Source organism: Amblyomma maculatum, chromosome 4, assembly GCF_055883805.1.
Source record: "Amblyomma maculatum isolate TAMU_Amacu chromosome 4, ASM5588380v1, whole genome shotgun sequence".
Lineage (NCBI taxonomy): Eukaryota > Metazoa > Arthropoda > Arachnida > Ixodida > Ixodidae > Amblyomma > Amblyomma maculatum.
In genome coordinates, this window is record NC_139347.1 from 67,253,347 (window position 1) to 67,397,525 (window position 144,179).

At 44.1% G+C, this 144,179-nt stretch overlaps 1 protein-coding gene and 1 non-coding gene across 2 annotated transcripts; both read right to left on the bottom strand.

Moving 5' to 3' along the window:
* Window positions 1-32,711: 32,711 nt before the first annotated feature.
* Window positions 32,712-89,177, bottom strand: LOC146191292 (guanylate cyclase soluble subunit beta-1-like). The gene is made up of 12 exons (XM_084600305.1): window positions 88,929-89,177; window positions 69,723-69,796; window positions 68,082-68,185; window positions 64,148-64,387; window positions 62,821-62,986; window positions 59,055-59,310; window positions 53,377-53,772; window positions 47,331-47,519; window positions 46,426-46,572; window positions 38,646-38,800; window positions 33,746-33,965; window positions 32,712-33,383 (listed from the first exon to the last, which is right to left on the bottom strand). The coding sequence occupies exons 1-12, from the start codon at window positions 89,175-89,177 to the stop codon at window positions 32,712-32,714; spliced, it is 2,868 nt and encodes a 955-aa protein (XP_084456431.1).
* Window positions 89,178-102,555: 13,378 nt separating this feature from the next.
* LOC146191293 (small nucleolar RNA U3) lies at window positions 102,556-102,769 on the bottom strand. The gene has a single exon (XR_014707101.1). It is a non-coding gene; the product is annotated as a small nucleolar RNA U3 (small nucleolar RNA).
* Between the last annotated feature and the right edge of the window lie 41,410 nt (window positions 102,770-144,179).

The following is a 144,179-nucleotide window of genomic DNA, read 5'->3' on the forward strand; positions in this document are numbered from 1 at the left end:
TTTCTCTGAGAGCCCAGCTGCGCTCCAACGCCTCCCGGACGGAAAGCTTTTCCGTGTCGCCCGCGCGTTTCTATCAGCAACTGCGCTGACGTGCCAGCGATCTCGGCACCACCTGGGATTCGACGAAAGCAATCACGTAGTGTGCCCCTGCTTCACTCACCACCACTCTTCGCTATTGTGACTCTTGGCAGAAAATACAAGCGCACTGCTCTTTCTCGGTGTACCTACCTCTCTATCACTTTGCTTGAGCGTTCTGCAACAAACGGGTATCGGCATGAGCTGCTTTTGGTGGCGAGGTAAATGCCAACACTCATAAAAAATCTTATGCCAAATAACTTGTGTTGCTTCAGCAATATTTGCGGAATTCAGTAAAGTTAAGTTGGTGCATTTAAATATGTAATGCATGGAGAGCACATGAAGAAAGCAAATGCCATAACATGTTTCCCCCTTCTAAGTTGGTGCATTTAAATAAGTAATGCATGGAGAGCACATGAAAAAACAAATGCCATAACATGTCTCCCCCGTCTAACACCCATACCAGTACTTAAGGAGTACGCCCAGCTAAATACGCTCAGTGAGCTCATTGATCCGCGGATGGCAAACAGAGCTCGTAAACAGTCTTTGCAAATCCATCGTTTAAAGACACTACCTCCATGGTCGTACTGCCAGCTCATGGACAATCGCCCCACTGCTTTCCCGTCGGTATCATCCGCACATCTGCCTGAAGAGTGCATATTATATACCGATGCATCACATACTGCAGAGCGAAGAGTTACTTCTGTGTATAGTCTCTCTCATCCGCATCTGAACACTCATGTGACATATACCGCGGATACTTGCACCCCTCTGGCACTGGAACTTCAAGTCAGTTATAATGCCATTTATTCCCTTCCGCCCGTTTTTACATTCAATGCAGTTCATCTTTACACCGGCTCTCTCATTGCCCTTAAACAGCTTAAGGCTGTTCGACGCACATTACAAATAGCACAGTACATTCGTTTGCTCTGTTCAAAGTACCCATGTCCTGTGCGCATACATTGAACTCGCGGCCATGCTCGCGATCCACATAATATTCAAACGCATGATATGACGCACATAAACACGTCAGGCAATCCACCACCTTCCCCTTTTCCCCCAGATCCGTTCCTGTGCCACGTTTCAGACTCTCAAGTTCTGCGCCAGCGAACTCGCGCTCTCATTCCTCCATGTTCGCACCCTCTCCCCAGTAATCTTACTCGGAAGGAGGAGGTATCAGTGCACCGGATTCGGGGAGGGGCGGCTCTGACCCCATCTGTATGCCATCGTTGGCGTGATAACGATCTCCCCGCCGGGGTGGCGCAGTGGTTACGGCGCTCGACTACTGTTCCCAAGGACGCGGGATCGAATCCCGGCCTCGGCGGCAGCTTTTCGGTGGAGGCGAAAAGCAAGGCGCCTGTGTGCTGTACGATGTAAGTGCACGTTAAAAAACCCCAGGTGGTCGAAATTTCCGGAGTCCTCCACTACGGCGTCTCTCATAGCCTAAGTCGCTTTGGGACGTTAAACCCGACAAACCAACCAACCAACCTGATAAAGATCTGCCAGTAACTGACAGGTGCCCTCACTGTGACACTACACCTGAGATCTGTGATGTGCGTCACTTGTTGTGGACGTGTACAGCAACGGCTCCAGTTAGACAACGGCTACTGCCCCCCCCCCCCCCCCCCCCTTTTTTTTCTTCAGGGCCAATGGGAAGCTGGAGGAGCATCTTTAGATCAATGTTATGGCCCTACCTTCTCCCCCCTCCCTCCCCTTCTGGGCCAGTAGGGAGGTGCTGGGAGAGCATTCTTTGTTCGAAGTTAAGGCCCTACCTGGGCACATGGGCCGCCGCTGTGTACAACCACCGGAGTGAACAGAGAGTAGAACGTTCAACCTCGCCACCGTTATCGCTGATAGGAGGCTTTCTTTGTTATGCGAATCTGCTCATCTCGTTCTTGCTGCAGCACGCGGCGGCTTTTTCCGCTCGGCGATGGAAAACACTAGGTTGGTCTTACGCCGACGCGGAGCCTCATAAATGCGACGAGCGTACTCTGCGCCAAGCGTAGCACGTCGGAGCGGCAGCTGGTTTTTGCGCACTGGCTTTTCGTACTGCTTTTTCGGGCTTTATTGTGTTACCCTGGCTGCACGCAGAAAGACTGTTGAAGGAACCACCCCTCGCTGAGCACTTTCACTTAGAAGCTGCAATCATTCGTCAGGGTGATGAACAGATTAGTATACAAATCTCTTAGCTGGATATTGAGACATCAAGGGGAACAACCAGGTGGTTGAAATGTTAGGGCTTGAAGAATCTTCAGAGCATTAGGTTTTACTTTCGGTGCAATGCTCTGTAGTCTCTGGTTTTAAACGATTGTCTTTCATTTAAAGAGAAAATTTATTAGCAAAGAGAAAATTTATTAGCGTAATAGGAAAACAAACATAGGGCGTAAAACGGCCGAGCCGATGTCAGATCACTGACCATCATGCGTGGAAAAGAGAAAAGTGGAGAGTTCAGGAAGAGTAAAAGCTTAGTTCGCCAGAACGTAGAACGCATGCCCTCAACGCGTGGGCGGAGCTCGAGCCGGCATTTCTACGGCTCGCAATTAGAGCATCTGATGTTGGATCAAAGCTGATTAATAACCCAATATCACTAGTGTGTAGTAAGGGATTTGCTTGTGCGATTTCTACGGCTCGCAGTTAGAGCATCTGATGTTGGATCAAAGCTGATTAATAACCCAATATCACTAGTGTGTAGTAAGGGATTTGCTTGTGCGTCACTGCGTGCTGACCTAATTCATGCTGTTGCCTTGGAACGTTGCAAACACCATTGGCGGGGGCTAATAAATGAAGTTCGCGCGTGCCGCTATGTAATAATAAAGCGCCGCCTTAAGAAACGCTGCTATAGAACGCCATGAACAATACCGCGATCCATAAATAAGATGTAGCTAGCTGTACCAGGGAGTACAGACATTACTGGAAGGAGAAGAAGACATCGCACGGAGCTTGGAGATGCGACTTGCCTGCGCAGATTTATATCATGTGTCTGGTCGGCCTTTCGCGTGCATAAAATTTCTATACAAGTTGGGCACAACGATTAGTGGCGATCGCGTTAACGGCTCTAATAAACGGATCGAACCGTTGCGAATATTCGTGTCAATATCATGTGCCTATCGCCTAATCGATATTTCCTTTATATGACTCCCTTATTTCGCGCATAATCATTAGCCTGCCCTCGTGAGGTACCATATTTATGTGAAGTACACCCGGCATATTAGTAAATTTCAGGAGTGATGGTGGGGATTCGAATTGACGATGGTGGCGAAGACAAGAACGTTTACTTATTGCACCAGAGGTACCACGTCAGAGACGGCCGTGTGACGACTTCGGCGATGACAGCCAACATCTTTTATAATATAAACTGCAGGTGTCCAATGCAGCTGTCCAAAGACGAAAAATGTGACAGATACTGCTGCTTTTTTTTTTCAGGTGAACCAAATATTATTATTAACATTATTATTATTATTATTATTATTATTATTATTATTATTATTATTATTATTATTATTATTATTATTATTATTATTATTATTATTATTATTATTATTATATGTAATAATAGTACATAGTTTGAGACTATTACGCTAACAAAACAACTCAAAGAAGACTTGTCGGAAGCGATTAAGAAACACTGGGAGCTATAGTGTGCCTGAAAGTCGATATCCAAGTTTGCTGGCAAAGGAGGAGCTTAAATAAGTAATTATGGAAGCGCCGGACACCTGCGCTTCTCGAAGAAAGTCATCCCGTCGTCAACTACATTCACTCATCCTCCACGTGGGAACAATACCTGCGCGTTTGCAGCAATTTAGCGGATCCTGAATAGGATCTCCCTCTCAGCCTCTCGCGTGAACATTCGCTTACGACGTATTCTACGGCAATGCTCTCCCACACAGTTTGTCTGCGAGGGCCAGCCATTAAAGGCGACCATTATGTTTACTCTGTGCTTAAAAAAACTGGGCCTCGTGAGATTGAACGCTGAGATAATGGCATATCTTCACGCAAACTGATGTTTCATGAGGAAGTTTAAAGGAAATAGGCGAACCCGGTTCAAATTACGAACGCCTCTTGCAGAAAACACGGGCAAGTTTAATTTTACATCGCGCAAATTCTTTTGACACTGCCACATTAATTAGCCACAGTGTACATGAATCATTATTATTTCAAGTAAAGCCAACTATCCTGCAAGGCGCTGGAAGCTAGCAGGCCCAGCTTGAATATATAAAGTATATTTTTACCGGTCTGGTTCGCGGCATACATGGCAAAATTACTTTTGAAAAGGAATTAAATTACATTACTCATTACTGCTCCTAAAAAGTAATGAAATTACATTGCAATTACTTCGACTGAGTAATTCAATTACTTTGAAATTACTTTCTAGTTTTCATCCATGCAAAAACTAAATAAAGCTAGTAAACAAAACAACAACTTGTTCTTCAGACAGGAAGCACGCACATTCTTTCGTCTTCCCGCCAAATACCGTCCCAAAGAACTATTCCTTCCCTCTTTCCTACAGCACTTGACGTTGAAAAAACTAAGACAACCACAAAAAAATAACAACAAAATCAGAAGCATGGTTGAACGGTCGTGAAATGAGCGGCGAACCGGAGCGTCTTGCTGGCCCGGAGCTGTCTCCGCCATTTGAAGGTCCCGAAGAAGCTAGGCTATTTATTGCTTCCGTAGTCCCAAGAATCGTCCTTGGCACCTTGCGCTCAGCAATACGCCACGGCGGCTCACGGCATGCACCCTTCTGCCTGTTTATCCCGCCCTAACCCTCCCTCGCCCCGTGGTTACGAGTGTAACTAGGCACCACTGTGCCCTAGCCGACGCAACACGCCGCGCTTCCAACTAGTTTTCAACTTCGGCCTTCTTGCACCATCTGTCCCTTCGGCAGTCCCTTGACGCCTTGTTTCCTGTTGCTTGGAGAAAGGTTGCCATGGGATAACTGCACTGTGAACTGCTACAGAGGATGTCTCAGGCGCACTGTTTTCCTCAATTTTGTCTCGTTTTGCCGATCCGTTACGCTGGCTTCGGCTTATGGCACGTCGTTCCTGCTTTCGCAGCACTCTACTGCGTTGTCTATTGAAGGAGTAATGGTGCATTTAAAGAAAAGTAATTTCGAAAGGAATTAATTACTTTTTCTCGAAATTACTGCCAAAAAGTAACTCATTACATTACTAAATTACTAAGCGGAAAATGTAATTCATTACATATTATAAATTACTGGGAAAAGTAATTAAATTACAGTAATTTCATTACTGTAATTCAATTACTGCCATGTATGGTTCGCGGGAGCCGTTTTGGACGTGTGTGCACAGCGGTCTATCAGCTTGCTGACGTCGACGCCGACTGCACGTAGACTGCTGGAAAGCCTGCGACCTGCTGACAGCGTAACTACATGCCACCTCATCCAGGGTTGCGTACCATATATATGTCAGAGCTGGGCCGCTCCTCCCGCTAACTCCTTCCAATAGTTTGGCCATGCCCACGCGTAAGATAAAGTGGGTATGTTTTCAAGGTCGTGTAGTGATAAGTTTGTCGGCAGGATTACGTTTGAACGAAACGAGTGATAAGAAAACGAATGCTTGAACTAGATAGAGAATAAAAAAATATCGGAAAGGGAAACGTGTGGTACATTCAATTCAATTTCAATTCAATTCAATTCAATTTATTTTCAACTCAAGGTTGAAGGCCCTCAGGCGAAAAAAGCTGTTCTAGAACAGCTTGAAGAGTGCCTGAGGGCCCATACACGGCAGCAGTTGTCCCACAGTAAATTACAGTGTAGACTCACATAAATTTAACATCCGTTCAAACAAACTCTAACAAAAATTCAAAGTACAGTAGTTAACAAAACAGTAGTTATTCACGGAAAGTATAAGAAATTTGCGTTAGGCCTCAATTCACAATGAAAATTATAAAGCCCTACAGAATTCTAACACGTCAGTACAACTCTTCAGGGTAATTAGTTATTTATTACAGCCAATTAGGTCAATCAGATGTCGAGTGTGTCGTGTCACAAGCGGCAGGATTACGTTCGAAGAAAACGAGTGATAAGAAACCGAATGGTTGCACTATATAGGTGATAAAAAAATCTCACTGGTGAAAATTTGGTACATGCAGAGTAATTAGGTAATTAATTAGATGCAATTAAGTGAGTCAGACGTCGGGTATGTCGTGTCATCAGTGGCAGAATTACGGTCGAACGTAACGACTTATATGAAAACGATTGGTTGTACTAAAGAGAGGATGTAAAGATCTCGCTGGAGAAAAAATTTGGTGCATGTAAAGTAATTAGTTAATTAATTAGATTCTATTATTCCACTCAGGCGTCGAAATAGTCAAGGGGGATAATGACGACGTCCAAGGGGAGTCACGTCGTACCCAACTTCCATGGGGTGTTACGGCATAGTGTGACGTCCCAAACCAGACGCCTATTCGTGTCTCTTTTTCCACAAAGAATGCTTACGTATTTCCCCAAGCGGGTGCCGCTGTCATCTCAAATGTTTTTGTCCATATCACCGATATGTTGGCGATATAGGACCCCACTCATTCAATTGAGCTGACTGCCCGGGCCCCCGGGTCTGTCAAAATAAAATTAAAGATGACTTTGCTCTGCTATGCCTGCATAGACGTAGCGAAAAGCAGTGATTACTTCGGGATCAGAAGTAGTCAATTTCTCCAGTCTTCTGCGCGCCGTTCGCTAGCAGCTAAACTCTCCTTGGCTTCCATGTCGAGCGCGTCTAAGTTCACCGGCGTTTTATAATTCGTTTACAGGAAAGGAAAGGCGCAGCATCTGTCACTCGCGGAAGGCAAGAAGCGCCGCCCGGCGGCGTTGGAGCGCACTCGTTCTCGCTTGGTCCTCATAGCTGACGGCAGATTGGTGACGTCAAGGATGTGACGTCACCCTAATTGAGTGACTTACTTTGGTACTTTCAAATTGCGTGCCAATCGCAGTATCTGTCACTCGCGGAATCCCGCTATCATCCTCACGGTAGACCAGCGGAATTATAAAGAGCGTTTCACATCCCGGGCCGTGGGTAAACTCTCCTTGGCTTCCATATCGAGCAGAGACTATAGAGCGAGAGCCTCTTTCTCCATCTCAACTTCCCTCAACTCTATCTCTAGAGACAAAGAGAGAGAGAGAAGGAGAGGGAAGAAAGGAGGGAAGGAGGAGAAGAGAAAAGGAGAGAAGGATGGAGGAGAGAGACAGTTTGTCACTCTGTGAGAGAGAGCTCTCACTCTTTCTTTCTAGAAAGAGAGAGAGCAGAAAGAGGCTCTTTCTCTCTTTTTCTCTCTCTCATCACTGTTATTCTCCATCACTAACTGTAATTATCGGAGACTATATACCGGAACCCCGCAGATACCCCGCGGAAGCCCGCAGAATTTCGCGTACACGTCTCGTGCACAGTTGTTGCCGACGCCACACATAACATGTTAAAGACTTTCACCTTAAAATTCCCACAGCAAAGACTACTAAGTGACCTCTTGGGCCGGATTGGCTAATCGCGGCAAAGCGTTACTGAAGGCTGCCACGCTATATACAAAATCAGTTCGAGAAGGAGGCTCTTTCTTTGCGTGCTATCCACCTCATTAAAAGGTTCCCATTATCATTTATCGGGGGTAATGGGCGAGAACTAATACAAACAGCTAATTATTCCATCGAGAGGTCTCAGTATGTTTAGTTTTCAGCGTTTAATCTCCGAAAGAGTCTCAGCTTATGAGGTCACCGCAGCGGAGAACTCCTGATGTTTCTACCACCTGGGGTTATTTAACGTACACTGACATCGCACTGCATACGGAAGCCTTCCGGTTCTCCTCCATAGAAAACCGGCCGCCGCAGCCGGGATTCGATCCCGCATCCTTGGTATCAGCAGTCGAGTGCCCCTAACCGCTGGGCCAGTGGCGGGCCATGCGATTTCAGTACTGTGATGCCTATAGTAAGTGGAAAATAACTTCAAGCGAGAAATACAGTTTCTAATAGAAACAGTAGGTAGGTCAATTTTCTTGCAGGGGGGGCGGGGGGGGGGGGGGGGCATAGACACTAGATAAATCTGACTGCCTTTTTTAAACTATTTTTAATTTGCGAATACTAGATCTTCAGTAAGGGTCCGAGTTTATTTGAGAATATTTCTTATTTCTGAATCATCCGGGCAATACTATTAAAAATGAATACATTTATGGCGGCGTTGTAAGGCCCAATCCAGAAATATTCTGTAATAATCTGAAACGTTTCCTAGCGCAGGAACCGTAATATCTGCCTTGTGGAATGTACGCGAAGGTCATTTGCGGAAACGTTATCTACGCTTTATTATATTTTTTTTCGGGAGCGATCATTGGAAATTGTGAGGCTAAAGCACATGGAGCGTGCAACCTCAGGTACATCCTATACCTTTGCCCCGGCCTATTTGCCCTCAGCACTTTAAACCAAATATGATTGGCAGGTATCAGAGCGTGCCCGTCTGACTGCTGCCCTTTTTCCCCTCTCCCCAGCCACAAAAGGATGCCGGCCGGACACATAAACTATGTGGGAAGAACTTACTCTTTCAGCCAATTTCTCTCGGCAGGGCAGCATTGGACAAAAAAAAAAAAACAGTGCGACTACATTGCGTAATGAGTAGGAACCGCAGTAATGAGGCGGTTCAGCAAGTTATTTTATCTTCTTATGTCCTGCTAGTATTTGCATAGAACCTTTGAGTTTCTTCTCCCAGTCTGCGATTCTTCCATGGCGTGCCCACGTGATGCGTCGCGCGTCTGGAGGTGGTTTTTCGATTGCTTCAGGAATTCAACATCAACGTGGGCGCATGTGCAAGACACGTCCGCAATAAAGCCGAGTGGCTTCGTCGTAATATGAAAGATTATGCAGGGGCAACAATATTTTCATGAAAGAGGGATCCTCATACTGGCGCACAACGTCATAAAAGATTTGGTTTTCATATCAACCGTTAAGTTTTCGCCGGTGGTGCGGACGCTCCATAAAAAGTAATGTGGAGAGAGATTCGAACAGAAAAAGAGGAACTTGGGAGTTTAGAGAGATCTGAGGAACGTGTTCCTCACTCTAAGTCTCGAAAAGACGACGGTAATTCACTTGGCTGTGCCTTAGGGCAGAAAGAAGTCTTAGCTATAACGAGTTTTTTATTTGCTCTCTGTCATTTTATGAGCAGTGCGCGCGCATTCTTGCGACAAGAAACGCGGTGCGCGGTAAAACGATTTTCTGTTTCCTTCTACATGGAACATCAAGCCCCACTTGTTTTATTTAAAAGCTGCTGCGTTCGTGCATATATGAGGCTTTCCTTGACTATTATGTGAAGAATAAATCAGTCCTATAATTGGTTTATTCTTCAAGCAGCATCTCTCAAGCCCTGTTTACAGGCATCGTGGCCAGGTAAGAGGCGACATGGCTTCTCAGGCACTGGAACGTGGAGTGTGCAATTATCCATTAGGAGATGAAAATGTAAGGCCAGCGCCATGTCGCACTTACGTGCAACATGGAAGAAAATAAGAAACAATGATTGCGGGAAATACGTTCAATATTTGTTTCGTGCAAAAAGAAATGGCTTTCGCTGTTCCGTGCTCGCTATCGATTCTGCCAAAAGCCACAAAAATAAAAAATCAGCTATGTGAAAAACTCCTTCAAGTTGCGAGGACTCGGTACGGGGCTTTGAAAGTCATTTTTGCATAGTGTACCGGGAAATACGCTTCCATTAAAGATATTACTTTCGGCTTTATATTGTTTTTATTCGCGCATTTTTCATTTTAAATCCCATTTGTTGCAAATTACTATGTTGTTGCCGCCGGATGGACCGACAAGCTGAAACCATTCTTCTTTAAAGAAGAATGGTTTCAGCTTGTCGGTCCATCCAAGCAACAGAAAAAGGCAAATATTTAAAACGAAGCTTCGTTACCTGTTTAAGAAATAAATACGGGTGATATAGAACAAAAAGCATTTCCTCCTTGTTCCTAAAGTAAGCAGTAAAGAAGTATGAAGCAAGAAACTGATCGAATCTGTTAGGAATCTTATAATATCAAAATATCTTGTGACGCTTTCGAATCTGCTTTAAGCAAGTTTCATTCGCTATGAAGCACTTCAGTTATTTTGTGGTTAATGGTGCCTAAGAACAGTGGACAAAAATACTGCAGCAAAAATAAATATTTCACTTATATAAAAAAAAAACATGCGGGAAGATTTATTTTAGTGTTATTTTGCGGTTCGAAGAATTGTTTTGGGGCATCTTGGGTTTTGTTAATGTACACAACACGACACATTATATTAGCCGAAATATTAACCTCTAGAGAAGCAATAAGTGCTCTGAATTCCCTAAACTGTAGGGCAGCTCTGCTCAACTTCACCTCTTGTGTGGAAACAACGCACAATATTTTGTTTAGTGATTTTCGTTACATTCTCCTTAAGCTTTGCCTGATGTCGCACAAAGCTAACCAGCGAATTTTCTCCCTTATATTAGATATAACAAAAGTTATTATACTTCGTCTCACAGGATGTTTGCAGCTCTGCGAAAGGCAGAGGCACCCCGGTCCAATCAGGATCGCGCGCACTGCAATAGGCAATTGTGCTCCTACACGCCTCTCGCCTCCCAAATTGGCAAGGGAGGGGGGGGGGGGTGACAATAGTAGCGCAATTTTCTATTCTAGTGCGCAAGGGCGAGAGGCTTAGGAGTAATATTGCAAGGGCTCCTCTGCCTTTCGCAGAGCTGCAGATATCTTGGGAGACCAAGTATACACGAACTGTTTAAGAAAATGGGTGCCATATTGCTGTCACTTCAAATGTATAAGACAGGAAACAAACAACCCTGAATTGGGAATTTCAGAGAAAGGTTCATTTGTATTTATTTTACTCTGCTTATAACAAAAAACTATAGAAGCCTCAAGGAAGACGAAATCAATGGCTCTTTTCTTGAATTGTGATCTACTGCATCGGGAATTCTGCTCTACATAATTATGAAAAGGCATTTTCCAGCACTCATTATAAACGCAGACGTTAATTTTTGTCCGTCATAAAGGGCCGCAAAACAAGGCTACCGCAAAAATAGTGAACTTCGCAATAATGTTCGTTTTAATGCTTTGTTCAGGCACTGAAAAACGGCGTCAGAGTGTAAGTGTTTATATTACCGAGAAGATCAACTACCAGGACAAATCCAGCGAGATTAAAAAATAAAGACTAAGTGTACAAGTAGCAGCTTCTAAAAAATGCCTTCAATAGCCGAATGCGAGTGGCCTTACAAAAATGCATGTAGGGTTTCTATAGAAATTTGAAAGCGTTGTGTCAATACACGCTGTTGAAAGTCTGTCGATAATCGGCAGCATCTTGGATGATGCAGTGTTGACCTCTTGTTGAGCGCTTATGAAATAGTGGCCCATGTGTTTCTTAAGAGCGCTTTTGGAATTCGCGCAACTGAAATTCTGTTGATTTCAGGCTCAAATGCTTCGGAAACTCTGCAAGTGACGCTTTTTGATTTTCTGCTACCTTTCCACTCCTGAACAACAGAAAATAGTACACGACCATCGGTTTGCCAGGAGCAGACACGGGGTGATTTTCATTAATGCAAAAGTAGTACAGTACATCTCCTAGCTGCGATAAGTCACCACATTCTATGTTCTGCCCGACCAATCAACAATCCTGTCTGATCAGTGCTTGTTAATGATAAGCGTAGTGAGGCATAAAAGAACAAAACAGATCTTGATCTTTTAAGCCCCATTATACTTACTCACTCATTAACCTATACTAAACTGACTAAATTGTTGATTGGTCGAGCAGAACATAGAATGTGTTGACTGACCGCAGCAAGGATATGTGCTGTGCTACTTTTGCATTAATGTAAACCACCTCGTGCCTGCTCCTGGCTAACCGTTGATCACGCAGCATTTTCTGTTAATCCGCAGCGGAAAGGGAACACAGAATAAAAAATGCGCGTTAATGAGAAAGAAAAAATATGCATCTTTGGTGAACCCATAACATATGAGCTGGGTTGTTTATTTGCTTTATTTCAATTCATGTGCAAGGTATGACGCCAGGCTGTTCTTTGCGTAAAACGCTGATACGTCCGGGAACTCCTCGCATGTGACGCTGAAATAAACAATATAAATCATAATTAAGTTGCGGTATATACTAACCTAAAAATAGAGCAAAGGCATTTGTGCGCTGCTCCACGTCATAGCTCAAGAAATTTCTTGTCTAAAATGAGTTGTCACTGTCTTTCACTGCTTAGACGGCATCGACCGCCGCCTCCACAGCTCGGCAGCACTACCACATCGTTCATTTCTCCCTGATAAACAATATATGCTGCCGTCAAAGATCCCATTGTGAATATAAATAGCAAAGCGCAGGTCACAAGCATTACTACCCAGAAAACTTGAAGCAAAATTACCAACTATAGGCACTAAAATGGGTGGAAACAAAAACAAACACTGCAAAAATGGCGGAGCTGCACAGATTCAATAATCCACAATGTGTGACAGAGGCATATTATGATCTCGATAATGTGTCCGTCTCAGCGCGAGTAGCGTATCGAAAGAGTACAGCACTGTGCCGAACAATCCGTCAAAAACGGTCACCGGTTAAAAAAAAGAAAGAAAATGTCGCCATTCCAGCTGGCGTTCCATCGGCCCCAGCGTCCGCGTAGAGACAAGCCTCGTTCTCTCTCTCTCTCTCTCTCCCTCCTTTTTTTTCCGACGAGGCTGGTTTGTCTGCTAGAAATATTTACATGCGGGCTTCACCTTGTAGCACACACTGTACAAGACTGGCACAAACACGAATAGGAAAAAGTAAAACACTCACCAAAGTGCAGACGCTCCCTCCGCCCGCGCCGGCTTTTCGCCTAGAATCCAAAACGCCTGCGACTGTTGAACTTCTTAACACGTCCTCCTTGCGCAGAAGCTGCCGCCCAAGAGCGGAGTCCTCCGAAGACTTAAATTCGTACGTTCGCGCTCCAATTTGAACAAAATGATCTTCGTGATAATCACCAGCGAAAAACCTACATACGGTGCTTCGTTCACAGTGCAAGATGCGACCACGGTGGCGGGAAAACGCCAACTGAACTGGCACATCGCCTCACTCAGCGTACCCGCGTCTGCGTGCAAAGAAAACGGGGCGCAGAAGAACAGCTTCGGGGAAAAGCCGCCACCCCTGCTGCGCGACTGCTGAAGCCAAGGTCATCTCCGTGAAAACAAACCACGGTGAAGGCAGAGAGCGGAGACCAAGCGGGAGCAACCCCTCCTCCCTCCCCCTTTTTTCCCCCCAGCCGACAGGAAGCGACCCTCGACCTCTCCGGACATGCTGGCGCCGTTCGCGGGGCACGGGGGAAGTGAGATGCGGACAGGAGCAAGGCGGCGGCCGAATGCTTCTTTGAAAGGAAGAGTCGCCGTTAGAAGACGCATGCAATCTTGTTTTTTTCTTTTTTTTTTCATACGCGAATGTTTTTGCTATGCGTGTTAACTCTATAGTATGCGTGGGATCAATCCGTAATTATTAGAACCCCTCAATGTTTAAAGTGACTTCATTTTAGCATGGTGTCCACTAAGAAAGGAAGGAAAAGAAAAAAATAACAGTAAAATTCTCCAAAGACATACAGCGGTGGAGGATTCCAATACAGACTGCACCTCATTTTGCGGCAAAAAGCTACGGGCAAAAATACCTATGCTTGGGCAGAATGTCAGACCCTGAAGCATATATATAGTGAACTTTGGAACTGGTTTAAAAAAGCTCTGTCCTGCCCTACATGGTAGGTTCAATCTAGGATCCTGTTTGTTAGTATGATGACTCACTGAACTTGTTTTATGATAAATATAAAATATGTCCTACCACTAAAGTTACCTTCTGCGACATACAGAAGCTGATCCATTACGGATTCTGATTGACATTCAACGATGTATTTGCATTATTAGTGGAGGCTTTTCCATCATGAAGTTTTTAGGGCATATTTTCACTGTGTTGCGAAGCTTGAGCTAAGTGTGCACCGTTAATATGTACTTTTATATAACATGAACGAGCACGCAACTGCATGCTGCTCTTATATTTCCCTTTGCAGAATGTGGCCAATAGTTGATTACAAGTGAGACCAAAAATTCATAACGAAATTGTCACATCATGCTCTTATCATTTGTGCCTAAAACTACTTAAAAACATGGGTCAGCATGAACAGTACACGCTAATTGTTCGTGAACGTTGAAAACTGACAACAAAAAGCACATAGAAAAAATTGCACAAAAAGTCTATTGGGTAGAACACAATGAAAATTCTGTTGGCCCTGTAAAGATTGCATTCAGCTGGGGTTGAATGTCTATCGAAATTCAGTAAATTCAAAAGGCGGTCAATAGTCCAACAATAGAGTTTCAAAACTCATTTTTGTAAGGGTTAACCAAGGCGAGATTTTTACACTGAAGAAAGTTATCAAGCGACATGCCGAAAATATTGTGCAATGCATACGCAATGCATGGTGTTTTCACCGTTAGTATACCGTTAACGCGGCGCATTTTATGTACTCCCGCCAATGGTTGTAACAAAAAGAATTTGGCGAGCACAGCCTAGAAGCGTAACCGCAGAAAAACAAATTTCAGCGAGATTGCGTTGTTTGAAATGACCGTGTTTTTAATGCCACAATGCATTCGCGATTTCTCTTGTTTGCTGGCTCTAGGCGGACAATATGCGGACGTGAAACCGAGGTACAAACGAACCGCTGAGCATTTTCAAAACAGAATTGGGTGCAGCTCTGGCCTTGTGCAATGTTTCACAAAAGGTGTCGAGTTTCAAAGATAAAAAGAACGGTGTTTTCTGGGGCTGCAGCTCGAATTTAAACTGCAAATGAAGAAGCATCCTTGACTTTCACGCTTTCTGTTATTACTTAAGATAGTGCATACGTTTAATAAAACATAAACTTGCAGCAATTTTGCGCTTAAATCTTTTTTTTTTTCGGGTTACAAATGATCGTGTCGTTTTAGTGCGTTCTGGGAATGTATCATTGCGCGTCAGCGCTCGCTAATAATAATAATAATTTTTTCACATGAAGGGAAAGGCGCAGTATCTGTCACACTTGCTATGTGGACACCTGAACCGCACCGTAAGGGAAGGGATGAAGGTGGGAGTGAAAGTGGAAAGAGAGAAAGGGAAGCCGTAGTGGAGGGCTACGGAGAAATTTCGACCACCTGGGGATCTTTAACGTGCGCTGACATCGCACAGCACACGGATGCCACTTCGTTTCGCCTCCATCGAAACGCAGCCGCCGAGGTCGGGTTCGAACCCGGGAACTCCGGACAGTGGTCGGGCGTCTTACCACTGTACCGCTAAAGTCGTGATTTAGCTCTAGTAGAAACCGTATACCTTGACTTGCTTCACAAATGTGTGTTATCCCGCGTTTCTCATATCACGGTCATAATAAATAAAATAATAATAATAATAATAATAATAATAATAATAATAATAATAATAATAATAATAATAATAATAATAATAATAATAATAATAATATAATAATTGGCTCACAGAAAAGGAAAGGCGCAGTATCTGTCACACTTGTTTTTGTAGACACCTGAACCGCGCCCCGCCGGGGTGGTGCAGTGATAAGACGCCCGACTACTGTGCCGGAGTTCCCGGGTTCGAACCCGACCTCGGCGGCTGCGTTTCGATGGAGGCGAAACGAAGTGGCGTCCGTGTGCTGTGCGATGTCAGCGCCCGTTAAAGATCCCCAGGTGGTCGAAATTACCCCGTAGCCCTCCACTACGGCTCCGCTTTCTCTCTTTCCACTTTCACTCCCACCTTCCTTCCTTCCCTTACGGCGCGGTTCAGGTGTCCACAGAGCAAGTGTGACAGATACTGCGCCTTTCCCTTCCTTTGAACCAACCAACCAACCAACCAACCAACCTGAACCGCGCCGTAAGGGATGGGAGGTAGGTGGGAGTTAAAGTGGAAAGAATAGAAAGAGAACTCGCAGTGGAGGGCTACGGAGTAATTTCGACCACCTGGGGATCTTTAACGTGCGCTGACATCGCACAGCACACGGACGCCTCTTCGTTTCGCAAAAAATTCTGCAAAGTCGATCCAGATATTTTGCGAGTGTGAAAGTATATTCTTAATTTTTAATTCTCTGTTGATTGAAAATAAACAACGATTTCTTTCCTTGTTTTTTCCCTATTAGACATTTAATCAGACTTTCGCTGAGAGCATAAGAATGCTGATAAATTCAAGAAAGCGGGGAAACAGCGAACTAACCTGTTATTATGGCTTGCACTTCCATAGTCAATGTAGAACTTACTTGTGACAAAAAATGTTTACCCGTAGTGACGCTCAACATAAAAACCTCGAATAGTAATCTCCTACGAAAACATACAACTTCGATTCAGAAGTCAGTGTTTGTGTGCAGTCTACGCATACTTCTGCCTGTCAATGTCTCCGCCAATATCACACATTTTAGAAGCGATTTGGCAACACAAGCAGGCGTTCTCTCCTCTTTGCTGAACCGCATATACGAAGATAAGCTGTGCGAGCTAGGTTACACGCAACGTGATTGCTACTGCACTGGTATTTTAAAGGAAAGGAACAGCCGAAGGAAGAATAATATACAGACATACAAACGGAGCACCATAAACAGACACTTAAATCTGGAAAGTATACAATCGAGTGATGTAAATAGGATTTTTTGACATACAGACAAAACTGATTGGTTGATTGGTTTTTTTACAGAGTCCTTGCTTTGCTACACTGATAGAAAGAAAAAAAGCACGCACCGAAATCGGGAAGGGCATAGGAATAATGGGCAGGCAGGTTAGTGCAAAGAATTCACACAAGCAGGCGTAGGGACGCAGGCAGAAACTATTAAATTTCAAAGGCTCAAACAGGGATAAAAACGCCTCACTGCAAAAGCGCATGGGCAGCTAGGACATAATATTTTTATGTGGAAAGCAAACCCCAAAAACGTAATGGTGGTTGCTGGTGTGGTCTTTGTTTTATATGTCTTACATTCCGTAATTAAGGCCTTGGCGTCGGTAGTCTCGGTTTCTGAAGTGTGTTTTAGTTTGGCTCATATTTGTGTTCTGGCGATGTGCTATTAGCTGATGTCTACCTGCACTTTTCAACGCGTACCTGTTCTTGCAATTCCAATTGTAGATATCAACTTCGATAGTTTTTTTACACACCTGAAAACAAAAGCCCAGGTTGGGGCTTACAGTATCAGTAACTGAAAAGATGATGATGATGATTATGGAAAAGACAGAAATGCTGACAGTGAAAGAGCATAAATGCACTGACATACAAGGAGAATTCTGTGTATGTGTGTTTCTTCTATGTGGTTGTCAGCTCTGCTGGATTTTCCATCATGTTCAGCAGAATAGATCAACAATAAACGGTACTATTACTAGCAGCGCAAGAGTATTAGGGACACGGAACCACACAGATGAGCAGTCAGTGTAGTCCCCATATTCCTGTAGACGTAATTATTTCTGCTGTCCTGTCACACTACATAAAGCAAAAATACATTGCTACCAACGTGCTCAAGTGTCGATCCTAGCTACGACATCAGTACGTTCATGCAGCACCAGTGAGTTCAGATCTCCATGTCTAAAAAAGCCTGAGGTCCAAATACCACCAGTTAAAGGAACGAAATTAGTGGGATAGGAGCGCGACAGAGCCTTTTGATTGGGGAGTGGAAATAATTTATCTTTCAAATTTTTTCTGTAATTAGCGGATTCCGATGATACCTCAAGGAAATCGCACTTTGACGAATCTTACGTCAGAGCCTTAAAGCAATCACCATTTTAGTTGGCATTTCTTGCTTACACTCCAAAAAGGGCATTTGCTTATAGTCATCTTACTGGGTGTACTCTTCCTCATACTGAAATGTCTTTCTAGGGAGGAAGTCGACGATATTGAGACTATAAATTTGTTTCGCCGTGAATGGCGCGGGGGGCTGGCTTTGCCGTCCTCCTACTGCAGGCTGCCTTTACTGTATCATGTGGGACCAGTTCATAACTTTCACCGCCGTTAATAATTTCAAAAAGACTACACACTACCTATTGAAGTATAGCTGCTCTGGATTCACCTATTCTGTGCGTACAAGCTAGCGTGAGTAAAAACTGAAAGTGCTTTATTTCTAGTTTACAACATAAATTTGAGATCGCGCAGGATTGAGGAAAACGCTTAAAAGCAGATTGTATGTTGGCAGCAGCAGCGCTGGGTAATGACAATGCAAAGAAAACACTGATAATTAGGTACAGACATAAGCAAAGGGAAAAAAGAAAAATGTTAAGAAAATAAAACAGCAAACTCAAACGCTGTCAATCTAACTAGCTGCATTGCTTTGTATACAATAACTATTATGCGTTTTTAACATCGCTACTGTTTCAGAGTTACCAGGTGACTTACTCAACTAGAAGGAAGACAGTTTCGAGCATCTCTATAGAGCATCCATAAACGAGTCTCTGCGTACCAAATGATAGTTAAAAAAATCCGTAGTGGCTTCGCTCGACTGTGCAAGGATATACGTAGCGAGAGGTATACTTTGCCCTCGCTGAGCTTGTTGTGGTCACTTTATGTTTTCCAAGGAGAGACGCTGGATATACACATCTTTTATTCTTTTGATTCACATAGACGAAGACTGCCCGATGATCGGTGAAGTAGCATGCAGTGGCCTCAAGTTTGTCTATAGAGTATTTCGATTTCGCAGAGTCTTTTGGTAGGTATACAAATTATATTACGCTCGGCAGTTTGACATCTCGAGCAGTTTTGATACCCATGCCAAGCCCTGATGTATTGTTCGGCGAAAATCAATTATTATATTCAAAACCCTTGAACATTCATGAGCACGGTTGGTAGCGGTATCTTTATATGTCCACTGAACACAATGTTTATTTCTTTCATTAAAATTACTCGCGTCACAATTTCTAGTTTTATTATCATTTATCTATGCAACAAAACGAAATAATTGGTCAGAAGAGTTATGCAACGAAATTTCCGTCCTTTCTGTTCCTTATAATGGTAGTTAGCTTAAGACACTTTATCTAGTGAATGGTGCTGCGTATCCTTCGGCGGCGTGCGCAAAACCATTAATTGGGGTGAAGGAACCACCGTGATATTATACAGGACGTATACAGGGCGAAATGTGGAGAGGCGTAGCAGTAACTAGCATCTGAGGCTTATTATAAAAAAACACCCGTAGTGCCCCAAGAGGCTTGTGTGTGTTAAAAAGAAAAAAAAGAAGTCAAGATGATCTCTAGCCAAAAGTAGGCGTCGCATCTGAAGTCGCGGATTCGTTTCCCCCGCAACAATGTCGACCAAGTGGCGCAAAACTTTTCTTGTTGAGACTAGAATCTTGCTTGGAAAGGAGAGAAATATCATCGATGGTGCTCGCTCGCAGTGGGCTCTCCTGCTGTGCATGTGTCACCACGTGGGCTCAGAGCAAAAGCGAGGAAAATAAAAATAAAGACAAAATCCTAATGATAACAAGAAACTAAAGAAAATCACACAGTCAAAAAGATTAGCAAACTAAAGAAGCATTGACAGAACATAAAGTAAGCAATGTACAGTTGTACACATCGGCACATCAACGAAACGCAGGACGAGCTAATTATGGAGCAGGCACGGAGCTCGCAGTCCTTTGAATTTTCGCATGTATGGAGACTTAGGTGCGTCTCAGAAGTCTGTTTGTAAAGAAAAAAAGCAACAAAATTAATTAGCTATTAATAAGCGCGCCGACTGCAGTTTTAACTACATATCTCTTTCCCGTCTCCAATACCGCAGCTGATCGCGCACAGCAGTGTCGCAAGTGAGCTTTCTTTATCGATCTCAGAAAGGTCAATAAAAAAAAAAATACAAGTCAAGGAATTACTATGGGGTCGCAGAATTCTAAGAGTAAAAAAAATCCGCGAGACCAAATGCGGACGACGCAACACAACATTGAATCTTAATTGGATCTGCGTTTCCCTTCGGGACCGCAATTTCAGCTGAGGCTCTCAGCAATTTAATTCAGTTCGCCCAGCGTACGAAGAAAACGTCAAGGTGAGAAGATGGCGCCTTTATTATTACTTAGGATTCTTAATAAATATCTGAAAATCAGCACCGAGGTATGCTCGATTCCAAACCAAGTGGGAGAGGGGCGAGATCGAAAGAGAACATGTTTCGTTATTTGCATATTTATTCAAGTCAGCGCTTCGATTGCTTCCAAAGCAGGGTGTCATTTATCGTCCTTTATTTAATTTCTTTCGTTCTTCTTGATTTTAAAAGTCCTGCCTTCATTACTTATTCTTATGTGTTCATGCTTATTGAAGCAACACGGTTAACATTTCATTAAGTGTAAGTAACGGAGCGTGACAGGTCCCTGGTGGCACGCAGCGGGTGCAGACGTCCACACGTCCTCACGGGATGTAAAGAAATCGATAAAAACCAAAACGAAGAAACATGCACGCTGCGTGACTGAGAAACTTAGGGGCGCTAAAAACACAAAGTCTCTGTGGGGGCGGCTCCAAAAATCCTTCGCATGGGATATATGTCAAAGTAGAGCGTTTCATTACCAGCGGTCCCGATATGTGGCGACACGCCCCTGTGCTTCGTCAGCTGCTCTGACGGTCAGTTCTAATCTTCGGAAGGCCTTTCCTAATCGAGAAAATTGGACGGGACGCACGCTGCGAGCCTTTTCTTCCTTTGGCCTAGCCTGTAATTTTTTATTTTCTTTCGAGCTCAGCACGTAACGCAAGAGCACGAAATAAAAACTTTCATATAAAGCTTTGTTATCACGTCGGCGTGTAGTGTAAAGCCTAAATTACCCATTTGATATGCATCTTTTATAACTTGTGCTCATTAGCTGAGTCTGTTTTCTTTTTTTTTTCAACAGCTTTTGGAGCACGTTTTCAACCCTTTTCACATTTGCTGTCTCTTTTTTTAACGTGTATTGTGATTCGATCCTCTGGCTGCCATAAATTATACCTTATTATGAATATTCTTACAGTGGTATGACCTGAGCACAACGTACTCGCTGAAGCCATGTTTGCTATCCAAACAACAGTTTTAATTTAACAAATATGTGCTGTAAAGATGCGTTTCAGTCCTCTCTGTGAACGTTTTTGAGTTGATTGAGAACACTGAGCCTTCAGCAGTGATACCTGCTGCCTTGCCCCGCCGGGGTGGCGCAGTGTTTACGGCGCTCGCTTACTGTTCCCAAGGACGTGGGATCGAACCCCGGCCTTGGCGGCCGCTTTTTGATGGAGGCGAAAAGCAAGGCGCCATGTGCTGTGCGATTTCAGCGCACGTTCAATAACCCCAGGTGGTCGAAATTTCCGGAGTCCTTCACTACGGCGTCTCTCATAGCCTGAATCGCTTTGGGACGTTAAACCCCACAAACCAAACCATACCTGCTGCCTTACATCTTGAGTATTATGTTTTCAGGGGCGCTTATCTCAGCTGATATGAATGGTGGTAAGATACAGGTCCTCAGTTTCAGATAAACATAACACAAACCTTAAAACGGTATATATACACATTGTGCTATAGCACATTGTGCTATAGACCCCGCCGGTATGGCGCAGTGGTTACGGCGCTCGACTACTGTTCCCAAGGACGCAGGATCGAATCCCGGCCTCGGCGGTCGCTTTTCGGTGGAGGCAAAAAGCAAGGCGCCCGTGTGCTGTGCGTTGTCAGCGCACCCCAGGTGGTCAAAATTGCCGGAGTCCTCCACTACAGCGTCTCTCATAGCCTGAGTTGCTTTGCGACATTAAACCCCACAAACCAACCAACCAACATTGTGCTATAGACCGCAGATCATATTCCGTTGTAGCGCTCACAGCTATCGCCCCCGTTCCCTCCAACCAACCACGCCATGATGGTTGCTGACGACATGCTGGTGATAGTACTCGGACTGCGCGGTGGAGTGCAATACGAAAACTACAAAGCCAAGGCAGTGGAAACGATCAAATGACATCTTGAGCACTGGTGGTAGAGGCGGTTACATGTTACATGTATGTGAACAATGCATTGGTGCTGTGTGGAACGCTCTTGTAGGCCTGTATATAACCCATTTTGACCACTCATTGAACAGTGTGGAAGCCATACCTTCATCATCATTATTATCAGAACAGGTTTCATGCCAGCTAAAAGCTGTTTTATAAACGCAGTACACACCACTTTGAGATCCTTACCTGAAAAAGTTTGTGTTGGCAGAGAGTAAGCGCGAAAGTATTTCAACATATTCTGTTTAGTTAGAATGGATTATCTGCGCATGCGAAAAGTGCGCACGGAAATTGAGACCACGTAAAAATATTCCAAACTCACGCAGTTATAGTTAAAACTATCATAGTCTAGAGGCGACGACGTTCAGAGTATCATATACTAGACACGCTCCTAGCCACCCCTCCCCTCTCCCCGTGCCTTTTCCTTACCGTGCTTGATGACTATAAACAGAGAGCCGCACACAACACTTGCCCCACCGATGTCATATACAGGTGCCTTATACAAGCATCTTCACTGTTGCCGCAGCGCCTCCGAGATTGAAGAACAAGAACTGACGCCATGTGGCATGCTAGGGGAAGCTATGACGCCGATAGTGCTTAATTAAAACCGCCGCGCCTGCCTCTTCTCTCTCACAATATATCCGCATCATCCCGCAAAGCTCTGCTGCTGTTCTTTCCGCAGAGTCGTGATCTTCAGTTGCATAATCAATACATTCGAAATTTCCTGGCCTTCAATACCACGTTTCATTGAGAATGACAAAAAGTTGCGTACTTCACGTTAGCTGCACGAATGAAAATAATCAAGCGTAGATGGCTCGTGAAACTCCCGAAAGCAGAGTCTCTCCTTCCAAGGAGCATCTGTGTTGAATAGGAAAGCTTTCGTTAAAAAAAAAAACGGCATTTCGCTTCAGAAAGATGATTAAGCATCTCCTCCGTTTTCTAATCAAGAAAACTGAATAGAATTTCCGCTTTGGCAAAAAATCGCTAGAATGTTATCTTTTGTATGCTTTTTAAATCTTTCTGCATTTATTTCATGTTATGACTGGTCCGCTTGCGTTACCTGACTAAAAGGAAGCGCAATTGAAAGTAACGTTTTTTTCATGGCGCCATCTTGTTCAGCGGTTAATCTACACAAAACGAAGTAACGTTTTTTCAAGCCCCGTCCTCTCAGCCTGAGGGTAGTCATTACATTGTGAACAGTCATCTCTTTTTACGAATTTGATGTCGTTCACTTTATCATCATGCAATCAGTGCACTCTGTTATAAAATATTATTACAAGTGAAAAACAACCACTAACGCGCCAAACAACGCCTTGTGTAGACAACCTGTTTTCACAGAAAGCTGCAAGTGGGGTTGATCAGCACTTTTTTCAAAATGCTTCACATGACTAGTGTATGCAGGGCCAGTGCCTTACGTTGTACTAGTGTGTCAGTGAAGAAGTCAAGTCGATTTTGTTCTTGTAGTTTTGTTTTCTTTTTTTATGCACAGATATGTAACAACTCTCAAGAGGCAGTTGGCTGTCACCTTTAAAATTTTATTTGTAGATGAAGGACTTTACACAAAGTAGATGATGCAAGGGAGCGCAGATATGAGCAAGATGATGAGCATATGAGGTTTTATTGAATCCGGGGACTGTCAAGCCCCAAGTTGGACCTGGCAGATGTCATTAAATAGCTCAAAGTGTTCTAAAATGACAGTTGCACACAAGACTTGCATTCTTGAATAAACATACGATATTGACGGTTTAGATGTTTACCCTCTAACTGAATACAATTATCTAGGAATAAAACTAAACAGCCCTATAACTTGAAACTCGCACGTTGGACGCATCGTTTCAAAGGCATCCAGTAGAGTTTGGTTGTTAAGAAACCGTCTCAAGCACTGCAAAACTAAAACTAAATTAACAGCTTACGCTTCAATTATTCGCCCATTGCTGGAGTACGCGGATGTTGTTTGGGACCGGCACACACAAATTGACATAAATTCTATTGAAGGCGTCCAAAAAAGCACTGCAATTTATTTTCAGCGAATATGGAAGATATGTTTCCATTAGCCATTTATTCAGGCGGGCGAATTTTCAGACGCTTCAATGCTGCCAAAAGTCGTGCCGCTCAAAAATGTTGAATAGCATGATACATAATCAAAAAAAAAATTGAATTTTCTCGATTACATGCAATAGAACACATCATGCCCGACACGCAACAAACACAAAGCTACAATCATGGTGCCTCAGTGTTGAACAAAACCTTACCCGCTTTCGTTCATTCATAAAACGATATCGGAATGGAACGGGCTTCCGCGTGACGTGGCATGCCAAATCAAGAGTGTTTCTTATCTGCTGTCGCGTCTTCTTCAGAGGAGTATAGTAATCTCTTTTAGCCCGGTTTGTGATTACTTTCTGCCAAGCAAATAAGTATGTTGCTCATGCTGCGATCGCGTCTGCTTGCATCATTCCAGCCTTCAAGAATGTATATGCCTGTAAAACACCTGCCTTGGCCACCAAAGGGCGGCTGGTAGTATTGAATAAATAAAAAAACGCAGCACATTGTGTTTTGCCACATCCTAGACAAAGTCTCTGCAAAGCACTCGCGCAACGCTTTCTGTGACGATAGCCTACCCACCGCTTATCGAACTACTTCATATTACTCTACTTTCTTTTAGGTCCTTTTATATTGTCGACGTTCTCAGTTGATAGTTAGCGCTTGTCCGAGTCCACTCTCTCGCACTGTTTCATTATTCGCTATTATTCATCGCTGAAGCCTTCCACAGTTCAGTAAATGTGATGATTTAAACACCTTACATGTCTTTCTCTGCTGCGCGCGAGCGTTTACGGAGACTCTTCGTTAGTTACAATCGAGTGGTGGAGTGAAGCGTGTTCCTTTCATCTGTACCGCAGTGCTATAGCCATAATAGAGACTTTGACATTTAATCCACTCCTGTCCGTAATAAGCGAGAATTCGTTATAATTGCGGCCCCTGTAGTTGTGCTCGACGGCACTTTTGTCGGAAGACACTTTAGAATGTTCGTGCTTTAAACAGTCAGCTAAAGTAACGACTACTTTACCGTGTTTCCTCTTCTCTTCAGGGAGCGGGAAGCAATTGGTTGCACGAGGCTTACCTTGAAAGTTGCGAACTCCGGGAAGTGTTTAGTGGCAGACAAACCTTTCACAGGGCAGCTACAGACGACTCACTCTAATAGTTGTCCGGTAAATAGCAGCGTTTAGATCCTGAGGGACCTTTTAACGAGACCACGCCCTACATTTCGAGGTGATGCTAGAGTGTACACCCGGGGCAGGGCGCCCAGTGTGTCCACCCTATTTCAAGCACTGCACGCTATAAAGAACTGTGAGCGGTGCTACAGTGGCGCCTAGATTGTGAAGTGGGTAGACGTGGAAAGGATCAAGGTGGGAGTTTAAAGTAGAAAGTGGAGCAGGACGGTAGTCGGCAGCAGATGACACTGTGAGCGCGAAAAAAGCACGCTAGTGAGAGCGTTCAGGTCACATTGATTGCAGGCATATAGGTGATATTGACTCCTACTACAACTCGGCAGCTTCGGGCGAGAAGATGACAGGGGGAAACTAAGCCGGGATCATTTGATCCCGAGTGAGACTTACAACCCATAGGCCGCGCAGAGACTTTCGAAAAGCTTGTCAAACGGGGAGCTTTATATCTGTCTTTCACAAACCTTGACAGATAACGACTGCATGCTTGTACCTTCCAGATAACATGTAATATAACGATGTCACAAATCAAGGCGCTAAGGATAATTTAACGAGCAACAAAGTGGTGAAAGGGAGTGTAAATCGGATAAAGGATCCACAGACGGGAGCCATTACCACAGTCATGTCCTGCCTTAAAGGCGGATCATATTTAATGTACAAATAACCCGCAGTGAAATAAGATGACGCCTTAGGGTAACGCGCACACGTCGCCCAAGTGGCTTAAAAGGAGAGGCCGTCGAAACAAGCATGTGACACCGGCAGTTGTCACGAAAGCGCCTCCTTTTAACACGATATCGTCTGATATCGTCGCGTCTGTTATTGAACCACTGTTTAGTAGAAACAAAGTCAAATGAACGTTCTTAGAGGATAAAAGCAATAAAACTATGCTAGTTAATATATATTATTTAAGTGCGTTATTGCTATTCTGCTCAGAAGCACGTTGAGGCAGCGGATCACGAAGTACAATCACACAAAATAGTAAAAACATAAGGTTAGAGAAATAAGCTGGCACCGGTGTTAGCGAAAGAAGTTTCGATAACGCACGTTGTTGGCGCGCGATACCCAGAAACCGTAAGCAATTCATTTTCCCGAGTCCCAGGTGGCGCTTTAATCGCACGCACGTTTGTGGCATTGCGCGGTTTCTGCGCCGATCGAAACACACTGAAGACATGGAAAAGCTTTCTGTCTGGAGGTGCCCAGCAGCAGCTTTCATTTTTCCAAAACCTCCTGACCCGCATGTGTGCAGCGCCTGCTGCCCCCGCCCCCCCCCCCCCCCTCAACTCTCAAAATTTCCTCTATTTTCGTCACAATTTGTCTCAGCTCAATCTCGTGTCTGTTTTTGGCGAAGAAAAAAGAATTCTTGTTTCGGAAGAATGGCTACACTTCAATTGAACGTTCTTTAAATTTCCGACTCGCTCAAAATTTGCTCTTTGTAAATCTTACACAGCGACACAAATGTATGGGGATCCCCTTTAGGAAAGGAACAAGTTGTCACGAAATTTGTTAACTTCGAACAAAACGAAGAAAAGGAGACGCAGTTCGACGATAATGCGAGCACAGAAAATTGCATTCTAGTTCGAAGGGCAATTTCTCGCTGCGATACCGCGGAAAATGCACATAGAACGCGGTTATCCCAGTTTCGCTTATTTGTACGGTTCGTTCAAGCCTACACTTTCGCGTTTTTGCAAATGACCCGAAGTTGCACTAAATACGAAACATTTTTTGATGAGGTTTACCAAAACAAGTGTGTTGACCTTCGCTCTTTGATCACAAATGCATGAGAAAAAAAAAATCAAGCAATTTTTCTTTTAACATTTTTTTTTCAGCCAGCACTTTTAGTCGTTCAGAAGTAAGCTATACATTTCAAAGCATAGGGTAATTAAGAAAGTAGAAATTGTGGCATACACAACAACAGGAGGTAATTCATTGCCGGCTGCTTTCATGGTTTCTGCTGTTCCACTTTCTTCCAGGCATAACGGACCTCCCTGCGTGAGCGTTTAAATGCGAGTTTTGCAGAACACCAAAACGCAGCTATCTGATGCTTTGAAGTAGAGAGCAACTAGCGCTGGAAGAAAGAAAGAATTATCACAGGTAAAAGAGGAAGCTAAAAATAACACGTATTTGTGAAAAAAAAAACAAGAAAACATAGCAAAAGTGAAAAAGTGCGCTCCTATAATTCATTTTTATAAATAAGAAACCCAAAGCTTGAAAAGGGGTGAGCTCTTGAGTGGAGAAATTTAAAAGCGAACAAGGCACTGAGGCAGTAGTAGAAACGGCTACATAGTGGCTGACATATGTGTCAAAAAATAGGAAAAAAAAAACAAGATTGAAGGAAAGCATACGTCATCAATATTATAACTAAATTTAGACTGCGCTAGACTGAACGTAATCTCACGCGTGCAAAATACGAACTTCTCGGCATGACTTAAAACGAATTTCCTTTGGCGATTTTAAGAAGATAAGATTGAGAAAATAATCGTTTTCTATAAACTTAGTGAACAAGCGATTAATGACTCACAGCAGAGTCGTCCAAACTTACTGCGAGGCCGAGCTTCCATTCAAGGCACCGTACTCGTCACCATATGTTGACAAACGACTTGGACCTCAGACCACAATGCACGGAGGCAAACGAAAGAGCGCATGGTTCAGACCGAGCCATCAATAGCCTAGCTGAGTCCTCCACCATGCTTACTTTAACTCCTCCAACGTCCATGCATAATTAACGTTTATAAATGCAGCTTATTCAGCCCAGACATTTCCCCTCTGGCGCCAGACGCCTTCTCCTGCTGGCAGATACAGACGAGTAGATTCTACGTTACGTGCATGTAACGTTATACGCTGACACGTTTCTGGTCCTGGTCTCTCCACTTCTATATTGAAGCGAAAAGCTTCACTATAGGCTAGTCAACTCCGAGTCTCGCGTGTGCTCCGTCGTTAGAAAAAGCCACGTGACGTCACATAAGAAGTAGAAGAGGAATAATGATGCACTGCGCTAGATTTTCAAGCCGTCGGCGTGGCACCGTGACCCCGTATGCCGGCAGAGAGAAGGAGAAGAATGACAGGAGACGAGGCGTCGGGTGCTGCTGCTCAGGCCGAAGCCACTTCTACACGGCGGAATGAAAACAAGAGGAGGCGGCGGGCCGAGGATAGTGAAGAACAGCGTGCCGAGCGGTTGGAAAATAGACGTATGAGTGACGCAGCAAGACGGGCTCGTTTTACTGCTGAGAAGAACACTGGATGTGACGATGAGGTTAACCGTTTACGAAAAGTGGACCTTGACATTGGGGTGAGGGAACTTGGCTATGCTACTCATGAGATTCACCCCGCTTCAGAGACAATCTATTTGAAAGTGTGGAGTGGGCCAACTACGCCAAGGAACCACAAGCTAAGCCATGGCATCACCGAACCTTTTTGCTTCTAATATCCAGGCTTAATCAAGATAAGCCATCACCAATTTTTTAATGCGAAAGTATATCTAGGCTCATAGTGGCGTAGACAGAGTCTTAGACAGGCCGTGCCGGCAAAAGTGTCCCCACAAACTGTCAGTCATCACTTGCGTGAGTAATAATTTAACAGTTAATTAGGGATACACTTAAATAATGGAAATAATTAAGTCAATGAAACGTTTAAATAATTGCTAAAAGTTATCCGAATGAATTAAGCTTTGGGCGGAAGGTCTGGACAAGCGTGTGCTCGGGAACTGTTATCAGAGCGCATCCGCACGAATAACCATATAATTCGACCAAATCTTGTATCCGGCTTGATACGAGAATATTAAACTCGATGGTGACCTCCAAATGTGGATGGACCATCACAAAAATTGCTCCCTCGAACCGAAAAATGTTACCTCCTCAGAACTGGACAAAAATTTATGTTTAACCTAAATCGAGTACGGCCAATTCAGTGGTAACATACAAATTGGGATGGGCCACCCCAAAAATTTGGCATCCTGGTGCTTCAAAATTATACTTCTTCAATATTTGACCTGTATCAATGCCTAATCGCATTTCAGTATGGCCAATTCAATGGCGACACCAAGCTTACATAGCTTACATGTAGGGCCACTCTCGGAATTGAGCTTCCCTAGACCTCTGAAATTTGACGTCGTCCGAGTTTGATGAAAATTGGCGTCTACCCTCCCTTACGTGTAGCCAAATCAATGATGGTTTTTAAATTAGGGTGTGTCATGCACCAAATGTAGCTTCTTGGCCTCCCTAATTTGACTGCGTGCGAATTTTATGAGTAGAAACGCCAACTAAATAACGCCACTAATAAACGAAAGACAGAACTTGTAGAGGAACTAGACAAGGAACTCCCAATGCTTATGCATTTCTGCTCGTAAGCAGACTTGAGTGCACCCCTGTAATTATTGCGTGTACGTGGCGCAAAACAAGAAAAATATACATCGCCGCCACCAATGCGCGGGGTGGTTAAGGCGCTCGACTGCTATACCCAAGTACGCGGAATCACATCTTGGCCGCGGCCGCCGCTTTTCGATGGAGGCGAAAAGCAAGGCACCCCTGTGTTGTTTGATGCCAGTGCACGTTAAATAACCCCAGGTGGTCGAAATATCCGGAGCCCTCTCCTATGCCGTCCCTTATAGCCCGAGGTGCTTTGGGACGTTAAAAACCCCACAATCCCATGAAAATATACACGTGCGAACATCTGTTTTGGTCGTTGCGACGAGCTGCTGACCAGGGGTAACCTGAAGGACCGACACTCGTCCACAATTTCGCAAGTCATCTGAAGCCATTGAAATCTTGTAGTAAAGGTCTCGCCTGCAATCTCAAGCAACTCGGTTTGCTTTATTGTAGTTTTCTTATTAACCTCCTCCTCAAAAAGCATTTTTTTTGTTAGGGCGCTCGATAAGGCACTGTCCTGACTATGACTTAAACAGATATTGCAAGGAACGCACATTGGAAACTTAGGATATGTGCAAGTATGATATGTGCAAGACATGGGAAAGTCATTGCATTGACGACATTATGCGTTATTACTAATTAATGTTCTTAAGTACCACTTATCAGTAATGCTAAGCAGGAAGTCGCAGTGCTACCATGCAGTGCTAAGTAGAAGAGATGAGTGCTACTTATTAGTGTTGATTAGAGGGCATTATTCCAAATAACCGCTGAGTTAAAGTAATATGCGGCTCTTGCTCACACCAATGTATGTAGCGGTTGCATACATTCCCGAACTATAACATCGAATGGCGTTTTCTTGTTTAGAGACAGAGCGCTTCCTGCCCGCAACCAAAAGTGAAGCTGTGCAATTTACACTTAACCACTGTTGATTTTCCTCAACAGGGCTTTTCTTTAGTACTTTACAAAAGTGGCTGAAAGGCTTCATAGGAATGTGCTGTAATTTCTATGCTTGCGTTTGATGATTTGCCAAATACAGCGGGTGCACTCTGCACAGACAACAAGAATGCTAACCGCTCGAGAGAAATTGTTAAGAAGTTTCACGTACCAAAGTATGCGGCCATCTTCAGTGCAAGCAACCGCATCCAATTGCTGAGAGGATTCGAGTCTTGTACACAGAGCTAAAGTCACAAAATCCAGTTGCCCTCATTGACATTGGAAACATTTTGGCAGACGCACTGCTCTATCTCCAGCTTGTGATGTCCACTGGTAGACTGGCCTGTCACTTCTCTCAAATGGGCATATAATCGAGTGAAAACATCGTGGAGCGTATGATGCTGGAATTCTGTGAAACCTCGCCCAAATAAATTAAAAACTACACAAAAACACATTACAGACCCCATCACTTTTCATAACTGTTTTTTATTCATAGTTGTCCCTTTGTTACCTACGAGCCTGACAACTGAATCGACTGTTTCTCCGCATAAAGTAAATAAAAATAATGAGCATAATGTTAAACGAGAAAATAAATGTGAACTCCAGCTTATCTTCTTCGGCTGGCAGCGGGAATCACCGGCCCCTGCCCGTCTTGGGATATATGATGCTTTATGTCCATGCACGGAACCGGCACTTTTTTGAACGTTCCCGTGAACTAGTTTCCGTTTGTCTCATTGAGTGCATTGTGTCATTGTTTTTGAGCCGTCCAAGGAAGATGATAATCAGGTGGCTCTAAGGCATCCTACGCATGTAGAGCGGCTTTTGTACCCTCTATAAAATGCGCCATCGCAGAAAGACTCGCAAAAATGCCTGCAGAAGGAGGCAGCAGTGACTATTTGTGCACCTTTTCTTGTAACACATTCACCCTGGTGGTAGGTCTGACAGAAGAGAAATATTTTAGGGAAGAAATAACTACCTCTCATTCCCACTGATCCTTATGACGTGCGGCTCTTAAAGCATATTAATATTTTGATCTCAATGCAAGGGGCGTAAAAGTATTTTTATTGTAGGTGGAATACCAGTGTTGCTGCAGCATATTGCAGCTCTGAAGAGGCGTCCAGATAGAGCTAGATATAAGGAATAAGAGGAAACAAAATAACCTCTGAAGGCGTTCATTCGAAAACCTATTTGAATATCCAGAAACACACATCTACATGCATAGAACATTTTAACATTAACTGGGCTGCAACAAGTCGAGATCTTCAAAGCAGGCCTCTGGTGAAGGGCAATTTCGTAGTGCGTGAGGTTTCTCAAGAGAATTCGGAAAATGCAGAATATATGCACGGAACGTTAATTAGGCTCCATTTTGAGTGCTTGCATTAATGTAAAAAATAACAAGCAGTTAAGAAACTCTAACACTTGTAGCTCTGAGGGAAACAGAAATGTACAGTGTAATGAGTTTCAGTGACGTCGAGACGCGATTTGTTTTTTGTTTATGCTCTCTACCTGTAGAGCAAAAAGACAAATAAGAAAGACATGAAAAGGCCCCCTCCCTCTGCGCTGGGTGGGTATGGTCCTCGTTTCTCTGCCGATTTTATTTTTGCACTGCAGCTACGGTAGAATGCTTTGGTTGATGACTGTTACGAGTAAGAATTTTAGTCACATATCTTCATTTCTCTTCTTTGCTGCGGACAGATTGTATATTCTGTACTAGTCGAACACAATTAAAAGAAAGAGCACCCAGTAGTTCGTGCATGATATTGGGACAAAATATGTTCTCTACAGTCATTTACTCCAAACGTTGATGTAAAGTCTTTTTGTGCATCGAGTGAGACGAGACAGTCGCCGAAATAACGCTCCTGAAGTTAGAAGCACAAAATGCAAAAAGGTATATTTTGAGAAACGTGCACCTGTTTGGTGTTGAAAATCTTTTCCGGCTCCTAGATGAATTATCCGTTTCATCAGTGTGGGGCAAAATGGAAAGAGCGTAAGACCACCTGTAAACCAAGAGAGGAACCCTGCTTGCTCATTTGCTCCTAGGTTCTTGGCACGGGGAGGACAGAGAACGATCAGGTTGTCGGTGACCAGTATGAAACGTGTCACGTGGCTACGGAAGACGCACTATCGCCTCGCACTTTTTCTTTAGAACAGAACACTTCATACGCTACCCGCAATGGTTCCACACTCGCTTTCATGACGGGAAGATGAGTCGCGACCAGAAATTGTCCTTCCTGCGGACGTCTGGCTCCTGTGAAGACGTGTTACCCTGTTGCCTATCACTGTATGCTGTTTGTACAGTGTCACCACTGTTTTTCTTGGGCGAAGCCACCTTGTTTTCAGTGTCTTTCGCACGAAACCTAAAAAAAGGACACTGCTGCCTGTTCACATCACCACCACCGTCGACATCGGCACTTCTAGAGCGTACATCGGAACTGCTGCTCGCGCCGTGCTCTCGAGAAGCAATCTTGCGCGATGGAGATTGCGTAGCATCTCTGTCACTTTTCCTTAATCTTGTTGCATAAGGTAGGCTCCATGTAAAGCCAAAGAATGACGTCTTCCCGCTAGAGGCAGGCGTCTTAACGTCCTGTTCACCCAGCTCGGCAAGAACGCCCGCGTGCCCAGTGTCCATAGCTGCAGTTGGCGAACGGTCAGTGATCGCCGCGGCGATATTCGTGAAAAGTGACGATAATGCACCAGGGCGTACCGACGCACTTTGTCTGTTGTCTGCGCCCTTCGCATGAACTATTTCCGTCTTCTTAGTGAGTTCCTCAGAGAGGCATTCCTCTTTCCTTCCTTGCATAGTCCTCGTAGAGTCGGCCCCAGTGTCACTGAAGTTCAGCCTACTCTTGATGAACAAGCCGATCTGCAAGAGGAAACAAACAATCCTCAATTTCCAAACAACTTTTTACAGTCATAGCCATTCATACGAATGATTCAGTGCTGGGACATTACGGTCAGCATATTATTTGTCTGAAGCACATTCGTGGACTGTTTAGCCAGTAGCGGGCCTGGCAACTCACTCTTCTTGTGCTTAAGCTTTCTGACGTTTTTGCGGTAGGTTTTTACCCTAGGCATTCGATAAGCTCTCTTCTATAAATCTCGCACATGGCACAATATTTACGTGATCTGTTAAAGACAGAATAGCTATTTCGTGCGAGTTTCGTCATCGATAAATGAGGCGCAGGCCTTCAGTGCCTTCTATAACTGCCGTAAGCCTAACCATACCTCATCTGTGTCCAAACACGGTGACGTCACAGTGGAAGAGTGCCTCACTGGCGACGATGATGGGGACAGAAGCATGCTGTCGTCAGCCTGTTGCTCGCCCGTGGCCTCCAGCGGAGCTTCCGTGCTCCTCCGCGAAGCCACGATTACCAGGTAGCATTTCAACGGGAAGTCGCCCACGTCTATGTTGTCTTCGAAGACGTAGTCATTTTTCGTCAAGTGCCTTCAGGTGGTAAAGAAACACAAAAAATATGAATGAGCTGGAGAAAAATAACGCCATTATCTTTCCAGCCAAAGTAGAACGTTATAAAAGAAAAATAACACCAGACGCAAAGTAGCGCTTATCTGATGCGTTAAGTTTTTCTGGGCCCTTTTTTTTCTAGAATTCCTCCATCTGTATGTACTGTTAGATCGGAAATAGACCTTGCTTAGACTTGATTTCATTTAAATATAAGAGTAAAATGAGTCGTGTACCGTAGCCACTGAGGTCCGTCATGTGTGCGAGAATTAGAAAGACAGCAGGCATCAAAATACAACGCTATAAGAACCACAGACACGACACGAGCTATATGGGAAGCTTATATTTTGCTTTCTAGAGACTGTGCTCTTTCTGATCATTATCTCCTGCACCAATTACATTTAAACCATACCCGTATTTATATCCAATTACGCTCGTTAAGCTTTACTGACCTAAACCAGGCACGTGCCTTTGCAAACTACGGTAACGTAATGTCATTTGCCACCGGCTGGTGCACACTCCCGGTGAGCTTTAGTAATAGTTCTAACACATGTATTACCGATAGAAGCGCATGGTGAGAGACAGGTTTCAACGGGGACAATGACTTTCTCAAGGCCGCCATCTTGAGAATAACTCACAAATACCTGTATTGCGGTTAAGATGAATTCAACATTTTTGTTTTGTTTTAAAAGTCATTGAGCGTATCGGTAAAGGTTGCTATTTCGCAACCTTTATATTACGTTTCAGTCCTTATAATTATAAAGTGCTCTTGTGCTTTGTGTTCGCCAATTGTTTTAACACGACAGTGTTAAAGGTCCTGTTCACCGGGAGATCCAGCATGGGCGTTCTCAGTGAAAAATGACAAGCGTGGAGCTAGCAAGCAGGTGGTAGCGGGCATCTGACAGGGCCTCGCAGGTATTTGACGTAGAGCTCTGCCTGGAGTTACGCTAGGCAAACAGTGTGAGCTCGGGGTTTCCTTGTAATATAGGGGGGGGGGGGGGAGGTATGATAACCACCCGGCCAGGACCCCTACATTTACATTAACCCTAGGTCATATAGGCGCTGGGTTAAAGCGAGGGTCTTTATATGTGGGGTGGTAGCCTACGCTATCGCGTCAAACCCTTAAAGGTGTACCTTAAACTTCCCAATAACGTTTATCCGCAAGGCGTTTTTCGAAGAGGTTGGGTCTGCTTTAACAAGTATGAAGTCACGGGTAATTCAAGGTTCCGTCTTTCATGTGTCTTTTTTTCAACATAGGTCGCAAGTGAAATCTTGTAATAAGTGAAACTAAAAGGCGATCTATAGATACCATGTAGCGTTTCCAGGTTAGTGATAACTGTCGCAGTCCTTTGTGATCGAGGGGAAGGAAAAGTGAAAAGAGCAGCAAAGGGTTAATAAAATCGTGATGACAGATTACATCTACTATTTCTGCTTCATATTTGTAGAGCAGTACGCAATCGCAAGAAATTTGTGTTTAATAAGTAATGATAAGATATTTGTACATGTTAGGTGCATTTACAAGGCAATTGACTTTAATACGCGGCACTCGGCTTCAAATGCGCCTCATGGAGGCGGAACCCTGTTTAACTGTTTAGCCTATGGTATTTAGGAGGTTTAAAGCCCCGTGCGAGGCTTATTTACTTTTTAAAATATAGCATGTCCTATCATGTTATGTGCTGGTTACTTGGCTTATGGGGCTTAAGGTCCCAAAATGACTCAGGCTATGAGAGACGCTGTAGCGAAGGGCACCGGAAATTTTGACCACCTGGAGTTCTTTAGCGTGCACTGGCATCGCACGGCACACGGGCGCGTTGCTGTTTGCCTGCATCACAAAACGGCCGCCACGGCTGGGATTCGATCCCGCATCTTTGGACCTGGTAGTCAAGCTCCCTAACCACTGCACCACCGTGGTTGGGTTCATGTTATCGAGAAGACAAGAAGATTTTACGGGATGCCGTAATATAGACCACTTACGAAAAAAAAAAACAATTAGAAGCAAGTTGTGCTGAAGAATGACTTAAATTACTTGCTATTTCTGGAGGAAAAACGAATCACATATTTTGGGCATGGTCATGAATCTTTGTTCAGTAGCAGTAAGCAAGCATTCCAAAGAATTACATTTTTTCAGGACTTGATAAGCACTAATGGCTCAATTATTTTTATTTCTGCTGCTGAAGGAATGTGCGTTGGCTCTGACTGTTAGTTTAGTGTGTCACTATCGGACTCGGTTTGGTTTTTACTTGCCTAGCACTTTTCGATTCTTATCGAACCAAAATTACCGAACGCAGCGTCCCTCATCTTATTTTTCAATAGATGCTTATTCCACTGCTTAACCCTGCTTCAGTTTTCGCATTTTTATTTTCTCGCGATTTCGAAAGAAAATTAGTGTTATTGGTTCGACCCTTTTAAAACGGAAACGCTAAAACGTAAGAAAACTGTTCTTATGCGGATAATGAAATGAATATCACGCACCTACGCCTTAACTGCAGCAGATATGCATTGTACAAGCCTAATGTTGTTTTTATAACGTACTGCTGGATAACAAGATTTGTTTTAGTGGCGAAACATTTCACATCATAAAAAACACATACTCTGCAGAGAACGTGCAATCCAGCTTTTCAGTGAATTTTCTGAAGCTTCGCACCTTTTGAGCAGCAATACAAGGTTTTATTGTGAGCTGCTGACCCCATCTGCGCAGCTGAGGCCAACCAGCTGCTGCGGAATATGCCCGTCAAATTCTATATTGCAGGGAAAGTATATGAAGCTATTCATGACAAGAATGACTATGCTCTCTTAGGCAAAATATCGTTCTGAAAAGAAGCCTAATTTCCTGTGCTATATGCCCTCATGAATGTCCAGAGCACACAACTCTTAAATTTTTTTGCTTAGAGTTGCAATTTTTACAATTCCATCATGTAAATAATGACACTGACTTCTCAGTTACACATTGTTTTCTATCATGATAACACACCGGTCTCTTCCGAGCGTTCATTGACACGCTGCCGATCATTGCATCAGTGCCTGACTACGATACATTGCATTCTTTAGAGCGGTGCTGCTGTAACTTTCCTTCCCCTGAAACAGTCAAAGCTCGCAAACTGCGAAAGTATTTTGTCTGCCTTACACGTTACCACGACGTTTAGGAAGTGTGTATTGATCCTTTCGTTGTATTTACTTTTGTTAGTTCTTTGTTGTGTGCCTATCGAACCTTATATATAGTTAGCCAAGAACGGATGAACATTCTCTAGGCGTGCGTGTAGAGAGGAAAGTAAATCATTTTGTGAACAATACTGCTGAATGACATTCTCGTGTATCCATAAAATTTCTTTCTTTGGTTTAAACAAAAAAAAAAAAAACAAATAAAAACATTGTTACAAAAAACCATGTTCTAACCATCATTAGAAGGTTCCGCTAAGTGGCACATCGACAACTAATAGGGAGATAACGTTCCTTCACTGTTCCTTTTGATTGGATAGCAAGTGCAATTATTTTCAACGTACTAATTGCCTAATCGCTTCCCGCTCCAAGACAAGTTGAGGTCATTCGATGCGTCGCCTTTGTTCACTCAAGACACTTTTTGTGTTGGAGTGTTAGACTGAAGTGCTGCTAATTGCTTTAGGTGCGTTGAATATAAAAAGATGACAAAAGCTATGCCAGCCTTTGTAATTACTCTCAAGGAGATTGAGTTTCTGTGCCTGGGGCCGTTTCTGAAGGACTCTATGAACTACCGTGAAAGAGCACTAGTAGCTGATGCATTTCACCTTCGTAAAGTTATTCTCTGATATTGCTAAAATGTCGTTCCTTTTCTCTGGCGGAACTTTTCGATTCGCCCTTTATTTTTTCATACGACACGACAATTTCTTGACATTGCCGGAACCATTTAGGATCAACAATGCCGGTGACTGGATGCTAGAGAAGTGCTTTCTTTCTAATTATGTTTTCTCAAGTACTCCAGAGTCCTCCATTACGGCGTCTCTCATACCCTGAGTCGCTTTGGGACGTTAAACCCACAAACCAACCAAACCAACCAATCGAATGTGTTTTTTGTTAGATGGTGTTGCCCACGCTTAAAAACCTGCATACTTGCCTTTCAGAAGCGTTCTCAATATCTTTTACATTTACCTAACTTTGATTTGGTGGATTTTTTAAAAGAGCGCTAGGTAACCGGTTTCTCGTCTGTTTCTGTGTTTATTCCAGATTCAGAACGGGGGCCAAGTCACGTAATCGTAGCTACAGCATTGCAGATATTTCTCAGCTACCATGAGAGTACCTATACAACGGAGTACATCAGCTGGTCCACCATGATTCCCCAAAGCCGCTTGACCCAAAATAAAGAGCTTAATCCAAGATTCTTTTTCCCATTTATCTCGCCCCTGATGAGCCGAGCTCCAGTCTGGGAGGAATCATGTACCAGTTAGAAAACTCATGAATACCCAGCGGTCCTCTCGATCGATCCCAGCAGCATCCCCATGCGACGAGACTGCTCTAACACAAGACCACTCCTCAATATCACTGTTATGTCAGACAGCACGACAGTGCCTGCTTGGCTGTCACTTAGAAAGATGAATTCCCCTTCGCTTACATTTCTGATTGCTTATGGCATCACTGGCTCGTGAGACACCATTTATAAGAGTGGCGTAAATTAAGCATCGCCTTTTTTCTCACCTCCTGGCCACCTCGGTGATGTTTACCCTAGAAGGCTTTGACAGGCTCTCGGTCTTGTTGGCGAGGGTGACTGTGTTTCCGAAGAGGCAGTACCGCGGCATCGTCTTGCCAACAACACCGGCTGTTGCGTAGCCAGTGTGGATACCGATACGCATCTGCGTAAACATTCACTTCCTGTACACAGCGCATACCGGGACACCACTTCGAAAGAAAAAAAATAAACATTGAATAGTAGAGATATCAGATATATATACGAATCTTCGATGACAACGAAAATCATGAGGTTTATGGTATAAAGAACTTGTCCTAAAGCAACACGTGGGTTATGAGGGACAAAGTAATATAAGACTCGGAATTATTTCGGGATCATATCTGGATTCTTACACCTTCACTGACATTGCACAGAGCACGAGCATCTTGTTCGCTCCCCTTAAGAGAAAATTCCCCGGTCAGGAATTAGCACGGGATCTGTATTCGAGCAGATCCCGGGCTCGAGAAGGTGCAGCGGTGGCGTAGCGGTAGAACACCCGCCTCGCATGCAAGAGGACCGGGGTTCAAATCCCGGTGCCGCGCAATTGTCCACCGGAAAAAAAAAAAATCCGCGTGTCGATGGAATTGCATACACAGGTTTGGGGTGCGACCTGATGCCGGTGAACACCTCCGGCAACGCACTCCCTCACCAGAACAGGAGTTGGCCACCCTGGTGCAGTATTTGGCCACAACCTCCTATGATAAGCTCCATAAAACCCCGGCCCTCAGTCACCAGCGGCTGCGGAACAACTGACCACGGCGGCGGTCAGACCTGTGACGCAGCAGGGGGTGCTAAGAAAGCCTGGCTCCGCTGGACAAGCCGCCACTGGAAACTGACCCTGGCAACGTTTAATGCTAGAACCCCAGCTAATGAAGCTAGTTTAGCAGTGCTGTTAGAGGAACTAGAGGGCATGAAATCGGATGTCATAGGGCTAGTGAGGTTAGGAGGCCGAATGAGGCATATACTGTACTGAAGGATGGGCATGTACTGTGTTATCGAGGTTTACCGGAGAGGCGACAACTAGGAGTAGGTTTCCTTGTCAATAAGTATATAGCGGGTAATATAGATGAATTCTATAGTAATAATGAGAGGGTTGAAGGCATCGTAATTAGGCTTAATAAGCGGTATAAACTGAAGGTTGTGCAGGCCTATGCACCTACATGTAGTTATGATGACCAGGCAGTTGAAAGCTTCTATGAAGATGTAGAATCGGCAATGCGAAAAGTAAAAACGCAGTATACTGTACTAATGGGCGACTTCAATGCCAAGGTAGGGAAAAAACAGGCAGGAGACAAGGCAGTAGGTGACTGTGGCATTGGTTCTAGGAATAGCAGGGGGGAGTTACTAGTTGAGTTTGCAGAGCGCAATAACTTACGAATCATGAATACCTTCTTCAGCAAACGGAAGAACTGGAAATGGACATGGGAAAGTCCTAACAGAGAGACTAAAAATGAAATCGACTTCATAACGTGTTCAACCCCCGCCATTGTGCAGGATGTAGAGGTAATCGGGAAAGTGCGATGCAGTGACCACAGGATGGGGAGGTCCCGAATTAGCCTAAATTTGGAGAAGGAACGCAATAGATTAGTAAGAAAGAAACCCATCGACGAATTAGCGGTAAGGGGGAGCGAAGAAGAGTTCAGGATCTCGCTACAGAATAGGTATTCAGCTCTAACTGAGGATGGCGACATTACTCTAGAGGCAAGGAACAATAATTTCAGAAATATCATTACTGAGTGCGCGGTAGAGGTAGGCGGTAAGATAGTTAGAGAGGATACCGGTAAGCTGTCTAAGGAGACGAAAGATTTGATTAAGAAACGCCAGAGTATGAAAGCTTCCAAACCAACAGACCAGATCGAATTGGCCGAGATATCAAAGCTAATCAATAAGCGCAAGGTGGCCGATATAAGGAAGTATAACATGGACAAAATTGAGCATGCTGTAACAAACGGGGAAAGCCTTAAAGCGGTAAAGAAGAAATTGGGCATAGGCAAAAACCAGATGTATGCGATAAGGGACAAGGCGGGCAACGTCATCACTAATATGGACAAGATAGTCAAAGTAGCCGAGGAGTTCTATACAGATCTCTACAGTAGCCAAAGTAGTCAGGACCGTAATGAGATTGGCGGTAGGGAAAAACAGTCAGACGTTCCACCAGTGACGAAGGACGAGGTCAAGAAAGCACTAGAAACTATGAAAAGGGGGAAATCAGCTGGAGAGGATCAGATAACTACAGATTTGCTGAAGGACGGGAGGGATATCGTGCTAGAAAAACTGACCACCCTGTATACGCAGTGCCTGGTGTCATCGACGGTACCGGAACCATGGAAGAACGCAAACATTATCCTCATTCACAAGAAAGGGGACTAAAAGGACCTTAAAAATTACAGACCAATCAGCTTACTGTCTGTTACGTATAAGGTATTTACTAAGGTAATCACTAACAGAATCAGGACAACCTTAGACTGTAATCAAGCAAAGGATCAAGCAGGGTTTCGGAAACGGTACTCTACTATCGATCATATCCATACCATCAATCAGGTGATAGAAAAATGCTCGGAATATAACCAGCCCTTATACATAGCATTCATTGATTACGAAAAAGCATTTAACTCAGTTTAAACCTCGGCGGTGATGCAGGCATTGCGAAATCAGGGGGTAGACAAGCCATACGTGAAAGTGCTGGAAGATATATATAGTGGCTGCACAGCAGCCATAGTTTTGCATAAAGAAAGTAACAAAATTCCCATAAAGAAAGGTGTTAGGCAAGGAGACACAATCTCCCCAGTACTATTCACAGCTTGTTTAGAGGAATTATTCACAGACTTGGAATGGGAGCAGTTAGGGATAAGGGTAGATGGAGAATACCTCAGTAATCTGCGATTTGCTGATGACATTGCCTTGCTAAGCAACTCGGGGGATGAACTGCAAATAATGATTGATGACCTAGACAGAAAAAGTAGAAAGGTAGGCTTGAAAATCAATATGCAGAAAACTAAGGTAATATTCAACAGCCTCGGGAAGGAACAGCAGTTTACATTAGGTAGCGAAATACTGGAAGTAGTAGGCGAATATGTCTACTTAGGACAGGTAGTAACCGCAGATCCGGACCATGAAAAGGAAATAACAAGAAGAATAAGATTGGGATGGAGCGCATTTGGCAAGCACTCGCAGATTATGACTAGCAGTTTACCGGTATCGCTCAAGAGGAAAGTATACAACAGTTGCATCTTGCCTGTACTCACCTATGGGGCTGAGACGTGGAGGCTAACCAAGAGAGTTCTACTTACGTTGAGGAAAACCCAGAGGGCTATGGAACGAAAAATGGTAGGGGTAACATTAAGAGATAGAAAGCGTGCAGAGTGGGTCAGAGAAATAACTCAAGTTACCGACATTCTAGTGGAAATTAAGAAGAAGAAATGGACATGGGCAGGACATGTAGTGCGAAGAGAGGATAACCGATAGTCGCTGAGGGTAACAAACTGGATTCCAAGGGAAGGAAAGCGTAGCAGGGGGCGGCAGAAAGTTAGGTGGGCGGATGAGATTAAGAAGTTCGCAGGGGTCAAGTGGATGCAGCTAGCACAGAACCGGGTTAAGTGGAGAAATATGGGAGAGGCCTTCGCCCTGCAGTGGGTATAATCAGGCTGATGACGATGATGATGATGATGATGATGTATTCGAGCACTAGAGTCGCTCTGGTGCGGCAGCAGCAATCTTGCATGACGGTTGTAGAGTTTATTCACGTGACGTGATTGCAGCCTTCCTGGCAACCATGGAACGCATAACGCAACATGAGAGGGGGAGAAAGAAAGAGAGAGAGGGCCTACGGCGAATCATGACACGGCGTCGGTGAAATCCGAGCTCTGGTTAGAAGGCGTTCCAAACTGCGTCTCAAGTATCCGGCAACTGAGAGACGCGCAGCAGGGAGGACGCTGGTAGACGCTTTTTAGTTTCGAACCGCCCAACGTTATGGCGTTTCCGCAATACAGGGTTGCCACAACCTCCGCCTGCTAAACTGATAGTGAATAGGGTCTAGAGGTAGCAGAAAAGAAATCTACGTGTGCGCGCATCTCATGAGCACAGCGACTCACCCAGATGGGTGCGCCCGTTAATTGCCGAGCAAAAAAGAAAAGCAATCACTATAATTAGTTTTCCTTCAAATAAAGCAAAGATCTAACTCTAGGGGCACTACACGCAAGCTTAGTCTACATTTCAACAACCACCATGTCGGGCTCCTTAGAAGGTGCATGTAAGCAACATTGAATGCAATGGAAACGGGGGCTATAACCTATTTATTCACCACCATTCAATTTTCCGCAATGTTTAGCCTATTTCTCACTCCTGCAACCATGTCTTAGAAAGACGACTATAGCCACCAATACCTTTTTTTTTGCACACTTTCTTTGGTGTATTTCTCAATCCCAGTGTGTATTCCCTTGGAACCTAAAGGATTTAAAAAAAAACTTTCACTCCAGGATCTCGAAATAGTGATTAAGGCCCTCGATGTGTATAATGACGCAAGAGGAAGCGGGGACAACCCCCCACTTTCTACTGCTTGGACGCAGAGGCCATATCATCGTTCTGTTTTGGATCTTATTAGATCGGCCAACGTTTTTTTCTTTGATTTAATTCCCTTTTTTCTTATCAAGAATTTCTTATGCCCTGAGGTAATAAAAAACGTTATCAAAAAAGTGTGTAATGTTGTATGAAAGGTTTAGCAACTACTATTTATTGAATGAAATGAAGCTTTGCAAGCCGTGCAATGCAGATGCATTACACCACACCAATGGCGCTCTCTGCCACAGTTTCAAAAAACTACTAAGAGTTATGGTTCGTGGGTAAATAAGTATTACTACTCCTAGTAGTAGCATTGGGTCTAAAAACCGGATAGACAAGAGGCGCCAGTATCAATGAAATGCCTGCGCAACCTTGATGACCTAAGAACGCAAGCCTATATTGCCTCAATTGCAGGATTTAAAGCATTTTGAGCGTTTTTAGAAGTAAAACGTCACTTCCTTGTTCATATGCTCCACCATGCTTCTGCTGTGTTGTAGTTCTCATGTAAAAAAAAAAGCAAAGTAAGAGTTCTTAAGCCACTAAAATGCTTAAATCGTGACTTAGAAAATCGGTTCTTAGACTGGTGCCCTGTTGCGAAGAGCGTTTTAAGACATGGAAACCTCAGATAAAGAGTGAAGAAAACTTAGTGACAATAGTCCACATGCCAATCCTTAAGGTGGAAAAGCAGATACCAGAGGAAAGTTCTAAAGAAGAAAAACAAACGGAATGTGAAGAGTAAGACCTGAAGGAAAAGCGCATATTTTTTTCTATTTCTGTTATCAAAGTAATGCTTTTTATGCTCTGCCGGAACATAACGCACTTTTCTATTACCTCGCTGATTTCTACAATTTATTATTAAATGCATTGTTTTCTCATCATATCCTTTCTTCAAGACATACAGAACACTAAAATTTGCAGCGGCCCTAACGACAGACCAGTAAGTTAAGCGCGCGAAATAGCAGACGCGTTCGCTCCTATTGCCGCTTACCCTCTCAGTAGAAGTAACCAAACTTCTTCGGGAAATCACGGACCAAGTCAGAAAATGAGAGCTTATAACCACAGAGTAGTAATCGTAGAAAGAGATTTTCAGACCCACTCAAATAATCTTGGCGGTATTCCTTTTCCAAGCGTCTTATCAACTGTTTCGAGCGCTGACTTTGCGTTCAAAGTATACCCGTAAAAAAAGGCGGGTTTATTGATCCTTTTGAAAGCTCTAAATCTTTTTGAATAATTAAGACGCCATCCAGATTACGAGTCTTTCTGGTCAGGTAAGCGACTTATTGGCTGCCTTCCAATCAGTTAGGCGTAGGCAGGGCCGTACTGCAGTGGTTAAGTACAGGGTTCTGAGTTAAGATATGGGAATGGTTCTACATTCGTGAAGGCTCCCTCCCCGATATTGATTTTGCGCTAGTTTGTTACTATGTTTTTATGCTTTTTGATGGCACACTACAATTTCAGTCAGCAGAACTGCGTGTTTATGAGCACTTCGTTCTAGAAGGAATCTGTGCACTACTTGCTAAAGCGTAAAGCTCCCGAACAAGTAGCAAAAGGCTGAAGAAATTGCTGATGCTATAGGACGATGCATGTTGTACAACAGAGACATGCAACGTCCAATGAAATTGAAAATGAATGAATAGATATCAACAGATAGATGTAATTTTCATGTATTTCGACCCATGCTCATTTTTGTTTCTTACGGTGCATCATTTTGCCGCTTTCATTAATATGGCGATTCAAGAAATATTCCAGGCTTGAGCCCTAAACTGCTACGACGTGTTTTTGATCTAAGCTATGCCTTGGTAACACAATTAAAAATAGCCTTCCAAAAATCCAGGTATATTTGAACCATATCGAAAACAAAGTGAGGTTGGTCTTCATCGATAAATTGCCGCATTTTAGCGGTAAAAAAACTGCTTTCACCTCAACAGCATTTATACGTGATAAAAATAACACATACAATTCTGCGTCTGCCTTTAAAAACTTACTTCGCTAGTGAACTGCGGTGGGAGTAAAAATTTTGCAGAGTTTATCCCGAAATCTCTGGCCGCATTGCATGCCTGAGTTTAAAACATTCCCACAGAATGAATGAATTTTGTGTGGCATATACGCGAAAGCGTTTCTTTACTATAGCCTTCTGCCTAAATTTACTATCGCCTATGTAAATAAACGTCAGATACATTAATGGTCGTATCTTTATAATACATTGTACGGAGACAATTTGTTTAGATGTGATAGACCATTATGTATATCCGCCACCACCTATATTGCATTGAGGCGAAGGTTTCCTGTTCAATGGATTCAAAATAGCCTTGCGGCTAGACAAGTGGACACTCCCTTGCCCCCTTCGAGGGGCACGTTCGCGATTTTTTGAGGCGGCCAGGCTTCTAAGGGAATTGCAAATCGAGATTGCAAAGAAGGTTCCTTATTTGGCAGCTTTTTTTCAACACGGGAATGCCATCAGGTCTAGTGAAAGAAAAGCGAGTGTTGGGTTAATCACATGTCCTGCGACTTTCATAAGCGAAAGAGAAATGGTCACCGGCGTACCATTGCACCTGCGACCTACCAGTACCGGGACCATATGCCACCTGCGAACTACCAATTGCCAGAGGCGCACTCGTAACTATTCGAACCTGCGAGCCGTTAAACAGGGGTGCACGGCTTCAAGTGGTCGGCTTCGATGCCGGCGAACTTCTTTTTTCGCAGACATGCAGTTACAAGCGCAATGCCATTGAACGCCCAGCCTCTCAGAGGCTTGCTGACGCCGACACCACCGACACAGTCGACGCCACCAACACAGACGCCGATGGCAATTGTTTTCCACGAGGGGATACTAGAGCTATTGCTTTAAAACAATAATCACGGATTTCTGTTTTCTTTTTTTTTCTTTTTTTTTTCTTTTTTTTTTGCGCGTCAAAAAGCCATATTGTGAGGTAGGGAAACATCAAGTGCAATTTTCTCAGCAACATGCATTTGTTTCTGCGTAGAAATAGAAATGTACAAAATGAGAGTCATGGTTTTTTTTTCTCTGCAAACAAAACATCGTCTTGGCAGTCATTTCAAATCATTCAGTTATAATGCACAAAAAGAAAATTTATTGGTTAAGTAGCACAGTGCATATGTACACGCTGGCCTATCGCTCGCAATGCAGGACGAAGCGCTTACATTTGTTTAATTGGGAGCAGAATACGTTACCTGAATTGGCTCACTAATGACGGGATTGATTACACTCTTCGTGGCAGTGATCATGTCGAGTCCCATGACAACCAGCCGGTCAGCGTGGTCTTCCACAAAATCTGGCACGCCGGCAACCACCACATACGCGTCCCCAATTGTCTCGACCTACGAGGACAGAAAGTATCGCACTGAGTTCATGCTAGCTGTGACTAGCACATACATCCTTCCTTGCAAACAAACAGGTCTTAATGAGACAGGCAATAATGATTAGAATTGGCGCTTCAGATATCTGGGTACTTCTGTGAATTAGTATAAGAAGTTATTGAATACTCTTACTTGTTTATTATAAATCACTTAGCAATGAATAAAAGCTGGCGAGGATGTGTTCTAATTATACGTTCTTTTTTTACTGAATATAAATTGTCAAATCTCACAGGAAGAAACAATATATATGCACAAAAGCGTCGCTTTTTTTTTCTTTGCCTTATCTGCCTTAAATGACTTGGGTCTCCCGACTTCCTGAGCACAGCTTCTCCGTTTAAATCAGACAGCCACTGCGAGGGTGTTCGCAGGGAGTAAGGAATGTCAGTGATACTGATCAGTACGGAATGGCCTATCTCGCCAAAATACTCGCTGTAGCGTATATGGCACAAGTGGTGTCGGCGATTCAGAACAGCCTCCACATTTTGCCAGTTTATAATATTCCTGTTTTACAAATTATCTTACTTTTGAGGTCCTGTACGAGAACTTTACGCTCGGTGGCATTTGTTGTGCATGTAGTTCATGTAGAAGATTGCCTCGCCGTTGCTTACTCGCATGAAACAGTAACTGTATAGATCCCTTGCATACACAATACAGCCATCTGATAGGCCGGAGGCGAGACTGCGGAATATGTAGAGGGGGTGAAATGAAGGTAATCGCACCTTGTAGACGCCATGCACATTGGAGAGGTTGTCGAACTGCAGGTACAGCTTGTTGAGCAGGCGAACAATGTCCATAGGAGCACAGCTACCGCACATGTTGGTGAAGCCGACGATGTCCGAAAAGAGGCAGGAGACAGTCTCGAACTTCTCAGCCTCCACGGGGAGGTTCTGACAAAGGCGCTTAGCGACCTGGGATAGACGTAGAAAAATCGACATTACGCCTTAACGAAACTGAGCCACGAATTGGACGATTTTTGTAACATTTTTCTAAAAGCAAGAATTACACAATCGCAAAGAAAGCGATCGAGTTTGCGACTTTAGGATCTGCTTTATTAAATCCCAGAATACCCATTCTTTTCTGGCGTTATGGATGCTGCAGGTTAAAATGTAGATACTCGGTCATTCTATCTTATCTCAGAAGTGAAAGCCGTGATAACTAGTTCCGGAAGTCATTTTGAGATATATTGAAATGATCATGTGTTCGCGGAAGTCGATAAGATACCTACAAATGGCTTATAACACGGATCTAAACATAATGCTGCCTCAAATGCTAATGCAGTACTAGTGTGAAGCATTGTTTCAACATCCTATTTCTTTATTCATGACTTCAAAACGACAGTCACTGATCTTGCGAATAGCATCTCATAATTCATTCATTGAAAATTCGCTATCGTTTGGATGATAACTGATGTTATTGATAGATTGATTATTGATGTACCTTTAATTAACATCCCAACTGGTAATGGATCATTAATACACCCGAAAAGTGGATCTTCAGAGTAGCGTTGGTTTTATATGTGCTGGTTATGCAATTTAATAAATTATAATTCATTTAGTTATTAAATAAGTAAATGGTTCTTTCTCAAGTCAAATGCAATCTATCACGTAAACAAACTGTTTACGTGATAGATAGTTTACGTGATAGATATTGGTTATCCTAATAAACGGAGCTTGTACTATATATACACACTCACCTCACTAACGTAAAGTCATATCCGTAGGTAGTCAAGACATGACTTATTTAGTGCCTGCAAGCGCTGCAACAGCAGTAAAGTTCCTTTAATATGCAAGATAAGCCATTTCTTGCTGTGTTAAAAATTATAGCAGAGCCGTTTGCATCAGCCCAAATCTTACCTTCAGGCGACAGGCAACGGACCAAGAAAGCTTGCTTGAATTATGAAAGGGAATACAAGTACTGCGACAACTAAGGGCTAGCCATGTCACAAAAATCTTCCTAATTGACAGTGGAAGCGATAAATATCAGGCAATAATTAAAACATGCGCGCGCAAGCGGGACTGAAGTAGAGAATTTTATGTAGCACTGTTTGAATTTATGTGCTTTGTAGGGCCGCCCTTTCTGTTCAAAAGTGCTAATGCATGAATGAAGCGTTAAATCTAGCGACCAAACATACCGATGTTGCAGCGTTTCATAAGCCACGCATATGCATTAAAAGAATACTTTCAAATGACCTCAACGTAGAAATTGAGGCATGTGCCCTGTTTGATTTTTTTTTTTTTGCCAAAGAAGGAAAACTATTAAACATAGCGCTATGACACAATGATGGCGGGTATATTTCGAGTATGTACACTGTATCTTTAATCTCTAGAACGATTGCAATCAGATTCCGTTGCCTCCGCTAAAGTGAATATTGCTGTTTTGTAGAAAATTAGGAAATATGTGTCTCAAAACCACTGACTTCCTTGCTGAGCAATCAACTATGGTCACGACTTGGGTAATTATTTTCCAGTTGATTCCGCAAACCTTGTGAAATTGGAGGCATTGTTTTTTATTGTAATAACAATAATGCAGCAGGTTGCAGTCCGTCGCGTAGTCCCGGAAAGGACCAAGTTTGACCTTGAAAAGCCGCGAAGAAGACGAAGAAGACTAAGAAGATGACGAAGACAAAGATGATGAAGACGAATACGACAAAGAAGAAGAATAACGCACGATCACCCGCAGCTAATGCTTTCGCTCCACATTAGGTTCAGCAGCATTGAACCCTTCTCATTTATATGTGCACTAGTAGCTTACGATCTCATGTCATATTCTTAAAGGATGAGCTTAAGTGTCTCCAATAATCTAGCATCTTACACTGATAGGGCGTGATAGGGGAATAATATAGCAGGCAAAAGAAGCTTCCGCCGTTGCTATCGCGATTCAACCAGAGTTAAACCACAACCATTTCTTTTTTACCTTTTGGTTTGGTTTGGTTTGTGGGGTTTAACGTCCCAAAGCAACTCAGGCTAAGAGAGACGCCGCAGCGGAGGACTCCTGAAATTTCGACCAGCTGGGGTTCTTTAACGTGCACTGACATCGCACAACACACGGGCGTCTTGCTTTTCGCCTCCATCGAAAAACTGCCGCCGAGGCCGGGATTCAATCCCGCGTCCTTGGGAGCAGTAGTGGAGCTCCGTAACCACTGTGCCACCCCGGCGGGGTTTCTAACTTTTATCATCTGCACGAATAGCATATGACGTAAAAATGTCGCTAGCAAGTACTCGCCTTTCCCACCCATGCTGTAAGCTGGGTGGGAAAGACGCAGCTGACTGATAGTAGAGACGCGGAACAGTAGAACCAGTAATAAGTACCTGGATTACCACACAGGTTTTCGTTATGTCTTTACTGTTCAATTCCTATACGCGGGTTGTCACACTGCAGTCTGTCTGTAATTTCGCAAAACAATACGATCTTTATGTGATGAAGATGCTTTTTGCGCTGCAGTGGAGGACTAAAGTATAACACACAACTAACTTTCTTAGATACCTGATTACACATCGAGTGGTTTGTAGGTTGCTGGTTGGTACAGGCATCATCACTGCATAAGGGCTTAATAATTACGATTACACTTTACTTTGTAGCGCAGTGATTAAGCATAGTACGTTATTCGAAAACCGAGGGCTGTAGAGTGTCAGCCGCGTGAACTTTTTCATCAATTGTCGGGCTCTCTTTGAGACGCTGCCTTTTTTTTTTTTTTTGGTCATCAGCGTCGCACTGATAGACTAGCATGAGCCCTTCAATCTTCCGGTTAACAGTGAGAGTCTCTTGGAAGTCACTGAACCGTAGGAGGTCCGTGGAAGGCGCTTTGCCGCAGTACGCGAAATGATGAATAAATGTTTGGGCCCCCGACGTCTTGAAGCCTATTTGCAGTTTTTATGCGACCACGAAGTTTCAAATGAAAATAAATTACTCTTGCTCGCGTATTTATAAGGAAGGCTGCAATTGCTTCGAAAAGCCTGCAAGTAACACGAACCTAAGAAAGGGTTTTCTTCTCTCATTAAAGGCACCCTAACCATGTTTAAGGAAGCCCTGCCATCCTACATATTTTAACTGACTTCTCATGCCTTCGGAATAGGAGCCTAAAAGATGTGTTCAGACAAAAGAGAAAGTGTAAATGTTTTCTTCTGTTCAGCTTCTATCACTGCCTTATCTTTGCTTCCGTAAATTGAAGTTTTAATGGATTTAATCTTTTTGGTCTTTTGCTGAAAGGGGCAGACCGTACGAAAAGGCTTTCTTATCGCTCTTTTTTGCAGACAGGTTGAAGCGGCCCATCTTCGTTGCTTCTGCGTTAAAAGGCGCCTATCTTCTCTTCCGTACAATGCTAGTTAACGTCAACGTACTCTGCCACGTAGAATGGGCAGGCGGCTGCTCCCACGAGTGCCAATTGAGTTACTACTGCCACCACTCTGAAATGGGATCGCTGAAAGATATGACAATCAGCTTAGAAAGCATTAATTTCAATGTAGCGTTCGTTTCTATTTGATGCGTTTAAAACCCAGATTTTTTTTATTAATAAACAGGACGCTCCCAGCAGGACACTGCCAAAGAATATTTTCCTCGTAGCAGCATCGTAATTTTTGACAATAGAATAATGCATATAAAAACCGCGGTCCTGATTGCGAAAGCAACACTAAAATTTTCGAACATACTTTTGTGTTTTGTGCCGTTATTTGCTATACATGAATGGTTGGTATTTATGCTTAAAATTACCCAGTCCCCCAAAAAAGTTGATAGCCAAGGCCAATTTAGCCCATGTGTTTCTGGCGCTCTTTTTCTACCAAACAAAGCACAACGCTGCTTGCGCTGCCAGTGTTCTCTCTTTTTTTTTTTTTTTGCTCTACAGAACAGGCTGATTTGCAGTGTGCTAAAATCAGAACAAATAAAACAGTATTTCAGAGTATAAAATTTTCAGCTCTAGAAAGAGAGGGTTTGCTGCTAAGAGTCCGTATATCAGGGTATGCGCCGAGAGGGAAGCGTTGATTCAAGCACGTCACGTTTTTATTACAGTCACACTGCAATAACAGCGGCACTTCTCTGCGTGAAGAGGCAAAAACCACGCCCACGGACATAGCTCATGAGAGCCTCATACGGGCGAAGCAACTGACATTCTCTTGTATTGCTAGTGCTAAAGCACTTAGTCGCTCATCACCATGGGCCACAAATCTGGTTCGATCTTGTTTTTGCCGTCGCTTTCATTCCCACCTTCCTCCCTTCCTTTACGCGTAGTTGAGGTGTCCACAGAAAACAAGTGAGACAGTTACCGTGCCTTTCCCTTCCTATAAATCACAACACCAATTGACAAGTTAACTTTAAACAATGTTCTTACTCAATGCTTCAATCAGTGCAACGTCAGTTTTAAAGCGCGCGCAATGAGAAATCGATGGCGTATTTCCATTTGCTACTTTGGTGGTGTAGCAAGCACCTTTTCGGTTGCTCTTTAACATTCTGTAATATATGCTTCCATTCGCAACTTTAGTCGTGTAGCTCGTTTCGCTTCGCTTTCTGGCATTCTGCAACGCAGCGCGTGAAGCACGGTTGCCTAGCAAACTCTGATGATTGTGTGGTTACAAATGCAGGATCGGCTTTTAGCGCCACGGGGCGAAACTGTGAGATAACTTCTTACTCAAAGTAAGAGGACGAAATTTTAGTAAGAAAAAAAGATCCTTTCAGACGTTCTCTAAAAAGAGCCACTATCGAGACCTTTTCGCAGCTGCCACCGACGACGTTGCCGGAAAAGGTGCGACTGTGGCTTGCCACATTTTTTTTTCTGCTCGCAACCGGGTACGGTTTCAGAGAAAAAAAAAAAAAAAAGAACATTCGGGCGCCGCATACGAAATTTCGTGCCGAGTTTCCGGGTCGTCATTAAATATGAAAGGGGATTCTTTTGTTCCGCACACCCGAAACGAAAATCAAGAAACCTCGGGTGAGGACAGAAACCTGAGAAGATAAAATGACAGGATCCTAGAAGCACGCACGTGCACAATCGCTTTCGAAATGCGCGGCTTTATTTTTTTATACTGGCGCAGGCAGTAGCGATCCCACCTGAGCCTTTTTCGCCCTGCGAAATCTTGCTATTTCACACTACTCTGTGGTTTCTTTTGTTTTTTTGCAGGATTCTTTCGTCACCCTGCTAAGCATAAACCCTGTGCTATAAGAATATAAACCACATACTACGCACACCTCCAGAGCTTATTGAAGAGCGTTACTTAGCCGGTGAATTTAAATCAGTAAACGTGAATATGTAGACAGCAACAACAACAAAAAAAAAGGCTTAGGTTTGACCTTACCTAAACCTAGTTATAACGATCGAAAGCACTGGCCTTTGTCGCACAATAGTGAGAGGCCCGGCTACAGAACACGCGTACCCCTTTCCGGTTCGAGGCTTCACGTTTACGTTATTTCAACCTAAATATCACCAGTGCGCATGAAGGCTCTTGGCCAATCATTCTATGCAATTGTTAATTTACACTAGGACGGTGCCATTAGCACAGTTTACTGTGTTCTGCCATCATTATCTCGCATCTTTACAGGTTTTTAATTTGTTTTCCTCGTCACATCTCCCATGAGTAGAATTCGAGATGCGTGTCACTCCGAACGACCTCTTAGTCATTGAATTCGATAAAAAGCTTGTCCACCTCTCGCGTGCTCGATTCATAATCTCGCGATTACATTCATGATGCAAGTGCAGGCTCAGGAAGGAGGGGGGGGGGGGGGGCGAAGTCGTACAAGAGAAATCGGAACGGCCGCTATGTTGAAAACGAAGCTCACCTTCGCGGGCAGAATTGCATGAAGCAGCTCCTCGGTACGCTTCTTGTCTTCATCCAGCTTGGATTGGAGCATGCGCAATCGGTTTGTGGCCTCGTCTAGCTTTTCCACGAGCTCGCGCTCTCCGCGATGGTGGTGCGAGCGCAGGATGAGCTCCCTCGCCGCGTCGTGGATGGCCAGGTCGCTGAAGTAGAGACCCATACGACGCATGTCGTCGATGTCCTTGACCCGCGGCGAGCACAGGAACAAGATGCTTTGCGTCTCCTCCACCGACACCATCTGGCCTTTGAGACGAAGCACCGGCGGAGGCTTAGTAGTGTTTGCCGCGTCCATTTCATCGACTGAGGTGGTTACAGGTAGTAGCCTGAGTACACCTTCCTTTGTCTGTACCACGAAAACCTAGGGCGAAAGAAAATCAGTTTTTTTTTCCCGTTACGCGTCATCCGCGCGCCATGTAAGAAGCACATTCCCGGTGTACTGTAAATAGACGTGCATGCCTCGCAGGTTATTCATGGCGATTTCCTTGTATTCAAATATTAAATAAAAAAAAGCTAAGATGCAATAATATTGCTTTTCATTGTTGCGGTCATGCTCTTTCTTAACAAATAGGCTGTGGTCATTCCCTGACAACATTGCTTTTTTTTTTTTCACTCATTCGTAAAAAGTCTGTCTTAATACCATTCTTGAATCAAATGTATTTCCGTGCTCTTCACTCAGCGTACCCTGGATGGATTCGAAAGCACATCTACACAGAAGTGCTCCGGCTCACTAAGGCGCCGAATAAGCAGTCCTTGTCTCATAAAATCAAACTGACCGACTAATAGAGGCATGTCCTCTAAAATGTACAATTGCCTGCCATAATATGATGCCCTAGATGGTGGGCAAATAATATTTTATACATATGCCTAATATCTTATTGTCAACAATATCGATGTCTTTAAATCTGACAGTGGGCCCTGCGGGATTAAGCGAGGCTCAAGGGCCAGACCTTCAAGGGCAACTTGATTTTTTCTTGTTATTCTACTTGCGTTATTACCCTTACGCTATTTCATACTTTTAGTGCGTCTTTCTAGGTTATTTGGTTAATATTTAATTGCATAAAGTGATCGTTTTGAAAAGCCCTTTACAAAGCGCATCGTATTACTTCCAGGCGGCGAAAAAACTGCATCAATGCGGGTAACAGTTTATACCACTCCTATCTCAAATGAAATACTTTGATATTTAACTCGTTACGAGGTACAGAAATAAATAAGACACAGCGTCTCAGATTGTACTTAGGAAATGGTGAGTGCTGAGTAAAGATAGCAAAACCTCAAGTTTCGATCTCCCCTGCAGATCGGCACCCAAGACCCGTCACCGAATACCATGAAATCGCTGTACAAAAATTAAGTCCTTATATACAGCGCCAGAAGATTAAATGGCGCTTTAGTACAGCAGCCTCTGTCACGACCACACAAAATACTTGCGTATTTGCAATGTATTAGCACGAAAAAAAGTTATTTCACTTCTGGAAAAATTCGCTGTTCGACTTTCCCTCATGCATCACTTTGGGAAAGAATTCTTGCGCCCCACTATGTACAATACGCACTCTGGGTAAAAGCGAGAAAAACACTTCATGATCTTTATTGCATCCTGCTCACGTAGAGTGTAGTATTCTATTCGCAAATATTAAATCTCGACATTTTATTCAGGAATGAAGTCGCCATACCCTCAAGGGCTCCATGCGAGCATCAGGGTTAGAATCGATATCGCTTTAGAACCAGATAAAGAGAATGGCGGTGAGGTAGCGACGTATATCAAGAATCGAGTCTTCACTGCACAAAACTACAAGAGTAAGAAAGAAAAAATACTTTTGCGAAGACCTTTATAAACGTTCACGATGTAACTACACGCCTTGTTCCAAAGGCCTTCGACACTCTCGGAGCAAGGCGGAAATAAAAGAAGCTTGGAAAAGAAAAGCCGGGCCTTACAAATAAAAAGCACGGAGAGCAAAGAAAGAAAAGCAAAGGAAGCGAGAATAAAGAGGGCGTTGGGAAACAAGGGCGCGCAAAGAAAGTCAAAGGAGACGCAATGATCTTTTACGTCACCATGTACCCGCTACTGCCACTACTAATTTATTTCTTTTTTTGTTTGTTTTTCGCGCACTAAACTGGAATCTCTTTCTGCAAATAGCAAGCTGCAGATAAAAAACGTGAAAAGAAGGAGTATATTTCTCTCCATTTGGGGCAAGGAGAACACCGGCAGCGCGAAAATGGGAGCGACCAGATACCCCCCGCATTGGAGCCAACCCTAGATGATACGGAGTGGGCGTCTTCTGCGGAAACTGCACGACGCCTACCAAGGCGTCAAAGGAAGAAAGAAACGACGCAAAAACCGAGTCGTCGTCGAAGGGAAAGAAGGAAGAAGATGGATAAAAAGAAGGACTTTGGTGAAGCGATACTCGACTGCTGGGGAAAGCGGAGCTCAGAGCAAAAAATCCTCGAACACCGAGCACAGGAACACGAGCACACAATGCATGTATGCCGCTTACTTGTGCGATGGGCATGAGACATAGTTGTACGCTTTCTTGACATTTACGTGGCTTTCTTTTTGTTAGCTTTAGCTTTCGCGACTGCCGCCAGGAGGCACTCTGCTTCACGGCAACCTTACCGAGGCGTTATTTATTCCACGTGCACAATGGAGAGATTTCAAAATGAACCCTTTATTTGCCGATAGTCAATGCTTACTTGGCGTTACTCGATTAGCGATGTATATAAAACTTATATTGTCTTATTTTTTACCATTAGCAAGGTTTCAAGCAAGTATCATATACATGAATATTCATCTTCTAATATATAGATGTAGCGCCCACTAAGCATTCGCACATAGAACGCTTTGGTGTTGAGAAAAAGTTTATAACGATCGAGTGGTAATCCCAGAGTTGCAGGTGACTAAGGGTAATGTGCTTCATAGGGCACTGTAACAAGCAGAGCTGTAGCTTCATACTTTGGGATCCTTAAAAAATATTTTGTTGGGTGCCTGAAGTTTTGCTTTTGTATGCTCATTCTTTTGAAAACTTTAAACTTTCAAAAAGAGAGGCTGCTCTATATATCAGCGCTGTGATCTTTCATACGCGAGCATCTTCCGCGCATTCGGCTATATTGAACTGACACCTTGCAACATCAGATGAAGGCACAAGCTCACAGTTTATATTTGAATGATGGGCCGGTAAAGGAGGCATTTCCCGTCAGAAAAAAAAAAAAAAAGGAACTTGCAGGCTAGTCACCAAGGTCTAAGGCGAGATTAAAGAACAACTGCAATCGAGGGGGATATAATAGTCGTCGCTCGTTATTACTGGTGTTCATCACTGGTATAACGGGCCAGATGTCTCTATGCTGTCACGCCCGGCGTCACAGTTGGGACCAATTTACGTAGAGTGTTGCATTGACATCCTGGGCGAATAACTGCAGAACCAGCGAGCTGGGCCGTGCGTTCCCTTGGCATGTTTCAGCGAAGCCATTTGTGATGACACTCCGTGCTCATCAGTAATTGTGGAAAGATGTTAGGCCAGTGTTAACAACTGACGTATTCGTAACATCTGCGTTAGAAACCATGTAAATATTTAGTCACGAGACTTGTACACCGAAATGCATGCGATAAATGCAGTTTGACAGTGATTAATTCTTCCTGCGGTTGACCTGTTGTACAAACGTGCCAAGAAGGGAATAAAGTATTATTGATGGACATATTAATCAAGCAAAGAGACTATGCGATGTAATAAAAATATCCATGTTGCACGAAGTGAACGGGATTTCTGCAGATGACAACCCCTTTAAGTATAAACTTTGTTAATGAACTTTTATGAACTATATCAAGGAAGTATATAAACATATGCGAAAACTTCAAACCATAACCATGAAGAACCACCAGAGGACAAGGATATAACTGTACGACAGTACTAAATTCCCCGGTCGCTGCACATAGGGTCAGAAACAAAAGTACATCGCAATCAAAGCATATGCTACTATCTGTATCGGTAAACACGAACAATTAATAATGAGACAAATAAAATGTTTTAAAAGAGAAAATATTTAAAACAAAGGACAAGAACATTTCCCTTATTCGGCACATAGCGGCGGCCACTGGGTGTCTATTTAAAGAAGAAAAAAAACTTTTTTTTTTTTCAAAGTGCTTACACGGTTTTTAAACGACACCCTACGTCTACGAGTGTGAAAAGATGCATTCCGGACAGCGAAATTTGATTGACAGGGCAGAAACCTTTGTCGCCTAGGTGTGGGCCATATTGTTGGGTGCACTGCTATTGCGCCATCCAATACAAAGTTTTCCTTGGTCTTTGAATTTTAGCTCTTTCGACGTCTGTTGCGATAGCATGCCATGCAGCATAACATAATTATTTGCAGTCTGACCAGCATTATGGTGACGCCGAAGCTTGAAAGATAGCGTGTTCTCTGAAAGCACAGGTTTCAAGACTAACATCACGGCTGCCAAAGCCTTTGATCATCCTCGCAGATAGCTTTGACAACATGCCCCTAACATTGTTCGTTGCCACCAAACTGTCTTCCGTTTTCCTTTTTTTTTTCCCGTAATTGTTAGCAAACTGATGCCCGCTTCACTTTTTTTTATTATCAAAGATTGTGCCTCAGAAAGCACGATTGTTTCGATTCGCTGTTAGTTTTTATTTCTTTTCGTCCACGTTTGACTCTCGTGAAATAATGAAAGTATGCGCTCTAAAGACTATTTACTCATCACTCGCTGAATGTCATTTTATTAACTAGCGCAAGCTTATATTTCACCTGTGCTCACAGAGTACTCATTTAGCACTTCTTTTTTTTTATATATCTCCAACATACTTGCTCTACACAGGCACACATATTTCATCAATACCTTGTCACATTCTGCAGAACTTATAACTCGCATATTGAAGCCAGAATAAGTTATTCGTGTAATTCTACAAGATTTGTTGCAGTTGCAACGAATGCAGCCACAGCCGAAACCATAATGCGGTGGATCAAGAGCCGGAACGCTGTATATTTGTTTCAAGCACCCTTGCTGGCGATATGAGTGCCGACCAATATTGCGATTGCAATTCTACGCTATGCTTGTTACTCATGAAGTAATAATACGCACGAATCTGTTCGCGTTTTCAGCAAGGACGACTTCCGCAATCAAATAGATGGTGTCGGATAATTTATGAAAAAGCATAATTACAAAATCCTTTTACGTATTCTATATTCAGCGTCCTGGTAAAACCTCTGGCTAAATACTATAGCGCTAACAACAAGGAGACCGGGACAAGAGGAACACACACACAAATAAAGAACGCCAATTGTGACAAGCAATCACTAGTGAAACACAACACAACTTCGATGAATACACATCCGTAATTAAGAATTCTTACTAGAAAGTGCTGAAAGTTTTCACATCGAAAGCGGACACATAATCAACTCACTGCTTTGCCCCTTCAAAAAACATAGGCCTTAAAGTGCACATTTAATAAAACGTACAGTAGGCTGTGCGCCGAAATCTATTCAACCTATTCGATACTGAAAACGAAAATCAGTTTTTTAAAACACTACGGCGTATACTAATTCAATGCAAAATGAACCGCCAGCATCCTTCAGAAAGAACAAATTCTACTTTCCTAAACCAGTGAAAACATAAGGGACGAGCCCGACACCTACCTGGTTACAATAGCTGCGTATGGACTCAAAATTGCAGTCGATAACAGGTCGAGTGATTTCGAAGACCTCGTCAAATCTGAGACGGCGTCCCCTACTCTCCTTCCAACGATGTCCAGTGAGACGAAGCAAGCCGTTTCCCGCCTGCTGTATGCCAAAGTCGCGCCCAAACAGCACGTGGAACGGAAAGGCTGCGCACATAGTCCGCACGCCGATGGGCAGGTCTTCGGGCCGGTTGCTCAGCGTATCGGAAGCGTTGCTACCGAGGAAGGATAAAAAAAGAGGTGACATAAATCACAACAGATCTCGCCACCTGCACTGGTACAGGAGAGAATCTTTGCATGAGCTTGGCAGCGTGAACTGAACAGCAAACATTCAGGCATGTTTATAATAGCTCAAATACATTTATACGCTTATGTTATCAAAATGGCAGCATAAGCACGACTGCGCGCTTAGCGCCAACGGAATTAGCGTGAATTTCAAATTGAATCTCAATATCTAACAAGTCTACTTAACCCAGTGACAGCGAAAATGAACTTTCAGCGATACAGCCGGGCAATGCAAATACCCTTCGAAATATATTTGAGCTCGAACTTTAGCAAATCGCAAGTTTATAGGCTCAGCCTCAAAGGCTCCGCAAACGGCCGCATGACGGAGCACAGGTCGGCGGAAAATAGCCGCATCCAAGAACTGCTAAAAATGTGGCCTAGGGAAAGAGGACAGATAATGTTTCACGTCATGCCTTTCAGCTGGACAAATGCCTTTTCTAAGGTAATGCACAGCCATCTAATTTTTGAGGACACCGGACAGTTTCTTTCTTTATTGTTTTTTTGGTTCAACTCTTTACTGTTCTTCCTAGGCTGACGAGTTTGACCTTTGCTCATCCGAGAGACATACATTAATAAAAGGAAAGAAGGTCATTTCGGTGACTGGTATCAATTCCTAATACCTAGCAAAAATTGGCCCTATCATGCAGCTAAAATTGCCAGGTGGCACTTACGCTTCTTCTGTTTCAATCTATGCATATTTTCTCTGTTCACGTTAATGCCAGTGAGCCAAGTACATTGAAACACGTCAGAAAAGGTGACATAAAGTAAGTAATCATGATTTCTAGAAAGGCCCTTTCTCTCGGGCATTTCCTAGGCAAATCAAAGGAGACGACGAAGTGTGGAAATCTTACAAACTAATTAAATCGTAAAACCTGTGAAGACACAAGGTTGTGCTAAAAATTACAGCATTCTTAGTGAAGTTTTGACGCATCACCTGCAATTAGGAATTTGTGTACGTTATAATCCCTTTGAGTTTGCCAACGCCTCAAGATCCAAGACACAAGTTACTTTCCAAAGTGCTCAAATACCCGTATTCATCATCATCATCATCATCATCATTTATTAACCCTTAAAAATCCCGTTCGGGACATTACATAGGGGGGGGGGGGGGTGGTACAGGGTTGCTCAGCAGTCATACATGATCATAAATATGAAAATAATATAGAAGTATAGAAAAAAATATATATATATAAAAAATAACAAGATAAGATAAGATAAAAACACAAAATAGAAACAGCAGGTAAAACAAGGTGAAAAAAGACAAGAGTAACAAATTCAGATAAGTCATTCAGAGAAAGGTTTTTGAAGTGTTTTTAATGTTTTTAATCGAAAGCAAACTTTTCTTGCTATTTTCAAAGAAGAGCCCATTTTGTTAAACGTAATTGCAGATAGCAATAGAAGAAAAGACGAGTTCAAAACAGAGCATAAAAATGCTTGTACCGTAATGAGATACGATTGTTTACATGCACAAGTAAACACATCAGGTGGCGGTTTACCCTGGCTAAGCATGAATATACATGTAAGTGCATAATTTCAATCTGATTTCGGTAAGTTTATTTTGTTTAGCTTGTAACTTAACTGTCTTGCCATGATTGCCTAAATATTTACCGTTGGCTTTCACTTGGAAGAAGACGCCATAAATAAGGCCATTAGTGAAACTATGTCAGAGCAGGTGAAGATGACAACATCCGAGGAGTTATGTTAAATCCAGACATTACCAAAAGAAACCGGCTACCTAGCTGCTGCAGTAGACACCATAGGAGATGAAAACTCAACAGCAGAACCGCTTGTGGCGGTGCGCGAATTTTAGTAATACGAATTAAGCCAGGCCTAGGCTGGCTAATTCCAGTGACACAATATGCACACTGTGTATTAATTGTACTTGTATACTGCCTTTTATTTACTGTTGCGTTGGCGTAACTCGTGTCAAAGCCAGGAATTAAATAAAAGAAAAACGAGATGGCACAACGGTGTAAAACAGTGCCCAGCGATGGAGCCTCTACGTTTTGGTCTGGTGATTACTGTGGAATTTTCTTCCTTGAGAGATTTTATAGTTGTCTCGGCGAGATTTTGTAAATGAGAGTTATAATACGTTACTACTAAAACTACGGGAACGTACATGAAGGAAAGCTAACTTTCCCGAAATATTTTGTTGTGTAAATCGGATGAAATACAAAGATCACTTTAGGCCTACTGAAACCCATCTACTTCCTTCTGGGCCAGCCGTGTCAGAGCGCTAATTACAAGGAGACATTTTTTTTTTTCCTGAAAATCACATACAGCCCTGTAGGTATGAAGAGCCACCGTCTCGGGATCGACAGCGCTATAGCTGGTTCCATAGCAACCCTCCTTCGATTGGCAATACACAACACGCGACGACTGTCACTGCCGAGCACTGTGCGCGCCGTGCAGGCTTCCGCTGTCACGCACGCCAGCGTGAGTGGGAAGGACGACAGCCGAAAAAAAAAAACAATCATACAATGCAAAGAAGGAGCACGCCAGCCAGGCGACAGCAGCTGGCGTGCATCACTATGCGATAGGCCCCAAAGCTTGTTCGGGGCTGGTGCCAGGCTTTCAAACATGAATTCTTTACAGCTACAACTTTCAAGTAAATTTGGCGGACATCGCCCCAAGGTTTATGTGCAGCCTTTCTCAAACTTAAAGACCAAATGGTGTTCTACAAAAAAAAAAAAAAAAAATTCACAAGCAGTACCTCAGCAAGGGATCCCAACCAGCATCAATAGAAATAAAAGTTTTTTTTTTTTCATGAGATCCCACAAATATAAACCAGTGGGTTAACTCGTTCGTGAGAATCCCTAACTATGTGCTTTAATTGGCATATAGCATTAACTAACGGGACGTTGTCGTATTCACTATCACTCGTCGTTTGTCTTTCGGTGCTTGAAATGCTCGTTGGTAGTAGTAGAATCGCTTCTTACGAAAAGAAGCCGTGGAGAACGCCCGCTTAGGTCTGAATTGCGTTTAAAGAAGCAAGTGAAACTTTCGTAGGATTCGTGGTCCCTCTAAAGAAAATAAAGCTAAACTTGTTTATTTTGCATCCCTATTTATTGTTCATACTTGGAAGTCAATGTTCACTACGAAGCTAAACAAATTTGTTCTACATTTCTAAAATAAAGTGTTACTTCCACAGCTTTTTTCAATACACTGTAGCCTTTTCTGACTACTAGGAGCATCTGTGATTCTATGATCAGCTTTCAGGCTTAAAAGTATTTTCACATTTTTGTTAGTACCGTAAATTCTGTCTTCTCCTTTCACTTGTCTCAAAACATAGCTGTGATCCCTGGATTTCCATATATCTTAGTATGCACATCGTTGGCTACCACGTATCGTGTTAATGTCGGATAGGCGGCAAGACAGTATACAAAACTACAGTAACATGGAAGTAGTTACAAAACCAACTTTCACGTCTCATAACGTACCTAGGCAGCAGACAGCTCTTGCCTTCTCGGTTCTTCTCTGTGACTTCTATTGTTACATGAGCCTTGTCTCCGAACTCGGACACGACGGAAATGTTGGCACGCACCTCAGTGTTGAAGAATTCTCTGCCGACCACCTTCACGATGCCTAGCACAATCGGATGCAGACCTGTAGGCACAAATGTAGAAAAAAAAAATTTATTCCATCAAGTATTGTGAATTTCACGAACATCAGATATTCACTCGGTTAGATTCCAACTCACTTACTCACCAAATGACTAATTCCACAGATGTCACTCTCAATCGCTAACACATGGCTAAGCCGCCAAGTCCATTTCTGTTGAAGTCATTTCATTTATAATCTTTATTTTTTGTAACGGTGACAGAGCACTACCAGCTCAGTGTTCTAAAGATGCTCTAAAGGTCTGGCCCAGGCGTTGCTTTGTCTAGAGCAAGTTGAATCACGCTTGCTGGGAAGGCTACTTCTCAGTGCTACAAAACTATGCAGCGCAGCACCTTTACTTACAAAGGGGCACCAGGCGCTCGCCGGCATCCACTCGGTTACTGTTGTTCACCGAGTAGGAGCCGTGGGAACCGCGAGTAGAAGCCCAATCATAACTTAGAAAAGCGTATAAGCTTATGCTGACCTGGAAAAACATTTTATATTTTGCTTTTACAAATTTCCGCCTTGTTATTAATTTCAACTGTATTATAACATTTTCTTCAGTGGAATACCGGTTTCTACGCACTGAAGCAGGAGCCCTGGCAGGAAAAATTTTGCGACTGTTTTATTCCGTGACATCCTTAATTATACCTTCAAAGATCCTCGGTGAACTCTGAGTCGCATGGGTTTCAGAAATATGGCGAGATACAAAAGCTATACAACGTTTTCTACCAAGTCTGCGTGAATAATTACAGGTGGGACGAGTTAATTGATGGGCGTTTGGAGGACCCACCAAAGCGCCAGAGTGAATATTGCTTCTGAACAGACCCGAAACATCCTCATCTGGAACGCTTGATTAGTAATACCTCCTAACAAGCCTGATAAAAACTCAGCCCCGAATTTTGGATGAAGATCATCAATAAGATGGATGTCAAAAAGGACTCAAAAGTGCAAAATGTTACCCGTATTGGTTGATGCTGCTGCTTCTCATTCTTGGTTAGGAGTGCCAACAAAAATGTATACAATGAAATGACACCATTTGTAGTAGGAGTTTGACTGTCTCAGGACTTTCTTCATGTTTCGTGTTCTTTCTGATAGTAACTTAAGAAAGTGTATTAAGTTATCCTGCCAGTCGAGTTTAGCAAAAGGGAGACAAAAGCGCCATACCTTTTCGGTCACTGTAGTAGTGCAGCAGGATCTGACCGCTAGGTCCTGGTGTCACGCGGAACGAAGGAGCCCGCATTCCGGGGTAGGTGGAGGCAAGGTGGTCGTGTAGATTGTCCAGATTGGTCAGGAAGTCGACCATGTTGGAGCCCAGAACTCTCAGTATGTGGTCGTAGCCATGCTGCTGGCAGAAGTACAGGAAATGCTCGCCGAACGCCTCGAGGCAAGTGTCCAGATCCAGGCCTGTGCATGCAAGTCGGGCTTGGAACCCTCAGCGTCGAAAAATGGGGTCCCTATTTGCTTTCCTAAATTGGCGAATCGGACGCATTGGTAAATTGTCTGAAAATAACTGTAGCGGAGAGGCTGACAGCGGATGGATTTGAGAGAAGGAGGTCGTCTTATCTTATCGCGAGTGGCTGATAGGGTCATACTGATGACATCCTCCCCCAGACAGGCAACTCATTAGCATGTAACAATTCCCCGCGTGTGTCATACAGCTTATTAGCATATTCCTGTTCACAACCCAATATAGAGGCGTAGAAAGTTGATCCTCTGCCCTTGTCATTGCTTTTCTGTGCTTTGCTTTTTGTGCTGCTGTTATTTTCTCTTCCTTGCACTTTCCAATTATTTCGCTATTTCGAAAACACGCGCACTTGCTTGTTAGGGGGTCTGCAAGAAAGTCCTAATCAAAGTCATTATGACTGAGAGAATCTGCTCTTTGTTTATTGGTTTCTGTTCAGACCGGATTTTAAATGCGCTTCGTTTTGTTCCTGTTTTATTCTCATTTATCACAGCTTTATTATTGATGTAGAGGACAAGGCTGGTCTTCAGCTCCCATAAAAAAAAAAAAAAAGAAAACATTTCATGAAATCTGCGTCACGAGGAAAGACGGTCGGGGTGCCTATTCGAATAGAATTCGTGTTATCTTACTCAGTAAGAGGACCCGGAAACACAAAGATTAGAAAGGCCATTTACTTGGATTACTGAAAGGAAGATTAAAAGCAAAGCCTCACTTTTCTTCACCTTGACGTGAATGATACTATCACAAGACATGAGAGGAATTCAGTACTATTAAATAATCGTGCGGCAAGCGCTGCTTGTTCACACGCGTAAAAATAGCTGAATTTACTCGTGTTAGTTTTGATGTATTCTGAGCACGATCGCCGTGAAATATCAGGAATAATACTTTACCATGCGCATTACATTGAGCAGTTCGTATGATTCATCGCGCACAGTAATTTTTCCTATTATTGTTGATTAAAATTGTCTGGGCAATATATGCATTCTCGCGGACTTCTAGCGATTTCTCTTTGCCTCAAACTTTCTTGTGACCAACTCTACTATTTACAAATTTAGACGTTAACATAAGCCATAATATGTTATGCATAGTGAGTCGTTATGTACCTTTTTAGCTCCCTATGTGAGACTGACAGGGCGTTCAACAACTGGAGAGCACTGAAATCTCCAAACATAGAGTTGGTACTATTATTCCTTGCTTTAGCGTGGTAGCTTTAAACTTACTTCTTGTGAGGGAACCTGATCAGCGCCTGCGTGCACAAAAACAAAAGCTGGCGATAACGTTGCAGTATTAGGAGTCGTTACAACATTATATAATTTCTAATTGTGAGGTTATGGCATGACTAGAGCACCCATATAAACCAAAATTTAAAAAAATATTAACCTAATAAAATTGATTGCCAAGCTAGGGAATTTCGTGAATCTCTTATTCTTTGGGTCCCGGTCGGACACGATACTCTGACGCCAGAGAGCGCATTCGTTCGTTAGGCTTTAAAAACTGGGGAGACACTTTTGGTCCTTTTGATAATGGTTTCACTTCACATCTTTAATGGCTCCCGTCTGGTGTGCGTCTCCCCTGCAGTGTTAATGTAGTAACTTCCCCGAAATCGCGTTAACAGCTTCTGTGTCAAAAAATACTGAAACGGAGCCTGTACTTCTTGCACAAGATTCTAGCAAAACTAGTTTATATTTGTGCAACGCAATAAAGCCAATTAGGAAAGCTGTCTCAAGACTTATATCTGTCGTTCGATATTTTAAAAATGATTTTCGGTTAAAAATTAACAAGAAAATAACGCTGACCTACAGTGTTGATTGTCTTCAGTTTTGAAAATACCATAATTTTTTTCAAGAAGTGAATATTAGGTTATTATTGCACTTTACCTTATCATATAAACATGGAGCCCTGTGACCTCGGTAATCTGCACCTTGCTCAAACTACATTGAAAGAATCCGTCCACGCATACCTTACAAATTTTAAAATTAAAATTTTCAGTTACCAAAAAACTCCATTTGATACTCTTAAGAATTGTTTTTTGTGGACAATGAGTTGGCAAAATATTATGGAATCTATTGGAGAGAATGTGAACGAGTTTGTACGAATTCATTAAGTTGAAGCACCATAAGAACTAGTGGTCCTATTTCACTGCTTCGAAAGAATGTACTAAAATTTGGGTAATTGGTTCGCTCTTAAAGTAACACAGCTTTAAGGGCATGGCAAAATAGGATAGAAAGCACGAAATAGAAACTTATATTAAATATTGCTATTCTTTCCGTATTTTTTGCTTTTACAGCTTAGAGATGGTATGATAATTGCTAGTTGTTTGAGCTTATTCGGCGCAATTATCCCTGCTAGTCAAGGGTACCCTGTATGCACTTTCTAATGCTTCAATAGCGTCTGCCATGTGGACGATAGCGTTTTTTCTCACGGAAATTTTAATTCGCTTTAAGCAGGGTAATACCCTTAGGGCAGTAGAGCGCTGGAAGAAAGAAGCAAAATGCGAGCAAAGAGTGGTCATCAATATATGTAATGTTGTCGCCACTACTATGACGAATAACAAGTTTCTTTTTACCCTTTCTCCGATGAAAGCTTGCTGAAAAAGCTCGTATGGTAAAATGGCAATGCACATTTTTATTTAGCACTACCACATACTCAGGAAGCATGACACTGTAAATTGTCTGTTTAGCTTGGAGGATTTCACTTCATTAAAGCATGTTGGTAATTAAAAGTAGCACACTTATTCGTAGACCTGTGAGCGCGAAAAAGCGTACCAGACTAATTAGGGCGCCCCTAGAATGCTCCGAATTTTGCGAAGCATTTTCTTGATGCTACACCTGTGCATAAAAGTACGTTGGGCTTTATATCTACTCAGTGCTCTGCTCCCGAGTTTAATCCTTTGATCGTTCCTACCGCTTAACTTTTTTGTATCGTGTTTTGTAAGCCCTAATTTGCTTCTGCAGCCGGAAGAGTTTGATGACAAGTTTATAACAAAACTGCGCAACGTAGACCTTATCAATCAATCAATCACTAAATAAATCAATCAATCAATCAATCAATCAATCAATCATATATTTCAATAAAATGTACAAATTGCAAAAAATGTTGGGCCAATAGCCGAAGCTAGTTTAGGCCCGTACAGTTCGCAGTGCACATGGCAGTAAAATCAATTATTTCGCTGCAGTAGGTTATCGAACAGCCTGAAGTGCGTCTCAGTACGACGGTACTTACATGTTCTATGTGCTACTGAAAAATATCACGTAAACGATTCGCGAGTCAAAAGAAATAGTGCTTTGTTTTTGTTTGTTTTTTTGTTTTTTTCAGAGAGCAGTCGTCCCCGAAACATGCGCAGCTGATGGTATATTAAAACGGTATATTCATCGGACACTGTGAAGACAATTTGCCTCTTGTTACGATTTCTATCATTACGGCTTGTTCTACACAACACACATATGCAGAGGTGCAGGGAATGTCACATATTGTTGCGCGAAACAAACAAATGCCGACACGCTTTTTTTTTTTCGAAACATCAGCAAGTATGATTGAATGCTTAATGCTCTTCCATCCCACCCTGAACGTGACCCGTTAAGGATAATAACTGCTGCTGAAGCTGATAGACAATTAAAACAATAAAACCCCACTCACCAAGCACTTCGCAGGCGGCGCCGACCAGCTTCAGCGTCACTTCGTCTGTGTACACCTTGTGCATCAGGAAGGAGGCCCCGTGCATCGTGATACCCGACTTCTCCCTACGTGAGAGACAACAAAGCTAGGATGTTTAAACGTAGGCTGACGGCACGTTCATTGAATCTTCAATTTCATAAAAATGTATTTTATGGGTCGGTGCCTTCATGTACACCTGCTGCATCAAGCTCTGAGAAAATGTCCTGAGTGAATTTTCAATTTCATAAAAGCTTATTTTATGGGTCTGTCCCTTCCTGTACACCTGCTTCATCAAGCTCTTAGAAAATGTCCTGACTAATTTTCCACCATTAAAATCAATAATGTTAACCCCACACAAACAAAAAATCGACTCCGCGATCAGTGTTCTCCAGTGAGAAGGAGTGTAGAGTTTCCCATTATGTTACTTTTTAAATAGCCGATGAAAGCAACATATCTGCGTTCCATATGTTATACTTTTAAAATAAATGACCTCCATGTTTAGTCATATTCATGTTTTTGCCTTAAAATACTGCAATACATCGACAAAGCCAAGCTCCTATCTTTTCCCAGTAAACCTCTAGAACGGGACTGATAGTCAGTATTTATGCCATTAAAGATAGCCACAAATTTTAGCAACCGCTAAATCAGTTAGATATAACAATAATTGTTACTATCATGTGGCAAAATCCACCCACATGGTTATGTTGCTAAAGTCCGTCATCACTTTCTTCGTAGCGAATAACGTAACAGGCGACAGGCAGAAAGGCTGCAGCTATTCTAGCAGAGGCCAGCCTTTTTCCTGAGTCCGCATCAAATTCTATTTCCCCATCTGATTCCACGTGAATTCCACTTGTATATGCGTTCCATTGGGGTCTACTTATGACCCTTCTGGACCATAGATTGTCTCTCTTCTTCACCTTGGAGTATCCTCCTCTGTCCATTGCGTTTTTATGATTTCGCTGGGCTGTCACTCACTAGCATTCGCTCTGCAACCTCCCTATTTTTTTTTTTTCGTGACTTAGTGATATACCTTCTAGTTTACTTTCCCTTATATTTTCTGCCTTCTTCTCTTTTTCAGTATCGTATTTTATTACGTCCATGATTCAACCGCATACTGTCCATATAACATTGTTGAACTGTAGCGAAATGTCGGAAAACTTTAATACTGTTCTCTTGAATGACAGAGGAAGGTTGATATTCATAGCATTGGAATTACAAACTTAACGTCCACTTTATAAAACAAATCAGTCCCCCTGGATATGACAACGGCGCCAGACGAGCTGATGCTGCATAAACACGATGTGGGAACTTTTATTGGGTGGCAAGTATCTATTTGACCTATTTGCTATAAAATCGCTCTTGATTTTATTGCAACCGATCTTAAGTCCTTTATCCTTCTACACTCAAGCGGCTTTGCTCAAGAAAAACTTATTATACCCGGGTAAAAACCATTAGCCCGTTCCGCTATTACTTTGCTAAAGCGTTTAATGTGGACAACCACATTCGCATTCAAGCGCCTGGTATATGACAATGGCAATAATAACTAGCCAATTTGAACAACGCAACAGCAGCTTAGGCTGAGTTTCAATGATATCATGAATAGGGCACAACAAAGTCTCTTACAACAACACTTTCCATGTTTCTGGTCCAAACTTCTTGGTCACAAGATCTTCAAGGGCACAGTGGATGAAGCCGTACTGCAGAAAAAAGAAGTGAATGATAAAATGAGATAGTCCTGATTCTCTAGTTCACATACAAAAGAGTAAATACATTGAGAGAAATTAGTTTCCATATTCATGTTCATGTTTTGCGCAAGTCAATATGTATGCCGTTTTGACACGAACTTTGGTTAAGTGTAACTTGTCAGCCACTTTGTAATAAGTAACTAGTTTGGTTCACTATGGATCGCAGCGGCCGGGAACATGAATCGCCATATAATTTCGTTATGCCCCAAAGAAAAAACAATATACAGGCTGAACTACACTTGGACTGGGTTTCACGAACGTTAGCCACCGGCCGCGGCCGCAGTCTCTGCTACACCTTCGATCTTGGGTCGTTTCCGTGCTTGGTAAGTTTCTCGGGAACGGGTAATTAGTCTGTGACTTCTCGTTTTTCGTTGGTCTCGGCATCCTGTCTGGCGCAGTCTCTTTGTTTAGCGAGATGGTGTGTGTATTGAGTATTTAACGAGTTTAAACGAAGGAGCGGTGGAGATGGAATAGGACCTTAATGAAGATGATGATGGTCAATGCACAGCGTGAAAGTATTTTTAGTTGCAACTTAGTGAAGACGACAATGTTTACTGCGCAGGGAGAGAGCGTTTTACAGTTTTACACAAGACGTGATCGGTGTGAGAGCATAGTGCTGTCGTGTCTCGGCGCGAAAGAGTACCTGGCACCAGCTCTAAAAGGCATGTGGTACTAAGTCCAGGAAAAACGCGAAACTCGCAAAAGAACACAGTAAAGGTAAGGCTCTAAAACATTTACTTTCGATATTCAAGAGGTTACAGTTTGGCACAGTGACTAGTCGCGGTTTCAGTAGGCTGCCGGATCCTTACAGGCTCGGCCCGCGGGAGCTCGATGGAAATGTAGTCAGCCTAATAAACAACGAGGCCACACATTCAGCTCGGCATTGACCTGAAGTCACGCGTTGTGGCCAAGTTAAGGATGTAAACGCAAGAAGATTTTTCTGCAACTATGATCAGCGGTGAAGAAAAAACAGCGCGAAAACGGAGACGAGACCACGCAACACAGGCGCTGACTAGCAACTGACATTTATTCATGAACAGAAGGAATTTATAGTCACAAAACGTCTCGTCTTGTGAAGGAATTTATAGTCACAAAACGTGTGGTCTCGTCTTCGTTTTCGCGCTGTTTTTTCTTCACCTCTATTATGCGCCAACTAGCCCGCCAAAATGCTCTCTTGGATGATCAGCGGCCCAACTTGGTTGTGTAACTATATTATAACCCACAAAGTTACGCTCTGCTAGAGCATGTTCTGTGCTGCTTAACAAAATGGTAGCCGCGTTTTATTTCATTTCGCCTATAGGATGGGCGGTGGTGTCAAACGCCTAATTCCCACTCCTGCCAAGGCCCATGAACATGTCTGAAAACTAAATCTTCGTTGAGTTAGCAGACATGCAACACATGTAGGTCATGAAGGTTTTTATAATTATATGTGTACCAAAGCTTGATGGAATTATCCCAGTGACCGCTAAATGCGCACGTGACCTTTTTATCAAGTAAACAATGCTCCTGTGCGTACCATTTTGAGTAAAATAGCTTATGCTCTTTCTTCGTTTGACTCTTTTTGTACGAATTCCTGATTTTACCCAATTTCACATCGCTTCACACCAAAGTCATATGTTAAGCTCGTGCAAACAACTCTCAAGCCTCAATCGCCAAAAGACGCTCATTATCACACTGCGTTCTTTTCACTTCCTGCTTGATTGGAATTCGTCATTCAGCACAGGTTTTGTGCTCTGCCGGGCGCAATTTTGAGTGCACTGTTCGCCTACTGATATCTGGTATAAGTGTCGGCAAATGCTGTCATATGAAGCCCCAATGGCCAACAGTTTATTTAAATGTACAAAAAGGTTGATCAAATAATTACAGACTCCGCTGTTAAAGACAAATCGCAGTCTCAGACGGACCCTCATTTGCATGCTTCCACATCCTGCTGTGGCCTTGCAATATGTGCAAGACCATCCAACATTTATAAAACCTTTCCTGAACCAAGCAGTAAGAACGTGCCGCATATGTAGTTCAAATGCAGCGTACCTAACTCGTTATCCAAGGTTCGGGTTTTCGATCCCATGTCCTCTGAACTACCGGCTTTCTACCAACTGCTACCAGTTTGGCCATGCAGTGTTGTCTCGAGACATGACACAATGTCAAGAACAATGAGTGTACGGCCATGCCCTCGCCAATTATCACCTGCTAGAGGCATGATGGCGATATAAGGCTTCCGCCTTAAACGTGATTCCTTTTCTGGCGCACTCAGAGTAAGACAAAAAAAATTAGTAGGTGGCAAATTCTGTACCTTAAGTAAAACATGTGGCTTTTGTTTTCACAGAGTGTAAACCATGCTGCAAAGGGATGAATTCTTACCAGCAATTAGAATGAAATAAATAATGAGCTCTGCAAAAAAGAATGAAGAGCATGTAAGATCCCCCTTTAATTGTGCTACAAGACAGCGTTAATGACACCCGTCGGCAGCAGCCAGTAGGTATTCACGTTCACGTAAGTCCCCTACGTTAAAGCTTATTCCCTAATTCCTCACTGTTCGTCTCTCTATAGTCTCACACATACTCATTTGCATACAGGCTACTCGAGATGGCACAGCCAACTTCACAGCTCCTACCAACTCGGCTATATATTGTTACGAAGAAGAAGATCGGCAGTGACGCGAGAGGAGCCCTCGCGCTAGGCCAACCATTAAATCATCATTCACCCTACCCCCATGTTATGCTGTCCTCTTTGCTTGTCATCACGTAAAAATATCATATAGTGTCGTGACGGCATGGAGTCCGCGTACCAATAAGTATCCAGCTACGTCACCCCACAACTACCTCCTGCCGTTGGCATGGTAGCGTGATTTTCTGCTCACAGTGGTGACAACGGCGAACCCGATGCCGGATTTCCTCCTGAATAGAGCGTTAACGCAGTTGCGTTAGAGGAAACCTATCCGCGGTGCTCGAATGATTTTATTTACCTAAAACGGAGATATACATAGAACTACCGGTGTTTACGTCGTGGTCCAAGTTGGCTGCTGCCGTGAGGCAAAAGAACTTTCATGACACCAAGCTGCCCTTGCTGCTTTGCCTCTTTCTGCAACTTATGTTAGTTTTGCTGTCGGTAATATTACGAACAGTGCAAGAAATGACAAATCCGAGCCTCGCATCCGAGGCACTCTGTGTGCAGCTTCTAGTGGATACTGCTCCTGTTAGAGGTTATGAAGGCATAGCAACCCACGCAGCCATTTGCAAGCCACGCGACCATTTACTGATTACGCCACTCTCACCGCGCTTCTGATTTCATATAATTATGCTGCGGCTCTAGTGAAGTATGTGGTGGTTTTGACAGATTACACGGATGTTTTCACAAAAGAAAGTTTACGAAACGTTATGGTAATTGTTTGTTCTGATAACCCGACCATTGTACACTCATTAAATCGCTGCGATCCCCTATATTGACTGTGCTGCAATAAACAGTTACCCACTGTCGTAATATTCGACAAAGTATTTTTGGTTAATATATATTACTGCTCTGCATTCGCGAAACTGGGTAAGCATGGCCATAAGACTAGTTAATCCGTACTGAAAGTGAATGGAGTGGTATATATGCATGATTTAACTATTTACCTAAAAACGTATATGAGGGGTGTCGTGGTGTAGGACGGGAATTGGCTACCCTGATGCAGTAATTGGCCACAACCTCCCATGAATAGTGCTACAAGATCCCGGCCCTCAGTCACCAACGGCGGTCAGACCTGTGACGCAGCGGGGGGTGCCAAGAATCTCTGGCTCCGCTGGACAGGTGGCCATTGGAAACGGACCCTGGCAACGTTTAACGCTACACTATCTAGTGAAGCTAGTTTAGCAGTGATGTTAGAGGAGCTAGAGGGTTTGAAATTGGATGAAACTGCATTCCAAGGGAACGAAAGCGTAGCAGGGTGCGCCAAAATTTAGGTGGGCGGATGAGGTTAAGAAGTTCGCAGGGGTCAAGTGGATGCAGCTTGCACACGACTGGGTTAATTGGAGGAATATGGGAGAGGCCTTCGCCCTGCAGTGGGTATAGTCAGGCTGAGAATGAGGATGATGATGATGATGGTGGTGGTGGTGGTGGTGGTGGTGGTGGTGGTGGTGGTGGTGGTGGTGGTGGTGGTGGTGGTGGTAGTGGTGGTGGTGGTGGTGGTGGTGGTGGTGGTGGTGGTGGTGATGGTGGTGGTGGTGGTGGTGGTGGTGGTGGTGGTGTAGAGCTGCACTGGAGGAATCGAAGGACGTGCAATATCATAGGTTCTGCCCCTCCAGCATAGCAAAGAAAGTTTAGTGCGGCGGAAGAAATTCCGGGATTTTTAATATTATCCTTCAATTGTCAATACAAAAGAAAAATGTGTCACCTAAAGGGGAAGAAGACTGAAGCGCTGAACACGCTAACCAAAGTATTCATCACCCCTTAAATTTAAAATTAGTCTTCCTATTTATTCCCGTTGAGTGATGCATGCCGAGGCTGGTTCGTCACGATTAATGGCTTCACGATAAGAATCCTAGGCAAACCTACCGCTATGATTGACACATTTTCCATTTTATTCTGTTGCCGTTATTCACCTGATCCGAAAAGTCCTAACTATAAAGGCATGGTGCAAACAAAAGCAAATAGAAAACTACCATCGCTCATGCGCCCGCTGTGGAGTAATTTCCTGAGCTCTAGCGCTCGAACAGGGAAACTAACCTCTCGTGGGAGCTGAAGGATATAGCTCCGACAGCGACGGATGCATATCTGGAGGCAATATCACGACCGGTTTCTAGGCAGGCATCGCATTTCCATGACGCATAACCGAACGCAGAGAGCACCCGCGGACGCTCAACGTCTATTTCATCCAGGTCTAAACTCAACACCCGTCTGACAGAGACCGGGATCTTGATATCCTGAGTTCAGCCTATGTAAAATTTCCCTCGCAGCACTCATGGCCGTGTTTGCCGAAGTTTCGTTCTAAACAAGATGCACTTACTCCCCTTCCCTCGAAAAAACAAAAAGAAAAGAAACTAAAATATTCAGTCACGTTCAGCGCAAACATCTAAAGGTGCCGGAGGTTTTCAAAGTGGTCTTGCAGAGACCCTTGGAGTGCTTTTCTTTTACTTCCGCTTGTTTCCACAGAGCAGAGATGGAGGTTCGGCTTCGAAGCGGCGACCACAGCACGCGCTCTGAGTGCCGCCGTCACGTCTAGCCATCGCTCGTGCCGCTCTACGGTAAGGGCATAGATAGACGAAGATGGATGCTCGCACAAGCGACATTTCAAAGCGACGGTGACGTGCGAAGGTGGTCCGACGGCACCAGGGTTTTTATCGCACAGGGTGTAGCGTTTTCCTCACTCTTTGTGAACTTTTGTTCACTTCCTAATGTTTTCTTTTCTTTTTTTTTAGATATAAGGCATCCTACAACTTTACAAAGCAGCTGCTGGCAGGGTGTCATTACTCACTGCAGATATGACTGTTGCAAACGTGCTGTGTAGTTATTTGTATTCCTAAAAACAATGTGCACTCGTGCTTACAATATTCTTCATATGCCGCCGGGTGGTGCTAAATAATATTGAACAAAGCTCTCAGCTTGTAAAAACGTCCTGAAGGAAAAAAATGACAATTCTAAAGCTTCTGTAGTCCTTTTCATGCTTCTGGCTAGAATTTTTGAGCGGCCTTGCCAAAAGCTGGAATGCTCATTATGTTTGCTAAAGCTATGCACGGATAAAGGCACTCCTGCCTGCTCAGCGTAGCCCCTGTTTTACTCTCATGCTCACAAACTGCACGTGTTATTTTGGGTGATTGCTAACTGAATCGTCCAAAAGGTGAATGCAGGAATGGAAGATTAACTGAGCTCTTCGATTTCCGAAGAGGTTCGAAACAGGTTGGAAAAGCTGTCTTCAGCGCGTCCCAGTCCTTTATAAAATGCCTGCATATCATACCAGGACACGTCAGATAATTGCAGTGCGATGTAAACCCGTCTGGGTTTTTTGTTACTCATTGCAAACATTCAATTCAGCTATGAAATCTGATAGGTCTAGCCCTTATTTCATATCTTCATTCGGTCCCTGGAAGAAAGACGGCTAACACGGCTGAATTGAAACCATTGCCTATGAGGCACGCTTCGCCTTATTACATGGTCACTTCCACGAGCTGCGATGTAGTACCCAAAATGGGAAACCATTCAAGTAACGCGACACCGAAACAAGTTATCATTGTTGTAACTTGCGCCCACAAATGTGAAAACAGTCATGCGCTATGCGATAATACGGTGGCCAGATCCACGGTATGATTTCGCTAGAGCTTCATCTCATTGACTACCAACGCGAATAATCAAGCCGCACAAAGCTTCGTGGGTAATAGCACGAAAGAAATTCCATCGCCTACGACTGTAATTGCGCTGCATGGTAGCGTGACATCATCGCAATATTTGAACCTCTCAATCGTTTCTGCATGACTGCTAAAGCAAACAAGCGAACACCATATCTGAGCGCTGCGTCACAGAATATTCTGTTTGCACACAGTCGAGCATAAAATGCGTTCCATATTTATTTACTTTTAGCAGCGATGTTGTAACAGTGTGTAGGTAATTGTTTGATGGTTAATCGCTGATATCAGTTTTCTGCGTTAGAGGCCATGATGTTGAAACTGGCTTATTCCTATAATGTATTGGTAGAACTTTTCTCTTGCGCCCAAATATCGACCCTGCAGTCCTGCAGTCAAGCCTACAACACATCCTTCATTAAGAGAATAAAAATTGTGGGTGATAAAGCATGGCTTGATCCTAGAGATAGAGCGAAAGCTGTGAGTATTGAAGTTCGAACTTTTAGGAATTTTCCTAAGTTGAAGTAGGTTTGCATTAAGGGAACAATTACTCATTGACGTCCACCCAAGCGCCGCAATGCGGCTACAAAGGAAAGCTGCACAGCTTTCTCAGAAACTTCGTAGTTAAAAAAAAAATTCATTCTGGTCCGGGAATCAAACTCGGGACCACCGCCTTTCCGTGGTAGTCCTTCTACTAACTGAGCTAACCAGAATGGCGAGCAGAACAGGTGGTAGGGCGAGAGCCAATTGATGAATAACAGCAATAGCCTAATTAACATCTGCTCTTCAATCCGTAGCTTTTGTAGCGAAAGCTACATTGGCCACGAATGAAGAGTTTCGCGTGGTGGGAGGCACAGAGCCGTTACCTAGCAATCGCCGCTGCTGGCGGACGCCGCGCGCTCGCCGCACCATCTGGAAATGAAGAGCAACCAGAAGAAGAGGAAGAGGTCTCGTCTTTAATGCAACCAACGTTACTAGATCCTTTCGAAAAGTATCGAGTAACGTTGAATGCATCGACAACATAGCTAGACATAGTGAATAGCGCATCTTAATTCTCCTTTAGCGTGAGGATGATAGGAGTGATGATGATAGGCTAGTGAGCAGCGCATTAGGTTGTCGGGAAAGGCATGAGCACTATATTTTTGAGTAGACGCCACGGAATTGTGGACACGTACACCAAACGTAGTCAAGAGCATGTTTTTTCATAGTTTTGTCTTGCACATTGTACATTGCTTTATAAGAAAGAAAAGGCCACAATGGCCTACATGACTGTTCCAAGTTTGACCTTCAAGGTTGTTCAAAGTGAAAACCTTCTTGACGCTCACGGCTCGAAAAGCTGGTGTAGTGAAGCTTTCGTTTCAAAAGTCTGCGCAGTTAACGAGTTAAAAATGCAGGCCATAGTGTTTGTGTATAGGGCTGCAGCCCTAGCAGCACGACGAGCCGCGTGATTTTCGGAGTGCATGCTCTTGAGGAGGGGGTGAATGATGAGAACAGCGCAGCTGGTTGCCATGGTTACAGTGCATGTGCAGTAGCGGCTTCGGCTCCGCACGGTGACCTTGGCTTTATATGGCATAGTGAAGCTGTCACTTCAACAGACATAATTCGGTTCTGGGCTCATCCTGGAGAGCACAACCTGTTGTTTCATTCCATGAGGCATTTCGGTAGGGGAGGCTCAGAGGTTACAACGGCCGGCTACTGGTCTGGAGAATTCGTGTTCGTAACCGACAGCGGTGGTAGCGTTTTGATTTCGATGAAGGCGAAATGCAAATGCTTCCGAGTGCTGTGTAATATCAGTGAAAGTTAAAGATTCCCAGGCCGTCGAGATTATTCTGGAGCCCTGCACTGCGGCCTCGATTTCTCTCCCTTCTTTCAATCCCCTTCCTCCCTTCCCGTACAATGCGTTTTAAGTGTCCGTGGAGGGTGAATATGTGTGACAAATACTGCGACTTTCCTATATTTGCTTTATATACTTTGTCCATCCAACTAGGTCGAGCGTACTATGTCGGTCATACCACAACCAATGCTACAATGCTATCATCGCGACCAACTCAAGGTAAGATTGGTGTGCGCGCAACCTAGTATTTGTAAGGGCCGGATCTTCAAAGATCCTGCTCATGCGTACCTTCACCCCTTTTGAGTCAATAAACGCTGTTCACCACCACCATCCACATCTTTTTTCTTTATTGCCTGTTTGATTTCTTTTATAGGAAGTATAAAGTCACGAAGCAACACGACTGTGAGCGAAGCCGTATTGGATGGTCCTGCAAATTTCGACTGCCTGTGGCTCTTTAATGTGCACTTATACCGCACCACACCTTTTTCCGCCACTAAAAGGTGCCCTTCATCATTAAGTCGTTTGTTGAAAAATTAGGGGGACACTTTAGCTCCGCCGTTAAGGGCATGAAACGACAGCGTTTTTTATTATATTTTTTAACTTTAGCCTGCTGTGCAATGACGTCACCGGTAAGCTCAGACGCCGCTTATTTAATGCGTCGCTGTAAGCGCCGGGGCACCACCATTAAAGCTTGGACGCAGTAGTGTTTTTGACACACACACACGCACACACACACACACACACACACACACACACACACACACACACACACACACACACACACACACACACACACACACACACACACACACACACACACGCACACACACACACACACACACACACACACACACACACACACACACACACACACACACACACACACACACACACACGCGCGCGCGCGCGCGCGCGACTTTTTACTTACTTTATATTATATTTTGTTTTATTTATATGCACCAATACCTAGCTTCAGCAAACATGAACTTCTCAGTCTGAGCATTTTCCGGCAGTTGCTACTACTTCCGGTTCCAGCATTTCCACCAATTAAATGAATGAAGGGATAGCAAGACTTTTGATATCGACGCAAACTCAGATTAAGGATTGGAATACATCGTAAGAAAAGGGAAGAATGAGGCAGTCAAAGAAATAGAGAAAGACATTGTAGTGGAGGGCTTCGGTATACATTTGGCCTCCTGGGGTTCTTTAAGGCGCCCTGACATCGCGCAGCACACAGGCGCCTTTCGAAGCGAATGCTCAGCATAGGCTTCCTTTAACTTTCAAGGACAAAGTGTGGCTATAAAATTATCTGCCTTCCTTTCCCGAAAACATCGAGGCGCTTGACCTTCAGAAAGGTAGCGTGGCCTTCGCCTGATTAAGTGTGAGTGTCCACAAAAAGTATATTGTGGCTAGCGTTCCCCAAACCCCAATTGATAGAAAAATATGTGCCCCGCCGTGGTGGGCGCAGTGGTCAAGATGTCCGACAATCGTTCCAAACTACTGAGAATCGAACACGGCCCAAGACGGCTTCGTTTTGATGCGTCAGTGCCTGTGCGATGTCAGGGAAAGTTAGATTCCCAGTTGGTCGAAATCACTCTGAGGCCATGCACTACCGACAGCTCTTTCTCTCCGCTTTCAAAGGGAGCGGGTCTTCCCTTACGGCGCGGTTGGGGCGTCCACAGAAAACAAGTGAGACAGTTACCGCGCCTTTCCCTTCCTATAAATCAATCAGGCGTCGACGGCCCCGCTGCCCCGCCGGGGTGGTGCAGTGGTAAGACGCCCGACTACTGTGCCGGAGTTCCCGGGTTCGAACCCGACCGCGGCGGCTGCGTTTCGATGGAGGCGAAACGAAGAGGCGTCCGTGTGCTGTGCGATGTCAGCGCACGTTAAAGATTTCCAGGTGGTCGAACTTACTCCGTAGCCCTCCACTACGGCTCCTCTTTCTCTCTTTCCACTTTCATTCCCACCTTCCTCCCTTCCCTTACGGCGCGGTTCGGGTGTCCACAGAGCAAGTGTGACAGTTACTGCGCCTTTCCCTTCCTGTGAACCAATTTAACTTAACTTTTTAACGGCCCCGCCGGGGTGGTGCAGTGGTAAGACTCCCGACTACTGTGCCGGAGTACCCTGGTTCGGGTTTTCGCCTCAGACAGGATCGTGGAGCGAGCGGACGCATCTCACATGAGCTCCGTGATTTCACAGCAAAATTTCGTATTTCTTGCCACTTGCGTTCACCAACTTTGCCCTGGACGTTCGTCTATCGCTCCGGACCCGGTGTGCTGATTTCCAGACCAAGGCAAGCAGTTTGATGATTTTTCGACCAAATATTTTTGGCCGCAACAGCTGCGACAGCTAAGCCTATCGCTGCCTCACGACATCGGCGCGTTCGCGCGCAGCGGCGGTGGCGACGTCGCGTCCCGCCAAGCCCAACACCGCCTTGACTATGCCTTACACTGTGGAAGGCACCGACATTACCGCCGCGGAGTTATCCGATGGCTCATGGACGGCATTCGAGATGCAACGCCGGTACCGAAGACCATCTCCGCCCAAGAAACAACCTGCCGAGGCCCAGACGCCAGCCACGACATCGACTGTACCGAATCCGCGGACACGCGGACGCCCTCCACCTTTGACCAAAAAGCGTCCTCTGCCCCGCCTGCCCTCGGAACACCTCAAGATCGTCCTCCGTCCACAGGGCACGCTGAACCTTCACACCGTAGGCCCCGCACGACTTGCACTTGCTATCTACGCAGCCGCCAACGTCGACCACCGCCTAGCGGTTACTGCCGACCAAGTCCGCATACACCCCACTAACAACACCATCACAGTGAGCACGCCTGACAATGCCCGTGCAGTGTCTTACGCCAAGATCGGCACCATCACCATCGACAAGACAGTAGTCCCGGTTGCCGCCTACGCCCCAGCCCCGGACAATTCCGTACGGGGGATTTTGTACCGAGCCTACAGTTACGAAAACGATGCCGAGATCCTGGCTGAGCTCCGCGCTCGAAATCCCGATCTCCCCATCGTTGCTGCGCGTCGTATGGGCAAGACGCAGCACTTCGTCGTTACGTTCGCCAACACCGAGCTGCCCCGATACGTGCGGTACTTGGGGTTTACTTTCGAAGTCTTCCCTTTGAAGCCTCGTCCGGAGGCGTGCTTCAACTGTCGCAAGCTGGGTCACCGAGCGGACGTGTGCCCCCAACCACGAATACCTACATGCCGCCGCTGCGGCGTCGCTCACGACTCCCCACCAGCCGGCCAACCACCTACCTGCCAAGCCATGTGCATCGTATGCAAAGGCTCACATCCAACAGGCAGCAGAAGCTGCAAATACCGCTTCGTGTCTAGCCACAGGCGCAAATCTTCACAGTCCCCCACGGACACTGCCACTGACCCAGACAGTTCGCCAAGCGGCCGCCAGTCCCGTCCCCGAGAACGCGGCCACCAACAACCACCTCCAAGGGATGAATCCTTCCCGCCACTGCAAAGCAGCAGTCCCCCAACTGACCTCGCCACAAGTCCACCACTTCAGCTGCAGGAACCAAGAGATGACTCTTTTCCCCCTCTACGTGGACGCAGTGGGAGCAGAGATAGGAGCAGGTCATCGTCCCAGAGACGCAGCTCGCGGATCAACTCCAGCTCCGGAGAAGAAGGAAGACCTGCCAAACATTTGGCATGGAAGACTCCACTTACAGACAAGCAACGCCGAGCACCCGACCCACAGGTAAGGGAGCTGGCAGAGTTAGTCCGACAACTGCAACAACAGTTAGCTCAGTCTAACGCAAAAATCAAACAGCTAGAAACTGCAAATGCGCAATCAAAAAATGAACAGTCGTCTGTGGCTTGCGCTCGCCTTGAAGTCAGCCGCAATGAGGACATGGAAGTAGATCAAAACCGCCGTAACAAACGAAAGGCACCTTCGGTACCTCGGCCAGATACAGATGACTTAGAGAGTAATTATGAAGAGAGATTTGCAAAAATAGACCAAAGACTAGCCAAGGTGGAGGAAACTATCCAGAAATTAATACCACAGCTTAACAAAGTAACTGACACAATGGAAAAGTTTCCGACTACTTTCGAAACTGTCCTAGCTAAACTCGACACGCTTACAACCAGGGTTAACGCACTAGCATCCCCTAGCAATCTGATATCTCCAACGCCAAATGCAGGCTCTTTGCCTCCCGCCAACACAGCATTCTCACGCCCAGCTGACGGTGCTTCGGCGCGTCCGTCCCCCAGCAGCATTCTCCGACCCAGCGTATTGCAACCCGCGCGAGCGGAACCTTACCCGATACGCGATGGCTAGTACACCTGTTATAGTGTGGCAATGGAACTGCAGGGGATTCCGAGCCAAGCGCAAGGCTCTGGAATATGCAGTTTTGGCCCAAACAAACAGGCCGGTAGTCATAGCACTTCAAGAGACGAATACAGAAGTAAAGCTTGCAGGGTATACAGCATACAATGAGAAAGTGTCGGCTGAGTGCCGGCCGATCACAGCTACACTTGTACACCGTAATCTAACTGCAAACCAATTAGATTTGGAAATACCGGAGGTCTCTCATACATTTATACAAATCCTGCCGAACAAACGAACAGAATCTCCCCTTTACATTCTAAACGTATATAGTCCACCTAAAGACAACAGCACGAAAATAGCCACACTCTTCCGTAAGGCGCATGTAGCCGCTCATAATGGAATGTTGCTGACTGTTGGAGACTTTAACGCACCCCATGCAGAATGGGGCTACTCAGTTAACAGTAGAAAGGGAACTAAATTATGGGAGACAGCCCAGGCGCTAGGGCATACCTTACTCGTCGACCCTGATAAACCTACGCGCATTGGTAACAGTGTAACCAGGGATACGTGCCCTGACCTTACCTTTGCCAGAAATATCCCCGATGCGAGATGGGAAAACCTAAATACAAACATAGGAAGCGACCACTATGTACTATGTACCACTTTCCGAGCTACGCATTGCAAAATGCGTCGCCAGGAAGTGAAGCACACGAACTGGGACGCCTTTAGATATGTCCGCTCGCAAAGGCCAGCGGAAAGTATAGTAGATTTAAGACAATGGACGGAGCGTCTGTTGCAAGACGCCGCAAACACTTCAAAAACTGTTGCCCTTGAGGACAGCAGCCCCAGTCCGGACGCTAAGCTAGTGCACATGATTGAAGCACAAGGAAGTATCCATGCTCGATGGCGTAAAAATAAGCATAACCGACGTTTAAAAATTCGGCTAACCCGGCTTGAAAAGGAAATCGAGGCTTACTCGTGGGAACTTAGCCGAGAACAGTGGCATCAGACTTGCGACCGCCCTAATGGGCAACTGGGCAACAAGAACACGTGGTTTTTACTTAGACATTTACTGGACCCTACGAGAACTAAGGCAGATTCCCACAAGAACCTACATAGGATCTCGCAATCTTTCCAAGGCACCGACGAAGAGCTCATGACCACTTTAAAAGATAAATACATTAACACCTCCCAGGATATACCCACGCCAGATGGGTACTCAGGATTGGATAATCCTCGCATGGATAGCGTCTTTACCGTAGCAGAGATTAGGGCTGCTCTTAACAAAATTAACACCACCTCGGCAACGGGGGAAGATTGCATCACCAATAAGATGATGCGCAATTTAGAAGACCAGTCAGTAGAGGCTCTTACGGACCTCTTCAACAGGTACTGGACAGAGGGCAGCGTCCCTGAGGAATGCAAGCACGCTAAAATTATTTTCATACCTAAACCGGGCAAAAGACTCGAGATGGGGAACCTCCGCCCAATCTCGCTAACGTCATGTCTCGGGAAGGTAATGGAACACGTTGTCTTAAACAGGCTCCTTATGCACACCGATGCGGAAGGCACGTTTCCCCCGTCCATGATTGGGTTTCGAGCAGGTCTTTCGACTCAGGACATTATGTGGCAAATTCAACAAGACATTCTAGATACAAATCGCATAAGAGCCACGCGAACCATCCTGGGACTCGATGTGAGTAAGGCCTTCGACAATGTGTCACACGCTTCCATCCTCAATCACCTCTCACAGTTACACGTAGGCAAACGGACATACGACTACATCGCTGCCTTTCTGAATGCGCGTACGGCTACGCTCCATTTCGTTGACAAAGTTAGCGACAAAATTACACTAGGGACGAGAGGAACACCGCAAGGCGCCGTACTTTCACCTTTTCTCTTCAACATCGTTATGAGCGGCCTCCCGCGTCTGTTAGATGATATCCCACACATACATCATTCCATATACGCCGACGACATCACCATATGGACCAATTCTGGCTCCGATGGAGATATTACAGATTCATTACAACGAGCTATCGACACGGTACAGTCTTATGTGCAGGAAAACGGCCTTACCTGTTCACCGGCTAAATCAGAACTATTAGTTATAAGGAACAAACAAGCTTCACAGGTAAAGCCAGATTCTCGAGAACCTATCCAGTTACACATTGACAACCATCCGATACCCCCGGTAGCCACGATCAGAGTTCTCGGAATGTTGATTCAGAATAATACGCAGAACACAGAAGATACGCCGGCTACGCGTCACGGCGCACCAGAGAGGTGGGCTGGTGAGACGCATTGCCACACGTCGCAGGGGTATGAGAGAAGCCGACCTGTGCAGGATTATCCAAGCCTTTATGATAAGCAGAATCATGTACGCTTGCCCGTACTATCATCTGCGTCGTAGGGACGAACATGCACTTAATAGCATAATTAGAACAGCATACAAAGCGGCCCTTAGCTTACCAGTATACGCTAACTCAGATCGACTACTGCAGTTAGGAATTTTTAACGCACTATCTGAACTAATTGAAGTCCATAAGACAGCACAAGTGACCCGCCTGTCACGCAGCCTTGCGGGACGCGTAATTCTCGACAAGCTCCACATCCACCCCACTGAGGGTGTGCGCAACATCCCATTTATCGGCTGACATAACTAGTAGACTAGTTGTTAAACCAATAGCCAAAAACATGCTACCAGGTAGACATGATGCCCGCAGGAAGACAAGGGCACAGACCCTTGAGAAACAGTATGAGGACGATCCACAAGCAGTGTACGTGGATGCAGCTCAGCACATCAAAAACGGAGCATACGTGGCATGTATGGCCACTCCAAAGTCAACCTTCATTAACGCTATAACATTTCATGCTAGCTCCATATGCGAGGCAGAGGAAGTAGCTATCGCACTGGCCATCGCGGATCCCCACACCAAAACTATTCTAAGCGACTCAAAAAGCGCCGTTCAAAATTTCGCCAAAAATTCTGTAAGCGCACTCGCGGCGCGAATTCTGCGCAACCGATCTCTCAATCACAACATCAATCTCGTATGAGTTCCGGCTCACGCGGGTAACTCCGGAAACGAAGGGGTCGACCGTCTAGCCCGAGGCTTAACCAACCGGGAGACGGGAGATCTATCGGGAACGGACGCGCCTGTGGAGGCACCGCGCACATACGCGGAGGTAACAAACTTTTATCGCGAGCTAAGATGCACGTACCCCGCCCCTCACCCCGACCTCGACCGGGCGCAAGCCACGACACTCAGACGCCTACAAACAAAGGCCATTCTTAGCCCCTACCGACTATCGTTAATTACAAACGGAGAATTCAACCCTGCATGCCGGCACTGCGGTGACGGGACGCAGGCCACTCAAGACCATATACTGTGGGAATGCGCCAGCAATCCCCCTCCAAAGACACTCTTGCCAGCTCCCTCAGCGGAGGAATGGGACAAGCTGTTGGCCAGCCCAAGGAAAACTACGCAACTGGCCCTCGTCACGCGAGCTCAAGAGGTCGCTCCCGACTGGAGGCCACCCTAGACTCGCCCCAGCCCGAAATAATTCCTTTCATTTCGTGGCAATAAAAGTTGTTACCACCACCTACCCTGGTTCGAACCCAACCTCGGCGGCTGCGTTTCGATGGAGGCGAAACGAAGAGGCCCTCCGCTACGTAGCCCTCCACTACGGCTCCTCTTTCTCTCTTTCCACTTTCACTCCCACTTCCTCCCTTCCCTTGCGGCGCGGTTGCGGTGTCCACAGAAAACAAGTGAGACAGTTACCGCGCCTTTCCCTTCCTATAAATAAATCAGTTTGAAGGTGTCCCATTACAAGTTTGACACACATTACGCCTTTCTTTTTCTGTGAGCCATTAATTGCTGTTATTGGTTTTAATTATTTACCTAATTAAACCACTTCAACCATTTTGACATTTGCACACCTTTTCTTGACGTTCTCTCCTATGGTGCCATTCTTTTCTGACACATAAACTAGTTCCTCTTTTATAGGGCTGACAGTCATTTCCACGCAAAATCCTTCTACATAGCCATGCAGTGCTTACGAATTAATAATAATCCCTACAGTCATGCCAGGCTCTCCCATTCCTTATGGCGCAGTTTAGGTGTCGACAAAAGATGCGACAGATAATGCGCCTTTCCCTTCTTGTGAACCAATTAAAAAGGCCTAGAAAGGGCATGCGCGTTGAATCAGTGGTTCTGGTCGAATCCGCTTCAGGTGTTTCAACAGCAACTCCGCCGCGGTGGTGCAGTGGTGAGACGTCCGACTACTGTCCCGGAGTGCCCGGGATCGATCCCGACCGCCAACGGCGACAACTGATGCGGTCGGAAGGTTGTTCCTGGCCTTAAGTTGTTATTGTGGCTGTAGGAAGAATTAAACGAAAATTCACGGGCCTGCTACTGGCACTGTAACTGAGCCACCTCCGCTGCTTCGTGCGGACAGAAGATAGAAAGTAGAGAAGCAATAAAAAGATTGGCTTGGTTTGTGGGGTTTAAAGTCCTAAAGCGACTCAGGATATGAGAGACGCCGTAGTAGAGGACTCCAGAAATTTCGACCACCTGGGGTATTTTAACGTGCACTGACATCGCACAGCACACGCGGCCGCCGGGGCCGGGAATAGAAAGACGCGCGCCGCAACACCCGTCGTCCGCCACCTAAGCGGTAGAGGGTGCAATGACGGTCTACAACAGATAAAAATTCGGTGGCTGGCTAGCCCCCGCCGCAAGCGGCGTTGACCTTCGGTCCCAGCCCCGTATGGCCAGGACGCTTGGAAAATTGCTCTGTACCAACAGTAGCCGCCGTCTTTCGCTCTCAATGTGTGTACATATTTTAAGTGGCAGTTACCGTTTCAAGAGCGCAGGCTACTAGTATTACTGCTAAATTTAACATATTAAAAATCGCAAGGCATGGCTGATTTCGGCACTATATTTGCTTGTGCATACCTGTACTATTGCTAAAAACCGGCGACTTCTACAGAAGATGTCATTTGCAACACTACAGATTTTTTTATGCCTTGCCACTGTAAAGCCTTTAGATCCTTTCAATTGTGTCCGGACAATGCGGTGAAAATACATCGTAACGTCATAGGAAGACCAGAAAGCTTATCTGATACTCTGGTTTCCTCGACTCAGATCCTAATTTGTTTCTTTCAATGCTGCCAGTCCTCTCCTACTTACGTCGAGTCATTGATATGAAACACACGTCTGGAATAATTTGTGGCTCTGGTTGTTAACCCAGAGTTGGCAAATTCACTTCCGCTCTGAAACCTGCTCAGTATTCCCCGTGGAACCTTTCTTTTTTGGCCCGCAATTAAGACGTTATGCTACACGCTCTTTAATATTGGGCTCTCAATAGAGGAAACTGTGCAAGCGAACATGACAGCCAGCAATCAGACAGGGTCACTAATTTGCAGCTCGCAGCTGGCAGGTCATATTGCCGATCGCTGATTGGTCGGTGGATTTGGTGACATCACGAGACCACGTCGAATGGTAAAGTTTGCAGGCGTTCTAGTAGCTCGCAGCTGGCATGCGACTTGGCCCAACTTTTATAAGCCTGTACGACCTCCCGGAATCGCGTGACTTCTTCGAATTGACATGTGCTCTGGCAATTACATCAGGAACCATGGCCGCACTTTTCTACATTACTCCTAAAACAACTAAACACAAAGTGGTAATAAAGGTGATCATTTCCTTCTATAAAATGATTCAAGTTGAAGTCGTCACGTCCGAGGATTTCAGTCACGATTTTATCAATTCTATAAAAGAGGGTACATTAGTGGCCCGAGACCCTCGCCCCAATAGCCTCGAAAAAGCGGAAGAATTGTACCTAATAGGAATTTGAAAACTACAGACATGAATGAGATATAACTAATAAATTTCGTCTCTTTTGAGCGTCTGCCAAGCTTTGCTCCCCTTAATGAGCTCCTCCGAAGCACGTGCATGATCTAAGGCAGCCAGACATGCAAGGAACTGTTAGAAAATTTATTTCCGATGAAAAGTAACAATTGCGAATTACAAATAGGTACATGAACGTATATAAGCGAATATCTACGGTTTTAATAAAACATACGTTGAATTGCTTCCCGAAGATGCGTCCGATGAACGGCACTTCCGCTTTCCCGCCATCTTGCAGGAGGTGCAGTTGGTGGACGAGCTTGAAGTTATCGACCGGTGGCGCCTCCGGCCCTAGCATCTGGAAGCACGGTTGCTACCCAAGGACGATCTGAAGCCGCGTCTCCTTCAATCGCGGTGTGCGGCTTGCGGCAACGCTTTGCACTGTGCCTTTTCGCATCCTGCAGTGCTCTCTCACCGGTGCCGTGAACTTCCGCTGGTTCCGCGGCTGATGGCTTAGAAGGTACTCCTGGAGCGGCGTCTCATCCTCATCTTTAGCTTGTCCACGCTGCTGTTCGTTGCCAGTTCTCTTGCCGAGCGGCCCTCTACGTTGGTGGTCGACGTCTTGACGCGACCCCTAGGCCCCTTCACTGACGACAGTACTAAGGAGATGTTGAGCCTCTTTTATCTTTTGCGGGGTTGCTCGTATTGACATTTTAAGCGTGACTACGGATCCAACGCAATGATTCCTAGACTCCTGCATCCCGACGGGGGCGGCATCAGACGCGCTCACCTTGGTCAGAGGACGACTCGTATTCGCTTTCTGGTTGGCATCGGTGACTTCGACTGCAAGCAGCGTTTTTCTTTTCTTCGATGCTCGCTTCCGAAGAGCAGTAGCGCTTCTCCTGGTAGCATCTTCGATGGCGCTGACGACCACCTTCCCAAGGGAAGCTTCTACGTCCGCGAGCGTCGCTTCTCTGTAAGGCGGTGCCCAGCGTTCCTTCGATCGTTTCTTTCCTGGCTCTGTCTCGTTGCATGGCATATCGCTGCTTAGTTACCTCCTTGGAGAACTTGAGGACTCACGAGCAATGTCTTTGGCAGCGTTGCAGAAACCGCATGGACGAGGGGCGCGATGCAGAGTGGTGCCGTAATAGGGCTCACCAGATGCAAAGCCTTCTTCAAGCTCTCCAGGTTCGGGGCGCGACTGCCACTGCGCCAGCATGCGAAGGCCAGCGGTGTCGTCCTGCTGGGCTTTGTCCAACGTCGATAAAGATTTTGAAGAGAGCAGCTAGGGCGGCGTAACCTCGGACGGCCGTGCCAACGCGTGAGCTGTCAGGGCGATATATGCTGGCCGTGCCTTGCGATTGCGTTTCATGGTCTATACCCCCCTCCCTTTCTTTTGCTTCCTCCTCTCTGGGGAGTCGTATTTGAGATTATTATTATAGATGGCGCACGGGTAGATTCAACATGGCTGCCCCAGGAATGATAGCTTGTGGGGTTTAACTATGGTGGCTAGAAGGGAGAGGTGGCGCGACCGCGCATTCCGCCGCTTGGAGAAAACGCGCCTTCGGTTCATGCCGCCGCCACTGGTCGCCGCTGTGGCGCTGCTGTCAGCTCTTCGATGCATTCTCTCCGGCGCACGCCGGTTCGTTCGTTCTTGTTTGCCTGTAGATGCTGCTTGAGCTGTGGTGCTATTTTTCAATCGGCTTTGCCCTAGCTCAGGTTATCCTGTTTTGTTTGGTGCCTATGTAGTTTTTCTTGCCGAGGTGCTAGTGGGAGTATGTAGTACATGTGCATACTTTTCTGTTTCTCTTGCGTTTAGAAACCCCCCGCTAAAAAAAAAAAAAAATGAAAGAATCGTTGTCAGGCAAAATTACTTCAATTGCTAAACAAAAAAATTAATGAAAACATCGTTGTCAGGCAAAAGGCCAGTCAATTGCTAAAAAAAAATTAATGAAAGCATCGTTGTCAGGCTAAAGGCCAGTCAATTGCTAAAAAAAAATTAGTGAGAGCATCGTTGTCAGGCAAACGGCCAGTCAATTGCTAAAAAAAAATTAATGAAAGCATCGTTGTCAGGCAAAGGCCAGTCAATTGCTAAAAAAATTAATGAAAGCATTGTTGTCAGGCAAAAGGCCAGTCAATTGTTAAGAAACATAATGAGAGCATCGTTGTCAGGCAAAAGGCCAGTGAATTGCTAAAAAAATAATGAAAACATTGTTGTCAGGCAAAAGGCCAGTCAATTGTTAAAAAAAATTAATGAGAGCATCGTTGTCAGGCAAAAGGCCAGTGAATTGCTAAAAAAAAATAATGAAAGCATTGTTGTCAGGCAAAAGGCCAGTCAATTGTTAAAAAAAATAATGAGAGCATCGTTGTCAGGCAAAAGGCCAGTGAATTGCTAAAAAAAAATTAATGAAAGCATTGTTGTCAGGCAAAAGGCCAGTCAATTGTTAAAAAAAAATTAATGAAAGCATCGTTGTCAGGCAAAGGCCAGTCAATTGCTAAAAAAATTAATGAAAGCATTGTTGTCAGGCAAAAGGCCAGTCAATTGCTAAAACATAATAATGAAAGCACGGTTGTCACGCAAAATGCCAATCAATAACTAAAAAAAATAATGAAGCATTAATGTCAGGCAAAAGGCCAGTCAATTGCTAAAAAAAAAAAAGATTAGTGACAGCATCATCCATGACCAGCTTCTTATGTGGGAGACCTGAGTGAGGCAAATGAAGTTCTCAAAGACTGTGGCATGAACACACATCTGTCATCACTCAGGCCAGTTATTCAAGGCTGATATTTTATATCGCTGGATATGTGGCAAAGAAATGCATCGCTGGCACCAAATGTGAAGACTGATGCAGACAACTCCTCAGTCTCAAGAACGGAACTGAGCGTGTCTTAATTACCAGTTGAAAGTCAGCGCTCGTTGTGTCGTCTTCTAATCTTGTGCTCCCGTCCACGTTCCGCGCTGTTACCTCAAGATGCATAACCAACATATGCCCAAGCTGCTATTCTAGTTAATTACCAGTGCAGTTGACATAGGCGGTCTTATGTTTCCATCAACCAATCTAAACGCCCCTGTGACATCCCATGAAAACACCTTTACTCGCTGTTTTAGTGCGCGTGAAATCCGAAGAGACAGCCTTATTGACTTGGTATCCATTCTCCAAATGACCAAACTGCAGCTGGTTGGTTGTCACGGACATATTAAATTTGTGACAAAGTGATCAAGTTCTATGTTCTTAGCAGACTACACCTGAAGACGCAGAATTCATTTTCAAAAGAAAGGCAAGGGAGAATGAAACTGTTGAAACTGAGGTGGGTTGTTTAATTTGCTATTTGGTTGTGAGCAGTTGTGTCTGGAAATTGTGGTTATTCTACCTGTATTACATGTATATTTGAGGCCATCAACAGCAACCTCAACATTGTGATATTTCACTTTTCTTTCCAGCATTCTTGCCCTTAAGTGCAATAAACAAAACTTTGCTTATCCATGAGAGGTTTTTGTGAATAAAACTGCAATTTGTTCCTTCAGTACTTATAATACCGTTTCACATCGCATGTTGCACGTTCTGGCTATCATCTGGCTAAAAATTGCACTTTCCCACTTTAGACGCACCGGAAATTCGCAGACAACAAAGAATACAAATTAGCCTGATGCCTGCGTACTGTGCGACGTAACCGCACGTTAAATAATCGCTTGTCATCTACATTCTCTGTAATCTTCGACTGCAACGCCCCTCAGCCCGAGTCGCTTTGGCTTTTTTAAAACTCACGACACCAAACCAAAATATTTAGCTTTATAACTTCGACCACTGTGCCCATCGGGAAATGATGTAATGCATCTTCAGACCAAAACTTCTTCATTTAAGCAGCATTTAGTAGCGCGACAAGCAAAACAACCGGCACAGCCGCATCGCCCGCTTTCACGGTGCCAAAGAGCATATTAGCAGTCGACGTCACTACTGACTTGCCTATTTTGCTTACCTGGTTAAAATATTTCAAGTGGTAACAATAATTTTAACATTTTGTTGGTATGACTGCGCTGCAATCGCACCAAAGTTTACCCCAGCCACGGCCCGTCTCGAGGGGGAGCGCGCGCTCTCCCTCGAGACCGGCCGTGCCCCAGCGCGAGCCGAGCACGCATCGAAGTGCTGAGAGCAGCGCCACCTACGAGAGGCATGAAATGTAGGAGCGGCGCTCGCGGCCAGCTCGCGTCACCTAACCTTTCTAGCCACCATAGTTTAACGTCCCAAAGCAACTGAGGCTATGAGAGACGCCGTAGTCTGGGACTCCGGAAATTTCGACAACCTGGAGTTCTTTAATGTGCATTGACATCGCACAGCACACGGGCGCCTTGCTTTTCGCCTCTATTTAAAAGCGGCCGCTGAGCCCGGGATTCGATCCCGCGCCCTTGGGAACAGTAGTCGAGCGCCACTGCGCCATCCCGGCGGGGTCCCAGGGAGGATCGGAGATTCCGTCAGGCTGTGCGTGCTTCGTAAACAGATGGCAACGACGGCCTGCTTTGAACAAGTGCCCTATTTGGCGGAAGTATTGTGAAACATATTGGCAGCTGAGAAGCAAGGAAAAGGTGCCTCGTCCGAAGAGAGGCGGCCTTAAAGGCTGGAGACCTAATATGTTGGGGCGTGAAAATCTGCACTCCGACGTCTGTAAACGCTGCTAGGACTGTGCGTTCAAACATCCCACGTTACACAGAAACCTCATGAAGTTTCATTCACATATTGCATAGACGGCAATATCAACGTATGCATTCAAGCCAGTTGTATCCGTCGCCTTCCGCGACATTGTACTTGCCGCCGCGCGCGCTTGTAACTGTTCTTTCCGTGACAAAGTATCTGTCGCCGCGGACAACAAATCTACTGACGTGGGGTTGACAACACGCTCGTTTGAATGCAGGTTTGACACTTCACTGCCCTTAACACGGAAAAAAAAAAAAAAGAAGCTGAAGCACAAGAGCTTGTTAATACAGCAGGATCACTGCTTATTTCGATGTCTATCGATGTATGTTTGCATCTGCTAGCAGCTTGGAACACATCCACTTTTTGATACGGTAAAAACTCTTGCTTGTTAGCTCATTTTGGAGCTAATTGTCTTCGGGTCATTTATTATCAAAAATCGCATTTACGCCACCCATCCGTCGATGGGAAAGGTACAAAGCAGGGATATGTGCTCGTCTTAAAACTTGGGGCCAGATTCGTCACTGTTAATCATCATTGAACAAGCGTTGGGCCCCGCCGGGGTGGCGCAGTGGTTAAGGTGCTCGACTACTGTTCCCAAGGACGCGGGATGGAATCCCGGTCTCGGCGGCCGCTTTTCGATGGAGACGAAAAGCAAGGCTCCCCTGTGCTATGCGATGCCAGTGCACGTTAAGGAACCCCAGGTGGTCGAAATTTCCGGAGTCCTCCACAACGGCGTCTCTCATAACCCGAGTCGCTTTGGGACGTTAAACCCCACAAACCACAAAACACCCCAAACAAGCGTTGCATGATATGCACTTCTTTAAATGCGGTAATTTAACGTGTTGTTCCTTCCGTACCGAAGGAGTAGCGCGATCGAGTAAACGTATAAAGATGACCTGCGTGCCGTGAAACTTCCACGCGGAATGGAAAGGCGAGGCGCCTGGTGAGGGATATTTATCTTTGACTTTTCTTTACTATTTCTTTGAATTGATTCGTTTTATTGTTACTATCGATCCTTTTTGATTATTGTGCTATTTCGCGTTTACGAAAGATGTAAAGTTTTGCAGCTAGTGTTTATTTGCTGCCATCATGCGTATCATTTGTTGTAAACATGTGCGTGTATGCGTTACTTTATTTTTCCTAACACTTTCATTTATATCACGTACAATGCCATTAATACTTCCTCGTTGGTCATGCTAATATTGAAAATAACAAATAAATAAAATAGTTCTGCGCAGTCGCGGAAGTCGCAAATATCGCCTATTGTTCATCATACACCAATTGTCAGTCACTAGAATCACAAAATACCATGATACGGTATGTTTTACACAGCCCACCATTATTTCCGACACGTGGTGCCGACTACTACACTTACTACGCCGACGGCATTTTCGACCGAACGAATAGCTGCTGCACTCGAAATGACGCCTTACTGCCGACAAAACGAGCGGCTGCACAGAACTGGCTTGGTTGTCTGTGAGGCAGAATTCATTCCTCCCAGTTTAGTTCCCTTCATTGTCGTAGAGTTTGGCTACCGTCTACGAAACTTACGAATTTCCACAGCCTCTACTGGGGATCTTTAACGTGTCACCGCACGTTAAAGATCCCCAGGTGGTCTAAATTACTCCGTAGCCCTCCACTACGGCCCCCCTTTCTCTCTATCCACTTTCACTCCCACCTTCATCCCTTCCCTTACGGCGCGGTTCAGGTGTCCACAGAACAAGTGTGACAGATACTGCGTCTTTCCCTTCCTATGAACCAACCAACCAACCAACCATCATGGAACTGGGATGGCAACTTTCACGTACAGTGCCGCCACCACGCGGCCGCTTCCGGTACCGCCCTTGGGGGGATACTCGGAAAACAGCTCGCGCTCCTCCAGCTTGCTGCTGCGTCTCCCGCGAAAATTCTTTACGTGGAGCTCGATACTGCAGCTCCTGTAGTGTGTAACTGCTTTTCGAGTTGACTTTGGCTCGCAGCCATGACAATAGATTAATACAATATAACTTTTATTTTGATGTGTGGGGCACGTAGTACGAGGGGAAAACATAAAAGCAGTCGAATCTTCCATACACCGATGTCTTCTGACTACACGGTCAAAGGCGGGATAAACTTGCACACGTTGCCTCCAGATTATATGCCCCGGAAGGAGAGGATAAGTTAAGATCTCGGTAAGATCAAGTCGGTCACTCTATCGTGAAAAGCATCGTGATAAATCCTGGTTGACGAAGAAACACCCTTTAGTGACAGTATGAGCGGCGTAGCTATCTCATTTCTGGTGTTATGCATGGGACTCGTTTTTCCTTGCCGCTCTAACCTCTGAGCAGAACCAAGTTTCGCAAAAAAAAAAAAAAAAAAAAAGACTGCGACTAAAGCTATAACGGTTTTCGGTGCGCATTTCTAATGTGAGAAGTTAGACTGGCGTACGTTGCGAGCCATACGTGATAACATTTTTGACTGCCGACCAATTCATGGCCCACACATGTTTGAGAAATTAAGAATGTTTGTTTCCTACCCGGTTGAGTGAATGCAGTGTTTACAATCAGCAGCTTTTAGATGAACGCTAGATTAGGAGCTTGTATTGAACGTTACAGAGCATACACTCGCAGTCCATATTCGGAGTGTTCTCAAAGCCGGCACTCTAACTGTCTTGCTTTTCAAGTAACTGTTCCCGAAAAAATGTGTGTCAGCACTGGGTTATCACTTGCGAAAGTCAAAATCACTGCCTGTCAGAGGTGCTGCAAAAAAAAAAAAAATAAAAATAAAAAATAAAACAGGTTGATTAAACTGATCACAGTATACCATCATTATTACCTTGTAGTGATGTTTTCTTGTGCCCAAACTGGGTAGTAGGTACTTCGATGCGACGCCGTATATTTTGAAGTGAAGGAAAAAATTTGGCCACATAAAATTCGGGGTTGGCCGCTCGGCATGCCTGTGCTACGCGCGTGAATACACAGCACGACTTCTTGAAATGCTGCAGTTCGCGAGTGCCCATGATCCCTGGATAAAAGTTGAAGGTTTTATCTATATTCCTGTTTATTCTGTCTCTGTCGAACGTTTCTCTGTAGCACTTAGTGGCGCGATTAGGGTCACCTGGGAACCTTTCGTACTTTCGCACAACACAGTCAGCAGTATAGGATGTTTCACATACCTGATCAGCCACACTCGAGGGGTCCTTTGTATCGCACCCATGCAACGCATGCTCACAAAGGGCTTGCATATGCTGACTGACAATACCGCCCATACCTTCGTACCACAGAACACTCGCGCGAATATTTTAATGCAGCTTCAGGAAACGTAGCCCAGCGGCCCAGCACAACGCACTTGAAGCGTTACAGCCGGATCCCCTCAAGAGCAGCCATATTGGATTTCCAGTGGCGCCGCCTATAGCCCGTGAAAGTTGCGACGCAAACAATGTAGTGTAACATTGTGGTTTCACGTATCATTGCGGGATCAATAGATTATTTTGGTTTAATTATTGCTACCCAAGAAATGATTGGAGTATACTCTATGTCCCCAGTTTGTAAATTTTCAAATAATAAAAAAGTACTATTTTATGTACGTGCCACATTTTCTCAGCGCTGCGTCCACCGCCTTTTTATTTAGATTTAGCGTAGCATTTTGTCGAAAATGTAGATTCATGTTAAGAAGAGAATGTTAATCACCGCACTTTGTATTTTTAATGCATATATTTCTCTTTTCGTGAGGGCTTTTATACAAAGCAGTATTTTAAATTTCATACTTGATTTGGATCAAGCTATGAAAAAGTGTATGTGTTGTGATCACATTGCGAATGTCATTGACCCTGCTGTTTTTGTCTAGTTTTCACTGTGTACATATTTAGCATAAGACATTTTCATGTGCTGAAATCATTTTATGTTTCATGTATGCGTTATTAACTTGTAACCACCCTGTAACCTACGATCCACGAACTGCCACAGTGTTTCTTTGTCTTCAATAAATTCTCTTCACAAATAATGCGCGCCGTAAGGTGCGGTACAAAATCAAAACAATCCAGGCTATCAGCGTCTCCTTGTTGTCACTAGCTTCCGCACTTGTTCGCCCTTCTTCGCGGCTAATTTAGTAAAAATAATTTTCGCAAAAAATATTCGTTGCGAACAAATACACCAGTATTGAAATTCTGAACCAAGCTCTGGCAGGAAGTTCTGGAAAACTAGTCGTAACCATCCTATAATCAGTGAATATGCTGCGAAAGTTCGCAAGGTTAAAGGCAGCGAATATTTCCTGATCAAAGTTGGACAGAGGCACTAATAAATAATGCATTCGTTTAGGCTTCGTGACCCCTTAAGAATTCTATTTTATGTGATCCACTACATCTGAGGCCTTTAAATTCTGCTGTAAAGTAAATAAAACATACTAGTCAACGCGAGCTGTTATCGGAACACCCTGTGTACTGTTTATTTTCTAGAATTCAGTCCCTTGCTCGTCATTTGATTCAAGCCAGAACTTAGGAAAGGAGACAAGCTATTTTCTTCACTCGCATATCAAGCTTTCTTCTCTACCAGAAGCGACTCTAGTTTGTACTCCCCTGATGGGGCTGGGACAGGTAGGTCACCGCTGCTTGCGGCGGGGGCTAGCCTGCCACCGAATTTTTATCTGTTGTAGGCCGTCATTGCACCCGCCACCGTTTCGGTGGTAGACGACAGCTGTTGTTGCGGCGCGCGTCTTTCTTTCCCTCTTCCTTTTCTTTCTTTATTTTCTCTTCTGTCTGCACGAGGCAGCGGAGGTGGCTCAGCTACAGAGCCAGTAGCAGGCCCGTGCATTTTCTTTTCCTTCTTCCTACAGCCACTACAACAACATTTTCCTATTGCAATGTAAGCTTCTTAATGCATCCTATGTGTCGATTTGAGGATGCCCATTTTTGCTTAGATCGCGCCTTCTTTTCTCCCAGATTTACATATCTTTCACGCAACACTCGCCAACCTCCCATTGGTTAACTATATCGCGTTAAGACTTACAGGCACAATAGAAGTCCCTTTTAAGGGTATGGTGCGATAACGTTATTGGCTCCCTTCAGCGGTCTCTCTTCACACGTAGAAGCACATTTCGCGGAGCCGGGCAGAGGTCACTACTGATATGCGCCGTTACTATGGCAAACAACTACTCCGTTCCACACGTGTTTATTGAGTTATAGGAAGGTAATGGTGCGGAAATTGTCTCACTTCTTTTTGTGGACATCTCAACCGCGCCGTAAAGGAAGGAAGGTGGAAGTGAAAGTGGAAAGGGAGAAAGAGGGGCCATAGTGGAGGGCTGCGAATTATTTCGACCACCTGGGAATCTTTAACGTGCGCTGACATCGCATAGCACACGGACGCCTCTTCGTTTCGCCTCCATCGAAACGCAGGCGCCGAGGTCGGGTTCGAACCCGGGTACTCCGGCACAGTAGTCGGGCGTCTTACCACTGCACCACCCCGCCGTTGATTGATTGATTTATAGGAAGGGAAAGGCGCGGTAACTGTCTCAGAAAAAAGAAAGGTGGAAGTGAAAACGGAAAGAAAAAAAGATGTGCCGTAGTGGAGCAACGCTACCCCGGTATTTTCTTTTCCTTCTTCCTACAGCCGCAACAATAACAACCCGGATCGGACTTTCTTCTTATAAGTGCTGTATGATGTACAGTCGTGAGCAGCCTTGTCTAGAGCGCGCCGACAGGGCTCTGTGGAGCAAGTCAGCGACATCTAACGTTAGGCTCTGGGTTTGAGCTATGCGTCCCGTGCGCATGCGCGGCAAATCGGAAGGATGCCTGCTCATCACTTCAACATCCAACCCCTGCCTTGCGAACACTTTTCTTGCCGCTAGGGTCGTATTGACTGCATTTGTGATAGGGTGCCTCGATGCGCGCCCGCTCTCCGCACCGAGGCACCATAATTTGTGAGGTTGTGACGGTCCCCAGAGCGTCGCGATGACGCCGTGTTTCTCGAGTGCAACGAGACGGCCAGGCAAGCAAGCGCGACTGATAGCGGAATAATGCGCGTTCCTGCATACGCACCACTCATCGTCGCTGTACCTCATCGTGGAGGAAGTTCCTATATCTATATCGATGCAAAATGCTGTGTCCCTTATAGCTTATAACTCGGCCCAAAAACACGCCATCAAACGAGACGCCTGCAACGTGCGTGGTCGTAACCGTATACGGACAGGACGAAAACAAACACCTAACAGCCAACTAGGCCCAATTCTCGCACTATTTGCTATGGTGTTTGAAGCGCGCGATTATCCGCTATCACTTGCAATTGCTTTTGAACCTAGCGATAACCCGATATCACATTCCACTTGCCTAGCCGCTTCGTGTTTCGCGCGAAACACGTTGGTTTACAGTCCGCTGTTACATATCATTAAGCGCGTACCTGGCGGCATAAAGCGCAAGCACTGGATGGAAATGAGGCCGGGAACCCACGAGCAGGCACTGCTTTATTTCGGCCGCGCATGCGCATGGGACACATAACTCGAACTCAGAGCCTAACGTTAGATGGCGCTGACTTGCTCCGCGGAACACTGTCGGCGCGCTCTAGACAAGGCTGCTCACGACTGTACTCTAGGATATGGTATTAAACCATTCACCGTTCTTCACTGTTCAGATCTTCAACAAACGGATAAAAACGTGGGCTTCACATGGGGACACTAGGGGAACTAAAGATTAAATATACTTTTGTACACGCAAGCACCAATCGTACACTCTTACAAAATACAACATACGTAAGGAATATCCCCAGGTGGTCTAAATTACTCCGTAGCCCTCCACTACGGCTCCTGTTTCTCTCTTTCTACTTTCACTCCCACCTTCCTCCCTTCCCTTACGGCGCGGTTCAGGTGTCCACAGAGTAAGTGTGACATATACTGCGCCTTTCCCTTCCTGTGAACCAATTATGTAAGGAATATAAAGAACATAATAAAAAAATTGTTTGGTTTTACTCTGGCTAACTCTCGTTGAATTGCGATAGCAACGGCGGAAGCTTCTTTTTCTGCTACATTATGCTTCTATCCCGCCTTATCAGTGTAAGGCGCTACATTATTGGAGACACTTAAGCTCATCCTTTGAGTGTGACTCGAACACGTAAGCTACCAGCCCACACATAAATGAGGAGTGTTCAATGCTGCTGAACCGAATGTGGAGCGAAACATTAGCTGCCGGTGACCGAGCGTTCTTCTTCTTCTTCTCTCGTCTCAGTCCACCTACGAACCATCGTCTGCACTAACATACAGCGAAATAATAAACTACCATCGACTTTATCGCAGAACATACGCAGATCCCCACAAAGACCTCCCTCGTCAGGAAGCCACTATATGGCAAAACATGCAAGCCCGCACACTTCCAAACCCAACCCGACACAATAATATTTGGCCCGCGCAATACCCCAAAAATGCATGTCCGGCTTGTGGAGAGGTGTCCGATATCCTCCACATGGTTTGGAACTGTCCCGAACAACGTAGATCGTACGGTTTACAGAAAATTAGCTAAGAGCAGTGGGAGGCGAGGCTGGCTTACAAAGAGCTCTTCCTTCAGCGCCAGCTGATCGGTCAGGCCTGGAGGGCTATATTCGCCATTGGTATCCTGGAGCTGAGAGAACCACCCACGTAATTACTTTGTATAATTAAAGTTTATTCTCTCTCTCTCTCTCTTCTTCTTCTTCTTCTTCTTCTTCGTCGTCGTCGTCTTAGCGGCTTTTTAGGTCGAACGTGGCCCTTCCCGGGACGACGTGACGGGCCGAAACCTGGCGCAGAATTGCTATCGCAAGAAAAGCCTTCAATCGTATCAAAAACATAAAAAAATGAAGAAAAATATGGGTATATGGCCTATATGGTTATCATGCAATAACGTAGCTATCAGCTCACGTATAAAGCACCAATTTATGTACGCGCCTGCGGAGCCTAGGTGCAACAGGAATGCAAGAATGCTGGCAGGCTGATTCTTGCATCACCCTCCCATATGAAAGAGAGGCTTGAGTTGGCAGTTCCTACCAAACACAACGTCAGTCAACCCTACGTCCAGTCAATACGCGGCCGCGTCAGCTGCCAGATAACACCTGCCGGGGCAAAGTTCATGACTTCTTTGTTATAACGCCATCTAACGCTAATGCGTAAACAATACAGTTAGAAGTCGCCGCTAGGGGATCCTGTGCAAGGTAAGCCGCACACACACCCCGTTTGAATGTTGTTGCAGACGTTGTGGCATCCATCCCCGTTTCCCCTTCCTTCCACCCCCCCCCCCCCCCCTTCTTTTCACAACGCCAAGTCATGTGATGTGCAGTGCGGCCTTGAGCTCTTCGGCGACGGAGTTCTGAAAGGATCGTCTCTGACAATCGCTGACCGCCTTTGGCCATTGTGTACAACGTGAATTTCCAGGCCGAAACCATGAGGTGGCTCAAGCTTCTCGGTGGGATCATAAGTCTAGCCTCGACGACAAAGAATGGAGCGGGACCGTACCGAACTGTACGGACACTGATTTTCGTTCATAGGGAAACCAGCTAATTATGACGATATGTGCCGCTGCATAATCGACAAAATATAAATCAGCGAAGTCAGTCAGCTGGCAACGAGAAGCCAGAATGTGTGACCGCAATGAATTCAGTCAATCTATCGATGATAGCGTAGGATTTTCTTCTGCGTCATATGCTTTAAAGATTGATTAAATATTATGTCTTGCCGTGGCGACAGCATCAGGGGAAAGCAGAAATCGGACATTCCCAGAAAGCACTTTGTGGCCAGTCTCCACTTCACTGGTGTGTGAGCATTTTATAAAAATATATTTATTACATTAGAATAAAATTTTAATCGTACACAATAAATAGAACAAATAAAATTGTAATACAATCAAGTGGATTATAAAATAAAAAAATGCATAGACCTGCTATCATTTGAGAGTGGTACAAACTCAATAAGGAGGTCAGGTCAGTATGCGCACCGCCGCATGAAAGTTGCGGCCATATACGTAAAATAGTTAAATCTCTATAAAATAGAGCACATGTAACAAACAATTCTTCACATCCATAAAACGATTTGATCCATCGCTGTGTGAGACGACGTACACGCAACTTGCTGCTGTATATAATAGTGAGCGCAAAAAAAGCAACCAGTTAGAGCATGCGGCGTTTAGTGATCATCCACCTCAGTTTACAGAGGTGTCGACAATAAAAAGACAGTGAGAGCTCTTGTTTTTTCATGATCACAAATATGTCTAGAGACAGAATGTGCGGATAGTGATCTTTTTTAGCTATAATTTGTCTATTCCCAGATAATACCAGCAAGTGTCTGACTTTCGTAATTTTTGTCAACGACATCTGTTTACTACTACTGGCAACATTTGGCTATATTAATAGAAAAGCATTTTCATGTATGCGTGATGCGTTATTCTGCTGCGACATTAATTTAGATTATTGATTGATCGATATGCCACACTTCGTTGTTATAGCAGTTCGTAGTAACAATTGTATGCAGATGTGTAGGTTCGTTCAAGAGGGACATCCCTGTCTTCTGCCGTCGCAAACAGCTTCCGCCCCGCATTCGGGAGGTACCGGGTTCGATCCCTGGTGCCTCCGGTTACCCACCGGTTTTTAAATGGGTACAAGCTTTCCTCCGGCCTGGTGCTCGGCTCTTCTGGGGTGAAATGCTTGGGAAAAGGGCCACATAATGGGCTGTTGCCGCGCAAGGCGGACTTATTGTTGTCCGATGGCGGAACGAATCACTGCCACATCGGCGCAACTATTTCTCAGACTGGACCTTCGCCCTCCCACCGGGCCTAAAAGCCTAGGAGAACGGTCATCAATGGTTATGGACAAGAACCGTGTAGCCACAAGTCCGAAAACCGACTTCGCGCTCAGGCGAAGACCCTCAACTCCTCATCGTGGCTGGGTGTGTACCGAAATCGCGACTTGCGACTCGGCAATCATTCTACAGAAATGATCCTATGAAGAATGATCTTTGTATTCCCCCTTGACTGCACAGTCCAAAAACGCTTCTTCCAGAAACATCGCGAAAAAGCACATCACTGCTACCTTTTTTAGCTCGACAACAACGGCTGAGACAGATTGCGTCTGGTGACATGTTTTTCTTCAGTTTTCTTGTTCTACTACTTCAGAACGCTTTGAAGGTGAATGTAGTCAAAAGGCCTTGGGAATGTTTTTATTGAGTAATGAAGAAAGGCTTTTCAAACGCGTATCTTTTCATAGCATCATGAATCAGCTTTGCACAGGGCAAAACATTGAAGCGATCTGTGTGTCCCTTGAAGTTGCCATCCTCCAGTGAAAATGGCAGGAGAGCCCCCAAATGTGCACCGTTCGCCATTGTAGCCCTTTCCATCAAGTCCTTCTATCAAGTGGCTGCATTGATTAAGCCCATTTTTTTACTATGGTGCGTAATACTGCTTCCAGTGCATTTGGCAGTGCCTTTTGCATCAGTTGGGGTGTCTAGTGAAAGAACCTGCAGATGGCCGTCATTTTCCCCTACAGAAGACATGGGCCGCACAGGCACGGTAGTGCAACTTCGCAACCAATATTTTATACATTAGTGCATTGTTTGCAGTCGTCACGCGGGCAACCATGGAAGAGAACGCTAGAAAGTTATTGTCGTCTCTAGCATTTAAAGATTACAAATTGTCCATCGATTCTGAGCGGTGTAATTTTGCTTTCGCGCGAACTGAGATTGCTGAATATAGCAAGCCATCTTTGCGATTTATGTGAACGTATGTGTCCCCCACCTAACTTTCAAAAGGCCTTTTTTGTTTCCATTTTGCACACCTTAAAAATGAATCTCAGCACGTATACGAACCTAATCATTTTTTTAGAGACATCCTTCTTGCCTGACGTTCGCGCTAATTGGGGGCAAGTCTTCCATTTTGTGACCAGACAGTCACTTTTTTTTTAGTTTCCTTCTAAGAGAGATCATATAGGTTCACATAAAAGGCAGCAGAGTTTGATCAGTTAGCAAAGGTCCACATTAATTCGAAAAAGCCTCTTAAAATTTTACGGTTTAAGATATCTATTTGCCACCGTGTTACTTGTTCCCTGTAAAGAGTGCACCACCACAGTAAGACCATGAATGCAAAGAAGCCAGAGTTCCAGATAGTACAGCGGTTTAAGTAAACCGTTAGAGCGCTCTGATAGGCACGTCTCAACAGTATGAAGATTCACGAAATGTCGGACAAGCCCTTCATGAAGTGCGAGCAAATCCTTATATTGGCTTCAGCGTTCTAGCGAGAAAACTTTAGGCCGTTGCAATTACGTTCCGGATCTGTATTGCTGTTCCTGCATAATTTGTTTTTTATAGTATTTAGCTTGAATTTGCCAAATAAAGCGTATATTTTTAGTTACTAGCTTACGGAAGCGCACGTTTTCTTTTCGAATTTTCTTTCGCTCATTTTCTGCCTGAATTTTGATATAATGATATTACAAGTACTTCATTATTAGTGATAATGCGAATAAAATATAGAAACTCCCTGCACTTCATGGTAATTCGAGAATAATACATGCAATAATTAAGCATAATGTTCTTTTGGCCCTTATCTGAAGGACATTATTTGCACATAGCTGCGGGTAAGTTCACGTCGATAATAACGCTTAAGGGTTTTCACAGCCAGAATATATGGCCAAATAGTACTAAAGCCTAAACAGTCCACAAAAACGCTAGTAGACAAAAAAGAGAAAAAGACAAGAGTGGATTAAAAATTCATTTAAATCAAAGTGAAAGCCCTCCTCGAAGAGCATGCGCGCAAAGCCCTGTATATAGCATACTAAAGTTAATAATAACTAAATCTGAAATACGATACAAGATGAATTCTTGAAGCAAGAAACCAAGGCGAAAACAGAAAACAGAAGAGTGTGCAAGTACCCAATTCGGCACGTGGCATCGTGATAACTTCAGTAAGGATGAAACCAAAAACTGCTATAAAATTTATAGAAAGCTGCGTTTTTTACTCCCGGTATAGCATTACCGATGACGAGAGAGAAACCTCCCTGCGCTCTAGACCAGATTCAAATAAAACTAAGAGAACACTTAATTCTCTAAAATAATTCCTAAAGCTACTCAACCAAGCCCGGAACGCCACGAGCAGTAAGTTGTAGTAAGAAAGCCGTAGCGTCGTTGCATCACTGCGGTGGCACAGTTCAGTTCAGTCGTTCAGTCGTGTCCGACTCTTCGTGACCCTATTGACCATGTCACGCCACGCTTTCCGGTCTCTCACTATCTTCCTAACATCACATAACTTCATCTGCACTGCCTCGAGGATGCCATCTAACCATCGCGTTCGCTGCCTACCCCTTCCCCGGCGACCCTCAACCTTTCCAAACATCAAATCTTTCTCCAGCGACTCCTCTCTTCTCATCAGATGACCAAAGTAGCTGAGCAAAATTTGACCCTCCAATGAGCAGTCAGGGTTTATGGTCGACAGTATCGACTGATTTGATCTTCTGGCAGTCCAAGGAACTCTCAAGAGTCTTCGCCAGCACCACAATTCAAACGCGTCAATTCTTCGGCGGTCAGCTTTTTTCACAGTCCAACTCTCGCATCCATACATCACAACTAGAAAGACCATAGCACGAGTTATACGGATCTTGGTTAGTAGACTAATGTCTCTGCTCTTTACTAGGCGGTCAAGGCTAACCATTGCTCTCTTTCCCAGAAGCAGGCGTCTCCTAATTTTATGGCTGCAATCTCCTTCCGAGGTAATCTTGGAGCCCAAGAACAGAAAATCTGTCACAGCTTCCACTTCTTGTCCATTGATGCTCCAGGACTTGATAGGGCAAGACGCCATGATCTTTGTCTTTTTAATGTTCAGTTTAAGCCCAAACTTCTCACTCTCTTCTTGTACGCGCATCAGAAGTCTCTTGAGTTCCACTTCACTTTCTGCCATTAAAGTGGTATCATCCGCATATCTAAGGTTGTTGATACGTTTCCCAGCAATCTTCACTCCAGCTGAAGACTCGTCCAGACCGGCCTTCCTCATGATACACTCTGCATATAGGTTAAATAGGCAGGGCGACAGTATGCAGCCTTGCCTCACTCCTTTCTCGATCGGAAACCAATCAGTAAGACCATGCCCAGTTCTGACTGTGGCCTCTTGCCCTTCATACAGGTTCCTGAAGAGACAGATGAGGTGAATTGGAACTCCCATCTCTTGGAGAGCTTGCCACAATCTGCTGTGATCTACGCAGTCAAACGCTTTTGCGTAATAAATAAAGCAGAAGTAGATGGGTTTCTGGAACTCTCTTGCTTTTTCCATGATCCAGCGAAGGTTAGCAATTTGGTCTCTAGTTTCTCTGCCCTTGCGAAACCCAGCTTGCACGTCCGGAAGCTCCCGATCCACATACTGCTGCAGCCTACCTTGGAGGATTTTCAACATCACCTTGCTAGCATGCGAAATAAGCGCGATCGTGCGGTAGTTGGAACAATCTCTGGCACTGCCTTTCTTTGGAATGGGGATGTAAACGGACCTCCTCCAATCCTGTGGCCACTGCAGGGTTGTCCAAATCTTCTGACATAATGTATGCAGAATGTTAACAGCGTCATGATTGAGGTTTTGAAGCAACTCAGCTGGAATGCCATCAATTCCGCTAGCTTTGTTCTTAGCAAGGCTGGCTAAGGCCCATTCAACTTCACTCTTCAGGATGCCCGGCTCGAGATCAGTAATCACAACCGTCTTATGTTGGGTTTGCACATTCGGGTCCTTCTTGTACAGTTCTTCTGTGTATTCCTGCCACCTCTACTTTATCTCTGAGGCTTCAGTGGGGTCCTCGCCTCGTTTGTCCTTTATCACGCCCAGCTTAGCACAGAAGCTTCCTTTGATATATTTGATTGTCTTATACAGAGCTCTTGTGTTCCTTAATTGGCTGTTGTCCTCAACTGCTTGGCACTGTATGTTCAGGAAGGCATTCTTATCTCTCCTTGCTATTTTCTGAAAATCCGCATTGAGAACCTTGTATCTTTCTCTTTCCCCCATACCTTTTGCCATCCTCCTTTCCTCAGCTATTTGCAAAGACTCTTCAGATAAACCAGTTTGCTTTCATGCATTTCTTTTGCTTTGGAACTACCTTAGTAGCAACTTCTTGTATTATACCACGAACATCAGTCCACATCTCTTCGTGCTCTCTGTCTTCTAGATCTAATTCTTGAAATCGATTCCTCACTTCCACAGCATATTCTAATGGAATTTGATCCAGATCATACCTGAAAGGCCTTCTAGTTTTCTGCGTTTTCCTCAATCGAAGCTTAATTTTGGCAACAAGAAGCTGATGATCGGTGCCACAATCGGCCCCCAGGCCTTGTTTTTACTGCTTGTATAGCGCTTCTCCATCTCTGCCGGCAAAGAATATAATCGATCTGATTCCTGTACAGACCGTCCGGTGAAGTCCATGTGTACAGGCGCCTCTTGTGTTGTTGAAAATAAGTATTCGCTATGGTCAGGTTGTTTTCTTGACAAAACTCTACTAGCCTCTGCCCAGCTTCATTTGGCTCGCCAAGACCGAACTTGCCTATAATTCCGGATATTTCTTCACTCCCGACCTTAGCATTCCAGTCTCCTATGAGAAAAACGACGTCTAATGATGGGGTGCGGTCTAAAAGGCATTGTAGGTCCGCATAAAATCTCTCAACGTCAGCTTCTTCAGCAGCAGTGGTCGGTGCATAGACTTGGATAACTGTTATGTTGAAAGGGTGACCTTGGATCCGAAGTGAAATCATTCGGTCGTTTTTGGGGTTGTACCCTAGCACTGCTTTGCCCATTCTTCTGTTTACTATGAGAGCGACCCCATTCCTTCTCTTGGATTCGTGCCCACAAAAGAAGACATAATGGTCGCCGGAGTTAAAATCTCCCATTCCGGTTCACTTGAGCTCGCTGATACCCAAGATATCAATGTTCAATCTGTCCATTTCTCGCTTGACGACATCCAGTTTACCTTGCGTCATAGATCTTACATTCCATGTTGGTATGTGATATATCTCCTTGCAACATCGGACTTTCCGGTCGCTTCCCGACACATCCACAACTGAGCGTCCTTTTGGCTTTAGCCCAGCCGCTTCATTCGTCCTGGAGCTACTAGGAATCGCCCTTTGTTCATCCCCAGTAACATGTGGGACGCCTTCCAACCTGGGGGGCTTATCTTCCGGCGCCATATCATTAATGGTATTGTGACTGGCCATAGGGTTTTCTTGGCAGGCAATACTGGAGTGGGTTTCCATTACCTTCTCCAGTGAATCACATTTTGTCAGAACTCTCTGCCGTGACCTGTCTATCTTAGGTGGCCCCACGCAGCAGAGCTCACGACTTCATCGAGTTTCGCAAGCCCCTCCGCCACGACAAGGCAGTGATCCATGAAGGGGTGCGGTGCACACTGCCACTATAATAGAATGTGCCACTGAGAGTGCTTTTCTAGTGATTATGCAAACGCGAACGCGCTTTTTAGCAGTGCACAGACACAAAAGGAAATGCCGTGGATCGTCATCAGTATAGCATGTTATCTCTTTTCTCTGATACATTATTGCTACCACACAAGTGAATATTGTAAGAACATATATCATTATCTTCTTGGTCATAGGTTACTATTACTACTTGGTACTTTAAGTTTACTTTTCGCTATGTACATTGTGTCTCAGTGATGTCACAACCCCAAAGTAAAACAGCTTCAATTTTTAGCTAGGAACCGCCTTACGGGAAAAAGCACTAAGCTTCTTTGACAGAAGCGGTCGACATGTTGCCCAGATGACTATGATACGGCTGTACATGAAAATGGGATACGGATGTGTCTGTGAAATAAAGACAAAATACCTGTCACGAATTTGAAAGAAATGTCGCGCAATTACATGGTGAATCATACTGCAGAATCTACGAAACACACTAACTGTGCTGACAAAATAAAGCCGCTAGATGCTTAGGACAAGTTGAGCCTTAAAGGGACTTCACCGAGGCTAATCCAAATAGTCCAAAACCAGTCCTCGATTTCTATATGTCCTTATTCCTCAGTGATGTCACAACCGCAAAGTAAAACAGCTTCAATTTTTAGCTAGGAACCGCCTTACGGGAAAAAGCACTAAGCTTCTTTGACAGAAGCGGTCGACATGTTGCCCAGATGACTCTGCGCCTCTCGGGAAGCGATTTTATGTTACTATACTCGCGTGATATAAAACTATTTTTCTCGGACTGCTACTTTAACGGGAGACCAAAATGCTAGGGAACAAAGTGATAGGGAGGTTAGAGAAGCGCAGCTAAGTGCAGAACAGAGACGCAGGACTGCGTGTTGCAAGTGTGTCTCTAATAGGGGAGGTCGTAAGTTTGTTCTTCACGTTTTTTTCCATAGGTTAGGAAAAGCAAACATTATGAATGATGCGTTTGAATGTAAGCAACCGAGAACGACAGGAAATATCTGCGCATGCCGAAAATTAAGAAACATAACTTTTAAACGCCGAGGCTGATAATATCCGCATATGTGAAAAAGGATTTTTCGCACATCGAGAACAGACCCCACCAGAGGTGGGCAAATGCCCTCATTTTGGCCTTTCCTCCCTCGCCCTCAATTTACAATAGGCAGCCCTCCCTCACCCTCACCCTCACTTAAAACAAATTATTCGCCCTCCCTCGCCCTCATCCTCACTTAAAAAATATTGCTGGTCCTCACTCACCCTCACCCTCATCTCATTTGCGCTCCCTCACCCTCAACCTCATGCTCAGCAGTTTGAATATTTTAGTTATTTTTCATTATTTTCGATCTATGACAATGTTACAGTGAGTCAAAGTAGGCGCAAACCATTCTTATCTGCGTCTGTTTTAGGCAGTGTCAAGCCGCGTTGATCATTTAGCAATCCGAATTTTTCGAAGCTAACAATGCACTTAAATAAATGACGGGGCTGCGTTCATGTTGTAGCGTATCACTGGCAAGAGCCATCTGGTACTTGTTCCGACAGTTGCTGAGATTAAGATATGCACTGCACATGGAAACCAGAGGCTGTGAAAAGTGCAAAGAACAATTCTTGCAGTGCCCTAAGCATGCCAATCAAAGGTGGAACTTCGAGTAGGAAGGAAAATAACCACTGCCATAGTTTACCGGGCAAACCTGCCCATCGGTTCACACGCCATGTGTTTGAAGGAGATAGAGTGATCAAATACATTTACACAGCGCATGAGGAAGGAGGAGGTTCTAACTTCTAACCAGCCGCAGACGGAAGGCATGAGGCATATACGGCATATTAGACAACAGAACAATGTAATCTAATTCAAGTAACAGAAAAACGCTATCACACAGAAGCGTAAATTTCGAGGGAGTCAGGGGGTCATGACCCTCGATCGCTTCGCAGAGGGGGTTGGGATGGGGGGACATAGCATGCGAGCCCGGGGCCGCGCGCGATAATTCCAGACATGTACATGCAGTGTCATTTGGGAAACGCCGTGTAAAAATGCGGTTTTTAGGACACGGCGCCGTATCGCATCCCGCTTTCGTCCAAGAACAAACCGAAAACGCAAAGTGAAACACGTACCTCTGTTGCGCTTCTGGTTTTCACGAACGCCGCCTCAGAATTGCGTAAAACCTTTTTTTTTTTTTTTTTTCAATTTCTATTAAAGCTATACGAGAATAGGACGAGACAGCGCCTAACTAGAGCAGTACGATGTGCAAAGTGAACAGGCAAGAATTTCATGCATAAGGTTTGATCATGCTTCCTGAATAGTGTGCTTAAATCTAGGATCACTTATGAAAAAAGCAGTGCTTATAGAACGGGAACAGAAGAGCAACACATATGCGCCAACTAGCCGAAATCAGCGCTCTGCATTAATTCGCCTAAGTTCACATCTCCATAGCTGATCTGCTTCATTCCGGACAAACCCGCATATGCAAAAGCCGGAAAACGGATTGTCTGCACTGTGAAGGCAAGAGCGGCAAAAAAATGAAACTCACCCGGAACCTGCATGACGTCCTACACACCTTTCACTTGGACCGCGCATTTCCCAATAATATCCGAGGACACTGCCATAATTCAAACTTATTGGCGCACATAGCACACAGACGTCCTTGAGCATATAGAATTTGCAACAGCGCACCAAAGTGTTGTTTCAACAAGCGTCAACAACTTGAGCGGTCCGATCGAAAGGACACAGCAACACAAACTGAAGGGCTTCCCCAGCCATTCCTGCAGTTCGCTGTTTCTTTTCTTTTTTTTTCTTTTGGGGGGGGGGGGGGGGGGACAGCAGAAGGAAGACCCTTTCTTTGCACAGAGAGCGGGAAAGGACCGCGCGGTGGTGGACGCATGTGTATCCTTCCGAGAGCAATGCTGCCACGTCCATCCATGTCTCCACCCGGTGCCTCAGGGAGATCTGATAAGACCAGCCACAGCCGCCTTTTGAGCCCAGCCGTGGACCAGCGTGCGTGGTCTGCCCACCGCTCTGATATTTTTTTTTCTTTTTTAACAGCTTTCCTAATGACAGCTGCCCTCGCTATGGCAGGGGGGGGGGGGGGGGGGGGGGGGGGAGAGTCAAGCGCCTGTCGTCGGCGCATTGCCACAGGGTGCAAAGCTAGGCGCACACTGATTGTTTTGTGCGTTATCTGTCGCCCTCCCAAGAAGTCTTCAAACGAAGCGCCGCTAACCGAACCTCTCGGGCATGCAGGCTGAGGTGCACCCCGGCTAACAACGTTCCGGCTTACAGCCTTGTAGAATACTGTAGCCTGCCGAATGGAACATCTTCCCGCGGCCTAGTACGAGCAGTGGCGTTCGTTGCTTCGTTCACACTTCACACTGCTTCGAACCCATTCTCGAACCCGTTCACTGCTTCACACGAGAAGCAATCAACCGCTTGCACAACAACATGGGAAATCCGCGGAGAAGAGGAGGCCTCTTTCCTTCCACAGAAATGGCTAAGCACAATCAGGTGCACAAAAATCAGGGCTGCCAGAGTTTCAACCTGCCAGATGGAGATCCTAAGACATACCACGACTACACGGAATTGGGCTTACTTTTATCTCAGCTGTCTGGTTTATTAATATTGAGTCAGTCTTAGAGTGAATGTGGGGCGCTGAAGATGAGAGGTAGTGTTGAGCGTTCGAGAGCAGGTATAACGCAAACCCTCGAAGCATTCTTCCCTAAAGTCTTCCTCTTCTTCCGACCTGGTAGACGTTTTAACAGTATGCGAGACAGGTGCTCTCTGGTGCGACTTAAGCCTTAGCGGCATGTATCTCAGCTGGTTATCGTTTTGTTAAGAAAATGTAGGGACACTTATTAAAGTTCTCATAAAGTCCGAAGCTTTGGCTTTGAGGCAGTGGGTCTTACTCGAGGTATAAGCGTCCTGGAGGGCTGGAATTCCACGTCACCCTCTCATCGCATAGGTCAAAAGCACTCAGTGCGGACCTCTATAACCAAATGTGAATTGATGTTTTGTAGCTTTCCGGAAATCTAAAACCCTGCTTTACGTCAGTTAAAAATTCCAGTTCAGCGGTTGCCCTATTCTGCAGCATTGAGCCTACATCACTTTTTAGCTCTATATCGTGACGTACCAAGCACAGTAAATCATGCTTTGGATAAGAAGGTGCTGAAAGCCGACATAAACGTGGTCCACCCCTAGAGTGAAGCTGATCTTGGCAAATTAAGTAATGGCAAAATAAGAACACTGGCACGTTGCCGTACGTGCGACTCCTTAAGTTATCGGATAAGGCGACGGAGGCTTCAATTGCTAACACAAGTGGTGAATTCCATCTTAATGTATAGTATGCTTCGTATACTTTTCTGCTTGTTTCGAACGCGAACTTCTTCAAGATTGTCGTTTCGCAGAATGGAGGTGCACGTTTTTGGAACAGAACCACGACACTGACGACATAGACGGCCAGCTCCCCACCACCCCGCCAGTGCGTCTAATCCTGCGTGGAGCTCTGAAGTGCGACGTTTCTGCAACATCCAATTTGTTCTGTGTAGCTTCTGACACGGGAGATTGGTATATGGTAAATGACGGCACTCTCCATCGGCACGAACCCGCCTAAGTGTTTGATACTGCATCCTTAGCTGCTTGTGCTTTCCTTGCACTATATTGCACAAGCTAGCCAGTTTTTCGTGTACAGTGATGACTACCAATACGTCACCTTTCTGAGCCATGTTTTTTAAGCGGTGGGAAATTTGATAGTTATATGGAATGACAACGGATCTTGCACCTTGCGCTTCTTCAGCGTAGCGGTGCTGCTCTACATCCCTAGCATCCCTGGCAAGGTCCTCTAAAACAAAGGTGACCACCTCAGAGGCAAATCTTGCACTGCGCAGTGTTTGCAGCCAGACATCCACGCTTATATGTGCCATTCCCCGTAGGCAGGATTTGTCAAGAGGGGCACACAGGTAGTTTTTAGCAATGCTCTTCTTAGGAACCTTTGAATGAGCTAACTGCTGGTTTAAAATACCTTCTTTTTTTATAACGAGGCTGATACCTCAAGCATGGTTTGATTTTGCGAACAGCAACACATGTATCTAAGAACTGCAAGCACCCTTGCCCACACAACCCGAAAGCGCATTCGGCAAAGAATTAAACCTGGTACAGTATTGTCATATCCCCGTCATGCGTGAGTCTATGACAGCATTCAGCCTTACGATCGTTGGGCATTCCGATGCATTAAACTTATTCTGAATACAGAACAGATGCTAAAATCAAAGAATATTAAAGAACCTTCTCCGGTGCAGGACTTCAACAGGTTAGCACGAAATGCGAACACTCTATAGACTTTGGATACTGGAAATGAAACAACCCTTTCGCGAAATTGTGCTCAATGCTCACACGCTGTAGTTATTACTTTCAAATCGATGCTATGTTGACACCCATCTCAAGAAAACTGTCTTAAGAAAATAGAAAAAGTAAAACTTAATGCTATTGAAATTGCGGAAAAAACAATGCGCTGTAATTACGAGCCACACATATTAATGAACGATTTGGCAATTTTGATAATTCACAACAAGGAAAAAATCGATAAAATAAATAAGAAAATATTTCTTGTTCCTGCAAACACATGACAAAGATTGCAACGGATATTGAACTGCGGTTTATTTTATTGCAGCTATTATCAGCCCAAATTCAATGCTGTTTGTTTATTTCCGTTGGTTTTGTTGCGAATTGTAATCTACACAACTTATGAAAGTTTTATGTAAAACCTTTCTAACCAAACAGTCAAGTAACACTGTCAAGAAACATTTCGCATGCGTCGGCTACTCATGCAAGCTATCTGGACGAGAAAAAAAAACATGTGGCAGGGTCCCAGCAGATAAGATCACCCCACCTCGGTCTTTTGTGTTCAACGTTTCTCTGCGCGTCCCCTCTACTTTAGACGCGCTTTTTTTTTTCTGGGCGTGTTTTTTCCTAAATGGCAAAGAAACGTTAGCAGTTAGAAACGGGGGTCCTGTGTATTTTGCCGGTCCTGTCGTGTTCTGTGAGGCTGGAAAAGGCGACATCGTTCTCGGTGACTTCCTGGAGCTTCCTAGGTTCGTTTTTAGACTTTTCTTCACCACGAGCGCCGGGGCAATTTTGTGGCTTTCGTTCTGTGCCCCGTTCCATTACATCTGTTTTCTATACAACACATGCCCAGTGGAGGAGAAAGTGTGTTGTCCCTCATGCCTTTCGGGTTGCCGCGTGTTTTTTCTTACTGCAGAAACTACGCCTTTCGTGGAACATTTGCCCTCGCCCCTCAAACTCAGTATCTTTCCCTCCCTCACCCTCCCCTCACCGCCTCTGCCCTCCCTCACCCTCGTCCTCACGAATTTTTCAGCGCCGATCCTCCCTCGCCCTCACCTCACCGAATCAGATCCTCACGAGGTGAGGGTGAGGACGCCCTCATGAGGGTTCACCCTCGTGAGGATGCCCATGTCTGGACCCCACAACGATGCCAAACGATGCCCCACAACGATGCCCGTTATCCCTTTATGACTGTGTATGCCCGCTGATGTGTGCTCATGTGCTCGTGTTTGTTTATGGCTTACGCAACAAAGGTTCCGACAAATCGAAGGAGTTCGCTTCTCACAAGCTTCAATGAAAAATCAAGTTTCTTAAAGATGCTCTAAAATAAAAATTTCGTTAAAAGCCTTTCGTTCGTCTGGCTGCATAAATATTGTTGCGAAGACGAAGGTCGGCAGTGGCGCGAAAGGAGCCCTCGCACTCGGCTAACCATTAAATCATCCTTCACCATGTGACCATGTAGTACGTCTTCTTGCTTGTCACCTCGTAACATTTTAATGGAGGTGCAGGGTACGTCCTCCCCATCCTCCCTTTGGAGCATCGACACCATCCGTACGCCCAGACCATCGGCCGAGAGCCCGGGGATATTGCCGCGCAGCTTCGCCCCAGCCCTTTCTTTCCCAGACCCTACCAGCCGCAACTACCACCGCCCCGCCCCCAGCCCGGATTCGAAGACATAGCCACAGACGAACTGACCGGAGATATAATCAGAGCAAAGACCAGAAGGAATCGAAGAATATGAACACGCAAATCCCACCAGCCACCCGACGTGACCTCGAGCTATCGGCCCCATGGATGCTTTGGTGGCGGATGGTTTCAGAGCTGAGGCAGTTCACTCAATCATCATCGTGGTCATCGTCATCGTGACGGTAAGCAGGTCATTCTCTTCTATCTTTTCTTCATCTTCACCAACATTACACCACCGAATTCAATGAACCGATCGGGAAGATCGCTCGGTGGCCCCGGAAAGTGTTGCGAAGAAGACCGGCAGTGGTGCGAGAGGAGCCCTCGCGCTCGGCCAGCCATTAAATTATCCTTCCCTCTGTCGCCATGTTGTGCCATCTTCTTTATTGTCGCCAGGTAACGCTGTTTTTTTATCAACCAAATGTTTGGGGTGTGTCCTAATGTATATTGAAGCCACATATGGGTATCAGTGACAATAAACTTGACGCGCCAACGTTTCGTGCTTTGAAGAAGACCCAAGGCAACAAACTGATAAGTAGAGAATTAATGTTGGCTTTTGGACAAACAGATTGTGACAAAGAATGTTGTTGTGTGTTGTTGTGTGTTGTGTTTTATGGCGCATAAGCATCTAAGGCTATCATGTGCCAAACACATGATGAGATCTGCTGTCAATGCAGCAGATGGTAATATGGTAATTAAAACTCATAATTTGTTAAGAAGGTTGGCATCTTTTCAGAACATAAAAACGCATGATATATTAACAAGAGCATTTTCTCCTATGAGTAAGCTAGGGTGAAGAGGAATATATTCTGAATAAAATATTGGAAAATGCTTCTTTCTTAGTTCTTCTAGCTTTGTACAGGAATATAAAATGTGATTAATTGTGATAGTTTCTCCGCAAAGGTCGCATGTTGGTATTTCCTCTTTTCTAAGAATATAACCATGTGTAAGGTGTGTATGTCCAATACGGAGGCGACATAAAATGACTTCAGTGAATCGTTCTTGGTGTGTGCATGACTTCCATTCAGATATGACAGGTTTTACTAGGTGTAGCTTATTATTTTCTTCATTATTCCATTTAGACTGCCATCTATCTCTTAGCTTAGACTGCATTAACTTGACTGCTTCATTGTAGGAAACGTGCACTTTCTTCATTTCTATATGTCGAGCTTGTGCAGCGCATATATCAGCGCTTTCATTTCCATCAATTCCTATGTGACTCGGAACCCAACAAAGCTTTACAGTATGTCCCTGTGTAGTGGCTGTTTTTATGCTGTGTATGATGTCACCAATAAGCGGTTTGCCTGCATTTTTAAGATTGTATGCTGTTAGTATGCTCAAAGAATCAGTGTAAATGACACTATTCTCTATGTTTTCAATTTTAATTTTTTCTAGGGCCATGAGGACTGCATAACACTCGGCAGTGAAAATGGATGCACACTGTGGTAGCCGTACTGTTCTATTCCAATTGTTTTGGACCACTGCGCTTCCGACGTATTGTGCAGATTTTGAACCATCTGTATAGAATGCCACATATTCTCTGTACTTTTCACTTAGGGCTAAAAATTCCTGCAATATGTGTTTATGTGGTGTTTGGTTTTTCTGGAATTGGTTTAATGTGAAGTCACATACAGACGGCAGGCAGTACCATGGTGGAAGTGAATAAGTTTTTCGGGTAATATTAGGTAATGAGTTTATTAAGTCTAAAACTTGACATTTCTCTTCAAAGCGGAGCAGAAGTGGTTTTATTTTTTGAGGTTTGTTTATGAACAGTGTTCGAGACTGGCACTTTGTAACTATTGGGTAACAGATATGGTTTGGCAGTGAACGGATCTTTAAAATGTATGAGCATGTGAGCATGTTTCTTCGGCTTGTAAGAGATGGTTCATTGGTTTCTACATATAAGCTGTTTATGGGGGATGTCCTGTATGCACCAGTTGAAATACGCAAGCCTGAATTGTGTACAGAGTCCAGTCGTTTTAAATATGACGGCCTTGCAGATCCATATATTATGCAGCCATAATCTAAACATGAGCGAACCACAGAGCGGTAAATTTTTAAAAGACATGTTCTGTCAGATCCCCAGTGTTTATGTGAAAGGACTTTCAATATATTGAGAGATTTCGAAGCTTTCTTTTTTAGGTTGTTTATGTGGGGAAGGAATGAAAGCTTTCTGTCAAAAGTTAGCCCTAGAAATTTATGTTCGTGCTTTACAGGTAGCTTAACATCATTAAGGTGGATGGTGGGATCAATATGCAGTCCTCTTCTGAGAGAGAACAAAACAACTACCGACTTTTGAGTAGAAAACCTGAAGCCATTCCTATCTGCCCACGTTGCCAGTCTATTTACTGTGAGCTGTATTTGCCTCTCACATGTTGACACATTGGAGGATGTACATGCAATCTGAAGGTCGTCTACGTAGACAGAGTACATAACGGATTTTGGGATTATTTTTGCTATACTGTTAATTTTTACTATAAACAGAGTAGTACTTAAAATACATCCTTGAGGCACACCATTTTCTTGTATGAAGGTTTTAGAAAAGGTAGAACCGAGACGTACTTTAAATGAGCGTTGAGGGAGAAAGTCGCTTATACATTTTAGCATCCTGTCGCGAATGCCAAGCTCTCCCAAATCACGCAGGATCCCAAACCTCCACGTGGTGTCATAGGCTTTTTCGAGGTCAAAAAATACGGCAAGGCAATGCTGTTTATGGATAAAGGCTTCTCGGATAGTATTTTCCAGTCGGACAAGGTGATCAATAGTTGAACATGTTTTTTTGTAGCCGCACTGATGGGTATCAAGAAGTTTCCGGGATTCAAGAACAAACATGAGCCTTGTATTTACAATGCTTTCAAAAGATTTTGCAAGGCAGCTAGTCAGGGCTATTGGCCTGTAACTTCCTGGGGAGTCCGGGGGCTTCCCAGGCTTTAAGAGAGGTACTATAACGGCTGTCTTCCAGGTTTCTGGTATTGTTCCAGATATCCATATTTTATTAAAAATTTTCAATAATGCATCTACTGACAATGGAGTCAAATGAGCAAGCATTTCATTATGTATTTCATCTGGTCCTGGTGCAGTTTGTTTGCCGGCATTTAATACTCTAGTTATTTCTTCAAGTGTAATTAAACAGTTAAACGGTTCAATTGTGCCTCCAGCTATTGGGAGTCTTTGTTTTTCAGCTGCTGTTTTATACTTTATAAAGGAATGTGTATAGTGTGCCGAACTAGAGATTGTAGCGAAATGTTCCCCCAATATGTTTGCTTGTTCTTCTACACTCGTTTGTGTACCAGGAGTTGTTAAAAGTGGAATCGTGAAAGGATAGTATTTGCCGTCTAGTTTATTAACCTGCTCCCACATTTTTTTAGATGTGGTTGAGCTATTTATTGATGACACATAATTTTGCCATGAGGCTTTTTCAGCTTCGCGGCGAATGCACCGTGCTTTAGCCCTGGCCTTTTTAAAAGTTATAAGGTGCTCATGTGTAGGATATCTCCGGAATATTCCCCAAGCTTTATTCTGTTTTCTTTTTGCCTCTTTGCACTCTTGTGTATACCACACTTTATGGTTTTGCTGTACAGTTCCCGAGGACTGTGGAATAGCTAGGTGTGCCGCAGCAATAATACAAGCTGTAATCTCTTCATTTAGCTCATCTATGCTGAGAGTTTCTGAAAATACTTTTATGAGGTCAGCTTTGGACTGGAAAAGTGTCCAATCTGCCAGGTGAAGTTTCCATCGCCGTGGTTTGGTTAGAGTGATGGATGGTGAGGATGTTAGACTTATTATGACAGGTAAATGATCACTTCCATATGGGTTGTCGAGAACGTCCCATTTAAAATCGGTGAAAATTGATGGTGAACAAAATGATAGATCTAAGCAGCTCATTTTTCCTGAGCTTGGGGAGCAATATGTTTGTTTACCAGGAGGCAGACGTTGTTGCACAGCAAAAAATCTTCTAAAATACGTCCTCTACTGTCTGTTTGCTCACTCCCCCAAAAGGAGGAGTGTGCATTAAAATCTCCAACTAAAATATGTGGTTCAGGTAACTGTTGTAAAAGTTCCTCTAAATCGTGAAGGGTAACAATGACATGAGGTTGAAGGTAGACAGAACATACTGTGGTTGTTTTATAATGAACAACAGTAACTGCAACAGCTTCTAAATTAGTTTTGAGATGGACTTCTCGCGTTGCAATACTGCTCTGCACAACAATAACAACGCCTCCGGAGAGGCTACCTGCTTGTTCTCTGTCACATCGAAACACTTTGTGCTTTTTTAAAAAAATTTTTTGTTGAGGTCCCAGATTGGTCTCTTGTAGGCATAGGACCACAGGGGACAGTGAATTTAAAAGGTCTGTTATATCATTGTAGTTTCTTAAAAGTCCTCTACAGTTCCAATGGACTAAGAACGCCATTTTATATGAGGAAGGTAGAGAGACTAAGTTTTTTCTGGCCCGGTGATTCGGGCCTTTTCTTTTCTGGTTCGCTCCAAGGAGCTCCGTCGCCTGTCAGATGTTGACGGCCCCGGAAGGTCGTCGTTTGTTGTGTCCATTGCGTCCTCGGACGTGCTGGACGATTGTGCAGACTGCACAGACACATTTGTGGTAGATCTCGCCGTTGCTGGAGAGACCTTGGGGCCAGCTGACCTAGAGGCCCGCGCAGCCTGCTTTGGGGGTGGTGGAGCAGCCCCAGCTACTTCCACCGGGGACGTAGAGGTCCTTGCCTTAGGTGCACCGTGTGTCACCTGGGCAGGTTCCAAGGACTGCTGTGACGCCGCCCCCTTTTGCGTCACAACAGAATAAGTTGGGGTGTCAGGGGACGTGAGTTTCTTACGTGCTTCCCTGTAAGTGAGGTTTTCTTTGATTTTTAGTGTGATGATATCTTTCTCTTGTTTCCATGTTGGACAGGTTCGTGAGTAAGCAGCGTGGCTGCCCTCACAGTTGATGCGAAGATGCGTTTCGGATTCACAGTTCTCAGGGGGATGCTCGTGGGAGGCACACTTCGCACATGTAAGTTGGCCTCGGCAAGTCTGTGAGCCGTGGCCATACCTTTGGCATTTGAAACAGCGGCGCGGGTTAGGTATGTATGGTTTCAGTTTTATCTTCGTGTACCCTACCTCCACAGCCTCGGGCAGTGTGCTCGATTCGAAGGTAAGGACTAAGTGCCTAGTCGGTATCTCTTTGTTATCCCGTCTGATTTTAATTCTGAACACATTGATGACATTTTGTTCTCTTAGTCCTTCAAGGAGTTCTTCTTCACTTAGGTACTTTAGGTCGTCATCTGAAATGACTCCCCTCACCATGTTTAGAGAGCGGTGTTTGGTGACATTAACTGGACATTCCCCAAAGCTGGTTACTGTTGGGAGTTTTTCATTTTGATGATGGTACATAATTTCCAAGAGAAGGTCGCCATTTGGAAGTTTTTTGACATTGTATCCTTGGCCTATTGCTTCAGTCAATGTCTTGGTCACGACAAAAGGAGATATTTGCCTAGCTGTTTTTTGAGGGTCTTCACTGTGCACCACGTGGAAGCGTGGGAATCTGTTTGCATTCTTTAGAAAGAAGTTTGCAGTTTCACCGGTCCGTCCCCTTTTTCGGGAACGATCATTGGAGAGCAAAGAAGAAGCCATACAGTAAGTTTTTGTTCAGCCGGGGTGGCGGCCACCCATCATGGAGCCCAACGAGGGGACGGGACAGGAACTCGCAAAGCAGTCCTGCCCACGCCAGCCATACACCCCGACTATAACCAAATATGGCATAACGCAGGGTGGTTAGCCACACAAGGTTAACCCTCGCCGCCTGGAAGTAGGAAGAAACGAAGAAGGTAAGAGAAGACAGGACAGTTGTAAGAGAGGGGATAGGAAAGTGAAAGATGGAGGGGAGGACAGGAAAAGGTGACTGCCGATTTCCCCCGGGTGGGTCAGCCCGAAGGTGCCGTCTGTGGGAAGCGTGGGCCAAAGTGGTGTGTTGCCTCCACCGAGGGGCCTTAAAGGTCCAAACACTCGGCATCGGCTCAACCACCAGGATCCCCTTTTCCCCAGACACGGCGATGCCACGCACGGCTAAGCGTGGGTGCTCGGGGTCCGTGGTGTCGCACAGTACACGCAAACATCTGCTTTAATAGATGCCCCCTGCGGGGACAAAGAATGTCAACTGTTATTTACATCAGGTCATAATAAATAAATTAAATTGGGCAGCGCATGTTTTAAGAAACAAAACGACTGTAGCCGTTAGAACCAAAAAATATTCAGAAACATTTCACCACATCCTTTGATGAAGCATGCTGTCTCAAACTTAAGTCTTGAGGCCTGGTTGTCGAACCATTACTGAAAGTCGTAACAGTCCAGGTCCTGAACTTCGCACCGCTACCCTATTCAGGCAGTGTTAAACATTTCTCGCCGTTCGTGGTCTTTGCACGGCAACATGTATTTGAACGTTCTTCAGCATGTGATTTGTACAGCATAATATCAGGATGCTTCGATTAAGATTTGTGAAACAATACCTCAAAATCACCTAGACTACCAAAGTTGCGACGTAACATGAACTGCTGGATTTGGGATCATTGATAAAAATCACAAATAGGAATCATCACTGAGGAACATAGTCCTTGCCTGCATTTGTTTCCTACATGTGCCCTATAATTACAAAACATTTGCCCTTGAAACCCCGTCAAGCTCCCAAAAGTGTCTGGGATGCATACAAATGTTTTCCTCGGACTTGAAAGATATATTGTTTCGCACTAAGCTTCAAGCAGTGCGTGGGACTGGGAAGGAGGAAGAGGAGGACGAAATGTCCGCATAGTACTCGACCTCTGTTGCTGCCCGCTGGCCCTCTGGTTCTGGACTGCTGAACCGCTGGGACGTCTCCATAGCGACGTTACGGACTTGACACTCTGCTTCTTGACAGCATGTAGTATAGAATAAACACGTGGACAGTCCTGAGTTCTGTTTACAGTGCAACGTCAGAGAATTTCTTATGGCAGACGATAGCGTCTAACGGAAAATACATTAATTTTTAGTGCATTCAAAGAAAAACAATGAACTATTTTTTTTTCCTCCCAGAAGCGGTCAAGGTAAACATACAAACGTGATGTATCAAGACTTTAAACATGGTGCATACTATAAATTAAATGTACGCTAAGTAAGCTTTAATACATACGCGTAAAGGAATTTCAAAAATTGCATACCGTTCTTATAAAGAAGTGTGTACAAAAGACTTCAAAGACTTCGATCAATAACAGTTGTTTAAAATAGATGTCGCATCCATTGTTTGCTCGTAGACGCATGTACTGGATGGCATCGACTAACCTAAGCATGTGGTGTTCAAGTTAATGGTCTGTGACAGGGAAATGGGAATGTTGCTGAGAATCACAGAATAAGAATACTCTGCACAGATTTTACTCTTAAAGTCCCTTAAAGTTCCTTTGGCTTCGTGCATTACAGAGAAATTCACTGTGTGCTTAAATCTTAAGAACGATGTGTAGCTTCTAGTTTCAAAGTTTGAATTCTTGCTCAAACGAACTTGGAGCGCCACCCTCAAGTGCTGCTCGTTCATATATCTCACTATATTCGTGTTCTCACCCTTTAATGAAGAAAGTAACTGATGGACCACTACGATTCTAACTCATTGCATATCAAGTAGGCCATCTACCTATTACGGTTGGGAAATGCGAATGGTCAGTAGGTTCCGTATAAAATAGTTCAAGGCTAAAACCGAAGCCCTGGATACAAACAGCTGTCCACCATCCACTTAATCATCGTACATGAACAGCTTTGTAGAGAAGCGGCGCTTTTCTGGTAGACGAAAAGTATACTTTATATTATATAGGGTGTCCTAGCTAACATGGACCAATATTTAAAAAAAAATTATGGTTAGCCCTTGAACAGTGACACCAATTCAGAGCTGTTCAGAGTCGGCTATGCTAACCTCTGGTATTTTTTTTCGTTCACCATAAATAATTAATTAGTGATGACTAGTTAGCTATTTTTGTAATTATTGGCTTGAGAGAAAAAGTGTCAATGCAAAAGCTGCAGCCAGATATTCTCAAAAAACAGGTAGCTACGTTGTTTCCACCGAACAAGCGTTTACGCAAAATGATATATTTACCTGCAGAAAACGACGTCTGGCGCCAAAACAACAACAACAAAAAAACTTCCTCGTGACTGGGGCGTCACTTTAAAGCCTATAGTCGTGCCCGAAATAACAAAATCAGCTTTTCTGGGCCGTGCTCTTTGCGTGCCAGCTTTGCACAAGCACTTTGAAGGAAATCAGGGCTGCAGTGGGTTTTACCATACAAAGCGGATTGCGCTCTCCTCCTGCCGATAGATTTTTCATCAAACATTTTCGACACAGGACCCTTTCGTACAAGCGTTTAACCCCACCAAAGTGGAAAACAAAGCCAAGGGACGGAGATCGCAGCGACTACCCCTCGAATGCAAGACTTCGTGTGGCCATTTTAATTTTGTTTCCAGATTCTCTTTGCCCCCTGGCATTGGTCACTGTAGTTCAGTGACGTGCCGCGATTTTGCGTCATCTGTGTGAAGCGATCTGACCACAGGCTTGTTGGCGACAGGCCTACGTAGATGCGTATGCCTTGACAAATGGCACTGTGGACACGAAGGCTTTTTTCGTAGCTATTTTCGAGAATGGTCGCTTGCTGCTTTCGTATAACGCTGCCTTGTTGTGTACGTTGCGCATAATAAATTTAAAAAAAATGAATAACTACTTCAAAAGCATCTTCAGACAATACAGCTATCGAGACGACGATGATAAGCTCTAGGTTCAAAAACTATCTTGCTCGCGCCGTAAAAAAAAAAAAAAATATACATTTTTATAATCCTATAAAAGAATTTCATATATATTTGACACCACATGATCTCCCTTTTTCTGGTTTGTGACCCTTTTTTCGTTTAAGTAATTTTCTATTTCTTTACACGGTCAAAGAGAATGCCTCGTATCTCTCGCGATACTTGAAAGCATCTATATTTTCTCTTGAGTGCATGCAGAAATAGTGTTCCCACCTCATCGAACAAGAGGTGCAGATAAGAAGAGGCACGTTTTTTCTCCCGGTTCCCATTATCCTTACGAAAAGAAAAGTCGTCCTCCCCTTGTTTCCCATTTTTCTCGCACATGGCGATGGAATCGAAATCGACCCGTTGAGAGCCAAGGTGAACAAGAAATTGGCTTTTTCTCGGCGTTTACTCTAAGCTTTCTTTGAAGGCGATTATTTTAGGGTTTCAATCTTCTCTACAAGCAACCAAAAAACTACAAGCAAACAAAAAACAAATAATAACAGTTGTTGCATTATCCAAAGTTCATTTTTCGTTTTTAAGAATCAAGTTTAATGCAGCAGACAAAATAAAATTTTGTACCTTCTATTACAAGGATTTTAGATGACCTCCACCATCCCCACCCCTCCTTAAACAGGGAGAGCACCTCAATTCTCATACTGTATGTAGTCAACTCTAGAAGTTACTTAGGGAGCACAGCCTTCCTGAAAGTTGAGATCTGGTGGGGATTAGTTAAACAGGCCTCTTAGTTCTTTTATTTATTTGTTATAGAGCCCTCGAAGACCATCAGCACAAAATGTAGCATATGAGGGTTAGCACGATCATAAAATATGTTAGCAAAATATAAAAAATAAGCAAGCAGAAAATTTTATAACGTTAAACCACAATAAATAAGAAAGAATAAAACTACTAAAGTTCGAATGTGGAAAGATCATAGACGACTTTAAAGGCGAAAACACCAAGCCTGCGAAAAAGTGACCAGGTCTAAACAAATTAGCAAAGTGTAACACAAGGCAGGATCATAATTGGAAGGTGTGCAGCATTCAGAGAAGGACTCTGACAAACATGGTAGTCAAAGGCAAATAGAAAGAACAAGTGGTAGAAAACTAAACTTTCTCTATACAAACACACAAGGTCACAAAAATGCCCCTATAACATTAGTCAGCCTTTCAACATAACAGTTATCCAAGTCTATGCACCGACCACTGCTCCTGAAGAAGCTGACGTGGAGAGATTTTATGCGGACCTACAATGCCTTTTAGACCGCACCCCATCATCAGACGTCGTTTTTCTCATAGGAGACTGGAATGCTAAGGTCGGGAGTGAAGAAATATTAGGAATTATAGGCAAGTTCGGTCTTGGCGAGCCAAATGAAGCTGGGCAGAGACTAGTAGAGTTTTGTCAAGAAAACAACCTGACCATAGCGAATACTCATTTTCAACAGCCCAAGAGGCGCCTGTACACATGGACTTCACCGGACGGTCTGTACAGGAATCAGATCGATTATGTTCTTTGCCGGCAGAGATGGAGAAGCGCTATACAAGCAGTAAAAACAAGGCCTGGGGCCGACTGTGGCACCGATCATCAGCTTCTTGTTGCCAAAATTAAGCTTCGATTGAGGAAAACGCAGAAAACTAGAAGGCCTTTAAGGTATGATGTGGATCAAATTCCATTAGAATATGCTGTGGAAGTGAGGAATCGATTTCAAGAATTAGATCTGGAAGACAGAGAGCCCGAAGAGATGTGGACTGATGTTCGTGATATAATACAAGAAGTTGCTACTAAGGTAGTTCCAAAGCAAAAGAAATGCAAGAAAGCAAACTGGTTATCTGAAGAGGCTTTGCAAATAGCTGAGGAAAGGAGGATGGCAAAAGTTATGGGGGAAAGAGAAAGATACAAGGTTCTCAATGCGGATTTTCAGAAAATAGCAAGGAGAGATAAGAATGCCTTCCTGAACATACAGTGCCAAGCAGTTGAGGACAACAGCCAATTAAGGAACACTGGAGCTCTGTATAAGACAATCAAAGATATCAAAGGAAGCTTCTGTGCTAAGCTGGGCGTGATAAAGGACAAACAAGGCAAGGACCTCACTGAAGCCTCAGAGGTAAAGAAGAGGTGGCAGGAATACACAGAAGAACTGTACAAGAAGGACCTGAATGTGCAAACCCAATATAAGACGGTTGTGATTACTGATCTCGAGCCGGGCATCCTGAAGAGTGAAGTTGAATGGGCCTTAGCCAGCCTTGCTAAGAACAAAGCTAGCGGAATTGATGGCATTCCAGCTGAGTTGCTTCAAAACCTCAACCATGACGCTGTTAACATTCTGCATACATTATGTCAGAAGATTTGGACAACCCTGCAGTGGCCACAGAATTGGAGGAGGTCAGTTTATATCCCCATTCCAAAGAAAGGCAGTGCCAAAGATTGTTCCAACTACGATCGCGCTTATTTCGCATGCTAGCAAGGTGATGTTGAAAATCCTCCAAGGTAGGCTGCAGCAGTATGTGGATCGGGAGCTTCCGGACGTGCAAGCTGGGTTTCGCAAGGGCAGAGGAACCAGAGACCAAATTGCTAACCTTCGCTGGATCATGGAAAAAGCAAGAGAGTTGCAGAAACCCATCTACTTCTGCTTTATTGATTATGCGAAAGCGTTTGACTGCGTAGATCACAGCAGACTGTGGCAAGCTCTCCAAGAGATGGGAGTTCCAATTCACCTCATCTGTCTCCTCAGGAACCTGTATGAAGGGCAAGAGGCCACAGTCAGAACTGGGCATGGTCTTACTGATTGGTTTCCGATCGAGAAAGGAGTGAGGCAAGGCTGCATACTGTCGCCTTGCCTATTTAACCTATATGCAGAGTGCATCATGAGGAAGGCCGGCCTGGACGAGTCTTCAGCTGGAGTGAAGATTGCTGGAAAACGTATCAACAACCTTAGGTATGCGGATGATACCACTTTAATGGCAGAAAGTGAAGTGGAACTCAAGAGACTTCTGATCCGCGTACAAGAAGAGAGTGAAAAGTTTGGGCTTAAACTGAACATTAAAAAGACAAAGATCATGGCGTCTTGCCCTATCAAGTCCTGGAGCATCAATGGACAAGAAGTGGAAGCTGTGACAGATTTTCTGTTCTTGGGCTCCAAGATTACCGCAGAAGGAGACTGCAGCCATGAAATTAGGAGACGCCTGCTTCTGGGAAAGAGAGCAATGGTTAGCCTTGACCGCCTAGTAAAGAGCAGAGACATTAGTCTGCCAACCAAGATCCGTACAACTCGTGCTATGGTCTTTCCAGTTGTGATGTATGGATGCGAGAGTTGGACTGTGAAAAAGGCTGACCGCCGAAGAATTGACGCGTTTGAATTGTGGTGCTGGCGAAGACTCTTGAGAGTTCCTTGGACTGCCAGAAGATCAAATCAGTCGATATTGTCGACCATAAACCCTGACTGCTCATTGGAGGGTCAAATTTTAAAGTTAAAGCTCAGCTACTTTGGTCATCTGATGAGAAGAGAGGAGTCGCTGGAGAAAGATTTGATGTTGGGAAATGTTGAGGGTCACCGGAGAAGGGGTAGGCAGCGAACGCGTTGGTTAGATGGCATCCTCGAGGCACTGCAGATGAAGTTATATGATGTTAGGAAGATAGTGAGAGACCGGAAGGCGTGGCGTGACATGGTCCATAGGGTCACGAAGAGTCGGACACGACTGAACGACTAAACTGAACTGAACATTAGTGTATGCTTGTTTCAAGCTTTAGATTCACGTAGGCTCGTTTGTATTGAGTTCAGTGATGAGTAGTTCCTCTGAGGTAATGAGAAGTGTAAATGATCTTGAAAATCCAAGCGTACTACAGCATCTGGAAGTACTTGTATTAGCGTGTATAACCGCCACGAGGGGAGATAAGGAGAGGCGGTTGAATAATTCCTTGAAAAACTGTATAGTGAAGCAATTTATGAAAGTGAATTTACTTGCCGTTTTGATGTGGCGAGAGTAAACTACGTGTAATATGTTAGTTCTGTGAAGCTCGAGCGACATAAATAATGGCTAAAACCAGATCATTGAGCTGCACACTTTAACTGCAGATAATTCGTTAAGGGTAACAAGCGTTGGATGGGGTTAGCAGAAACTAGCCAGCTAAATGTGAATATATAATTGCAAGCCGTAATAAAGATGAAAATCAATATATTTTTTATTTTGTATAGCTTTCAGAGGAGTGTTACTGAAAATGTAACTGATTAATTTAGATGTAATGCAAGTGAATAGAATCAGTATTTGTCATTATTAGGAACACAAAACAAATAGAAATTAAAGACTTTATTGTTGAATTTGAGACTTCCAGAAATGGCATCCTATGTGAGGAGAAGTTATGTTGCTGAAATGATCTGATATTTCCTGTGAATATCTGCTGCTTCGCTAGCTTTCTTGAAAGTTTTTATTGTAATATTATTGTAATATTCAGTCATTCACAATTATGCAGGCACCAGTGGCACGGTAACAGCATACACGTTTTTGCACATGCGCTGCGGATTATAAAGGGAGCCATTTTTTATTTTGTGTACTCTTCTGACTATGTGTCCGTAATTTCCTTACGCGCTGTATTTGACCGGCGTTGTTTAGCTAATTTCACTTCGCGGTTGGAAACACTGCCTACATACAGCCACATATTCATTCATGTTCCCATAGTACTTATGGTTCTGTATGCGATTTTGTTAACAACGCCTTATTATCCCATGAAGATAAGCTTCGTAACAACGCTTTAGCTAGGGCGGTTTTCAAAAATTCGCTACTCTGAAACACAACTAATAATTAGACAACGCCGGCATCCGGCACATTATCAGGTATATAATGGCTACAAGTTTGAGTATGCCTGCTTTTGTGAACGTTCCGACGAACAAAATACTAAACGCTGCTAAGCCAGTTAACAATTAGAAACCCATGATCACGCAAAAACTGCCTTTCTGCTTAACAACTCCTTTTAGGATCCTTCCAATACAAGTTGAAGCTTTTTCCCGATTTTCAGGGTACACTGTCGGTGAAAGAGCAAGGAAGGGACATTGCTTTTTTTTTTTTTTTTATTCGACCGGGAAGAGGAAATTAAAATTGTTTGAGGGCATCAGACAATGGATAGTAATTATCGCGACCTCTTCAGTGGGAGCTCATTAAGACGGCCAAGAAGACGTGAGCGGGGACCAGTCTGCTCCTATGCTATTGAAGTCAGGATGTCTTTGATGTCCTCTCGCTTGCTTGTACACGTGTATCATTGTAAATTCACTCACCAAAAAGTGTTCTCAGACATATTAATTAACAGTGTGTACGTTAGACGGCCCTTTTGATGCATATATGTTTGGAACCTTTAAAACCTGCAAACTTTCAGAACTCCTAACCAGAAAATTCTTAACAATTCCTTTCCTCCCTTTGTATCCTTCTTTCATAGCTAGTCTGCGACATAGCTGGGTTGCTAAGAGGAGCGGCTGTACACGCATTTGTTTTCTTTCATAATACCTATAACGCGTTGTTTGTTGAACCATGAATTCTACTTCGATAATGCCACAAGATACTGCAAGATTTTTCCCGCCACACTTCTCGTCTGTTCGTTAAAATTGAAGTTCGCATTTGATATATGCTGCTGCAGTTTTATAGTGCGCAAAAATGTTTGCACCCAGCGACGAACGGGAGCAGATAACGTGATATATGTGCAAAAAAGAAAAAAGTCTAATCTGACACATAGAAAAAACTTTTCATACAACACAAACTATCCCAGTTCACACTTTACGTGCCTGCCTTTTTATTTCTATTCCTGCTTTGACTTCCAGTATTCACTGCAACAATATTTTGACAATGAGTATAAGTATCATTAGAAGGTAGGCTTTAGAGTTTATGTAACGGCATCGTAGAGTTACATCAGTTCGAAAGCGTTCACATTTTTGTGCACAACTCGATCCCATTGGCCTTCGTCTAATCGCGCCTCTCTAAAAAAGGAGAATAGTGTAGACACATATATAATACTGCTCTCCCTCTCTCTTTTGAGGCCTTACAAGTTGGCAGGAACACATAACAATATGTACTTTCCCTCCTGAACTTAAGATGATGTTGAAGTGAGTACATGTTGCCTTCTTTTCCTCTCTGTCTGTGTTTACGCGGAATTCAATACCACAGGTTGGCCTATATCAAATGTCTTCACTTCCCTCTATACGCTCGCCTTATACGGATGCGTACCAAAAGGGTAGCATTCTGCTTGAGCAGCAGATAAGGTTGTGTAGGGAGAGGGAGGATATGCTCTCGCAGTTCTCTATTATATGGAGGTCGGGAAGAAGAATCCATAGTTAACGCAGAAATCTAGGCAAGTTGGTAGGTATACATAGCAATGTGTACTTTCTCTCTTGGAGTTAAGAAGTTGAAGCAAGTGCCTGTTGTATCCCTTTTCTCTCTGTCCGTGTTGCTGCGTTCTTGTAAGCTATGCATAAGAGGACTAACCACATGGAAAGAGCACTTGCTAAAATGCTTACTCTCTGTCCGTGTTGCTGCGTTCTTGTAAGCTATGCATAAGAGGACTAACCACATGGAAAGAGCACTTGCTAAAATGCTTATGGTCGTAGACAAATGTTTATGACTATGGCGAAAACGTTGCTGGATTTTGATATGACACACTACGTCGCATTAGTTTATTTATTTACATTTTTTATGTTTATTTTTTGTGTTTAATTTCTCGGACACTTATCATTCGTGGAGCAAAGCGGGAAAAATTCGAACGTCATTGCCCTTAGAGAAAAAAGGTTTTGCTAAAAATGAATGTCAAATGTATTGTACTGATTTCGTATTTATTTCGTACTTTTGTCGCTCTAGTTAAACTTCAGAAAGAATATATTTTAAATATAACAAAAATACAACGCTGCATATGTTCACAAATATTCTAAATGTCCATTTTTAGCCCGCTTACTAAATTTCTAACGCATTTATATTTCTATATTTCTAACGCATTATTCAGATTGATTTGCTATGCAGGGATCAACATGTTCCACAAATAGACTGACAATGTACTTTTATTACTAGGGTACTCGTGACATTTTTTTTCCTTCTAGCACAAAAATATAAGAATAATTGCCAAAAGTATAAATTTCCAGCATCCTTCGAATAAACTCGAAATGTACCAGAAATAGTATGAAGTTTTCGAAGCGAAAACAAATTACGGCAAATACACTAGAAGTAAACCTAACAACGCGCTAAAAGAATATACACCAAGCGGTTTAAAAGCTGCTAAACAAAAAATAGGCTCTATTCACCAAGGTCCGAGTAACTGAAATTTGTCTCCGTTGTCATGTCCCTTGCTGTTGAGGATTAAAGCGTTTAGACGAGCTGACATTCCATGCTTATAAAGGTGAAAGTCTTCAGCCTTGATAGCCCCATTACGCCATAAAGCATCAGTCTGTGCGTTTAGAAAGCTTGATTAACCTTGACACGATTGTGAATGACCAAAACTGAAAGAGCACAAAGGAAAGAACAGGACACTGTGCACATAGCACAGCCCATAACGAGAAAATACATCACATATCATAATTTTATGTAGAAAGAAATTGGCGGCTCGTCATAATGATATAGACAATTTGAAAAGCAATGTACCATCGTTTCCAAAGGTAACCAGGCTTCGTGTTCCACTTCTGAGATGGATAGGAGAGAATTCGTACCATTTCTGAAGCTGTAAATATGGGCAAACTAAAGGCAAGCTTCTGTCCTCACCTTTAACATGTTGTGATCCTCTGGGAATTAATGTTGGCTTTAGAATACAAGCGAGAAACAAAACATACAAAGACGGTACATGAACGTATACACAGTGTAGAATAATGTGCTATGAAAAAAAAAAGATAGATACAGACATTAAAATGATGTCATGAACAGGATGTATTGCACATGTTTGTTCTGATGTAAACAGCTATGAACCATTTGACGTTTAACATAGATATTTACATTAGATTGCATGTACTAAGGTGGCTTAAAAACCACCTTGACGCGTCTGTCCACCACGCAAAAAAAGGGCCAAAGCATCACGAAAGAGCTCTTTCCCGAAGGAAGGAAACTTGCTCGGCAAGAAAGATTACGATCTCCTTTCGCGGATGCGCCAAGACAAGAAAAAACACAAGCCGGCTGGATGCGACAGCCTCACAATGATGACGCCATAACGCGAAAACGCAAGCTACTATCAGCAATCGTGCAAAGCGACCGTGATGACATCTACCATTTATTGGAAATCAGTTGACACTGAGTCTTCTTAACCAAGCATGAACTGCCCTCCAAAAAATTACGAGCAATGACAGATCGCTGGGTCATGCGACAATTACATTATTAAAGTGGGCAATTACGGCACCTCGATGTCTGCACAATTCCCCATAGTTGAAGCTGGTCTCGTCTAAGCAAAGCCCTCTCTCTTTCCTCCAAACAGCCGTATAAAGCCACGTAAATACCCCGGGCGAAATGATTCGATGAGCGGTAACCAAGTGGAACCTACCAGCACCGGAAGATTTCTGCATAGACCCTTTCGCAAGCGGCGCAAACTTTCATCGAATCAAGACCAAAGCCCGCGATGATCCGTCCTAAAACTCAATGATTGTTTAAAAATCGTAACGACTGAAAACAGAACCTGTTTCTCGAGAATACATTCCTCCTTGTGGGAAAAGTACTTTGACTTCAAAATCGCACTTCAACTTGTGCTTTTTTATGAACAAAACAGCGTTGAATTATAATAATGAGCCAACAGGCGTTTTGCGTCGGCCGCATTGGGAGTTCAATAAAAGTTTCTGCGTGCAAACCTATCCAAAATGAACTCTGTAGCTCAAATCCTCTCTTCAACATGCCCTTTCTGCAACATGCACATGTTTTCTAGCTAGTTACGTCCTTCTAAAATAGGCATGGTGTGTTATTTTCAGCGAAAAGTAGCAAAAATATTATAAGGAGGTGAAGGTGCTCTGGCCTCTTCTATCCGCACAGGTGCTTCCTTCTCGGTGCGGTTTCCAGTAGAGTGCGTCGTTACTGATAAATCAGGTAAACACGCCCCGGGGACTACCTATATCATTGGCTGAAACCGATTGGACATTTAGCTCATGCCTACATCCAGGAAAAAAAACTTTCACACGGAGAACAGCTTTCTAGGTTGAATGTCTATTGGACAATGCGGTCGGTAGAGAATATACTGCTTGTTTATTCGAGACTGCCGCATTTTCGTCGCTCTGTAAGCAATGCGCTGCTGTTGCGAATTTATTTGTTAGGCTGTTCCGAATGCTACAGAAAATTTTTTTTGCGACAGTTCTATACGCTTTTTCTGTTATTTGTCTCTTGTCATGTATAAAGCCAGCTGCATGTGAACAAAGTTCACGTAGATCCGTATTTACTGTTAGCGAATTCCTGACACTGGTCTCTTCTTCCGCGACTTGTGATCAAACGGCGTGTGCCGTCTATTGCCCGTATCTTGTACGTACGACGGTTTCTCTGACCCTTTCTTATTGCAGCTTGCAAATATGTTTATTCACTATAGGAGGGCTCACACTTTATACTGAAAGGATTCTCTTGACTCTATATGCTCCTCTGTTGAAACTCAGACACCGCGAAAGAATCAACGAAATAAGTGCTCTTATGGGCGGCACTTGTCAAAACAAATAGCAGAGGCTCAGAAAAAACAACTAAATATGAAGTTGTGAATTTAAAGAAGGCGGAGCTTTTACTCAACACTTGCACCTCTTTAGAACAGTTTTATTTCATCAGTTTTCGTTTGTTTAATTTAAAATGGCAGTTCATTAGTACTACGAAAGGGTGAAGGGAATAACATATCTCTTTGTTCTGTAAGTAAGACATCGGCCTCTTATGGATAAAAACCTTTTTCCTTTAAACCCACTATCTCACCCCTCTCCAAAATTTTTAATGCATTCATTTTAAATATGTGACGTTGCTGGCCATGGAGCAGCCATGAGTGCATAACTGTACGTTTCCTTCGGCTCCTTCAAAAAGTGACAATTCATCAGTCTTGCCAGCCTAAAGGCCTCAATCCTATTGGCCACCAAGAGTTTTCGCTGTTTCTAAGGCCGCATAGCCAGCAACCACGGCAGGTGCGTTTAGAAATGTTGAGCTCGTACAGTCCCAAATCGATTATCAGATGCCTTAATAATTATCAAACAGGGCAATGGTGTCACTGCCTACTAGCAGAAAACTATGCCTCATCGTAGCGATGGGCTCAATTAATGGAAAGGGATAGCCAATGCCGCCTTTCGAGGAGTCGTCTTTGTCCTCCATGCGTTGTGCAACCAGATCAAAATGCACATATGGTAGCTGCTGTCACTTTTTATGAACCCGTGCAGTTCGCATCACTGATATATCGTAGAAGACGCCGGACGACAGGCACAGTACTCTAGCGCTGTAAATTAGTAATGAAAAAAAAATTTCATGTTGCGAACTCATTCAAAAGAGCTAGAGTAAAATGCAGTATGCAATGAAACATGTGATGAATTTGAGGCAAAACCCATATACAAGATTTTAATATATAGTAACATGCATTTAGGCGCGTGGGTAATTCAAGCTTACTTGCCAAAATATTGGTGAGTTAACCTAAGTTTGCCTGCTCCACGTCTAAAGCAATGTCCTTTTCTAATTTATTCTATCTAGTTGAATGAAGTATTGTTTGGTGTTTTAGTTGATTTGAACGAGTAACCGGATAACATGTTTTTGACACATTAATCTTAGTAAAATGGCAGCCTGAGGTCGTTGGCGCCACATTTTGACACAATTATTCGCGTACAAACTCAAGATGATCAGCTAAATATTTAATTATAGAACCGCACTTTAAAACAACAAAGCTAATGTTCGGTCGCACATTTAACTGCGTATACGCGATTAGATTAGTTACTACGGTATAGAAGAGCATACCACAACAACAGAAAGGAAATAAAGCTCGACATATACAACTTTAATGCCTCGAAACTTTGCTAAACACCGTACCTTCTCTCGCCTTCTAAAATTAAAGAAGACAAAGAACACGTTTAGGTTATTTAGCACGGGAGCAACCGAAACTAAAAACGAATGACGGATGCCTCTGGCATCAATTCTACTCCTCTCCCAACGCCCACTAATTTTTACCGAAGCCACCTGCCAAGGACTGTACGGAGGGTAATACTCATCGAGTGGAAAAAAGCAGTTTCTTTTCACAGTTAGAAAATAACTTAGTGAGAAATACCCTTCAGGTATCACTCATATTTTACAAGTATCGCACATGTGCGCTATAGATAAACAAAAACAAAACTGATTATTCAAGGTGTCTTTAGATTCATTTGTGCCGGAAGGCACGGCTTTCGAGTTTTAAATCATAAGAAACGGCAAACTTTAACCTGAAATATTTCTATTTTTTTTTCTCCTCTGATGTACTGTTTAAAAATCTAATACAAGTCTTTCCGTGTGCATGGCAAAGCCCGGCTTCACGTGAGCTTTTTTTTTTTTTGATCAGTATGCTTTTGGAATCAAAATTTTCCAATTTTAGTGATCGTTATATCACTGTTTCTTTGTTCTGATTTGCGTAATATGCCAGTAAAAATGTATTTAAAAGCTTGAAATCCGGTATTTGATCGTGAATATTGCTAGTGGTAAGCAAATATTCTGGGCGTATAAAGGACCACGTGAGGCATGAGCCAATAGACGTGGTCACACATCAAAAGCGTGTGTATTCGGTCTATCGACCTCAGGCCTATTACCATACACCGCCAGTGCAATAAGCACGATAACTCGAGCAGAATGGTCGCGAACGCGCATTTCTCAGATCATACGTTCATGCAGTGGAAGAGAATGGGGCGTATTGCGGCGAAGGAGGTGCGGTGTGGTAACACAATATTGATGGCAGCATGGCGGAACTGACAGCGCGGTCATTCGTAACAGGCAGCCTGCAATAATAATGGCTCCACGTCCTAAGGCTGACATCATAGTAGACGACGAGGGAGAGATGTAAATAAGAAAGTAAAGATGAGACATCGAAGAGAATGAGTGAGCTGAGTTGAAGAGGAAGGGGATGGCGCGGGCTTAACGACCTGGGTGAGGTAGTCGCCCACCCTCGCAACGGGGACTAGGGCGTTATTCTGGTATCCATATTTATACACCCGCCCGCGCTAGGCAGTGTTGCGAAGTCATATCTTTTAGACGTCCCAAGCATGCGCAACACTTGGCTTCGATTAGAAGGTGCCCCCATCCACGCCCACTCCCCAAAAACGCCCACGGGACGCTGATTGCAGCCACATGCGCCACAAAGATGGGCGGTGTCTTCTCCTCGTCTCACCAGCGATTTAGCCAATTCTGATCTTACATTAAACCAAATTCGAAGGGAACATGCCAGCTCTCTTGGCTTCGATGTATTTTGTGAGGACAATTACTTGCTCAATGCTCTATGTCAAAGGGACTTGGCTTCCGCTTCTGCCACCTCCCGCACCGACCCTTGCACCCATTGGCGACAGACAAAATAGGGCGAGAAAGTGAACACACCATTTTCACCGATTACACTGCGCCGCGCGGCTCTGCGCGTGAAAAATAGAGGGACGGGGTTGAAGCGCGTGGACTGGGAATAGGAAAAGCCTTACCTTGACTGTACCTTGATTTCATGCATTCCCCGCTTACATTGTAAATACTAAACCCACCTCGGTAACAACGGTCACATTAATCGCCAAAAACTTGGACTTGAATATTTTACTTAATTTGTTCCTGATTTGTGGCATTCGAAAGATAATTAGGCCGAGTATCCGATCAGCTGTCGCAACTCAACCATTATCAAAACCATAGTTTGGGGTCTATGCTTACAATGTTTGTGGTCAGTGCTTCATGCATCTACAGTGCCTACAATGCCGTTTGGCTGTCCTGGAGGCATAACTGCATTTTGCGGTTAGTAAGATCCCACGTTCGGGCCATGGTTGCCACTAGAAAGTACTTCTGCATTGTACTTCGCAGCATCTTCTGGCAGGCGTGCATCTAATCTCACAGTCGCCATGACGCGCCGTGGTATGCCACGCAGGCCTGCGTACCTGGCGGCCCTGGACACATCCACATCATGCACGTCGCCTCCCTGATTCATGCGCTCTAAGTCATGGAATCCACCTTTACAGAAAAAAGGGTTAAGAGGCTCGAACGGGAGCTTTGGCGTATTTGCGCTCCGCTTGAATGCGGCAGCTAAGCAGGTGTCGTGGCCAAACTCGTCGCAGATATGACTTCATACAAAGACTTTCGCCTCGGTCTCACGCAGTGTATATCAAAACGTGTAAGTAGTCAAGCTACCCTAAGAGCTTGCGTCACTTACGGACGCAGAGGCATCATGTGAACGAACACTGCAAACCATGAACAACTCGTCTGTCACCGGAAGCGCGCTTCGAGTCAGATGTTGCGAGGCTGAGATTTTTCCAAGCACCCCCCCCCCCCCCCCCCCAAAAAAAAAAAAAAGGACATCGAAATACTAAATCAAGTTGGTAAATGAAGCAAGCAGTTCAACAGGAAGCGGATTGCCCCTATACTAAGGCCTTATGAGTTCTGAGTGAGCCCGCAAAGGCTGAAACACCACCTGATGGAGGTATGAAGTTCACTCTCGTCATAGACAAGATGGCATGCTCTAATCTGCTTCAATTCTGTGAAAATGCTGCCGAAGGGCGCCTCGATCGACAGATTCCTCATGGCAATCATCAGGTTCTACCAATAAACAGTAATGAACCGATCGCTAATTGGCAGTCAGCTCTAGAGTTCCAATGAAACCTTTAAATAGTTTAAACGCATTTGTGTTCGGTTAGATTTGGTTTCGTCTATTTTAGGATTCCCCGTGCTTGGTTAAACGCTAGCTTGTTAAGGGGGTATAATGAAACAAATTTGCACTCCGGATGAGGAAACAATAGTTCGCCGTCTAAGGTCCTTTTTCGACACGGAGCAAAACTAGTGAGCAGAAGAGAATTATATTTTCAAAACAATTTGTTTCGACATATTAAATTCCTTAAACTGGGTTGAATTCACTAACTGGGCATTTCTACTAGCTGGGCTGCCTCCGAAGCGTCACACAGAAAGATACAGGATGCACACCACAAAGTTTGATGTGCATCCAAAGTTTGGTGTGCATCCCGCTATCCATGACGCCGCCCTTCTTACGTGCACTAGCGATCGTTCCGTACTCTAAAAACTCTAAGGAAATATTTCTGTACCTTGCGCTTTCTAACTTTCATGCATGCAGCCAACGTCGCCGCTCACCGTAGTCGCGTAGCTGCTACCAATAAGGAAGATAGATGGATGTTGGTTGAAACAGTGTAGAACTTGTATAAGTACGTTGAAGGCCTGCAAGAAAATATTGCTTGCCCGAACCGACGTGCACGCTTTGAAATACTCTAAAACATAAGTTGGTTTGGTGAGTAGTGGCTGTAGAAGCAGTTTAGGAATGCTGCGTCTTTACCTATGGCTCCCGTCGCTACCCACCACAGCGCCGCGTCTTTGTTTAGTTACAGGAAGCTTCTTTACAAGTCCTGCGTCGTAATTATAACATTAATACCATGGATGTTTCCTGACTTTGTTAAGAGTAAAACCGTCTGTTGACTGTTTTTAAACAGCGAAGACATTTTATAAGAAGATAAAAAAATCGCACCTTCATAATTTTTAAACTTCAGCAAATGACTTTTTCACACAGCAATATTGCAACTTCTTATTCCTTGTATTTGGTTCCTCCTGAACGGTTTGCATAGACGGCTATCCAACCGTACCTTTTTCACCAACCCAATATACAAGTTCACAAATGGTTCCTTAGGTTTGCAAACCACAATGAAACTTCGTAACTTAACGCTGAAGATTGATCTGAAGGGCACACTCTCGGTTACCTAAAATGGTTCAAGGGGTCAGTCAATTGTTAATGCTTCTGCGCGCACACTAGCATATGAGGCACAAGGTTCACTACGGTTTTGCTGTGCCTTTTTCCAGCCCTATCTTTTTTATCTATCGTAAACCACTTTGTCGCATGTTTACATTACATGAGGACACTAGAGAATAGTTCACATATCTCCCACAAAAAGCTATACTTTGCTCAAAAGCGCGCACCGAAACCGAGGCAATATTAAAGTAGAGGCAAGGCCGGATGCTTCAACACAAGGCATTATCGCCGCACGTGCGTCCACACTCCGCTGGTGGTCATTAGGCACGGCCAATCGAGACTAACAGCTAGTCCTGATAACACAGGCGCCATGTGGGGAAATCATCGACCCGCATGCTCTGGCGCTGGGTTTCGGAGGCAGCGAAGCGCTTCCGACCATGAACGCTGCCCGCGAAAATCGCGGCAGCCGTGAGATGGCGGTGGCCTGCAAATTGCCCGTGTGTGACAGTCGGCCCAGAACTTACAGTGGAACAGAAACCTTCACACAGTGGTCCCACTCAAGGCCACGCCTGAGTGTCCTCTGCGCTTTTATTGTTGATGTTTTGGCGTTCCGAGACTGGTGTTATTGTTGTTGTCATGCTTCCATTCATGAGCTATATGGAACTGAGACTTTATCTCAGATTTCTTTCGCACATTGTTGAACGCGACAGCGAAGCATGTGGCGACTACGTGATACGCTGAACCTTGCTCGTGTCCCCATTTACCATAGCAAGCCGACTTCGATGACGTTTTTGACAACGTTCTCATGAGATGTATGCTAAAAAAATTTGTTTTTAACAATTTATTTAGGCAAGGTCCTGTACTCAAGGATGAAGGGGCTTTAACTCTGCCAAACGACGTCTATGCTATCAACCCAAGAATCTTGGCACGGAGTGAAGGAAACGTGATATCATAAATTAATTTTACATACTGAATAGCCTAGCGTACGTATAGGAGTCGAAAGGGAAGCAATTATCATATAATCAAAGACAATGTACAGGAACATATTTCGAATGGACACTCTGAATGAACCACACGGGACAAGTTATAAGAATAGAAGAGCATCAGAGCTGTATTATCTATATACATAACCTAACAAATATTAGTGTCAGACAGGATTCAAGCTGGTAATTTCTTTTAACGTACATTTTCTTATAGGCACTTCAGCATGGTTTTGTGCCCTTTCCACCTTGATTTAAAGAGCGGAAATTTAGGACAGTATTGTTCTGTCCAGTAATTGGTTCATAGAAACATATTTCTATATTTATCATATCTCAATATATAACGTGCAATACTAGCAGCGTATAGCTCCGATATATTTGGGGAGATGACGCTTAAAATCCGGAAAGTTATAATTTTTCCTTTTCAGCAAATGTAAAAAACTGAATATAAGATTGAATTCTTCTAAAAAGTACAAACCACAGTGACCATAATAACAAATATATTGATTGTACCGCGACCTTTCTATTTTGTAAAGCTATGAGCGTCACGATACTATAGTTGATTGTAGATCCCAGGTGAGCAAACTAATAAGAGTGCGAATTATATTGTGCGTTGTACTGCTGCTAAGTTGGTTAGTTGGGAACTACATTTATCCTCTTATACAATATGCTGTTCGATTTAAAACTATTGCCATGAATCTTGACATGACAAAATCAAGAGCAGGACACCTCAGAAAAGCTGTTTTATGTTTAATAATGCTAACGACTTCCAAAGGTACCGCTGATACATGCAAGATTGTTTCGCGTCTTGAATGCCATAATTCTCCATTTCCTAATATTCAGTGGACGTTTAGTTATATCAAGTCCTAAATATTATTCATTTATCTAGTAATCTAATAGATTTGAATATTACTCAAAAGCGACCTTAAAAGCGCATATTTATTTCGTCTGCGTACCGAATAAATTCAGATGTTCAACAAACAGGTATTGCAGTTATTACAAATCATGCAGGTGAATGAATATCTTCCTCAAACAGATATATATATATATATATATATATATATATATATATATATATATATATATATTAATTCTTGTCATTGCATCTGATGGCCAGTCAAAAGCGCATACAGTAAGCGGACCGATAGAAAGCAGGAAGCCAAATTTATTTCCGCCCCGAAAACTGCAAAACACGCTAGCTTGGGAAGTAAAGTATCACGATTGATAGAGTGATATGATTCTTGAAATCTAAAAAAAAAAAAAAAAACCACGCATGCGATTGTTTTGTTATTAGTGTTGAAATTTATTTTCATTTTACAAGAGGTGTGTCATTATTTTGAATTCACCTCAAAAAACTCGAACCCCTTTGAAGGTGGCACAAGATAGAATTAGTTGATTATTTCTTTATTTAATTATATATTGTTTAATAACTATTGTTAATAATTAATAATTATTGTTTTAATAACTGTTGAGATACTACCAACGGCCTGTTGGCAATCAGAGAATGAGTGGGTAATTTGTTCCTGAAACATTGGGGAATCGCACTTAACAGCAGCGAATAATAAAGAACGTGATTGACGAGCAGCCACAACAGAATGCGAACAATCAAAAAAGAAAAAAAACCCTAAAAAGGAAAATGTCAAAGCAAATTAATTACAAAGAAACACTTGCTCATTCACAGATAAAGCTCCCGGCCACTTAATTAAATTCAGCAGAAGGCATATCAGCCACTTTATAACGGAAGGCCTTTCCTTAGCTATAATTCTCTGAACGAATTAAAAGCTGGTAGTCATTACTTTTATCCTATGGCATTACAATTGTTTTGCTGTGCTGGCCTCTTGTTTTTCCGTGATGTATTGAAATCCATTTAAGTATAAAATTCTATTTTGACAATGATGACAATGGTATACAACATTTATAGGCGGTATGGTTTACGGATTTATAGGCGATATAGTCTACGGCGCATTTCTTATGTTAAGAACCAAGCTTGAATTGTATTCTAAGGTATGAAAAAGAGACATTTTCACCGTAAGGGTTATAAATGAATCGAAGTGCTTTTATTTGCATCCTTTCAATGTGGCTTATTGTTTTCTTAATGCAGGGGCTCTCCGCAGTATTCGAGTAATGAAATAATGGTACAACGAGCCTCGTGAAGGCTGCAATCTTTGTTTCACGAGGGCTGTTATTCAAGCGGTGTTTTCGTAAGCAGAGCTTTCTCAGTGACGGCCAAAACAACGTAACCAGCTTGTGTGTTCTAGACTAACTTGTCAATAGGCTTTAAGTTTGACAGCTCTACATGGAACATGCGCCTCCGTAGAGGAAAGCGCTGGTAAGTATCGATTACCTTCGCTTTTTTAATGCTCACTAATATAGTACAGTGTGTGGTGCCTTGGGTTGTTCCCTATAACGAAAACCTGCAGCCACGTATCGAATCGCACCAATATCTCGTTAAACAACCCAGCCGAACTACAACATAGTTGAAAACATTTCTCTTTTGTGAAAAAAAAAAAAAAGAACATGTTTTCTACGATAATTCAATACACTACGAAAACAGACGAAGAACTAAGAAAACCTGATAAGCATACATGTTCTTGACGAGATTATGTTTGTGCAAAACAACTGCTTTCGCAATATTCGTGCAACCTAAGAAAGAAAAATATTCATAAGAAGCATTCTTACTGAAGTGTGGCAAGGGCAATCACATGAAACCGTCAGAAGCAATGATTGATCCGGCATTGGTATTTTTTATATTCGCCGCATTGGTTTATCTATGTAAGAAATGTTATCTCGGCAAGCTCACTGCAATACAATTTATATATGTCACCCGGGACAGAAGAGAAAATATACTGGTTAATTTCACGTCTTTCATCATGCTGGATCCTTGTAGAAGAAAGAATAAAAGATGTTTGTAACTTGTCGGACGCATGAGCTCCCCAGCGTTCCAAGCTAAGGCAGGTTATTGCGCTGGAACCTGGTCAGAAGCGCTGCTCATAAAATCATACAAACAACTAAGCTTTCCCTTGCGGCAGTAATATACGGTAACAGATTTACTATCGGAGTATTATTCTTTTCGTGCTTGGTTGATATCAGAATTTAATTTTGGAACTAAACACAGCTTCCAGGTTCACCTTCTTGGACTGCCCGTCGTCGTCGGAGTATTCTACCACCTGCCAACTCTCAAAGGTTATCAGAGGGAGGAGCAGCCTGCCACCGGTAGCAGGTAACCGAGATAGAAGTGTTATTCCTTCACTTGGGAGAGAGAGAGAAAGAGAGGCAACAGGTGGTTTAATGGTTTGGGCTTTATGGAGAGGGCGAAAAAATGCGCATCGAATATGGCACTCAGGGGTGACTTACGCGAAAGTGAAAGTCAACCGCAAGCAAGCCGAAAATACTTAGCATAAAAAATGACATTAAAGTCGGAGGAGGGGGCCGCTGCTGGAGTGTGACGAGAGCAGTGGCGGAAGGGAAAGAAAAAGTGTAAGGAGAAAAATAAAGGAGGAGGGTACAGCAGTGACCCAAGAGAGTGGTCTAGATCAGTTTGCGCTGGCTGATGCTCGTTATCGTAACTAATATTCAGTCAGCGAAAATGCGTTATTGTTAGCAAAAAAAAAAAACAACTATTATGCCTCCGGCACGTGGGAGCTCGTTGGTCGCAAGTATTGCAGGCGTATACACGTGAGACGGGAAACAAGTGTTAGATCATTGGATCTAGAACCAGACATTTTAACCCCTTGGTGGCGCTGGGATTTAAGGAAAGTTTGGTTAACGTGTGACCTTATATTGAATAAGTGTAGCAGACGTAGGCGAACATGCATCTTCAACGGCAGCTGCTCACGAGTGCCATCAACGTGTTCTAGCTGTTAAACGCTGAGCTTAGGTATCTCGCGCATTATTTCACAGAGAAATATGTCTGCGTGGATGAAAACATCTTAAGGACACCGATGTTTTGTTAGAGTCAAGAAAGGCAAATACGGCCTCCTTTATAAAAACATAAAAACTGGGGAAAGTTGTTAGCGGCAGTTGAAGCTTGGTTTTGTGGGAAAGTATAAAGCTCTTTCTAAGTGCGCATGGATAGATAAATGTCTCTCACTGATTGTTTACGTTACTTGACATGAACGGCGCGGCAGGGAGAGACAAGGACAGAGAACACACAAGGACGTCCTCGTCTCTCCCTGCCGTGCCTTTCACGTCAAATATGTCTGACCAACCCGCCCAAACGTTCACGCGTCTTCTTTACCATAGGATGTCGGAGAACTAGCATTTTTGAAGAGATGCGCTCTAACTTCACATTATCGTCTTTCGTAATCATCGGCCAATATTTCTGACTTCTGTATTTCTTGCATGTTACTGGTGCATTTAGGTTAACAATATTCTGCTA

Excerpts from the sequence above, each read along its gene's own strand:
- LOC146191292 (XM_084600305.1), bottom strand. The coding sequence starts at position 89,177 with ATGCCATGCAACGAGACAGAGCCAGGAAAGAAACGATCGAAGGAACGC. Across the intron at positions 47,520-53,376 it reads ATGCAATTCTGCCCGCGAAG|GTCGCTAAGCGCCTTTGTCA; the intron begins GTGAGCTTCGTT and ends CGTCTATCCCAG. Across the intron at positions 33,384-33,745 it reads CGTGTTTGGACACAGATGAG|ATCGGCTTGTTCATCAAGAG; the intron begins GTATGGTTAGGC and ends TTCCTCTTGCAG.